The following is a 144,179-nucleotide window of genomic DNA, read 5'->3' on the forward strand; positions in this document are numbered from 1 at the left end:
TGATGAGGGTCTACCTGTATTCATGTATGGGGAAAAAAAAAAAAAAAAAAAGCCAGGAATGTCTTTATAGGATTGATCTATGAAAGCCTTTACTTCAGCATTGGTCAAAAAATGTTTTTTATTTTGTGGAAATTGCATACTATTAAATCATACTTTGAACCTATGGCATTTAGGACTCTCGTCCAGTCTTTGCACTTTGGACTACTACAACTCAGTTCATCTTGCCGGGCATCGTACAAACTTATTGAGATTATGAAGAATACAGAGCATTAACTCCCACCTGTTTAGCTATCCTACTCTAAAGGCCTGCCGTTACAAAAGATATCTAAATAGAACTCTTGCCTTCCAAGCAGATCAGCTCAATAACTGGCTGGCCCACATCATCTCACGCTCCTCATCCTACCTAAACTTCAGGAAACTATTAAAAACTAATCTATTTACCAGATTTACAACCTAATACCTCTATGCCCTACCCATGGCACCTTTTATCTCACCATGTCCTGCACCTCATTATACTGCATCTACATCTGCTGATTTTACCCTCTCTATTTTTACCTAAATGCCCATATACACTGTCTGTACCCCTTTGTTATACCTACATTCTTAGATTTAACCTTATGCAGATTGTCTTGACCTTCTTTACTGAACTTTTTTTACTCTGATTGTACCTTTCTCTGACTGCTCCATCTTTCGCTGATTGTACCATTTTCCCTGATTGCTCCATCTTTCGCCGATTGTACCATTTTTGCTGATTGTACCATTTTCCCTGATTGCTCCAATTTTCTCTGATTGTACCATTTTCTCCGGTACCTAGTTTCTCTGATTGTACCAATGTAACATTTTGCTGATTGTCCAGTCCTTCTCCATTGTAAATCGCCTCGAACTACTATGGCTTTGGCGGTATATAAGAAATAAATTATTATTATTATTATTTGAAGCCCAAGTGTTGTTCAAATTGCTATAAAGTTCTACATGGCCAGACGCTTGAGTATTTGTCAGAATTGTTTACTTTATTCAAAACAAATCGTCCATTAAACACAGTTTTTTCACCTTTTAGTTCTAATGACCTAACACAGCTTAGGTTTATTTCTAAGTCTGAAGAACGGTGTCATTCCACAAGGCGGACACTCCCAGTTTAACTCTGATGTGTTGGTAGAATAAGAAAATATGTGACAGGCTGGAACTGCATTGAATCCATCTAATTGTAAGTTTGTTTTTGCTTAATTTATTAAAGAAACAGTTCAATCAATTCAGACTCTGGCTGGTGACACCAAGATGACAGAATTAGGGGTTGGCTGAATATGAACCTCTTACAGTGGCCAATATAACTCAGAGGAGTCCTTGCTTTCAGCACAAAAGCCTGAGTTAATGCCTGTACAGTGAGCTGTAGCTACATAGTGTGATTTAGTCAGCACAGCAGGGCCTTGTTGTGTGACTTCTAGACATTAGTGTTGTGATATTTTAGCATTGCTTTATAGCTCCTAAGTAACTTTTGTAGTGTTTTGTTTTCTTTCACATTATATCTGGAGTTGAATTTAGCTTATATCTTTTTCGTTTCTAGTTTAAGATGAGTTTTTTTTTTCCAGGTATAGTCGGTATTTTCCTGTCTCGGGAGGGCTTACAATCTCTTTGCACCTGAAGAAATGGAGAATTTAGTGGCTTGTCCAAGATCTTAAGGACTGGCAGTATGACTTAAACCCTAGCTTCCCTGCTTTTCAGCCTGCTGCTGCAAGCATTAGGTGCAGAAAATGCAGATAAAACATATTCCAAATTTAAGGTTTGGTAACTCAACAATAAACTAAAGGCCAGAAGATCTAAAGCCTTGTGGTCATTTGGCAAAGCATCAAAAATAAAAACGTACATAGGCAAATCATTTTATGGTTGCCATTAACCACAAGATTGTTGTTACACTGATACTGAACACCACTGTTCACGCGGTCAACAGGAAGATGCTATACTGATATGCTACAGCCAACTGGAAGACTCGTGGTGTCGCAGAGTCATGCTGGCCACCCATGGTGGTTCCGCACATGAACAGAATAAGAACATAAAATACATAACTTTATAAGGCACACTGTCCACAATTTACCCCCATAACACATTTCCGTAAAAGCTGCGACCAATCCATCCTCCACCCACCAAAACCAAACATCCCAAAAACTGGGAGGGCGGGAAGGGAACAATTTTAACTCTGCCTACCCACCTCTTCCCACACTCCCACCCTTCCCAAAAATGATTTAACCCGCCAAAATCATCTTTGATCCCACCACAATAATAATAACTTTGTGCTGGAGGGGTTATTAATAATAATAACTTTATTTTTATATGCCGCCATACCGGGAAGGTTCTAGGCGGCTCACAACAAAGGCAATACATACAGTGCATAAATATACAATAGATAAAATAGTAAAGCCAAGCGAATTTATACATCAGGTTAAAATAAGAAGAACATGTTAAAATAAGAACATACATTAAGATACCAGCCTATCGAATAATTGTGTCTTTAACAATTTTCTAAAATCTAAATAAGAAGAAGCTTCTAACATTATTTATCATAGCCATGAATTTAATTTAGCGGCCTGAAATGAGAAAGTTCTCTCAAGGAACGTTTTGTAATGACAAGATTTTATGGAAGGATATGAGAACAGATGGGGATAAGAGGATCTTTATGTGGTGGGAGTGCCCAGTTCTGAGATTATAAGTCTTGATGGGGGACCTGGGTGAGGGAGTGTACAAGGGAGTGTGAGATGATCGATTAAAGAGTTGGTGAATTGGGAGATACAGGACACAGAGGAAAGGAAAGGGAAATTAGTAAAAATATGCTGAGTAGGAATGAGAATGGAAATAGCAAAAAGCTGGACAGATGAGCTCGATGCACTGTGTGAGGAAGTCTACAGGAAGCAACACCCCCCTCCCCCCTTAATGGCACTCCCTCACAGTCACAGAGACACTTTAAAGGCCATACTACAGAGCAGGGAAGAGAACTCAGCAAAGACAGAACAGGGAGGACATGGTCCAGGCAGGATAAAATCCTCAGAACAGCTCAGTCAATGAGGCCCCAGAAAAGGACTCCATCAAGATTGCTTCACACGGGGTTGTAGTGCCTGAAGGGAAGCTCTCAGAAGAGATAAGTAGCCCTCAATTATATGCTTTACCAAAAGCTCATAAGAAACAGAAGCTCTACTAAGGTAGGCTAAGTTTATCCTACCAATTCCTACCAATCACCATTCTCCTTTCCCAACCACCAATCCTCCTGACCTAGCACCCCAACAACCAATCCCTTCCACCCTCCAGCTCCTAATACTAACACATTCTAATCCCCCACCCCGCCCCCTCCACCCCTAACCCACTGCAGCTACTGAATAACGGGTTCGCTCAGCCGCTGTTATCAGCTTACAGCTAAACTGTAAGCTCCCGTAAAATTGGAGAAAAAAAGACCTCAAGGGTTCAATCACTGATTAGACCCTGAGACCATATTATTATCGATCAAAAAAACCCCCAAAACTCTACTTAATAATAACTTTAATTGTTCTTATATAATTTTTATATTACTCGTACTTCATTGCTGTTATGTTCATCCCTTACAAAGATTATACTCTCACTGTATCCGTCATTCACTGTATCATTCATTTGGGGGGGGGATTATTGACACAAATGTGAATCTCTTTAAAATATACCCCCTCTTTTACTAAGGCACACTAGCCGATTTAGCGCGCGCTAAATATTAGTGTGCACTAAATGCTAATGCGTCCATAGAATATAATGGACGCGTTAGCGTTTAGCGCACGCTAAATCGGCTAACGCACCATAGTAAAAGGACCCCTATAGTGCGTTCAAAACTATAACCAAACCACACAGAGAAGAGCTCCTTTCTTGCTGTGCTCAAAAGTGTTCCACTGTCCTTTTACTGCCAATATAGATGTTGCCCCCAACCCCAAGGATTTCAACTGGCTCTGTCCCTTCCGCCTTGCTCCATAGCCTTACCACAGCCCTGCCCCACTTTACCCTCCTCCAAAATGCCCAGTCGCCAACTGTCTATTAACCTATTTTCCTACCTTTCCTCCTCAAAATGTGTCCTATCACTGCAGCTAAAATTACCGGTCTCCTCATTGAGAGCTGGCAGATTTTAGAGGCTGATTTACAAATGTACAACATTTTTTTTTTTTGCCTGTGGACTTTGGTCTGCAAATTGCCTTTAGTAGGAGTTATAGGCTTCAGAACAATAAAGTGTACTTGCAACACTAGAAATGTTTTAAAGGACAACGTAGCTTCTAAAGAAACCGTAAACTGAGTCATACTGTTTTCTTTTGATATCTGCTTCAAAGTTCCGCTAAATTACTTTTCTCTAAAGATTATAATTAAATAACAATTTTTGACATTTCCTCTTTTATAACTAGATTGTTTAGGAAATCATGAAGGCCACAAAATAATTTGTCACAACCTTGAATAAAATTAAATTCTGGGTATAGAGATGAACAATGAGCAAAATACTGATTTATTTAACGTGTTATTAGTGAGTGAATCATAATCTTTCCTCATTAATTCTTCAGAAGACCATAAGAAAATAAAGTAATTGTAAAAGGTCTGTAATGTAGATGGGAAGATTAGGTTCTTACCTCAATAATCTTCTTTCTAGTAGAAAGGCATATGAGTCTTGAACTGGTGGGTTATTCACCTCTACTCACGAGTTTGTGTGGAAGACATCATCTACATTTTTCAGCTACGCCTCCTCTAACACTGCTCTGTGTCCCTCAATTTGTACAAATGCTGTTGAAAAATACCACAAAAAGAAAAATGAGGAGGGGAACAGGGTCACATCTGTTCCATTATATGCTGAATGATTTGAAATTGTAAGCTGTTACTGATTTGCTAATAAATGTATATCTATTGAAACCAGTATATAGTGTGTGGAGTCTCCATTACGAAGTAGGCCTAGACAGTGGCCTACTTCAGCACTCCCCACTCAGAGTCTGCTCTGACATTAAGTAAACAATTATACATTGGCCAACACTCATTTTGGTGCCTAATTTCTCCACTATAGCCTGTGTTATCAAAAATAAGAATGGAACCCAACACGCCACCTACCTGTGTGCAACTGGCACTTACAATGATTTGACTCCCATAACCTCCCATGTGTTGCAACCTTTTTTATTTATAACTCAGGAGAAAGTCAATCACCTAGCACCTCCCCTTGAGGAGGCACACCTTTGGACACTGTGGAAAACTTCTATTCATCACTCGTCAGACCCTTTTGACAGAAGAAGGCCAAGTAGAAGAATAGTATTCACATGTCTGAGACAGTAAGCAGGTTAAAATAACATATGACATGGTTGGTTGTCAAGACTCATATGCCTTTCTACTAGAAAGAAAATTGCGCATGCTGAGGAAAGTCAGGGCACTATTTTATCAAGAACATTATTTATTACTGGTACAATCCACTGTGTTGGCCCAGTTGGACTACTGTAATTCTATTTGTTTGGGTATTAAACAGGGCAGTTTAGATCGTCTCCAGTTAATGCAGTATACAGCGGCCAAACTTATTTTTGGAAAGAGAAAGTATGACCATGTTTCCCCATTGCTGAGAAAACTCTTTGGCTTCCGGTCCATCATAGGATACAGTTCAAGTGTGCATGTGTGGTTTTCAAACTCCTTTATGGAATATTTGACTCTTTGATTCCCCTTAGTGGGAATTCCTTTAGATCCTGCTATTCAAGAATTACAATTCACAAATTAGTATTTCCTTCTCTGAAAAGTATTAAATGCACTGGGAAGCTTAGTAAATCTTTTACTTTTAAATTGATGAGAATTTGGAATGGACTTCCAGATTCTCTAAGACTAGTAGATCAATTATTTCAATTTCGAAAAAGTGTAAAAACCTGGTTGTTTTCACAATAGTTAATTTGATTCTAGCTGTTGTATAGTAATTTTAAGCAATTCAACATATTTTTTTCTAACTTTTTCCATCCATCTAATCTAACCAATTTCTGTTCTTATCCCACAGTTTTTACTTGGTATGTTTCATTTTTTTAACGAACTGTAAACCAAGTCGAGCTCCTTAGGGAGTAGATTCGGTATATAAAATGAAGATTAGATTAGATTAAGAACCTAATCTTTCCTTCTAGTGTAAAAGGCGTATGAGTCTTGAACCAGTCGGATATACCAAAGCAGTTCCTCTAGTCTAGGGCAGATAAGCCTGCTGCTAACACAGAGGTCCCAAAGGCAGCATCTGTGTGAGCTCCTACATCTACCCTGTAGAATTTCATGAATGTATGAAGGATGGACCAAGTGGCCACCCTACAAATCTGCTCATGCAGTACTACCTGGGACTCCACCCATGAAGAAGCCACACCCCCTGATAGAGTGTGCCATCAATGTAATTGGCAGTTGCTTACCCACGTTTCTAGTGGATTGGGTCCTATATGTCTTTTTGTGAATTATCAAGTTGAATCATAATGAAGTCTATATCAGGAACATCAACCCTTCAGAGTCTTTTGCTTTGGCTATATATCTCTACTGTGGAGTCATTGGGTCAACTTCCTTTCTTGGAAGAACTGCACATCTTTTCAATTCATTAATCCTGTGGTTAATAGCATCAACTGGTTCAATTTCCTTTAGGACCAATTGAGTCAGTCCTGGTTATACTTGATTGCATTTGGGGACTAGTGATTCTTTATTCCCTAAGGAAAGGAGTCTGAAAGTCATGTTTTAGAACACTGCTATAAGTTCCAGATAGTAATATTCAAATATATGTGCAAAGCATGAAATAAACTAATAGCATGCAAATTACTGCTGCATTAAAAAGTGTACACTATCAGAAAAAAACAGCCCACAGTAAAACAGTAGTAAAACAGTAGTAAATCGCAGTACCTTTCAGTTCAAAGTGATGGACAAAAATTTTAAAAAACTAACCGTTATCAGTGAAATTACATAATATTCAAATTAACATATTTAACAAACAAGTCAGTTTTTAATAAAACTTTCTAAAGTGCATATATGAAGTGGAATTAACAAGCAGGGGGCGAAATTCAGGGTCCAAAAGAGCTGTTTGATAAGCAAGCTGCCTGATAAGCTGTTTGATAAGCTGTTTGATAAGCTGTTTGATAAGCTGTTTGATAAGCTGTTTGATAAGCTGTTTGATAAGCAATCTTTTGTGGAAAGCCTTTTACCGAAGGAAAAGCAAAGAAAAAAGGATTTTGTGATACATGTTCTGAAGATGCAAATTTTGGTAGTAAGCCAATTAAAACTTTCTAAAAATACAGTCAAATTTAAAAAGTACTCATCCTTCTACTGGAAACCAGTGCAGCTTTCAATAATAAGGAGTTATATGTTCATATTTTGACAGTTTAAAAATCAACCTAGCTGCTGAATTTTGTATAATTCAAAGTCTTTGAAAAATTTTGTGAGAACCTGATAAGTATATAATATTGGAATAATCAAAGATGTTAAGTACAAGAGATTAAAGCATCACTAGTAAATATCTCCCTTCTTTTCTGTGCTTGAACACGGCTCAGCACTAACAAGAAGAGAGATTTAAAAAATACATAAGATCAGACTTTTCCAGTCCCTCTGTCCCTCAATGACAATCCTACTCCTTTCCAACTTACCCCAGAAATGTCTTAGGCCCAAGAGTCCCCATATCACTAACCCCCGTAAACAGTCCTCGTGTCCCCCACTGGATACCCCAACCTCAGTCCCATCCCCAACACCCTAGACCCTCAATCTCACAAACTCCCCAGATGTCAACCTACCCCTACCTCACATTTAATTGATATGACCCAAGTGGTGGCACCAACCCAATATGATGCATCAATGAAAACCCCCCCAAAGATCTAGCATTACAAAAAGAACAAATAACTACACTACATTTTTAGTAGGTTTTTTTTTTATATCTGGCAAATTTATTAAGCAGTTGGCTACTTGCATTTCCACTGTGCTATCCTTTAGCATAGTGGTTTTAGGATGATTTTCCTGCTCTAATCTTTCACCTTGTATTGAGAATAAGATTAGCACAGAAAAATGAAGCATAAACTGATGCAATGGCCCCTCAAAAAGCATGTTCTTTTTCTAGTCATGTAAATGATTTGTGATACAGTTAGGCCCATATTATATAAACAGTGTTGAAGTTAGGCAGCGGTAACTGACTTACAGCTGCCAAACTTAATTGGTTTAATTGGTGTACTAATTGGCTATACCAATTAAAAAACAAATTAATGTTAAATTTTAAAAAATAGAGGCGCTTAAGCACATCTCCAAAGAAGCCACTGTTATCCCGCCTATGGAGACACCTTACAATGCTTAATGTCACTGTTGACGTGCTTGTGCAAATGGTGCTGTTGTGTGATTGACAGCTGTTTTTTAAACAGCTGCTGATAATTAATTAATTAATTTCATTTTCTATACTGTTCTCCCAGGGGAGTTCAAAATGGTTTACATGAATGTATTCAGGTGCTCAAGCATTTTTCCCTATCTGTCTTGGTGGGTTTGGAATCTATCTAATGTACCTGGGGCAATGGGGGGATTAAGTGACTTGCCCAGGGTCACAAGGAGCAGCATGGGTTTGAATCCACAACCTCAGGGTGTGGAGACTGTAGCTTTTACCACTGCGCCACACTCCCTAATGGGGCAGTTTACAAAATCTGGTCCTTAATACATTACAAGTATTTATTGTTTATAATTTACCTGATGGTTTAGGGCAGATTACAAAAGAAATCAAAAGGCGAGATATATCCTCCCCCCCCCCCTCAAAAAAAAAAAAAAAAAGTTACAAAGAAAAAACTCAAGAAATTCAAAATTTCTTAAACAGAAATTTTTTTTATAACAACCTCTTGAATCTAAGGTAAGAAGGTTCCATTCTTATTTCAGGTAGTAAAGAATTCCAGCATTTAACAACCCTCCAGGGATTCAAGGCAAAGCTAGACAAGTTCCTGCTGAACCAGAACATACGCAGGTAAGGCTAGTCTCAGTTAGGGCACTGGTCTTTGACCTAAGGGCCGCCGAAGGAGCTGGGCATGATAGACACTGGTCTGACCCAGCAGCGGCAATTCTTATGTTCTTATGTTATGGAACGGAAACAGTAAAATACCTTTTAATTTGAGCATTATTTACCTAGGGCAATTGTAATAGCAAAGCATTTATTGTGTCTCTTAGCATATATTAGTCAGTCTTTATAATTTTGGATTTACTGCATTACAAAAACTCAGGAGGAACTCAGCATATGCTAATTGTATTCTTTTTCTGAGAATATTATAGCACAAAACAGAGGAGTACATAGCTGCAATATGTGGCAGTACTGAATGCACCACATGCCAGAATTTCCACTGCTGTACCCTGATTTCTTATGACTAATATGATGGCTGTACCAGTTAATGCAGACAAAATAATTCATAATTTTTGTTTTTGATTAACAGCATATCTTTAAAAATTGGCGTAGGTTAGAGGAGTGCAAGATGACTCAAAGAGATTACAAATGCTGTTTCCCATTAGCTTATTTCAAATGCTTTCCAGATTTCTTTTGAAATAGTAGTGGTCCTAAACATTAATCACCAGTGAAAGCAACAGCCACTAAGAACAAGCTCCGAACCACCTAGGGAGGAGCGATGACAAATCGGCCGAAGCCTTGGGGGCCAATCGGCTAGGCGCAGGGGGGGGGGGGAAGGGGGGTAGGATAGATTAGGGTGAGCGGAGGGGAGGTCGCCCCTTTCGATCCGGCTTCACATGAGGCGGACGCGGCTTCCCTCCCGCTCACCCTCGACTGCACAGGCCGGCAGCAACGGGCTTTGCCGTCGTCTTCGCTTGCAGGGATTTGGGTGGCTGGTCGCCACGGAGGGAGGTTCTCTCTCTGGCTCTGTGCATTGGAGTGGGCGGAGTGCGGCCGTGTCTTGGTGGCCCCGACGGCCCAGGCGTTGCCAGTGGACCGGCGGGTGGGGGCGCTGGGGGCCTCGGCGGGGATGGGCCGCTGCACGGGCGGCCTGGGCGCGTGGCCGGGAGCTCCCGTCTGCGGCTCCTTTTCGCCGAGTGTCCTCTCTTGCTGCGTGCGCTCTCTCCGTCCGGGTGCGCGCACGGGGCGGACGCGACTTCCTTCCCGCTCACTCTCAAAAAAAAAAAAAAAAAAAAAAAAAAAAATAAGGCATTGGGTTCCTCACCTCGTTTGTTGCCCTCTCTGGCTCTGTGCCTTGCGGTGGGCGGGGGGACGGCCGCGGCTTCGGGGTCCCAGCGGCCCGGGCGCTGTGAGGGGACCTGCGGGTGTGAGCGCTGGGGGCTGCTGCACGGGCAGCGTTGCGGGCCCGTCTGTGCCGCGAGGGGGGGATTTGCCTCTGTTGCCGGGGGCGCCGGGAGCGGCAGCCAACTGCTCGTCCCGACGCGGCCGGTTTTAGCTGCGCGGCCCATCTCCTGCTGCGGCGAGGCGGCGGTCCCTGGCGCCATCCCTCCCGCGATGCGTGGCTATCTTCCTTCCCCTCCCTGAACAATCCGGCGGTGGGGAAAGGGGGGATAGGGGTCTCCTGCCACGCGGGGCCCATTGCAGCAGCGTCCTTCCCCTCCCTAAGCACTCCGGCGGTGGGGGAAGGGGATTGGGGTCGCTGCCTCCCAGCTGCCATGCTCCCACCCCGAACCAGGCATCATGGCAGCCTGCGGCCGCACTGGGCCGCGTGGCATCCCGACTACGGCCGGCCGCTAACGGTTGCTGTCCGTGCCCTGGGCCCATGGCTGGGGCGTTGTACGCGGCGGTATGGCCCGACGGGGGCCCATTGCGGATCGGGTGTGGTTCGGAGCTTAAAAGCAATTGGAAGAGGGGTCCTTTTATTTGGTGCATCAGTATTTCTTAGTTACTCGTGCTGATTATAGCATAGTACCATTTTCAAAAAAAAAAAAATTTTCTCCATGATGAACTGAACAGAATTAGGAGAAAAATAATGTTTCTATGTTCAAATGTTTAATTTTCTTCATTTCTCTTTCTGTGTTCTCTTCTTCAGTATAAACTATGCAGGAATCATACTTCTTAACAGAGCTCCAGTGTCTTAATTACCCCAAATAAAGAACGTATAATCTAATCATTAATCAGATTTAACAAAAATGCTAATTAACCCAAACATGACTAATGTTATTAAACTGAAACTGTTACAGCCACCGTGTGGCTTGAAACTTCCTCAGAAAGGGACAGAGCTTCAATTGAACTAATTTCAGTTCATCCTTACCCTGATTACTTCCTACAAACTAATACGAGGGCGAATCAAAAATTAAAGGCAATTGTTAAATTACGCAAGAACCGGAACATATGTACTCGCACGTTGCCTGTCGGATTGTTTATCCACGCTCGGTGTAGCACTCGGAGTTTAGTCATGTGGCAGCCGCGAGGTCAGAAACATAGGCGCTCCTTTGCAAGATTACACCATCGAAGAACAGCGTACAGTAGTGCGCTTTTCTTTGGACAGAGGGAGTAAAACCTGTGGAAATGCACCATTGGATATTGACTCAGTCTGGACGTAACACCAGGAATCTACCTGTGTCCGACGAGGCAGATGACGGTTGACCGCTTTGGGCACCCGCCCAGGGTCTCAGTGGCAGCCATGAGCTGTTCCTCCAGGAACTTGTCCTAATTTTCTTTTAACTATAGAAAAGTGCATTTGCATTTCTACCTGGGTCCGACGAGGCAGATGGCGGGTGACCGCTCCGTGCACCCGGGAGGCTGCCAGCCACGGCCACATGTCTCGGCACGGCCATCGCTGCGGTTTCTGCAGGGAGGGATCGACAAATTTAATTATCTTGACAATTCCCTGCATTCGGATTCCCCTATTGCTATCTGAGTGTAATTCTCTGCATTCTGTGCTTTCCTTATTGCTACCTGAGTCTACTTCTCGGCTGCAATGTGCTGGGCAAAATATAAGACCTTGCCTTCAGGGCTGTGCTAGATGAGGAAGTTATGCTTCACGGGTTATTTCGAGTCTTCCCATCTATCCAATCAGCTAATTTTAATGATCCGATAATTCTTATCCTTGGGATGAGAAATATTAAAAGCATTTATCTTTCCAGTTATTCCAATTAATGAGACAGCGATGACACTGGACTCATCACATTTCTTCATTCAATGAATTTTCTTTAACTATAAATTTCTTATTTCCGGGAATTATCTTTAGTGATAAATTTCTTATTTCCGAGAATTTAACTAGAACTTGCAATAGGGAATAGCTGTGGCAACTGGATTTGACTGCCGACAACCTACAAATGTACTGTTTTTTCCTTATTAATTTCTGCTATATAACTTTACCTCATAAAACAAGGAAGACACTAGTTGGAGGCCGCTCTGTTTTCCTTTGACATGACATGCTGATATACAATCATGTTCCACTCTCCTTATGCCGGTACTTACTGTATCATTCTATAAGTATTTCTCGACAGCACAAGTCACGATCCATGCCGCCGTGCCGAAGAAGCCACCAGCACCAAAGAGGCGCTACCACCGCGGCTTCTACGGCCGCACATCTCAGCTGGAGCTCAGCACCGCCCGCAATTTTAACCCCACTAAGCTAGAGGGCAAATGAGATAGTCCAATTGCTTAGCCTAGGATAGGATCTCCCGAGATTGGGGCAGCATCCACTCGGCGGGAACTTCGATTCACAGGTCCTGCCCTTAGACTTCGATTCATGGATCCGATGTATACTACTGTACAACACTGGCTTCATTCGAGAGCACAGAGACCACATCAGCTGACCTCTGGAATCCTGTACAAGCAGCGGCAATGCGATAATCAGCATCTGGGAGGTAAGTCCGATACATGAAGGGACATGGCTTTATCGGCCCTTACATTGGGGTGTACAACACAACAATAAATTAATATAAATTCACAAATCATTTTAATTTACCTTAAAGGGCCTACTATCGCTTTATCCATTTAACGACTTACATAAGACCTTCATTAAGAAGGTTTACGTTACCTCAACAGCATAGTTTGATATCTACACACTGATCCAGATATTTTACATTGGAGCCTCTGTGCATTGCTAGGCTCATCAGTACATTGGATACGCTCCTCGGTAATTCTCTGTGCATAGCTAGGCTCATCAGTACATTGGATATGCTCCTCTGATATGCTCCCCTGTACATCGCTAGGCTCATCGGTACATTGGTTATGCTCCCTTGTGCATTGGCGAAGCTTATCAGTACAGGGGATATCAGTACATGCTCATCGGTACATTGCCTAGGCTTATCAGTACATTGGATAGGCTGCTAGACTTATCCGTACATTGAATGCTCCTCTATACATCGTCTAAGTTCATCAGTATATGGGATATGCTCCTCTAGGTTCATCAGTACATTGGATATGCTCCTCTGTACATTGGCTAGGTTCGTCAGTACATTGGATATGCTCCTCTGTATCAGGACATCGGGTATGCTCCTCTGTACATTGGCTAGGCTCATCAGTACATGGGATATGCTCCTCGGTACATTGGCTAGGCTTATCAGTACAGGGGATATGCTCCTCGGTACATTGGCTAGGCTTATCAGTACATTGTACTCTGGATCCTCTGTACATCGCTAGGCTCATCAGTACATTAGATATACTCCTCTGTACATTTGCTAGGCTCCCCTGTACATTAGGTAGGCAGCACATTGGATACGCTCCCCCGTACATTGGCTAGGCTTATCAGTACATTGGATATGCTCCTCTATCAGTACATTGGATATCCTCCTCTGTACATTGGCTAGGCCACATTGCATGTGCTCCTCGGTATCAGTACATTGGATATACTCCTCGGTATATGCTCCTCTATCAGTACATTGGATATGCTCCTCTGTACATTGGCTAAGCTTATCAGTACATTGGAGGTGCTCCTCTGTATCGGTACATTGGATATGCTCCTCTGTACATTGCCTAGGCTTATCAGCGCATTGCAGGTGCTCCTCTGTACATTGGCTAAGCTTATCAGTACATGGGATGTGCTCCTCTGTATCGGTACACTAGATATACTCCTCTGTACATTGGCTAGGCTTATCAGTACATTGGATACGCTCCTCTGTACATTGGCTAGGCTTATCAGCGCATTGCATGTGCTAGGCTTATCAGTACATCGAATAGGCTCCTCTGTGCATTGGATACGCTCCTCTGTACATTGGCTAGGCTTATCAGCACATTGCATGTGCTCCTCGGTACATTGGCTAGGCTTATCAGCACATTGCATGTGCTCCTCGGTACATTGGCAACGCTTATCAGCACATTGCATGTGCTCCTCGGTACATCAGCACATTTATCAGCACATGGCATGTGCTCCTCGGTACATTGGCAACGCTTATCAGCACATTGCATGTGCTCCGCGGTACATCGGCAACGCTTATCAGCACATTGCATGTGCTCCTCGGTACATCAGCACATTGCATGTGCTCCTCTGTACAGTAGCAATGCTTATCAGCACATGGCATGTGCTCCTTGGTACATTGGCAACGCTTATCAGCACATTGCACGTGCTCCTCGGTACATCAGCACATTGCATGTGCTCCGCTGTACAGTGGCAACGCTTATCAGCACATGGCATGTGCTCCTCGGTACATTGGCAACGCTTATCAGCACATCGCAAATGCTCTACATTGGCTTATTACAGCAGAGGCTTCCACGGCCTCAACTGCAGCGGCAGCTTCTACGGCAGCACAATATCAGCAATATACAACAGCAGAGGCTTCCACGGCCTCAACTGCAGCGGCAGCTTCTACGCACAATATCAGCAATATACAACAGCAGAGGCTTCCACGGCCTCAACTGCAGCGGCAGCTTCTACGGCAGCACAATATCAGCAATATACAACAGCAGAGGCTTCCACGGCCTCAACTGCAGCGGCAGCTTCTACGGCAGCACAATATCAGCAATATACAACAGCAGAGGCTTCCACGGCCTCAACTGCAGCGCCAGCTTCTACGGCAGCACAATATCAGCAATACAACATCAGCGGCTCTAACAGCAGGGGCTTCCACGGCCACCGGTACATTGGCAACGCTTATCAGCACATTGCATGTGCTCCTTGGTACATCAGCAACGCTTATCAGCACATTGCATGCTCGGTACATCAGCACATTGCATGTGCTCCGCTGTACAGTGGCAACGCTTATCAACGCTTATCAGCATATCGCAAATGCTCTACATTGGCTTATTACAGCAGAGGCTTCCACGGCCTCAACTGCAGCGGCAGCTTCTACGGCAGCACAATATCAGCAACTGCAGCGCCAGCTTCTACGGCAGCACAATATCAGCAATACAACATCAGCGGCTCTAACAGCAGGGGCTTCCACGGCCACCGGTACATTGGCAACGCTTATCAGCACATTGCATGTGCTCCTTGGTACATCAGCAACGCTTATCAGCACATTGCATGCTCGGTACATCAGCACATTGCATGTGCTCCGCTGTACAGTGGCAACGCTTATCAACGCTTATCAGCATATCGCAAATGCTCTACATTGGCTTATTACAGCAGAGGCTTCCACGGCCTCAACTGCAGCGGCAGCTTCTACGGCAGCACAATATCAGCAATATACAACATCAGCGGCTCTAACAGCAGGGGCTTCCACGGCCACCGGCACATTGGCAACGCTTATCAGCACATTGCATGTGCTCCTCGGTACATTGGCAATGCTTATCAGCACATTGCATGTGCTCCTCGGTACATTGGCAACGCTTATCAGCACATCGCATGTGCTCTACATTGGCTAGGCTTATCAGTACATAGCATGTCCTCCTCGGTACATTTGCTAGGCTCCTACATTGGCTAGGCTCATCAGTACAGGGCCATATATATATGGTGGGTTGCATACATAACTTGAGTAAGCGGAGACAATGAAGTTATATCAGTTGATGAAGTTTTGCAAATATCAGTTGATGAAACCCGTGCAGTGGGTTGAGTATATTTCATTACACTGAGGCGATTCAGTACGAAAAGTTATCAGTACCTTTGCATACCCATGCAGTGGGTAGCATATAGGCCGCAGCTACAGCACTTGGGGGGAACCCGCGATAAGCGAGGTTTCGCTATCCCGGGTAGTGGAGGGTAAGCACAGCATATGAGTCAACGACATACACCTTTACATTGCTTAGGAAATTGGGCATGTCACCTTGCTTGGACGGCAGGGAGGCCAGGCCCTGATCTTCACAGCAACGTACTGCTGATGAGAGGACACATCCTTGAACGGGATAGGTCCAGCGAGCAGGGGAAGCTGTTACGGCAACTCAGATTCGGAGAGGATGAAGAGGCATATGCTGTGCACCTGATCATGTGGTGGTCATACCTGATTGGTTATTCTGCTCAATGGATGACAGTTGTGATGTAATAGTGCTGTTATGGCTGCGGCCTAATAAATTCCACACTAGTTGAAAACGCTTGTGTAGTGTCTTTGTTTTCCGGACCAAGGGGTAGAGCACCAAGTGCTGAGTGCACGATTTGAGAACAAGCTCCGAACCACCTAGGGAGGAGCGATGACAAATCGGCCGAAGCCTTGGGGGCCAATCGGCTAGGCGCAGGGGGGGGGGGAAGGGGGGTAGGATAGATTAGGGTGAGCGGAGGGGAGGTCGCCCCTTTCGATCCGGCTTCACATGAGGCGGACGCGGCTTCCCTCCCGCCCACCCTCTACTTCTGTCGCAGCCAGACTGGAAAGGAGGGTAAGCACAGCATATGAGTCAACGACATACACCTTTACATTGCTTAGGAAATTGGGCATGTCACCTTGCTTGGACGGCAGGGAGGCCAGGCCCTGATCTTCACAGCAACGTACTGCTGATGAGAGGACACATCCTTGAACGGGATAGGTCCAGCGAGCAGGGGAAGCTGTTACGGCAACTCAGATTCGGAGAGGATGAAGAGGCATATGCTGTGCACCTGATCATGTGGTGGTCATACCTGATTGGTTATTCTGCTCAATGGATGACAGTTGTGATGTAATAGTGCTGTTATGGCTGCGGCCTAATAAATTCCACACTAGTTGAAAACGCTTGTGTAGTGTCTTTGTTTTCCGGACCAAGGGGTAGAGCACCAAGTGCTGAGTGCACGATTTGTATAGCCTCGATAAGAAAAGAGCTGAAATAGCAATTGAATCTCAGTGCAAATCTGTTGTTATATTTTGTGACGGGGTTCCTGAGATATGATGCAAACATGCCTGGGTGAACGTGTGATAAATCATTAAAGAGTCCTTTTACAATGCTACATTAAAAATTGGCCACAGCATACCTTTATGTGGGCCTTTCCCACACACAAAGGCCATTTTTACCTCAGCTATAAAAGCCTCTGTTTTGTTTTTATTTCATTAAAGGCCATGCACTAATGTTGCCATTAGCACAAGGCCATTTTTCTAAATTTCCCCCTCCTTTTAAGGACGGCAGTGGAAACTTGTTCCTTGCCATTTTTTAATCATTTTAACCTATTTTACAAAGTACCAGACTATTTATTTTTTGTTCCCCTCCCTTCTCCCTCTCTTTCTCATTATACAAATGTATTTCTAGTTTCTACCCTTCTCCATTTTGTATCGGTATGTTAATGTTTGCCTGTGCATTTGATGGTTTGTAATATTAATTGTAATTTGTTTTTAACTCATGCCCTTTTTATTCTTTGTTTTTATATTATGGAAAACTGCTTTGAATTTTGATAAGGCGGTATATCAAATTTTTAAATAAACCTGAAACCTGAAACTTTATAAAGCCACGCTTGCGTTTTTAGAGCCGGCTATGGCGGTAACTGCTCGGACGCTCATAGGAATTCTATGAACATCGTAGCTGTTACCACGGTGACTGACGCTTAAGAAGCTAGTGCGGCTTTGTAAAGGAGGGGGTTTGTGTGGAAGTACTTACTGCCATTAATTTTGTAGATAGTAAGGACTCCCGTGTTATCTGTGCTCTAACCAGTTAGTATGCAGTAAAGTAGATGTGTAAACTGGTTATTTATTTATTTATTTAATTTTCTATCCTGTTGTTCCCAAAGAGCTCAGAATGGGTTACAGGGCAAACATACACAATAAACAGTTAACAGGTTATGATTTGTTATAACTACAGTACAGTTTACAATATCAGTTATTATCCTAACTTGAAACATACAAGGGGTCTAATACTAATTATATAATATACAGTTTATAGGTTGCAATTTGCCATTATAATCCTACAGTGTAAGTTTTTTCAATACAAGTTATTATTCTAACTGGACACACATTAGGGATCAATACCAATATACATAATGTGCAATATACAGATTAAATTTTCATAGCTACCATGGAAGAATCTACAATTCAAGTTTTTATCCTAAAGCGGCACATACCGGGATCCAGTACTAATATACATTTCATCGTAATCCATTGGTCATGGGCAAGGGAATTAGATAAAGAGGTATGTTTTTATTGCTTTCTTAAAGTTGAGAAGTCCTTCAAGGGGTCTGATCTGTGGGGGCAGTCGATTCCAGTGACTCGGTATGAAGTGGGCGTAAGAACATCATTTGGCGTTTTGAGATGTATTTCATCCTGGAAGTGGAGGGACCTGCTCAGCACGTATGGAAGAAGCTTGGCCGTCATGTAGCTTGGCACCATGTCATGCAAGGATCTGAATTCTAGCATCAGGCCCTTGTAAATACAGCATTTGGCTACAAGCAGCCAATGAGCCGACGATAGAGCCTAGGAGACAGAGTCACGAGCAAGAAGGTTTTTAGATGTCTGATCGCTGTGTTTTGTACACACTGGAGACGTTGTACGTGCTTCGTCATTAGACCATTGAATAGTGCATTGCAGTAATCTATGCAGAAGAGTACGAAGGCATAGAGTAGTTGGGCGAAGTCAGACTCTGAAAAGTGGTTTCTTATTTTTCAGAGTTGTTGCAGGTAGTAAAATGAAGTAGACACCACCTGGGAGCTATGGTTGGAAAGCGATAGGTTACCATCAAGGAGTATTCCTAGGCTTCGCACTTGGACTTTCGCAGTTATGGTAGACGAGTCCCAGCGCACCGAGAGATAGGGTGATCGCAATGTTCTTTCCAGATCCAAAGGAGGTGTTTAGTTGTAGTTTGTTGAAAGACATCCAGTTTCTGATATCTGAGAGACAGTTTAGGAGTTTTGCGATCTGGGTGTCACGGGTTTTTCCTAGTGGTTTACAGTTGTATGTCATCTTCATAGGAGTGGATTTGTATTTGATATTTGCAGGTTATGTCTAGGATAGGTCTAACGTAGAAATTGAATAATTAATACTACAACAACTAGAAGAGCATGTACAGAACCTTAAATGTCTAGACTCTTTTCAGTTTGGTATTCATAAGGCACATACTCCCTCATTTACGAGTGCATAGTGCAGGTTATAGTGCCAGCAGTAGCACTATATTCCTTGCATATTCCTTGTATTTTCCTTGTATCATACTCCTTGTATTCTCCTTGTATATTCCTTGTATATTCCTACTGATGGTATTTTATGTCGACTTCATTTTGTTAAACTCCTGTTAACTTCGACATGTACATTCCAAAAAATTGTAAATTCCAACGTTATTTTCGTGTGTAATCTTATTAACTGCTGTGAACCGCCTAGAACTCTCTGGGTATGGCGGTATACAAAATAAAGTTATTATTATTATTATTATTATTACCTGAGTGGTTTACCTCATATTTGACAGGAAGATCATTTTGTGTGAGAGGAGGACAAAATGTCTCAGAGAATGTGATGATTAAAAGAGAGGTACTGCCATCATCAGCATTTATATGTCATCATTGGGACAGGTTTTCCAGAACTTAGGGATGCAGTATAGAAAATATGCTGACAACATCCTATTTTTCTTCCCTATTGTGGGACAAAAGAAAGATCTTGAGGTAAGATTGAACTAGTGAGGTGATTGGATGGAAGTCGAAGCATGGTTTAAAATTGAATGTTAATAAGACCAAACTAATGATAGTTGGAGAATATGCCAAGGCTAATGTGGCTAAATGTATGGATGTATTGGGGATACAGATTGAGGTTAAAAAAGTAGATGACCATCTTGGGGATCTGTTTAGATTCAGCTTTGACTATGGGAAAACAGATCATGAATGTTATTCAGAAGGGTTATGCACAACTACGTACACTATATTGGCTATTGACACCATATGACTTCAGTAGTTCAATGCTTGATTTTATCTAAATTGGATTATTGTAATTTTTTATATGTGGGATTAACTAAAACAAAGTTGAAAGCCTTACAGGTAATAATCAGACAGAAAACAGAAGTAGGGTTAAATAGCCATTTTTATCAGTGGAGGAGGGTAAATTGTGATGTGCTGCAGGAATCAGTACTGAGACCGGTGCTTTTTAACTTATAAATTATCTGGAAATTGGAACCACAAGTGAGGTGATTAAATTTACAGATGATAGCTAAACTGTTCAAAATTGTTAAAACACAGGCGGACTGTGAAAAACTGCAGGAAGATCTTAGGAAATTGGAAGACTGGGCATTCAAATGGCAGATGAAATTTATTGTGGATAAATTCAAAGTGATACATATTGGGAGGAATAATTCAAATCCACCATGAAAGAAATAACTTTAGGGGAGACCCAACATAGACTGTGTTTTGGCATATTACTTGCATTGAGGTCATCTAACACAAGTATATCATTTATTTATTTTTTTTGGTATATAAATCTCTCAACGTCTCCTGTTCTGAAAATTCAGCAAAGAACTGAAACATGATTTCCAGAATACTGATGTTGAGAGATTTATATACTACAAACATAAAAGCATAGAAATATGACAGCAGATAAAGGCCAAATGGCTCATCCAGTCTGCCCATTAAGATACTGGATGCTGCAGATAGGCAGACTAGATGGGCCATTTGGCCTTCATCTGTCAACGTGTTTTTATGTTTCCTCCTCTCTCTAAGAGATCCCACATGCTTCCCAAACACTTTCTTGAATTCTGAGACAGTCTTTGTCTCCACCTCATCTGGAGTATTGCATTCAATTCTGGTCTCCTTATCTCAAGAAAGATATAGTGGCAGTAGAAAAGGTCAAAGAAGAGTGACCAAGAGGATAAAGGATATGGAACTTCTTTCATATGAGGAAAGACTAAAAAGGTTAGGGCTTTACAGTTTGGAAAAGAGATGGCTGAGGGAAGATATGATCGAAGTCTACAAAAGCCTGAGTGGAGTAGAATGGGTACAAGTGGATCGATTATTCAGTCCATCAGAAATTACAAAGACTAGAGGACACTCGATGAAGTTACAGGGAAATACTTTTAAAACCAATAGGAGGAAATATTTTTTCACTCAGAGAATAGTTAAGCTCTGGAACACATTGCCAGAGGTTGTGGTAAGAGTGGATAGCATAGCTGGTTTTAAGAAGGGTTCGGACAATTTAATTTCCAGGAGGAAAAGTCCATAATCTGTTATTATGATATGTGGGAAGCCATGCCTTGCCCTGGATCGATAGCATGGAATGTTGCTACTCCTTGGGTTTTGGCCAGGTACTAGAGACACAGATTGGCCACCATGAAAATGGGCTATTGGGCTTGATGGACCATTTACCTGACCCAGTAAGGCTATTCTTATGTTCTTATCTAACAGCCTTTCAGCTCTATTGCTTACAAAAATGTTAAAAAGAACAGGCCCAAGAACTGAACCTTGAGGCACACCATTGGTAACATCCTTTTCCTCAGAGTGATCTCCATTGACCACTATCCTCTGTCGCCTTCCACTCAACCTGTTCATGAGCCAGTATGTCACTTTAGGGTCCATCCTAAGGACTCCGAGCTTATTTATTAAATGCCTTTGTGGAACATTGTCAAAGATTTTGCTGAAATCTAAATGCACCACATTTACCACACATTCAAAAAAATTGATCAGATTTATCTGACAAGACCTGTCTTTAGTGAATCCTTGTTGTCTCGGGTCCTGTAATCTACTAGATTCCAGAAACTTCACTATTCTCTGTTTTAAAAGAGTTTCCATTAATTTACTTACCTCAGAAACCAGACTTACTGGCCTGTAGTTCCCTGCTTTTTCCTATTCAAATCGATTTCAAGCGCAATTATTCTACAACTGGATTTAAGTAGTGTTTTTGACTTAATTGACCATGATATATTACTAGCATGCTTAGATTCCATCAGAATTTCAGGTAGGGTATGGAATTGGTTTCAAGGCTTTTTGGAAAAATAGGTCTTACCAGGTAGTCAGTGCTGGTCAATACTCTACCAGATGGGTAAATGAAAGTGGAGTCTCTCAGGGTTCAACACTTTCTCAAACTTTATTTAATGTTTACCTAGCACCTTTATGTTATTTATTACATAGTTTACAGGTAAAATTGTATGTTTACGCAGATGACATTTCAATACTCATTCTTCTAACCAAACTCACTTCAAAAGTGTTAAATTATATAGCTTTTATTCATACACAAGTGGAAATTTGGACATCTACATTTAGATTGAAATTAAATCCGGGCAAATCAAATTTTTTTTTAGCTAATCCTAATGAAAAAATTACTGAAACAACTTTACTTCTAAACAGTCAATCTTATTCGATATCTCCTATGCTGAAAATTGTAGGGGTTATTTTAGATTGGTCCTTATCTTTTAAGGCCCATACAGATTCTCTGGTTAAGAGGTATTTTATTATCCTCTGGAAACTACGTACTATTAGGAAATATTTTGATTTTATATTATTTAAAATCCTGGTTCAATCTTCAATCCTTTAAATATTGGATTATTGTAATGTTATTTATTTGGGATCATATAAAATAACTATTAGCTGACTAAAATCATACAAAATACAGCTATTCGTTTGATTTTTAATCTGAAAAAACACGATCATATCAGTGTATATTATCAAAAGCTTCACTGGCTACCGTTTGAGGCCAGAGTGCTATTTAAATTTGGATGCATTTGTTTTAAAGTTTTATTTGGCTTAGCACCGTCTTACCTTGTTTCTCATTTTTGTTTTTTTATTTCTAAGAAAAATATTTGTAGATCTGGTTGGTTTTATTTTTCTTCAGCAAATGCATGTCAAAAATTTTTTGGATAGACCCTAGCATTCCAAGCAGGATTAATGAATTCATGTTTGAATCTTTTTGTTTCTCCATTTCTTACTTACTATCAATTTCAAAAAGATCTTAAAACTCACTTATTTAAACAATATAATATACATTATTGATTTTTATATTATCAAGTAGTTATAATGCACTTTTAATCTTTTTATCTATACTTATTTATTTTATATTGTGTTTTCTTTATTCATTAGTTTTAATGCTTGTATTAGTTACTTAGAATTTTATTATGTATGATATTATTATATTGTATGCTGAGTACCTATTGTGTAAACCGCTATTACCGCTAGTACCCAGGAACAAAAAAATAAATAAAATTTGCTGCATATTATCAGACAACCTAAGGTCCCGGTTGTCCCAGGTGCCTAAGGCCCCTCCTATGGGCGGGGCCTTAGGCACCTTAGGTAACTTAGACTTTGTTTTTGATTATGTCCCTCCACGTGTTCATAGCACAATTGGCTCCACAAGTGCGAGGGAGTGCTGAAAGTTATCAGCCCAACCAACCAACTTCCTAATTCTGAGAGTTACTTTACTACTGTAGCTGAAAAGAATGTTATCTTATTTCATTAAGTTCCATAGTTTCATAGTTTATTAAAATTTTGATTAAACGCTAAACATAGAATTCAAAGCATTGTACATTAAAATAAATTCCAATTTGCATAAACAAAATTCTATGTTTTGCCATTGTTTCAGATCATTGATTGAACCTTATCCACGTCATGCTCTTCTTGGTTATGCTGAGAACTTTTCAGCACTTTCTCGTATGATCATTTTGATCTGGTAAGATTTTGCTTGATACAGTATAGCAAGCCACACTCCCCATGATGCTTGACTTTACAGTCTAAAAGAACAAAAAAGCCTAAGAAAATCAGACACATTTCATAGGCATGGAGGCTGAAATTAACATGACAGAGTAGTATAGAACTAATGCCCACATAGTCTCTTGCTTTGATTGAAGTAGAAAAAGATGTGGGATGGAATATATCATAATGAAAAAACAAACTGTTTGTCCAACTCTCTAGTGTAACATTCATTATATTTGATTGCAAATTAAATATTATGCAAACATGTTTACATCTACATTTTTATTTTTTTGACAAACTACCAATCTACATTTTTATATTGTTTAGAATATTTAAGATATGCATGCATAAATTGAACATCTGGTGACTGGCACAAAAAGGGGATGAATTACAACCAGTATGAAAGCTATGAAGAGCAGAGTCAATCTTTAAAGACATAGGCACCACCAAGTGGGACAGACCAAAGGTCCATTAAGCTGAGCATCCTGTTTCCAACAGTGGCCAATCCAAGTCATAAGTACCTGGCAAGTTCCCAAAAAAGTAAAACAGATTGTATACTGCTTATTCAAGAAATAAGCAGTGGATGTTCCCCAATTCCAACTCAACAATGGTTAATGAACTTTTATTTTAGGGTTAGTCGATGAAGCCATCCGCTCAGTGCGCAGTGGCAGTGAAGAGGGCGAACAGAATGCTAGGAATGATTAAGAAGGGGATCACGCCTCTGTACCGGGCCGTGGCACGCCCTCACCTGGAATACTGCGTCCAGCACTGGTCGCCGTACATGAAGAAGGACACAGTACTACTTAAAAGGGTCCAGAGAAGAGCAACTAAAATGGTTAAGGGGCTGGAGGAGTTGCCATACAGCGAGAGATTAGAGAAACTGGGCTCTTCATCCAGGCACATGACAGAAACATTCAAAATATTGAAGGAAATAGACTTAGTAGATAAAGACAGGTTATTCACCCTCTCCAAGGTAGGAAGAATGAGAGGGCTGTCTCTAAAGTTAAAAGAGGATAGATTCCATCCAAAGTAAGGAAGTTCTTCTTCACCCAAAGAGTGGTGGAAAACTGGAATGCTCTTCTGGAGGTTGTTATAGGGGAAAACTCCCTCCAGGGATCCAACACAAGGTTGGACAAGTTCCTGCTGAACCGGAACATATGAAGGTAGGGTTGATCTCAGTTAGGGCTCTGGTCTTTGACCTGGGGCCACCCCGGGAGCGGACTGCTGGACACAATGGACCATTGGTTTAACCCAGCAGTGGCAATTCTTATGTGAATGGATGAGTGATAATAAATGATTTTTAAATGTGGCTAAAGCACAAGTTATGTTTATAGGGGAACAAGAAGAGCAGGCTTGGTCTAAAGAGGTAAAGATAGGAGACTTTGTTATTACTATAAAGAAATAAATGTATACAAGTGGTACAGTCATCTTTTTTAAAATTATATTTGTTGAAGAGCGTGAAGCCATTGGTCTCGTAATTAGATTTTAGAACAATTTTGCAGAGTCTTGTTCTGAGTAAGGTGGATTTCTTTAATGCTTTATATTTAAGAATAGAAAAATGTAAAGTTAAAGGATTGCAGTTAATTTAAAATACAGCAGCTCGAGTTCTAGTAGATGGCAATCATTTGATGCAATGACATTGGTTGCCATTGAAATGTAGGGTGCTTTATAAGGTTTTAATACTTCACTAGATTTTGTTTGGACAGACAACAAAAAATTTGAAAAAAGCATTAGCTCAGCTGATTGGGGATTCCCCTGCGTTGATCAGCTGAACCAGCAAGGCGATCCCCCATTCCTCTCTCTCCCTCCTTATTTCCCTCCCACCCACCCACCGACCAATCCTCCATAGTACCCTTCCAAGGAAAGACCCATTTCCTGTGCCCAAAATCCCCATTCCCCCCTTATACATTTGATAGAAAACTGGCAAGAGGGATGCCCACTCCCTTGGCCCTGGTGCCTAAGGCCCCTCCTAGGACTTTGGAATGGAATAACGGTCAACATTTAGCAGCGTCTAATAGTTCCCCATAAAAACCAAGCACATTTTTTTGAAGGCCAAGTTTCCTGAAAATCATGGTCTAATGTTTCTGATTTTCAAATCTAAGATATTCAACCTTTTGTTCCAGCATGTCAAATTGGATGAATTTCTTTCTGGGTTTTATTGAGAGATATGCTGTCTTCAAACAAACATCCCTTTTACAAAACTTTTTCCAACATTCTATTTATTGGAAAACATTGAAATATTGCACAAGAATGTGTCAAGAGAAAACTACATATGGTTAAATTGCATGTATTTGCTCAAAGCAATGCCTATTTATTACACAATGTTGACTGTTCTTGCCCTACTAGAAACAGAAAAAATAAAGCCCAAGACGAATGAACACATAGACCACACCGGTTTTCCAAAGGCAATCATGACTGATAATGCTAACAAAAAATGCTTTTCAAGAAATGCTGTAGGACAAGGGTAGATTTCAGACTGAGGGCCACATTAACAATCAAGAGAATATCTGAGGCTGTATTTTTATTTTCCATGGGGAAAAACTCTGTCCTCCCAGTACAGACATTATCAAAGGTTGGATGAATGGGCAGTTCCACATGGCACAGACAGAGGGGTTCACTTTAGAAACAGATTTTGTTTTTTAAAAAATATATATATTATACAGTATATCTCCCAAAATAAAAGTAAATCAAAATAAACGGAGGGGGGGGGGGGAAGAACTCTCTTCCAGATCTTCTCCCTTCTACAATAACTCATCATAGACATATGGGTCATTCTATGTCACTATCTCAGAATTTGATGAAATTTTTCAAGGGATATCTAGGGATCTTTAATAAAGATATCTAAAGTTCTGGGGCATGATCTCAACTGGATCCAGAGTTAGGGATCCCTTTATTTAGACTACTTTTTTGTTTCCATGGAAGATGTTGAGTGAGGACCCTCCTTGAAATTGGACCAATTAACATGGAATTGCCTATATGAAATGAAAAGGGACAAGAAACACGGTGTCTGCTCTGGAATTCTCCTGCCCCACAAGGCTCACAATCTCCTTGATTCCTTTTTCTAATAATATTTATTATTTTTGTGGCTACTCTGGATGTACAGTGATGATAAGTATACAGGTACAAGATGCATGTTCCTGCCCAAAGAGCTTACAGTCTGAGTACCTGAGTGAATGAGACATTTTTCCCTCGATTCAATAAAGATTGCCCAAAGTTGGTGGCCAATGACAGATCCCCGTGCAAATTAATTAGATAATGAGATATCGATAATTATATGAATTGGCAGCAACGTGGAGTTATGTGTGCATTTGCCCTATGCACTATTATTTAAAATTTGCAACCTAAATATTATAGTGTGCAACTACAAAGAAGTGTGGTTATGGGAGGGGCATGGGTGAATTAGGGGACATTCCCAAGAGTTAGGTGCAATGTTATAGAATACTCTCAATTGTGCAACTGACTGTCAGCTTTAGGCGGGTATAAATGATGGTATCCAAAGTTCAGAGTGAAATGCACTCTAAGCTAGTATTTTACAAATGAAGTTACAGGGAAATACAGACTATGGACTTTTCCTCCTGGAAATTGTCCAAGCATTTCTTAAAACCAGCTACGCTATCCTTTCTTACCACAACCTCTGGCAATGCATTCCAGAGCTTAATTATTTTCTGAGTGAAAAAATATTTTGCCCTATTGGTTTTAAAAGTATTTCCCTGTAACTTCATCGAGTGTCCCTTAGTCTTTGTAATTTTTGATAGAGTGAAAAATCGATCCACTTGTACCCGTTCTACTCCACTTAGGATTTTATAGATTTCAATCATATCTCCCCTCAGCCATCTCTTTTCCAAGCTGAAGAGCCCTAACCTTTGTTGTCTTTTCTCATACAAGAAGAGTTCCATCCCCTTTATCATCTTGGCCCGTTAGGCGGTGGTAGGACACATGGGGATGCCATTTTGAGAATCATGCCCTTAGCTTGTTAGTGGACTGAATATTGCCTCTAGAAACATAGAAACATAGAAACATAGAAAGATGACGGCAGATAAGGGCCATAGCCCATCAAGTCTGCCCACACCATTTACCCACCCTCTTAAATCTACTGACCCCCTAAAGAATAATTATAATTATAATGTCACTCTACTGACCCGCTCATTCAGTCCTAGTGACCCTATCCCTTGGCATGACCTCATAGGGATCCCACATAGGTATCCCATTTGTTCTTGAAGTCTGAGATGCTGCGTGCCTCGACCACCTGCACTGGAAGCTCGTTCCAATGCTCAATCACTCTCTCCGTGAAGAAGTATTTCCTGGTGTCTCCACGGAACTTCCCTCCCCTGAGCTTGAGCGGATGTCCTCTTGTGGTCGAGGGTCCCCTGAGAAGAAAGATATCATCTTCCACCTCTATCCGTCCCGTGATGTACTTAAATGTCTCAATCATGTCTCCCCTCTCCCTACGCTCCTCGAGAGTGTAGAGCTGCAATTTGCTCAGTCTTTCTTCGTACGGGAGACCCTTTAGCCCCGAGACCATCCTGGTGGCCATCCGCTGAACCGATTCAACTCTGAGCACATCCTTACGGTAATGTGGCCTCCAGAATTGAACACAGTATTCCAGATGCGGTCTCACCATGGCTCTGTACAGTGGCATCATGACTTCAGGTTTCCTGTTGACGAAGCTTCTCTTGATACAGCCTATCATTTGCCGTGCTTTAGATGAAGCCTTCTCCACTTGAGTGGATGCTTTCATGTCAGCACTGATGATTACTCCTAAGTCTCGTTCTGCCATAGTCTTGGCTAAAGTTTCTCCATTCAGGGTGTAAGTTCTGCAAGGATTTCCGTTGCCGAGATGCATGACCTTACATTTCTTGGCATTGAAGCTCAGCTGCCAGATCAAGGACCAACTTTCTAAAGTACGCAGGTCGTGCTCCATAGCATCCTGAAGATTATAGCCGTTTACTACATTGCATAGTTTGGCGTCATCAGCGAATAAGGTTACCTTGCCTTGGAGCCCTTGAGTCAGATCCCTAATGAATATGTTGAAGAGGAGTGGGCCCAGGACCGAACCCTGTGGCACTCCGCTGGTCACCTCTGACATTTTAGAAAGGGTACCGTTGACCACCACCCTCTGAAGTCTGCCACTAAGCCAATCTTTAACCCATGCAGTTAGAGTCTCTCCTAATCCCATAGATTTCATCTTGTTCAGCAGCCTGCGGTGTGGGACGCTGTCAAACGCTTTGCTGAAGTCCAGGTACACGACGTCCAGGGACTCTCCTGAGTCCAGTCTTCTTGTTACCCAGTCAAAGAAGCTTATTAGATTGGACTGGCATGACCTACCTTTGGTGAATCCATGTTGGCTGGGATCCCGGAGATTTCCCTCGTTCAGGATCGTATCTAATTTATACTTAATTAGTGTTTCCATGAGTTTGCACACTATAGAGGTGAGGCTTACCGGTCTATAGTTCGCAGCTTCAGCCTTGCAACCCTTTTTATGTAGAGGAACGACGTTGGCTGTTTTCCAGTCCAACGGAACTTTCCCCGTACTTAGTGAGAGATTGAAGAGCACCGCCAACGGTTCTGCCAGGACATCTCTCAATTCTCTGAGCACTCTTGGGTGTAAATTGTCCGGTCCCATGGCCTTGTTTACCTTTAGCCTTGCCAGTTCGTTGTAGACGTCCCCAGGAGTGAACTCAAAGTTCTGAAACGGGTCATCCACGTCTTGTATTATCATCAACTGTGGTCCATGTCCTGGTGCTTCGCAGGTGAAGACTGAGCAGAAATATTCATTTAGTAGTTCTGCTTTTTCTGAATCCGCCACCGCGTAGTTTCCGTCCGGTTGTCTAAGGCGTACTATACCGTCTGTGTTCCTTTTCCTATCGCTGATATACCTAAAGAAGGATTTGTCCCCTTTTTTAATGTTTTTTGCCAGAATTTCTTCCACTTGACGTTTGGCCTCCCTAACTGCTGTTTTGACCGCTGCCGATCTGGTCTTATATTCTACTTTAGTTTCTCTTCTCTGGGTGCGTTTGTAGGAAAGAAATGCTTTTTTCTTCTCCTTAATGAGGAGTGAGATCTCTTCAGTGAACCATTGGGGTTTGTTGTTTCTTTGCCGTTTATCTACTGATTTTATGTAGCGATTAGTTGCTTCGTGTATGGATGATTTCAGGTACGACCACATAGTTTCCACATTGCCGGTCTCTGCTTGGTCCTGTAACGTCTGATGAACGTGATCTCCCATACGTGCGAAGTCGGCGCCCCGAAAGTTGAGCACCTTTGTTTTTGAAATTGATTTAGGGGATCCTTTCCCAATGTTGAACCATACCATGTTATGGTCGCTGGAGGCTAGCGTATCTCCTACTGAGACCTCTGAGATGCTTTCCCCGTTTGTGAGTACCAGGTCTAGGATCGTCTGGGCCCTAGTGGGCTCCGTTACCATCTGTCTGAGATGTACTCCTTTTATGGAGTTCAGAAGCCTCCTGCTGCTGCTGGTTGCTGCTGAAAATGTGTTCCAGTCTGCGTCAGGCATGTTGAAGTCCCCTAGCAGCACAGTGTCACCCCGTAGAGTTATATTCTCTATGTCTTCAATTAATTCTGCATCCATGTTTTCCGGTTGTCTTGGAGGTCTGTATACCACACCAAGATACAGGCATTTTTTACTACCTCATGCCAGATTAACCCAGAGGGACTCCCCGGTATACTTGACATCAGTGATCAAGTATACCGGGGAGTCCCTCTGGGTTAATCTGGCACGAGGTAGTAAAAAATGCCTGTATCTTGGTGTGGTATACAGACCTCCAAGACAACCGGAAAACATGGATGCAGAATTAATTGAAGACATAGAGAATATAACTCTACGGGGTGACACTGTGCTGCTAGGGGACTTCAACATGCCTGACGCAGACTGGAACACATTTTCAGCAGCAACCAGCAGCAGCAGGAGGCTTCTGAACTCCATCAGCTAAGTAGCAGCTCCACACAAACTCTGCCCCTGGACCTCTCCTAACCTAGCCAGTTATGGAATGGCTGGTTAGAGTTACTATTTAGAGTAACTATAATACTTGCTTAAGTGCCACTGAATATCAGCTGCTAGCCAGCTCAGTGGGGTTTTAGCCAGGCAAGACCATCTCCTGCCCAGTTAAATCATTTTGAATATTGACCTCTGTAGTTTTAAAATAGTCATGAATGTCACTGGAGAAAAAGCCTGAGGAGTCACTAATTTGTACAAGAGCCTGCCACAAATGTCTTCTTCTGTGTGTATATTTAAAAGGTTACTCATGTTCCTAAGGGCCTCTTGAAAATAGTGTTCTGTACTCTGCTAAATGAGGCCTTTTCCCTCTGCAGGTAGACTGAGGCTAAGCTTTTCTCAGTCACAGAACACAGGGACAGGAGAGCAGTCTTCAATAACCACATTAGGCACAGCAGAGAAGTGATACTTTAACTCACCGTGAGTTATAGCAAGTCTTACTACTACTACTTATCGCTTCCATAGCGCTGCTAGACGTACGGAGTACTGTACATTAAAACATTCAAGAGACAGTCCCTGCTCAGTAGAGCTTACAATTTGATAAAGCAGACAACAGGACAAGTAGGAGGTTAGAAAGTTTCTTAGGCATTGTCTAGTCTTAACAGGATGCTCACTGTGGTATCACTACAGAAGGATGGCAAGAAGGCAAAATCACAGGCAACACTTCTACTTTTCTTTCTATCTCTGTTTGTAACTGAATTCAAAAGCCCTGGCAGGTTTGAAACCTTTGATCTTTCCAGTAATGTGATCTAGGCCCAATACAATCTCAAGAGGAAATGATAGGTGAGGTAGTCCTGCAGAGGAGATCTGCAGGTCTCCAGAAGCCACAATATAAAAATGGCCTGGTTGCACCTTGATGACAGGCACAAAGAGATGGGACGACTTCACAAAGGAGCAAAGTAGGAGGGTACTGCACAGATATGATTTCAAAATCTTCCAGGGCTGGAGCTGTTTCTGTGTTCGGTAGCAGTAAGTGTGAAAGCTCGGTAGCATTTGGGTGTGAAAGCTCCAAGAACTGAATAACAGGGTGAAGTCTAACTGATGAATCAGTCTTCATAGATAAGTCTGTGGGCAGAATAAAAGATCTTGATGAAGTGTCTAGGATGCCTCTTCCCACCCCAGCCACAACCACCTCCTCCACCGTTCCATATGGCATTTCATTTTTTTGCCAATTATCACCCAAATATCTCATTTCTGACACTTTCTATCTAGGTTTTTCTTATTCTTTTCCTTCCTAAGCCCAAAAACAATGTGAATGAGTCAATGCTTATTCATGTATATATAATGAAATGCTGCATTCATCATGTCTAGCACAGTGAGATACTGAAGGCTTTATTATTCCAGTTAAGGCTGGCTGCTGAGTGACCATTCAAAATCCTTTTAGAATGAATAGTCGTGAAATTTTTTTTGTGTACCTCACATCCATTTCTGTTTGTCTGTTTCTTTATGTCTTCATTAAAAGCACAGAGAAAAATAAACAGATTCTATGGCAAGAAATACTGAAGTCACATTTTTATTTATTTTAGATATTTATAGACCACCTATCAAAATAATCTTAGCGGTTAACAATCAGACACTCGAGCATTACCCCTATCTGTTCCGGTGGGCTCACAATTTATTTAAGGAATTATCTACTACTTATAGCCTAAGTGGTTTACATTCAGGTACTTCGGGGAGTGTGTGGTGCAGTGATTAGAGCTTTTCTATATTATAATCACAGTGTCTTTTTTTAATTCTTAATTAAATATAGTGAATATCTCAGAACCAACACCCGTGACTGGTGAATTCACCAAAATGGGGTTAATTGGGGGACCATCATTGAAATTCACTGTCCCCTCACCATCCTAGTTTGTATATATAAAATTTCAAATTTCTAAGTATGGTCACTTATCTTATAGATCGGATGGTTAGATGTTTGGAGGAGTCACTACAGCGGTTTTTAACACTTTATACACATAAGTTAAATACTTCACCGATGGGGAATAACTTGAAGATCTAACCATCCGATCTATAAGATAAGTGACCATACTTAGAAATTTGAAATTTTATATATACAAACTAGGATGGTGAGGGGACAGTGAATTTCAATGATGGTCCCCCAATTAACCCCATTTTGGTGAATTCACCAGTCACGGGTGTTGGTTCTGAGATATTCACTATATTTAATTAAGAATTAAAAAAAGACACTGTGATTATAATATAGAAAGGTTTAAATCAATATCACAGTATATGAAATACATCTCTCCTTATAGAAGTGAGCAGTGATTAGAGCCACAGCCTCAGCACCCTGAGGTTGTTGGTTCAAATCCCACACTGCTCCTTGTGACCCTGGGCATGTCACTTAATCCCATATTGCCCCAGGTACATTAGATAGAGTGTGAGCCTGCCAGGACAGATAGGGAAAAATGCTTGAGTACCTGAATGTACACCACTTAGGTTATAAATGTGGTATATAAATGTTAAAAAAAAGTGTTTTTCCCTATCTGTCCTGGTGGGCTCACACTCTATGTAATATACCTGGGGCAATGGGGGATTAAATGACTTGTATCAGTCAAAAACTATACAGCAGGGGTGTTCAACCCGTCGATCGCGATCGACCGGTAGCTCAGGAAGGCAACTTGAGTCGATTGCAGAGCCCATCCTGGGCTCCGTGATAGACTCGTGTTGCCGTCCCGATCTACCGGGCCTATCAACCTTCCTCTCCCCAACTTCAAAGACGCCGACACCGGGCATTAGGCTGTTTTTGTCATTTCGGGGGGGGGGGGAGGGGGAAGCGGGAACGTGGCAGCGGCAGCAGCAGCAGCAGCCTGAAAAAGAAATCATCCTGGCTGGGGTCGGTGTCATGCTCCGGAGCTTCTACAGCCTTCCTATCTCCCTCTCCCTTCTACCTGCTTCCGGCCACATCCCCTGCTCCGCGGCTCTCTTCGGCAACTCAGCAGCAGCGATCGACACAAGCTTCTGACGTCGGGGCCTACCCTCTGCGAGTCCCGCTTGTTTCAACTTCCTTTTTCCACAAAGGCGGGACTCGTAGAGGGAAGGCCTCGATGTCGGCAGCTTGTCTTGATCACCGCTGTTGACGAGTTGCTGAAGAGAGCCACGGAGCAGGGGGGTGTTGCCAGGTGCAGGTAGAAGGGAGAGGGCCAGATGCAGGACTCGTGGGTGAGGGAGGAGAAGAGAGAGAGAAAGAGAGAGGGGAGGGAAACAAAAGGAAATATTTCATACTGGGCTGGGCAGGAGTGGAGGGAGGGTGGAAAGATTCTGGGTACAGGGTGCATAACAAAGGAAAAGGGGGGAAAGCTGAAAATGGAGATAGTGACACAAAGAAGAGAAAGGGTAAGCAGGACCTACTGAATAAGGATAGAGATACAGAGGGGACATGAAGAGGAGGTGAAATAGAGACATAGAAGTAATGCTGAAAAAGTGTGTGGGGGGGAGATAAAGACATTGAAAGGGCAAATGGTGAACATGGGGTAAAGACAATGACAGAGACAAATGAAGATTCTGAAAAAGTGGTGAGATAGGGATATAGGTGAGATGGACACAAAGAAGGGTGATGCTGGAAAATAGGTGGAATGGTAATTCTGACAGACACAGAAGGGAAATGCTGGATCAAGGAGAGATGGGGCTCAGGCTGGATGGAATGAGGAGAAATGCCTTGTTTTCCCGGAACTTCCTCTCCTCCGTCAGAATTGACGTCAGGGAGCGGAAGGCTTGTCAGCGCGACGCTTCTGCAGGGAAAGCTTGGGACGGCGGTGGCTTGGGGGCTGTTCCCCGATGGCGGTGGCAGCAAACCGAGTGGCTTGGGGGAGGGCACGGAGAAAGAAAGAAAGGGGGCAGACAGGGAGACAGAAAGAAGGGGGAACAGGGAGACAGAAAGAAAAAGTTGGGGGAGAGAATGAGGTCTGGAGGAGAGGAAACATACAGGAGGCTGAAAGAAAGGAAGAAAGATTGGATGCACAGTCAGAAGAAGAAAGTGCAACCAGAGACTCATGAAATCACCAAACAGGAAAGGTAGGAAAAATGATTTTATTTTCAATTTAGTGATCAAAATGTGTCTGTTTTGAGAATTTATATCTGCTGTCTATATTTTGCACTATGGCTCCCTTTTACTAAACCGCAATAGCGTTTTTTAGCGCAGGGAGCCTATGAGCATTGAGAGCAGTACGAGGCATTCAGCGTAACTCCATGTGCTAAAACCTACTATTGTGGTTTAGTAAAAAGGGAGGGGGTGTATTTTTCTATTTTTGTATTTTGTTACTGAGGTGACATTGCATAGAGTCATCTGCCGTGACCTCTTTGAAAAAACCCGGAATATGAATAATTAACATTTTCTCTGCCTTTCAGTGTGCTTTGTGTTTTTTTTTTAAATTTTATTGTTGGTAGATCATTTTGACTTAGTCATTATAAAAGTAGCTCGCAAGCCCATAAAGTGTGGGCACCCCTGCTATACAGGATAAAGAGAGATTAATCTAAATATTCTCAAAAATACCTCTCTTATTTAAACTCTTAGTTCCTTTTATAAACAGAAACAGTGGTGAATGCTTTTCTATTAGACTTGTCTCTGACAATTAAATTCTTAAGAGCTGAAATAATTGTTTTAAGGGGAAGGGGCCTCAGTGTGTTATCTATGCAACTGCACTAGATAGGGAAGTGACCTCATCGGCCCAACTCCCCCTCCTGCCTAGCAATTTGTTCAACAGTCTATTAGAGCAGACTAGTTTATCAAGTCAAATGAAGAACTTAGCTTAGGCAGGGTGAAATCAAAATACTGCAGGTGTGATTAAATCTCCTGCTGTCTTTGCAGGGACCAGAAACCTGCCTAAGCTAAGTTCTTCCTTTGACTTGATAAACTAGTCTGCTATAATAGAACTGTAAGACTTGAACAAATTACCAGGCAGGAGGGGGAGTGGGGCCGATGAGGTCACTTCCCTAACTAGTGCAGTTGCATAGTTAACACACCGGCGACGCACGGGGATCTGAGTTCCCTTCCCCTTAAAAAAATTCTTTCAACTCTTAAGAATTTAATTGTCAGAGACAAGTCTAATAGAAAAGCATTCACCACTGTTTCTGTTTATAAAAGGAACTAAGAGTTTAAATAAGAGAGGTATTTTTGGGAGGATTAAATGACTTGCCCAGGGTCACAAACAACAGTGTGGGATTTGAACCCATAACCTCAGGGTGCTGAGGCTGTGGCTTTAACCACTGCACCACACACGCCCCAATCTAAAGTGCCAGGGTCATTAATTAATTATTTATCTAAACATTCATATCCCTCATAACCAAAAACCTATGCAGGATACAAAAGAAAACACATAAACATGGGTGAACAAACCGTTTTTGGGGGGTTTGTTTTAGGGTCTCCCAATCTAAGGGATGAAACAAAGGTAGTTAAGCTGGTGAAATAGGATTATTGGGCCTCATTTCTAAAGAGAGTTATTCATTTGCTGGCATTTGCTGCATTGTCAAAATTTAAATGAATAAAATGTTTAATTCACTAAGGGCCCCTTTCCAAAGCCACGGTAGTGATTCTCCCATGGCAAATGCACTGAAGCCCACAGGAATTGAATGGGCTTCAGTGCATTTGCCATGGGAGAATCGTTGCTGTTACTTTGTAAGAAGAGCCCTAAATAGAAATATTATTATAGGGGGGGGCAGAGAAAATGGAGTTGGCACTGATCAATTTAGGGGCCAATTTTATAACTAGATAATTCCAATTAGATGCCTAGAAGGCACATCGTAGGAGCCTATTCTAGAGTGAAATCTAGGCACCAGCTATGCAGAGACTAAACCCTCAATTCTGAATACAGTGGCATATATTGCATGTGCAAATGAGTGTGCACAGCCAATTTGCACACACAACTTTATTGTTTAACAAGCCAATTGGCACCAATAATTGGCAATTAATGCCTCCTAAATGATGCCAATTGGCACTAATTAGAAGTTATGCGCACAACTTGGCAGGTATATTCTATAACGTGGTGTGCATCACTTCTAGTGTGTGAATCTCAAAAGGGGACATGACTAGGGGAAGAGGGTGAGCAGATTGTGGACGTACCTAAAAGTTAGGCACATTGTTATAAAGTATGGGTGGGGCGGGGCCTTAGGCACATGGGCCAATCAGGCCTGGGCCAATCAGGCCTAAGCCCCTCCACGGTGTATCCCACAATGCACTGGGAAGGGACAGGTCCACCTCATTTTGACGGAGGCAGGCCTGCCGGCCAGACAGTAGGAATATCCGGCAGGACAACTTTTAAGATTACTGGGGTGTTAGTGGGGTGGGGGTCTTTGCGTGAGGGGGTCTTAGCATGGGGGGAGTGTTAGGGGGGGGTCTTCATGTGTGGGGGGTCTTTCAGCAGAAGGGGATGGGCACCCTCCTGTCGGTGATTGTTGGAGCAGGTGGGGGGTTCTTCCAGCAGGAAAGGTTGGGCACCCTCCTGCTGGCCAACTTCTGGGGAGGCGTGGGGGTCTTCTGGCAGGAGGGCGGGTGGGGGGGCCTGTTGTGGGCGGGTGGGGGGGCCTTGTGGGCAGGAGGGATTGGGCATCCCTCCTGCCTTGTCTGTTTGGAGGGGGGGGGGAAGACTGGCGGCTGCAGCTGTGGCCACTATACTTATCGCAGCAGATAGATTCCTTGCCACAATAAGTATAGTGGCCGCGTCTACCTACAATGTAGGCCAGCATTTTGCTGGCCTACATTGTAAGCGTCTCCTGCTCTAATAGGGAGACATGTACGGCCGCCTAGGTTTGCCTAAGGCGACTTCCTGGGCAAATCATGCCCACGGCTAGCCTTAGGCGAACCTAGGCAGCCGTGCGGGCCTCCCTAGGCTCCCTGAGGCACCTCCAATGTAGGCAGCCTGCCTGGGGAGCATTTTTTAGAAAACATATGTCCGATTGGCTGGTTAGACAGCTGTAGAACGCCTACAGCTGCCTCCAATTGGGCCGCCGTTTGCAGAATTTGGGCCCTAGAGTCTACAAACATGAAATGGTCAAGATAATCTAGAGCTAAACGCTTTGTTACTTTATAATAGATACATCCAAATTTGAATATAACTCTTGTTTCAAATGGAAGCAAATGAATTTTTTGGTAATATGGTAACACATGGTCTGTTTTCTTCAAATTAACCCCTCCTTCCCCTTATACAAAACTGCACAAGAGGTTTTTAGCGCCAGCCAGCGCGCTGAATTCTCTGTGCTGTTCTGACGATCATAGGTCAGAGCAGCGCAGAGCATTCAGTGCACCAGCTGGTACTAAAAACCTCTTGTGCAGTTTTGTAGAAAAAAAAAGGGGGGTGGGGTAAAAATTAAATAAATTCTTTGTGTCAGTCTTCATTGAGAAAGATGTAGAAATACCCATGCTGGAAATGGTATGTAATAGTGATTAATAGAAGGAACTGAAGCAAGTCTCTTTAAACTTGAAAGGGCAAGTTGGCAAACTAAAGAGCAAATAACCTGGTCTGGATGATATTCATCCCAGATTACTGAAATGAAATCATTAGACATTTTTAACTTCTCTTCTAAATCAACTTCCTCTTTTACAAAGCCGTGCGGCTAAAGTCTCAAAACTCTTTAAATCTCTATGGGCTTCGGGGCAGTTACTGCAGCAGCAGCCACTCAGCTATTCTGGGCAGGAAGCATGTTTATTTTTGGTTTTGGTTTTCAATAGGTACAGGTGTTGTGCATGTGTTAGGTATCTGAACCAATCTGAGTCTTAGGCCCTTCCCAATGCATTCCAGGAAGCACCGGGAAGGGGAAGGCCCACCATTTTGAAGAGGAAGATCTTTTTGCATAGTTTGTTTATTGAAGATGTTCAAAACATGTTATAAATTTGAATGACATGATATATATATTTTTTATGCTTTGGAGACTTAGGCCTCCTTTTATTAAACTGTGCTAGCAGTTTTTAGCGCTGGGAGCTATGCTGAATGCTTCACGCTGCTCCCGACACTCATAGGAACTCTATGAGCATTGGGAGCAGCACGGGACATTCAGCGCAGCTCCTTGCGCTAAAAACTGCTAGCGCAGTTTAATAAAAGGGGGTATTAATTTTTTATATGAGCTTTGGAGAGCTGATTTGGGTTCCCTGAGGAAGGGATCGAAACGTGGTTATGTTGGGGCCTTGGAGCTAAGCTAAGTTCATTGCTCTATTATTTTTTTTTTAAGTTCACCGAATTTTATGACTATTCACATGACCATGAAGATTTAAAAACACAATCACAGAAACATATGCAATGATTGGGAGATGAGTCTCCGTATGGTCTCCATATCCCTGAGCATATTTTTTTACATAGTAAAATGTGATATGATACTCTGCTGAATTATTGATAGTGTGTTGTTGCATGGGACTAAGGCAAAATTGTCTTGCTTTTTTTCAATATATCAATTCCCTGCTTTTGAAAATTACTAATTCCCTTTAATTCACTTCTTGACTTGGCAGGAGGAGTGAGCATCCCTCCTGCTTATCTTCAATTTATAGGTACAGGAGAGGGGGTTGGAGCTAGAGCCTCAACGCCCTGAGGTTGTGGGTTCAAACCAAACACTGCTCTTTGTGACCCTGGGCAAGTCACTTAATCCGCCACTGTGAGCCCACTGGGAAAGATAGGGAAAATGCTTGGATAAATGATTTGTAACCCATCCTGAACTCCTAGAAAATCAAATAAATAAAAGTCTCACTCAATCTTACAGTTCTTTGTCAGAGAATGTGATAAAAGCAATTAAGAGTTGGTTACAATATGGAAAACAGAGAGTAGGGTTAAACATTCAATATTCTCAATGGAGAAGGGTAAATAGAGTGGTTTCCCAGGGGTCTGTGCTGGAACTGCTGCTTTTTAACATATTTATCAATGATCTAGAGATGGGAATAACTAGTGAGATAATTAAATTTGCTGATGACACAAAGTTGTTAAATCACAAGACAGTTGTAAAAAAAAAAAATTGCAAGAGAACCTTGTGAGACTGGGCAGCTGAGCATCAAAATGGCAGATGACGTGTAATGTGAGCAAGTGCAGAGTGATGGATGTGAGAAAGAGGAACCTGATCTATAGGGGTCACCGCCCAGGAAAAGTATCCAGCTGTCATTGTTGAGGATATGATGAAACCATCATCTCAATGTGCAGCAGTGACTAAGAAAGCAAATAGAATGTCAGGAATTATCAGGAAAGGAATGGAAGACAAAGATGAGACTGTTATAATACCCTTGTATCACTCAGTAAGGCCACACCTCAAATATGGTGTGCAAGTCTGATTGCCGTATCTCCAAAAAAAGATATACAAGGACATTTTCAATATTACATCTAAATCCGATTTTGGACATTTTAGGAAAAACTTCCTAAAATCTAGCAGAGAAAATGACCATTTTCATTCCAGTCTATCTTTTTTTTTTTTTTAATGGCCATTTCCTAGAGAAATACTTGTAGGCGCTAAAAAGTTCTCAGCCCAACCAACCAATTTCCTAAATTGCCACTATAGCGGAAAAGAGTGTTATCTTACTTCATTAAGTGCCAATTTGCAGAAACAAAATTCTGTGTTTTTTTTTACATTGTTTCAGATCATTGATTGAACCCTAACCACATCATTCTCTTCTTGGCTGGGCTGAGAACTTTTCAGCACCCTCTCATCATGTGCCCAAAATGTTATAACTTCCTTTTCCTCGGCACAAGGAGAATGTTGTAAGGACCTAAAAATGAGCAGCGGTGGGTTTTCATCAGTTTAAATAACTTGAATTTATTCTCTATGCAATCATCATCATCAGAATGTAAGACACTGCATTTGTTTTGCCTTACAAGGTATTTTGTGAGTGTCTAAAATTTACACGGAGCACTTGTTCAAGATAGCAAGAATTTAAGGAGTGCTATTCACTGGCCAAGTTTTTTTAAGCCCCAGATTTGTATATAGAGAACATGATTTGGGGATAACAAAGAACATGTGCAAAAGCCATGGAAAATGAACAAGTCATTTCACTAAAATGATGAAATATGTACAATTTATGGCTTTTTCCAGTCACTAGAGATAATCTCAGTTTGGAAAGTTGCATCCCAGACATTGCTATTATTACTGGATCATCAGTCTGTTTTGATTTTAGACTGCCCTCAAAAACACTGCAGAACAGTGAGAAAAGATGGCTTGAAGAATCTTCTAATCTTTTTCTGTCAATTTTGGGTGTGCAGTTTTAACGTTTTAATGCAGAGTGTCTCCTGGTCAGGGCATAGCATATATCTAGGAAAATGTTTACAGCAGGGGTGTCCAATGTCGGTCCTCGAGGGCCGCAATCCAGTCGGGTTTTCAGGATTTCCCCAGTGAATATGCATGAGATCTATGTGCATGCACTGCTTTCAATGCATATTCATTGGGGAAATCCTGAAAACCCGACTGGATTGCGGCCCTCGAGGACCGACATTGGACACCCCTGGTTTACAGCATTGATCAATCATTGTTTATGCAAATTGGGTTCATCAGTCTGTAATTAATAAATGTGTTGGTTGTTATAGAGATGGCTTTCAAAGATTGTTTTCTTTATATAAAATACCCAAGACCTAGGAGTCGACCTGCTTTCTGATACAAAGAAGACAAGCTGTAAATTCAAGCCTAACTATTCTGAATAGCAATTCTGATCTTATTTAGACCATGTTTGAATTTCATTACAGCAGGGAAATAGTTCATTTTAGGGTCCTTTTATTAAGGCGCGCTAAACAATTTAATGCATGCTAAATGTTAAGGCATCCATTATATTCTATGGGCGCCTTATCATTTAGCGCATGCTAATCTTTACCGTGCACGAAATTGGTTAGCACACCTTAATAAAAGGACCCCTTTGTTTTGCACACATAAATTTACAATATAAATTAACCACAGACAATTTCAGAAGTTATAAAAACATAAGAATTGCTGCTGTTGGATCAGACCAGTGGTCCATCGTGCCCAGCAGTCCTCTCTGCATTACCTAAAGCACAAAGCAGTATAAGTTAGCAACTTACAATGGGGCACTAAAAAGTTCTCAGCTCAACCAGCCAACTTCCTAAATTCTGAATGTTATTTTGCCACTGTAGCTGAAAAGAATGTTATCTTATTTTATGAAGTGCCAGTCTGCAGAAACAAAATTCTATGTTTTTGACATTGTTTCAGATCATTGATTGAACCATATCCATGTCATTATTTTCTTGGTCTGAGAATCTTTCAGGACTCCCTCATAGTGTGAAGAGTTTCAGTCTCTGGTAACCAGAGCTGAGATTGTGATGTCATAATGTCTCATTCCACTAATAAGAGCCCAAGCCCTCTTGCCCCGCCGACTCCCCAACTCCCTGACAATATCGGGCCAGGAGGAAGCCCAAGCCCTCCTGGCCCTTGCGACCCTCCCCCCCCCGCTAGTTGTTCGGGCCAGGTGGGAGCCCAAACCCTCCAGGCCACGGCGACCCCCTACCCCCACCCCGCACTACATTACGGGCAGGAGGGATCCCAGGCCCTCCTGCCCTCCATGCAAACCCCCCTCCCCCAATGATCACCCCCCTCAAGAACCTCCGTCCACCCCCCAGCTGACCCGCAACCCCCCTGGCCGACCCCCACGACCCTCCCACCCCCCTTCCCTGTACCTTTGGTTTAGTTGGCCGGACAGACGGGAGCCAAACCCGCCTGTCTGGCAGGCAGACAACGACGGAATGATGCTGGATTGGCCAATCCGTCCCAAAGCCCCGCCTACTGGTGGGGCCTAAGGCGCCTGGGCCAATCAGAATAGGCCCGGGAGCCTTAGGCCCCTCCTGGGGGCGGGGCCTTGGGCACATGGTCGGGTTGGGCTGTGAGAAGGGGAAGTTCCAGGAGCACTGCCGTAGGCCACATAAAACAGCCAGGTGCAATGGATTTGGCCTACGGGTCTTGTGTTTTAGAGAGAGGAAGAGATAATGGTTCCTGCGGATAGGCAGACTGGATGGGCCTTTTGGCTTTTATCTGCTATCATGTTTCTATTAAAAGGTATGGGGAGAGGGAGTTGGGTTGTATAGAGGCACTCAAATCTCAGCTACCCAACGTGCATGAATAACTATCTTGCTGTCATTTTCTGGGTTAATGTGTTACTATATAAAAGGAGAAAAAATAGAGATATGAAAGAATCAATTTGATAGTCTGAAGAGTCTCGCTGCTATTGCTACTTTGAGATTTTTTTAATACATTGTATGTTGGCTATGCTAATAGATGCAATTTAGCTGTCATTTTTTTCTGTTTTAATTCTTTGGGGAACTATTTCCCTTTGCATGCTATACTTTCTTCTCTTGGAAACCTCATGTGTCATTAAAGTAGTGACATTTAATACTACCAAGAAAATATTAAACTATAGACCTCATATTTGCTGTCTTAGTTGACACTTTTTGATCTTTACCAGAGAAACAAGATATTCCCTTAGATTACAAATCACTCACAGTATTCAATGAGAACAAAATGCCAGAATATGTTCCAAAACAAAGTTTACTTGTTGGATGGTGACAAGCTGACATTTTTCCTGGCGGTACTCATTGAACATAGTTAAGTGGTCAGATCCAAGATTATTTGAAATGTTTCCTGCGTCTCCATATGTTGTTTCTAGCTATGTTATAGAGCGATTCTTTTGACACCAAGCTTTGGGTACCCTCCTGTCCTGTGCTGCTGAGAATGAACAGGGAAAGATACCATGAACATGTTTATTACTTCTACGCTTCATGGACCTCCTCTCTCTTCCATTAGGATCACTCCTTCCCTGCTCTTCTTTTGTTACACCCGGATCCCTTATGTCCTTTTCCAAACCCCACCAACCTCTGGAATGGCAAATTTCTTCATAGCAAGGAGTCTATAACCCCACATAAGAACATAAGAATAGCCTTACTGGGTCAGACCAATGGTTCATCAAGCCCAGTAGCCCGTTCTCACGGTGGCCAATCCAAGTCACTAGTACCTAGCTAAAACCCAAGGAGTAGCAACATTCCATGCTACCAAAACAAGGCAAGCAATGGCTTCCCCCATGTCTTTCTCAATAACAGCCTATGGACTTTTCTTCCAGGAACTTGTCCAAACCTTTCTTAAAACCAGCTACGCTATCTGCTCTTACCACATCTTCTGGCAACGCGTTCCAGAGCTTAACTATTCTCTGAGTGAAAAAAAAATTTCCTTCAATTAGTTTTAAAAGTATTTCCCCCGTAACTTCATAGAGTGTCCCCTAGTCTTTGTATTTTTGGACGGAGTGAAAAATCGATCCACTTGTGCCCATTCTATTCTACTCAGGATTTTGTAGACTTCAATCATATCTCCCCTCAGCCATCTCTTTTCCAAGCTGAAGAGCCCTAATCGTTTTATTCTTTCTTCATATGAGAGGAGTTCCATCCCCTTTCCATCTTGGTCGCTCTTCTTTGAACCTTTTCTAGCGCATCTCAATGAATCCTCTCTGGATTCTTTCTGGAAGCCCTTCATGTGCTGATGCAGAATTTACTCTTTGACAAACCAAAAGCCTCTTTCCTGGGAACACTACATCCAAAATAATTCAATACCCTGCTTTTACTTCTCAAATTCTCATGCATCACTCAGGGGCATAGCAGTAGCACATTTTTCTTCTACTTCAGGGGTGCCCACACTTTTTGGGCTTGTGAGCTACTTTTAAAATGACCAAGTCAAAATGATCTACCAACAATAAAATAAAAAAAAAACTCAAAGTACACTGTACGTTGAGAAAATGTTAATTATCATTCCTATTCGGGTTTTTTTTTCAAAGAGGTCAAGCCAGATGACTCTATGTACTGTCACCTCAGTAACAACCATACAAAAATAGACAAATATACCCCCTCCCTTTTTACTAAACCACAATAGCAGTTTTTAGCGCAGGGAGCTGCGCTGAATGCCCAGCGCTGCTCTTGATGCTCATAGGCTCCCTGAGCTAAAAACCTCTATTGTGGTTTAGTAAAAGGGGACCATAGTGTAAAATATAGACAGCAGATATAAATTCAGACACATTTTGATCACTAAATTGAAAATAAAATCATTTTTCCTACCTTTGTTGTCTGGTGATTTCATGAGTCTCTGGTTGCACTTTCTTCTTCTGACTGTGCATCCAATCTTTCTTCCCTTCTTTCAGCCTGTATGCTTTCTCTCCTCCAGACCTCATTCCCTCCCCCAGCTTTTTCTTCCTCTCTCCCTGCCCTTTCTTTCTCCCTGTCTCCTTTTCTATTTTTTCTGTTTCCCTTCTTTCATTCTGTCTCCCTGTCTGCCCCCTTTCTTTCTTTCTCCCTGACCTCCACCAAGCCACAGCTACCACCATCGGGGAACAGGCCCCCAAGCCGCCGCCACCACTGCCATCAGGTAACAGGCCCCAAAGCCGCCGCCGCCACCGCCCCAAGCTCTCTCTGCTTCCCTGCGTCAGCCGATCAGCATTCCTCTCCCCAACGTCAATTCTGCCATCGGAGTGGAAGTTCCGCCCAGCCAGGCAGCGATTGACTGGCCCAAACTTCCTCTCTAACGGCAGAATTGACGTCGGGGAGAGGAAGGCTGATCGGCCCGGTAGATCGCCAAGGCAAAGTGAGGCTCCGCGATTGACTCACTTTGCCCTGGTGATCTACCGGTCAATCGCGATCGACCTATTGGCCACCTCTGTTCTACTTCATCTCTAGTCATGTGTGCTTGCTACAAGTATGCAGTGATCTCTCTTTCCTCTAGGTTTCAAGTTCTGAATTCCCATTTCATAGGAGTTTTGGCAGAGACTCTACATTGTTTTGTTTTTATTTATTTATAACCCACTTTTTGCAGAACGGCCCACAATTTAAACATATACAATACAAATCATGCACATTTAAAACTTAAACTAAACTAAAGCTTAACTTTATATACTGGGTCTTCGACCAAAGGAAGCTCGTCAATTAAGTAAAAACTGAAGAAAATTAAAAAACAAAAGTTTGAAAAGAAATTAATTTTCAAAATGTTTAGCAAATAGAAAAGTGTTTAGAGATTTACGAAACGATTGAAACGGTGCATGCATGCACAATGAGCAGAGCTTGCTCCTTAGAGCACTCCTTTGTGCACACCTGAATGTGCACATTACATGGTCATCATCATGCCTTTTTACACTCTCAAAATCCCATTTCTTGTCCATTTTCTGGCAGCAATTTCCTTCTCTCTAATATGCCTTTCAAGCCCTATTCCAGTACTATGGGGTCATCAGGAAGTACTGTGCCGGCATACCATCAGACCTTCAACCCAGGTAAGATTTTATTGCAAATTTCTCTACTGGCTACTACATCTTTCTTGCTTCCTTCTGCTCCCAAGGTAGTGACTCCCTCTCTGTAGGTCTCATTAACACTCATTCGCCTTGCAAGTTTCAAGTTTATTAGTTTTTTTATATACCGCCTATCAAGGTTATCTAAGTGGTTTTACAGTCAGCTACTCAAGCATTTTCTCTATCTGTCCTAGTGAGCTCACAATCTATCTAATGCACCTGGGGCTATGGAGTACTGAGTGACTTGCCGGGAGTCACAAGGAGCAGCATGGGGTTTGAACCCACAACCCCAGGGTGCTGAGGATGTAGCTCCAACCACTGCACCACACACTCCTCCACAACAATATCTGCTCAACAATATGTGCCACAAACAATATCTGCTCAAAAGCATTATACTCGCTAATAAACTTGATTTATTTTGCCTTATTGAGACCTAGCTATAAGAAGGAGACCAGGCATATCTACACCAATTCTGATCCCAGGCTACCACACCCTACATATCAATCGCTAAGGATGGTGTGGAGGTGACACATTAACATTTTTTGGCCCCTTCATTCATGCCATGCTACTAAATAGTTTATACATCATCAATCCACAACGGCATATAATAAACTTCAAAGTGCCCACTTTCTAATCAATCTTTTTTTCTTCTATGGTCTTCAGTTCCAGCCAACCACCAGCCAAATTATTTGAAAGCTTGCTTCTCTTTCTGGCTTTTATTCATCATCAGACCTTAGTTGTTGTTTTTTAAGTGCTTAGTTTTTTTTAAGTGCTTGTGATCTATATTCTATGTTTTGTGCAAATCAATAAGCTTTTCTTATACAACTTTAAAACTTATGTACTTAGCTTTAGCTATTTCTTCATTTTTTGAAGTTTATTATATGCCGTTGTGGATTGATGGTGTATATCACATAGACAACGTCATAAACAACATTGGGCTATTTTTAATACATCACTAAATAGTTTATTACATGAAACTGCTCCATGTTCCTGGAAATTGATTATCATTCATCCAAAACTGAAAGATGACAAAATGCCCAATATTGACTGCATTGCCACCCAACATCAAATTTACCATTTTATGCCAAAATAGCAAAGAAATAGTACAATAAGTATAGAACATATTTTCTGGAAATAATCAATAGAAATAATGCCAGTCAATCCCCGAGTTCAAACCTTCTGGTGTTACAGAGCCAAGTTCATATATCCATCGCTGAGGATTTGATTAAACGAGCATAGGAGTGTGCTAAACAGAAAAAACGTACAAGCTCCAATAGTGCAGCACTGTTCAACAGGATATACGTGGTGGGAACTACCGCTTATGCCTTCAACAAAAAGAGCAGCGATGGATATATGAACTTGGCTGTGTAACACCAGAAGGTTTGAACTCGGGGATTGACAGGTATTATTTCTATTGATTATTTCCAGCAAGCAGATTTTAATGAGTAAAGCATACTTTATTTAGGCATTGAATGAAGCCGCGCTTTCCTTGTCAACCTATACAAGATAACCAGGGCTGAACCAGCCAATCACAAGAGAGTGGCCTACATTCTCCACGTAATAGACGTGGTGTAACTTGATTGGTAGAGCTCTCTGTAAATTGAGAAGGAGAATATGCCACGTCAACAGGAAGCTGGTTTGAAAGTGCAAGCAGCTTAGTGAGTACCTGATTTATAGACTGTTAAGAAGTATTGCAGTGTATGAATTGGATATATATAATATTTATTTATTTATTTATTTCCACAGAAAAATTGGAGGATACACTAACTGCATGGGTTAGGGATTGGCTAAGCGGTAGACTTCAAAAGGTAGTGGTAAACGGTACCCCCTCCAAAACGTCAGGCGTGACCAGTGGAGTGCCACAGGGCTCGGTCTTGGGCCCGATTCTATTCAACTTATTCATAGGTGATATGATCCAAGGGCTTAGAGGAAAAGTATCTTTGTTTGCCGACGACGCCAAACTATGCAACATAGTAGGCAGGACCTACTACTACTGGAACAGTGGTCATCGACTTGGCAGCTCAGCTTCAATGCTAAAAAGTGTAAAGTAATGCACCTGGGTAAGATAAATCCTTGCAGAACTTACACACTAAATGGTGTGACCTTGGCTAGGACAATGGCGGAACAGGATTTAGGGGTGATCATTAGTGATGACATGAAGGCTGCCAATCAAGTGGAGAAGGCTTCCTCCAAGGCAAGGCAAATGATGGGTTGTATCCGTAGGGGTTTTGTCAGCAGGAGACCTGAAGTCATAATGCCGCTGTACAGATCCATGGTGAGACCTCATTTGGAGTATTGTGTTCAGTTCTGGAGACCACACTACTGGAAAGATGTGCTGCAAATTGAGTCGGTTCAGCGAATGGCCACCAGGATAGTCTCCGGGCTCAGGGATCTCACGTTTGAAGAAAGGCTAAATAAATTGCAGCTGTACTCACTTGAGGAACGAAGAGAGAGGGGGGACATGATTGACGTTCAAGTATGTTATGGGCCGTATCGAGGTGGAAAATGATATCTTCTGTCCTATAGGTCCCTCGACCACCAGAGGGCATCCACTGAAAATCAGGGGAGGGAAGTTTCGTGGTGATTCCAGAAAATACTTCTTCACAGAAAGGGTGGTTGATCATTGGAACAGTCTACCTCTGCAGGTGATTTAGGCCAGCAGCGTGTCAGATTTTAAGAGAAAATGGGATATTCACGTGGGATCTCTAAGGGAGTAAAGTCAGGGGGGTGGGTCATTAGAGTGGGCAGACTTGATGGACTATGGCCCTTTTCTGTCGTCATATTCTATGTTTCTATGTTTCTATGATAGTGAATATTAATAAGCCCTGAAGAAGAAACGGTCCTTTGACCATGAAACGTTGGCTTACATCTAAATATCACTTGTTTCCTCACAAATTTGGAGCGAGAGCTATTTCAGTCCTGCAGTTAGAGTTAAATGTGGTAATTTGCACATTCTCTCTGGAATTTTTTTTAGCCAATGATGTTGGTGGAGGAAGTTTGAGCATTTATGCTCTACTGTAAGAAAACCTGAGGCTTTTTCTTCCATTGAGAATGGCTCTCTAATTAAAAGTGGAGTAATTATACTAAATATTATTTATCTACCATCTTGCACACTTCACTAACTCCAACAAAATTTACTTATCATCCCAACCACTAGACATATTACATATGGCTTCACTCGCAGTAGCATTTTTTCAGTAACTGGCCACTCGCTATGGAATGCACTCTCTTTCCATCGAAGACTGGAACCATCACTAGGCTGGTTCATATCATCCCTATTCAAGGATGCCTTTGATTAAAACCTCTTAATGTAACCAAGGTTAAAAAATTACCTGAAGGAGGAGCTATTCAGGGGTCTGCCATAGTAGATAGGCGGTCCCACGAGTCATGGCCATTGTGAGCTGCAGGAGGGAGTATGCTGGCCGAGTGGGGCCAAGTTAAGGAATGTCACCATGAATAGATGGTGATAACATCACAGGCCACACATACGCAGTGAGTCCTAACATTGGTTGGGCCAGGAAAATCTGAATGGGAGTTGAAATTAGAAATTTAAGAACATAAGAATTGCCATTCTGGGACAGACCAAAGGTCCATCAAGCCCGTATTCTGTTTCTAACAATGACCAACCCAGGTCCCAAGTACCTAGCTAGATCTCAAGTAATAAAACAGATTTTATACTACTTATCCTAGGAATAAGCAGTGGCTTTCCCCAATCCATCTCAATAATGGCCTATAAACTTCTCTTTTAGGAAATTATCCTAAGATTTATTAAACCTTACTAAGCTAACTGATTACGCCACATCCTCCGGCAATGAATTCCAGAGTTTAATTACACATTGCATGAAGAAATATTTTCTCCAGTATGTTTTAAATCTGCTACTTAGTAGCTTCATCGCATGCCCCCTAGTCCTAGTATTTTTGGAAAGAGTAAACAAGCAATTCACATCTAACCTTTACACTCCACTCAATGTTGTTTAGACCTCTATTATGTCACCCCTGAGCCATCTTTTCTCCAAGCTGAAGAGCCTTAGACACTTTAACTTTCCTTCATAGGGAAGTTGTACATCCCTTTTAACATTTTTTGTCACCCATAAGCACATAAGCATTGCCTCCGCTGGGTCAGACCAGAGGTCCATCATGCCCAGCAGTCCGCACACGCGGAGGCCCATCAGGTCCAGGACCTGTGTAGTAGTCCTCTATCCGTACTCTTCTATCCCATTTTCTTCAGAAAGTTGCCCAATCCCTTCTTGAACCCCAATACTAACTAGAAACGCCTTCACCGGATCAGACTTTAGGTCCATCTATTTTGGCGACCCGCACACGCAGAGGCCAAGCCAGGTGCTCCCAGATGGAGACCCTGATTACCCATATCCCTCAATGTGATTTGCAAGGAGGTGTGCATCCAACTCATGCTTGAAACCCAGAATGGTAGTCTCCGTCACCACCTCCTCTGGGAGAGCATTCCAAGCGTTCACCACCCTTCTCTGTACCTTTTCTAATTCTGCTGTATCTTTTTTGAGATACAGTGACCAGAATTTCACATAGTATTTGAGGTGCGGTCGTACCATAGAGGGATGCCAGGGCACTATTTATTTATTTATTTTTAGTTCAATCACGTTTTATTGAATATTTTTCAAAGAACATCATCAGGAACATAAGGAATACAACAGAAAACAATAGTGGCAATATAGGTACATCATCCACAAGCAGTGACTGAAACAGGCAGCTTCTAACATTTTCATCTTGTTTTGCATTCCTTTCTTGATCATTTCGAATACTCTGTTTGCTTTCTTAGCTTTCACCACACATTGAGGGTTTCAACGTATCTTCAGTGATGACAGCTACCTTCTTTTCTGGGCAGTGATTCTTAACCTGGAACCCTGCATGGGAAAGCTGCTGAAAATTAATAGTCTCCTATTTTGGGGTTTGGGGGACATAAAAAAGTTTGGATTTCGTATAATTCATTTTAGCACATGTTTAGGACCTGTGTTGTATTTGGAAGCAAAAACAAAGTTTTTAAGTATTTATTTTAAGTAAAAATAGGCGATGGAATGTGTGTTTGAATGCAGTTGAAAGCTGTTTCCTGATTGACTGCCCTACCCAACAAAGGTCCTTAGCAAGAAACAGTTGGTGGGAGAGCAACAGATGCAGCTGGAGAAAGCAGAGATGTTCCTGAGTGCTGCTGTGTGAGAGACTGTGAGATTGTTTGTTGAAATTAAAATAAAGCTGACATGCTTGGAATGAGAGAGAGGAAAATTTTTGTAGCAAATTTTCCACAAATTTGATCTCGGAGAAAAAAAAACTCTGAGGAAAGTTATTGTTCTCTGGGTATTTATGACTATTTCTTGATGAAAACAACATTTAATAAACTGAGAATTGAGTTGTTGTATAATTTCAGCCCTGTTAGCCATTTGGGGGATAACTTTGGTAATCTTCTCCCGAGTCTTCCACATTAATGCTGGCTTTACTAAACCATGCTAGAGGTTTCTACCAAAAGCCAGCAAGGAAAATGTTCCAATTTATTTTTTATTTTTATTCAATTTTTCTATACCGTTCTCCCAGGGGAGTTCAGAACGGTTTACATGAATTTATTCAGGTACTCAAGCATTTTTTCCCTGTCTATCCCAGCAGGCTCACAATCTACCTAATGTACCTGGGGCAATGGGGGGATTAAGTGACTTGCCCAGGGTCACAAGGAGCAGCGTGGGTTTGAACCTACAACCCCAGGGTGCTGAGGTTGTAGCTTTAACCACTGCACCACACACTCCTCCTCCGATGTCAATAGGAATTCCATGAGTGTTGGAACATTTACTTCTCTGGCCCACACTAGAAACCTCTAGTGTGATTTAGTAAAAAGAGCTCTAAATTAAAGGAGTGAGGTCTCTTGAGATTTTAGAGAGGGTTAAATGGTTGGATGAGGAAATGAAGCCTGGATTCTATAAACAGCACCATTGTTGGCAGCTGCCTTAAAATAGCCGTAAATTGTGTGGCAGTCATGCGACAGTGCTGTTTATAGAATCATGGCTTCAGAAACGGTAGGTACTGGAAATGTAGGTTAGGGTTTTCAAGGCCTACACTTCTGGCACCTACTTTTTACATGAATTGCACCTACAGAGACACTTTATTATACCTCACACCACTTATGGCATTAATCATGCCTATAGTGGTGCTAGGCACCGTAAGCACTTCCTTAGGCACGATGTAGATGCCATTTTTTAAGGTGCCAGTAGGCGCCTACATTTTTCCTTTTAAAATGTTCTCTTAAGTTGTTTTTTAAACAGTGTTTTCAACTTAAGCGGCTTTGGGAGGAAGGCAGGCTCACCCCTGACGTCATCCACCAGAGCTCCCCCTTAAAAGGGAGGGGTCAACGGTGCTCAGTTAGATGCTTTGGGAAGAAGGCAGGAGGCAGGAGAGGAGACAAAAGGAGAGGAAAAAAGGTGGGGAAAGAAGGAACAGAAGGCAGGAAAGAGCAAGGGGCAGTGGTGAGAAGTAGCTCCATCCAACCTCAACGTCATCCAATGGAGCTCCACCTTAAAAAGTGGAGGGGGCAACGGTGCTCAGCTGTTTGGCGTGTGTCGAAGGTGAGCGTTAAAGTCACTTGCCTTAGCGAGAGTGCCTTTGCGAAGGACCTTAAGGGACAAGTCACTGCACTGAAGAAACATCAGGGAAGGACACCTACACATGCAAATACCACAAAGGGCAACAGGACAGACACAAACAGCAGCAAATAAATAAACACAGCAGTCTCAGAGGACAAACACAGTAGAAGCAGAGGACAGACACAACAGAAGCAGGGGTAGTAGGTATATAATTAGGAGAGGGACTTCACAGTAACAGCACCAAGGATGCTACATGCAGCAAGAGAAAGCATATAGGGAAGAACAAGAAGCACATAAGACCTGGGAAACAAGGAGAAGCCACTTCAGACAACAGACCAGCAAGTGGACATCAATGGAAGCAGAAGATAGAAGCAGGATGATGAGCTACCCAGTCTTCTCCACCGTTTCCCATATGTATGACTATCTCCCCTCTGGGAGGTAGTCTTATGTATGCACTTGATGCGAGGAACTGGAGGGCCTGAAGAAGCAAGAGCTGTCTTAGGACACGTCTCAATGAACATAGATCAAATATTAAATGTAGAAGAATGGAGGCTCCCATTGTTCAACACTGTTTGGATATGAACCATGTTTTTTCTCATTTAAAATGCATAGTCATTGATGTTGAAAAAATCAGTTCAAGAGGAGGTAACAGATATAGACTATCGGTGCAATGAGAACAGCAGTGGATCCATCGTTTAAATTCCTTAGAACCTAAGGGACTTAACAACAATATTGAATGGAAAGTTTTTTTCTAAGTTCCCTAATCATCTGTGGTTTATTTTGTTTGTTTTTTCTGTTTTCCTTTTTTTCACTTTTTATTTTTTCATTTTTGGTTTTTTGGTTTTGCTATCAACTCATATGAATGTAATCTACTCCCTATATAAACAGCCATTGGAAAGTTTCTTGTAAATCAATGTGGGTCTGTTTTGCAACAATATGTAGCAATTTTTCACAACTATATTGACTCTTAGATAACTAGCCTTAATAATCGCTGACGACTGACCAGGGAGGTATTTAGAAAGAAGAGGAGCACGCCGCGGCCATCTTGGTAACAGGAATTTGGTGGTCGTGTTGCGGGTGACTAGTTTCACATAAGGTGAGAACTTCTTGGAATGTTATTGAACATAAATTTGAATGTTTTGAATATGGCGATTATTAACACTAAACTAATTTTACTAATAACATGGGTTTTATCATTCTAGGGATTGTAGCCTGAAGAAACCCCCCTAGGGTGAAACATGTTGGCGTATTTTTTCCTTAGAATTGACCACCTAAGTTAAGTATAAACTATAAATTATTTAGCAAGTTTCACTAAATAATTATGAATTTTAAAAATATTCATTACATTCAATTTACAATATGAAAAATAGATTTAAAGTGACCCGGTGAGGACTAAATGCATAAAGCCATATACTATGAAATATATTTGAGTATCTTGGTGGCATTTCTGAGGGTCTGAAGATTCACGATATATGTGAGGGTGATTAAGAGATGGTCAAAGTTAGACCATTCTCCAAGCACAGCCAAATTGTGAAACATACTGATTCTCCCACCAATACAAATTTTAATAGAAGCTTATTTTTTTTTCACCCATTCTGGGTGCTGTACATTTATTTATTTAAAAAAATTCTCACCCACGTAAACTTAAGTGGTTTACAAAATATAATCATAAATGTGACCTGACAAATACATAATCAGACAGTAATTACTAAGGTTCTCTTACAGCATAATTATTCAGTTAGTGAATGCTTCCATAAATAATTTTGTTTTAAGTATCTTCTTGAATTTTTGCATATCCGTAAGTAATCTCAAGCATCCTTTCAGGCTATCCCATAGGGATATCCCTGCTATCGAGATTACTGATGGTCTTGTACTTTCATAATGTACACAGAGAAATTCATTTGTACATAATCGCATTGTTTCCTCAGAGGCCTAGATGGCTGATATAGTTCCATCACTTGTGGATGAAGTATATTTATAATTGCAGCATTCATCCTCCTGTTAATGACACTCAGCTACTCCCATGACTACCAAAACTTAAGTACAATACGGGGGTCACCCTCAGGGAGCAAGGCTACATTAAGGACCCCAGATCCTCTCCTCCCCTACCAGGATACAGTTGATATTGCAGCCTGCACAGACTGTCCAGAATCTACAGGCTATCTATACTGTTCTCTTCCTGTCCTTTTGATTATTGTAGTGCCCTTCTATTTCTACACTTCTATCTCTATCTTTTACTCTATCAATTAAATTTATTTGTATGCAAACCACACCGCTATTTTGTCACGTCAGGTCTAAATAAAACTTGAAACTATAGTTTTATCCAGGAAAGGAAGCCCCCTTGGATCCCGGGACATAGTCCATTCCTAGGAACTCCTAACTAGAGTCTGGATGTGAGCTCAGTAGACCAAGTCAGACCTAGTCTCAGACATTCTATGAAGAGTACTAACCTGTGTCTGATTTGGACTGCTCATGGAAATCTGTCCTGGAGCCACAGGTCTTCTTAGAGGTAGGGTCCTTTGGTCTCCCACCAAACCCCTCCCGTCCTCATGAAAGGAGAAATTCTTCCTATCAGAAGCTCTCTTTTACAATTTTTTTTAAAGGAGATAGCTGAGACCATTTAAGTTGGATGTTGAGGATGAGCCCAAGGCAGAAATGTTGGACATTATTGATTTTGATGCCTCTCCTAGCTAAGCCCCTTCACAACATTGTTAAGGCAATACATTTGAAACAGTTTAGCTCATTCATAAGAAAACCGACTGCTGTATAGAATACAGAAGACTCCTGGATTAAAGAAACTCCAGCTTCTACACCACTCCATAGTCATCAAGTCCACTCTCATAAGAGCCAAAAGCTCCAAGACTCACTTTTCAGTGGCCCCAGGGAGGGATGAAAAGACTGAAATTTTGTAGGAGAAAGTTGTTCCAGAAGGGCACTAACTTCAAGAGCATGGGAGATTTTGTCTACGAGGCACTGCAAAACCAGGACACAACAGATAATGTGGAGGTAATGTGGTCAGCTCTGAAATCTACCCTACAGGAAGCAACCAATCTCTATATAAAAACCGTGAGTAAACTATGGAGAAATAACAAACCCCAGTGGTTCTCTGCGGAGATCTCAGAACTCGTAAAACAGAAGAAAAGAGCATTTGTATCCTACAAACAATCACAATGACTAAAAGTCAAAGAAGCCTATCTAGAGAAATCTAGAACTGTCAGAAACGCCAAACTCCGGATGGAAAAAAATTTAGCTATGAATATTAAAAAAGGGGATAAATCCTTTTCAGGTATGTTAATGATAGAAAGAGTAATACAGACAGGATAGTGCGCCTAAGGAAACCCGACAGTACCTATGCAGAATCAGACTCCGATAAAGCCAAACTACTAAACAAATACTTCTGCTCAGTCTTTACCTGTGAAGCGCCGGGATCTGGTCCACAGCTGCAAACAAGGGAGAGCTCAGAAGACCCATTCAGGAATTTTTAATTTACTACCGGCAGCATCTACCAAGAATTATCAAGGCTCAAAGTGAACAAAGCCATTGCACCCCCAAAGTGCTTAGGGAATTGAAAGATGTCCTGGCAGAACCATTAGCTGCGCTCTTCAATCTTTCCCTGAGCACAGGAAAGTTCCATTAGACTGGAAAACAGCTAATATCATTCCGCTTCACAAAAAGGGATGCAGGTCAGAGACTGCAAATTATAGGCCGGTAAGTCTTACATCAATAGTGTGTAAACTTATGGAAATGTTGATTAAACACAAATTAGATATGGTTCTGGACAATGAGAGGCTGAGGGATCCCCACCAGCATGGATTTACAAAGGGAAGGTCCTGCCAATCCAATCTAATCAGCTTCTTTGACTGGGTAACAAAAAAACTAAATAAGGGAAAGTCCCTGGATGTAGTGTATCTGGACTTCAGTAAGGCTTTTGATAGTGTCCCACACTGTAGATTATTGAACAAGTTGAGCTCGCTGGGACTAGGAGAAACATTAACTGCATGGGTTAAAGACTGGCTCGGTGGCAGACTTCAAAGGGTGGTGGTAAACGCTTTTCACTCCGAAACGTCAGAGGTGTTCATTGGAGTACCGCAGGGCTCGGTCCTGGGTCCAATCCTATTTAATATCTTCGTACAGAATCTGCCTCAGGGACTTCAGGGTAAAATTGCATTATTTGTTGATGATGCTAAATTATGCAATATAGTGGGCGGAGGTACAGTAACTGACACTATGACACAGGACCTTCTTTTACTGGAGAAATGGTCTACTATTTGGCAGCTGAGCTTTAATGCCAAGAAGTGTAAAGTTATGCATCTCATTAACGGAAACCCTTGCAGAACCTACACTCTGAACGGTGAGACCTTAACTAGAACTGTTACAGAACGGGACCTGGGAATAATCATTAGTGAAGATATGAAGGCTGCCAATCAAGTGGAGAAAGCTTCATCCAAGGCTAGACAAATGCTGGGTTGCATCCGGAGAATTTCATCAGCTGAAAGCCCGAAGTGATAATGCCGCTTTACAGGTACATGGTGAGACCACATCTGGAATACTGTGTTCAATTTTGAAGGCCACATTATCAAAAGGATGTGCTGAGAATAGAGTCGGTTCAGAGATTGGCCACTAGGATGGTCTCAGGACTCAAGGATCTCCCATATGAAGAACGTCTAGGTAAGTTGCAGCTATACTCTCCCGAGGAACGCAGAGAGAGGGGAGACATGATAGAGACGTTCAAATATGTTACTGGCCATATGGAGGTGGAAGAAGACATCTTTTTCCTTACAGGACCTATGGCGACAAGAGGGGTGGGAGATTTCATGGTGATATTAGGAAGTATTTCTTCACCGAAAGGTGGTTGATCAATGGAATGTTCTTCCACTTCAGGTAGTAGAGGCCAACAACGTGCTCGATTTTAAGAATAAATGGGATAAACATGTGGGTTCACTTCGAGGAAGTGCTTAAGGGGGGGGGGGGTTTTGAGTGGGCAGACTTGTTGGACCGATGGCCCTTTTCTGCCGTCATACTCTATGTTTCTATGTTTCTAGCCTCCTGCATACAATCTTACCAACTCTTTATCAGCATACATTTGAAGTCCTTGGTAAACAATGTGGGTAAAGTTTGCAGGTATTCTACCATCTGATCAAGCTGTACAGCTTCGCCAGCTAGTAGCCAAGCAGCAGAAGTATTGAAAGCACATGGGTGACCTATGATGCTTTCAATATAGCATTCAGGGCTTGTTATGAGTATTGGGATGTGCAGACTTGCCTTAGATCTATAACTAGCTGTTCAAGAGAAGCTGGTGAATGGTAATCTATTTGGGAGAAAATGGGAATGGGAGTGGGACTTGTATATCACCTTTTTGTACTCACACAACAACATTCAAAGAGTTTTACATATATGCAGGTATGTATTTTGTACTATGGTGACAAACTGGAGGAGGTTGCTGACCTCATCAAAGAGAGAACTAATAGAATCAAATTACTCATTTGGCCTTTTCTTGCTGTGACCTCCTCTTCCAGAGGGTTCTTGGGTGCTGGACAGAGAAGACCCTACTTTTCTCATAAGAGCAGGGTCCTCTCTTTCCCATCCTTCTTAACTAACCCAGACTTCTCTCTCCTTGAGGCAGCAGAGGGCTCATAAGTTCCATCCAGATCCCCAGTCAAAGCAAACAATGAGCTTTTCACTGGCTCCATGAGCGCATAGCCACAAGAAAAATAACTGCCCCAGATGACTTATTGGAATGAGGGAGATGGATTTGTTTTCCAAGCAAGGTGGTCGCTGGTAACTTTAGACCAGTGGGTTTTTCAAACGGCCCTGAATTTTCAGCCCAGTTTATGAGGTAACTGACCATGTTGTAATTGATATTATTTCTGATGCATTGGGCAGAAAGATTATCATGTCTGTCTGACAATTCAACATACAATGCATGTTTCCTTATATATTTGTTATCTTAGGCTATTTTAGCATATTTTGTTGATTCTTTTAGACATAAATTAACTCCAACAAAATATGTGTGCATGTACGGATTTACTGAATGAATTGTTTCCGTTAAGGAAGTAACTGGAAATCTACAGGATTATATTTATTAAACGTTTCTCATCACCTTGATGAGATCACTATTGAACTGTCTCATTCACTCTGAGCCATGCAGTGATTTTTTTTTTCTTTATAAGTGCAATATACATTACAAAGGCAGGATGTGCAGCCAGAGAACTATCCCTAAGGCACCCTTCTCTTAAAATAGCCCTAATCAAAGTGCATATTAGTGAGGCTTACCTGATATGTCTCCATTCAGATAAAAGCTGATCTCATCTTTAATAGCCAGTTAACAATAGCCTGCTCTCCATGATGGGTTCCATTTAGTTCATTTGTGAAAGCTACAGCACATAAATGGATCTGCACTAAATTTAACCTCTTCCATGATAAGCCTATACCACCATGCTGAACACTTTATAGCCTAGTAATTATCTAGTTTCTTAGAAATGTAAACGACAGTGCAAACAGTGTTTCAGTATCAAAGCCTATTGACTTCTTGCCCTCTTGCACATCATTGACCCATTTTCTACTCTCATATTCAATATGCATGTATGCATGGCTAGGTTAACAAACAGCTTCGTGCCCATTTGGTTGAAAGCGCGGAGGACATTGGCACGCTGACAATCTTGCCCTGACATTTGCGTGCAGAATAAATGTGCACCACCGCTTCCGCTGGTTTGAGGCATTTCTGTTTGCAATCTGAGGGGGTGGGGGAGTACCCCCCACTACACTTAAAACTCCTCGCTCTCCCGCTGGGAGGGGTTGGGGAATCCCCCCCCAGTACACTGAAAACTCCCGTTCTCCTTCCCGTTTTCGGTCTTCAGGAGTTTTCAGTGTAGTGGGAGGTTCTCCCCCTCACACCCACACCCAGCGGGAGCATGAGGAGTTATAAGTGAAGTAGGAGGTTCCCCCCCACACACACATACCCCCTCCGAGCGCAAAGGGGAAGGCCTGAAAGTTGTGGAAGTGGTGGCGCGCATTTGTCCTGCCCCCCCCAAAAAAATTGGCTGGCTATGACACTGGGTTACAGTAACCCCCTAATCTCTCACTCTTTTATACTAAAATAATAGCCATAATGATCTTCAAATCCTCTATCTCTAATGCAAAACTCAGGATCAAGGTCTCTAATTTCCTTAACCAACAGAAAGGTAATAGTTGTTTTGGCCCAGGATTTCCAAGGAATGGTATCAAGGCTCTTAGCCCATCCCCCATCCCCATTGACAGTACTGTATATCAAACAAACGGAGCCTAAATCTCTAGGTCCTAGTATGTAAGCGCATTTTTTATACTGAACAACATGCAGCAAGTACATATCTTCCTTTTCTTTCCGTACTGTTAACATGCTTAGATTTGGTATATATATTTATACTACCAAAAATAACAAGAGAGAAAAAAGTATATGCAAAAAAGGGGTATAAAAAATCAAAACAAACTAAGAACCCCTTACATTCAATCACATAAACACTATGAATATAACAAGCTTTGATAATAAACAAAAAAGTATATCTAAATGAGCTTATAAATAATTATCAAAACTTTTATTCATCTCAAAATATCACAATATAATTTAGATTAATATAAAATCAATTACCATCAACATATAAACATGTAGGATAAACCATACAACAAAGACAAAGGCTTCATGATCATGAAAAGCAAAAAGGGATCCCAAAAGAAAAATTCCCCCAGAAAAAATAATAAGGTCAAATATGAACAAACCAGAAGGTTTTCAATTTTAAAGACAGTCCAAAGGAATAATCCAAAAATGATGATAATAATATAGGCAGCAACATAAATGCAAAACCAGCGTGAAAAATGGTGTAACAGTTCAAAAAATCACAGTAACAGTTATCAGCGTAGAAAAGTATCAAAAGTTCAAATAGCAGGAAATAAGTTCAAATGAAGACCAGGTAAATATACAGGAAGTCCATACAAAAATAAAGCAAAAGCAAGCATAAGAGATCTGATATGTCCATTTCCGAAGTCAAAGTCGCATTGTGATATTGCTGTACAGTCAAAAGCAGACCATTCCTCAACTTCATTTTCAGGAAATCTTTCACCCAGATGCAAACATAGGATGTTGATGAAGATTAATATGGAATTAGTATCCACTGAAACTTTTTCTCCAGACCTCATCCTGTTGTCAAGAAGACTGTTGACTTTATCACTCCACTTAACCTTGTTGCCTAAGTATTGCATTCGAAGTTTGTTCAATTTACCCTGTGCAAGATGATAAGCTTCCAATGGCGTCAAACCACGTTTTTGAAATGCTATGGTTAAGGAAGCCAGTTCTGATAAGACATCATTCAAAACTTCAAGTGTAATATGAAATTGTTCACGTTCAGCTTCTTATAGCAGTACTTTACAATAGGATCATTATCTTTGTCTTCTTCAAAATATTTTAACAGGGGATCATAATTTTGAATAATTGCTTTAAGTGTAAAGTGTCTAGATAATCAGCGCACTTCATTCAGAGGTCTGAAAGCAATTGATTCACATTCAGATGCATCTGCTATTTCTTGAAATTTGCATCGTTTAGTAGAAGACCGATAGAACACCGTGTACACAGTTCTCATTACAGTTTCTACTTCTTTCATCAATTTTATTTCTTTCCATGAATCAGAAAGTCCCAAATCTTCCCGATGTGCAACACAATGTTGCTGCACTAAATATGGAATGTCTTTTCTCAACTGTGCTGCAACACCATCTATTTTGCCCAACATAAGAGGTACCATCAGAGGTGAACATAACCATTTTATTCAGGTCAAGTTCATGTTTCCTATATAATTCCCTAATTGCTGTTACTATTGATGTAGCATCACATGCTTCCAACTGTAGCATCCCACCAAATGATGTCCTATACTCATTTGAATTGGCTGGCCGATGCTTAAAGTAGATTATTAAGTACTTGTTGACAGAAATGTCTGTGCTTTCATCAACAGTTAACATATGATACGTTGCTAATTTAATGTCTGACATATGATCATCTTGCACGATGCCATTGATAATTCCAAGAAATTCAAAAGCATAGTTTTTGCTTCTCCAGCTATCAGGTATACTAACATACTTCGCCATGTGCTCATTGATATCTTGAACAGAGAGCATTGAGATATTCATCTTTTTTTTTTTTTTTATAATTCTTTATTCATTTTCATATTTTACATGAAGTGTACAAAATATTGAGTTACAACTAATGAATATACAATATCACTTTTATATCTATTACATAATATTCTGAACAAATTTTTTTATCCCCTCTCCCACCCCCCACCCTTCAAGTACTTTCCAATCACCTTATACATATTGTATACCATATTATAACATGTTATGTAAAATTATTTTCACTACCCCCCCTCCATGTGTGCCATAAAGAAGACAAGAAAAAGAAGAAAAGAAGAAGATAAATCCTACTATTCATTCAGTACAATACTTTGTCAATGGCCCCCATATTTTTATAAATTTAGGATATGTCCCTCTTTATAAATTTAGGATATGTCCATCTTAATGGCCAGCACAACACTGTCGACAAGAACCTTAATTTCATCAGGACTGGAATGCTTCCGTTCATTACTAATTTGCCTGTTTTCTTTTTTGGTTGGGCTTTCAAGCAACATGTTAACCAGTCCCCCTCTTAAATTTGGATTTTTACTTCTGAGTTTCCTAATACTGTCGGTATGAGATTTACTTGATAGATGGCGTTTCAGAAAGTCCAGTTTCCAAACATCATCCCATATTTTTCCAGTAGAGAATTTTCCAGTTGCTTTGGCATCTTGACAATAACAACACACAACTCCATTGTCTTCGTCATAGGTAAATATTTCACACAGTCAAACACGCATTGTATTTCGAGATTCCAGTGTCTTCGTTTCAACAATTTCTTCAAGCCATTCAGACCTAAAAGCTGTTGCAGCTCTCTTGCGTTTTACACTTTTCACCATTCGCGGTTTAGACATTTTAAGAGTTATATCTGGTTGCAATTTAATAAACGAATACAGTTATACAACTGCAGTACCACGTTGCACACTACAATTCCACGAAATAACAATATGGCGGAACTTCAAGAAGTCAAAGAATCGGAAGTGTTTCATATCCTATGGGGCACTTGACGTGTCAAGTTTAACTGCCAAAGATAACGGAATCATGTGAATGACTTAAAATTTATATTATAGCGCTTCAATAAATGTGATAAATGGGAAATCGGAACAGCTGGTCTTCTGCAACATTTCATTTTAGCAGTGAAAATCATTTTAGGCAAAAATGTATTTTTTTCTGTGCGCTATTTTAATTTGTTTGTGCGGGTTCGGCAAGTTGTGTGCGCGCGCACAAGCGCACAGCTTAGAGGGAACAGTGGTTAGTTGGGCTGCAAACTTTTCAGCACCCCATCATAAATGAGAAATTTATTTAAAAAAGTGTGAGAGAACTGACCACTCAAAATATAATAGACAAAAACGTATTTCTTTCATGAACCTCATACATTTATTTAATATAACATCATTCATTGTATCAATCTAAATTATGGAAGATATACTTTTATTTTCAGAAATGTTGTCAAGGTTGGCACTCAAACAGTATCTTACAAATACATGAGGCAATCACCTATTCTAATCATAACACATCTATGGGCTCTTTTTACAAAGGCGCGCTAGCGGTTTAATGCACGTAATACCATGTGCTAAACCGCCGGCCGCGCTAGCTGCTACCGCCGCCTCTTGAGCAGGTGGTAGTTTTTAGGTCAGCGCAGGGGTTGGCGCGTGATGAAAAGTCACACGCGTTAACCCCGCTAGCGCAGCTTAATTAAAAGAGCCCTATATGTATGAAAAATATTTTAATTCAGAAAATAAATATCCACCTATGTCTGGTATAAATTGAAACACGTCATCCATAGGATGCTTGCAATTCATCTAAGGATAAAGTTAATATTGACATCTTTAGTGAAATTATCTAATGGAGTAAGCGAGTTGCTTATGATTTCTGCACTCACAGTAACCCCGACCCTGAAGAAGTATGAAACGCGTCGGAGGGGGACTGGAGCAACAATGACTTTGACTAAACTAAGTCTTTGTTATAATGTTATATAATATCTACACGCCTGGAAAGATGAAACTTAGTAATATACTTTTCACAAATAAAGCACAAAATTAACTTATAAAATTAACTTATAAATACTAATAAAATTAATGAGAATATACACCTAAGAAAAGGGGAACTGGTGAGGAGTGCTGCCACACTGATCTAATTGATTGGGTGGTATTCTGAGGATCCCCGGTGTGTTCAAAAGAATGTTTATGGTAGCTTGGACTTAGTTCCAAGTTTACTGTTTTATTGTATTTATTGAGGTGCCTATGAATAGTTTGATACAAGGAGAGGAAGCAGCTTAGTGGTTAGAGCAATGGGCTGTAAACCAAGAAAGCCAGGGTTCAAGTCCTGTCTCTGCCACCAACACTGAATAAATTGTATTCCAAACTTAATCACTCACTGCTTACCAATGTTTCAGGTATTCATTCCTTGGCCAAGTTCATATTGCACCTAAACACTTATAACAACTGTATACTTCATCTAGTACAGCTATAAAAGAAAATAAATTATTATATACCAATTAAGAATATTGTCATACTTTGAACATAAAAATTGTGACTATAAAGTGCTTTTCATTATTGATACTGCATAAGGGCAATCTTTCTTTTTCTGTTTTATAAATCACTTCTTAAGCAAGAAGGAAAGATGCAAATATCATTCAAACATGATATTTCTGTTCAAGATTTTTGGTCTTAAGATCTTCTTTTGACTCTGTGATCATTTGAAAACTGATCTCCTTCAAACCACAACAGCATCAGAGTAATGAAGATTAATTATACTAGCTCCTAGATATCTTTTCATATATAAAAATGAAGGCAGATAAAGGCCATGTGGTTTATCTAGTTTGCCTAGCTTAGCAATTAACACTGGTACCACAAGACTACTGCTAGGGATCAGAGGTACCTCTTTGAACCCAGGCCAGTGACAGCTCCCACCTCCTCAGTAACCCATTAGAGCAGTGGTTCTCAACCCTGTCCTGGGGACCCCCCAGCCAGTCGGGTTTTCAAGATATCCCTAATGAATATGCATGAGAGAGATTTGCATACCTGTCACTTCCATTATATGCAAATCTCTCTCATGCATATTCATTTGGGATATCTTGAAAACCCGACTGGCTAGGGGGTCACCAGGACAGGGTTGAGAACCACTGCATTAGAGGAAGGAGTAGAGTTACCATATGGCTGCAGAAAAAAGAGGATGGATTGAGACATCCAGGTTTTACTTCTATTGCTTTCAATTGATGTCTCAATCCGTCCTCCTTTTTCTGGAGCCATATGTTATCCCTAGGAAGGAGGTGGATGGGAATGCTGATTAAAGGGGGTGGAGTGATGATTTATGTTGTGAAGATTTTTTTTTGCTACAAAAAAAAAAAAAAAAATCAGGCCACACTCTTTGCAACTGTGATGCAGCGTGGTCATTTGTCATGCACTAACTGCATGTGTCATTCATGCACATAATTTGCTCATGCTAAACCCATTTCTTGGATATTGTAGTGTTAACTTACTTCAGGCCTGCAGTACCTGCTCCTGTGCACTAAGTCAGGTGGTATTTATTTATTGCACTTTAATAAACAAGCCTCTCAATGTAATAATTCAAGCAGATATATGGAGGTATATTTGCAATGTAACTCAGCAGAGGGAAGGAGTGGCCTAGGGGTTAGAGCTACTGCCCCAGAGCCCTGAGGTTGTGAGTTAAATCCCAGCCTGCAACTCAGGGCAATTCACCTACCTCCATTGTCCCAGGTATCACAACTAGACCATGATCCTGCTGCAACAGAGTGCCTGATTACTATTCAATGCATTATAAACCCCTTTGGGTGAATCTCTTTATGAAAAGGCAATTAATAAATACAACACAATGGATTTATTATCTGCATCTTACCAAAAAGATTTAATGCAAATTACAATAAAAAAACAATCTAAGGAAATAAGTCATTTTCAGTGAAACAATATATACAAATTTATTGCTCATATATTCAAAAACTTTTTGAATAAAAATGTCTTCAATAGTTTCCAAAATTTTATCAGGAAGCAAATAATTCCATAGCTCAGCTGCCTGGTAGAAAAGGTATTTTACTGTCTCTCTCTTCTATCGAATATTTCAAGATGATGGAAAATGAAGCAGCAAGCCATCTCTTGCATAAGAAAATCTCTGAGCCAGAGGGAGAGATAAATGAGATGAATAGCTTGGGGCTAAACCATGTGATATCCTATGAACCATAGTGCACAGTTTAAACAAACAGCATGCACGGAAAGGCATCCAGTGAAGTTTAATCAGAAGGGGAGTGACCCTTTCCTGATGATAAACATAATGCAATCCATAAATAAGGTTGCAGTAATCAAAACAATATAGCACAACTGCTTGAATGAGTAAAACAAAATGATTATAGGTAAAAAATAAATTTACCCTACTGGTTAAAAATTAAAAACAACTCAATTACCAAGGTTAATAATTATAGACCTGTTGCTTCTTCTTTTTTTTTTAAATTTATTTATTTTAAAAATTTGTCAACTGCCTATTCCTAAGCGGCATTACAAAAGAAACATACATAAAGTGAAATAAACACGACTTATACACATATCTTAAAATGCAAATAAATAATACATCTTAAAACCAAGATTTCATAAATCCTCACAGAATCATTCCTCTTAAAACCAGCATTAAACAACATATCATTTACTGAAAAGCTTCCAGAAATAGTGTAGTTTTCAGTATTTTTTTTTTTATAAATATTCTTTATTCATTTTAAAACTTACAATTAAGTGCGATATAAGATGAAAACCATTTTACACTTTAATATCACTTTGGGCTTCTTTTATCAAGCCGCGCTAGCGGAGTTAACGTGCGCAACTTTTCATCACGCGTTAACCCCTGCGCTGGCCAAAAACTACCACCTGCTCAAGAGGAGGCGGTAGCGGCTAGCGCAGCCGGCAGTTTAGCGCATGCTATTACGCGCGTTAAACTGCTAGCGCGGCTTGATAAAAGGAGCTCTTAATATTCCATCAAAGTCTCATTCAGATCAAATATCCCTCCCTCCCACATCCCCAACATTGTCTTTAAACATAAGAAAACATAAAGTACCGCCCCTCCCCCGACTAGGAAGTGTATGTTCAAAAAGAAAAAACTAATATTCATTCTTTACAATATTTTGTTAATGGCTCCCAAACATCCTGAAATTTCTTAAAATTCCCCTGTTGTAAGGCTATTACCCGTTCCATTTTAAAGATGACATAAATCTGTTGCTTCTATACCTTTATTTACGAAGTTATTGAAGGCCATAATCTGTCAACAATTGGTTGATTATTTGGATTGTTTTCCTTTCTTGTATAACTCTCAATCAGGCTTTCACTCTACATATAGTACAGAAACACTAATAATTTCACTTGTGAATCATTTGTATTCACTCTTTAGTAGAGGAATGGGAGCATTGTTACTGCAGTTCGATCTAAGCAGTGCATTTGACATGGTCGATCATGACATCTTATTAAATTGACTTAATGCCACGGAAACCCTGCCTTGTACCACCCATTCTTTCACATCCAATATAGCAATTCTTATGTCTTATGCTTTCAAATTAAGGGAACCAAAAAGAAGAGATAGAAATTAAACATAAATAACACAATTTTTAAAAAGCAAACAAGCAAAGAAGATGATAGGAAATATTAAAAAAGGGATGAAAAATAAGACTTGAGTATTGCATTCAGTTCTGGTCTCCTTATCACAAAAAAGATGTGGCACTAGAAAAGGTTCAAAGATGAGCGACCAAGATGATAAAGGGGATGGAACTCCTCTCGTATGAGGAAAGACTAAAGAGATTAGGGCTCTTCAGCTTGGAAAAGAGATGGCTGAGGGGAGATATGATTGAAGTCTACAAAATCCTGAGTGGTGTAAAATGGGTACAAGTGGATTGATTTATTACTCCACCAAGATTTACAAAGACTAGGGGACACTTGATGAAGTTACAGTGTAATACTTTTAAAACCAATAGGAGGAAATCTTTTTTTCAGTCAGAGAATAGTTAAACTCTGGAATGCGTTGCCAGATGATGTGGTAAGGGTGGTTAATGTAGCTAGTTTTAAAAAAGGTTTGGACAAGTTGCTAGAGGAAAAGTCCATAGTCTGCTATTAAGATAGACATGGAAGAAGCCACTGCTTGCCCTGGATCAGTAGCATGGAATGCTGCTATTTGAGTTTTTGCCAGGTACTTGTTCTTGGATTGGCCCATGAAGATGGGATGCTGGGCTAGATGGACCATTTGTCTGACCCAGTAAGGCTATTCTTATGTTCTTATGTTCTTGATATGATAACTCAAGCTATTGCATTTTTTTTTAAAGAAACTAACAATTATTAAGAAATCTGTTCAAATGTAGAAAGGATTTTGTAATAGCCATAGGAAGCTGACTTCTTTTGTGTTCAATAGTATTTATTAATTTTCAGCAAGAAAGAATACATAAGAAAAAAAAACATAGTAACATTAGAAATAGTCACATTGTCACATCTACAAGTGTACATAATGTCAGCAAGAAGTATGCAAGAAGTTATATAACATGTTATATACCTACAATAGACATTATAGCCCATAGTTATGATTGTAGCAGGTAATTAAGTTCGATAACAAGAACTATCAGCATAAGTCAACACATTGGCCCAGATCATTTGAAAAGAAGAGAGGGATGATCTGCTATTTTCCGCAATTGATTTTTCATACTTGGCATGTAAGCAAACAGTGTTCCATCATTCGTTATAAGTGAGGGATGAAAAGTCTTTCCAGTGAGATAGTATTTTTAAAGCTATCAAAAGAAAACATTTCAAAAGTTTAGTTTCACCTTTATCAAGAGAATAATTCAAAGCAGCACCTCCTGTAATTATTATAGCATAAGTATGAACATCAGTAATAGGTAGAATATCGCATATGGTAGACCAAATATGAGACCAATAGGGTTGTAGTAAATTACAATAAAACAGCATGTGATCTAATGTACCTATATGGGAAGAACATGACCAGCACTTATTATCAATATTAGAAGAAACCTTGGAAAGTTTATATGGTGTCCAATAAGCTCTGTGATACAAGTACAAGACAAGTTGTTTAATAGCTGTAGCTTGTAGAGAGCTAAATGAAGTAAGCCATATCGACTCCCAAGTTTTAGGAGATATTGATAAAGATATATCTTGGGCCCAGATATCATAAAGTGTACTAGGATATTTGAATTTAATGTTCTTCAATAATTTGTACCATTTTGATGCTTCACCTTTGGTCAAATTAAATGCCTCACACCAATCGACAATAGTTGGTGTATCTTGTGTTAGAATGTCTTTGTTTAATATGGTTTGTATGCAATGTTGCAGTTGAAACCAGCGAAAGAACTGATTTGGTGGAAGAGCATATATAGTAGATAACGTAGCAAAGGTGATTAATTTCTTATCCTTTATCAATTGTGAGATCGACCAAACTCCAGCCTTGATCCATGATTTCCATTCGATATGTTGACCCTGGATTTTTACAATTTGGGTTAAGCCAGATGGAGGAAAGATTAGTAGTGTTCCATTTAACGGTTGCTAAGGCATCCAATTCTTGAATTACCTGTATTGTAGATTTCAAAATCGGGCTTTCTCTCATGATATTGTCGGATAACATAAAAGGAGAAAATCTTAAAAAGTCCCTGTGATATAATTTACGTTCCAATTTCAACCAAGTGGGAGTTGTATGAGGTGTGCTGTGTAGTAACCATTTTGAACCCTGTCTTCCTAAGAAGGCAATATGATATTCGACAATACTAGGAAAGTTCACTCCACCACTATTTTTGGTACATTTTAATTTCTTTAGTGCAATATGAGGTACTTTGTGGTTCTATAAGAATTCCATCATCAAAACTTCTATCTTTCACATAAGTTTTAATAGGAAACAAAAAAGGTAACATTGAAAGAATGTAAGTAATTTTTGGAACTAAAACCATTTTAATAGAGTTTAATCTGCCCCACCATGATAGTTTCAGTGGAGTCCATCTCGATGTGATATCCTTAAATTCATTATACAGTTTAGTTTCTTCGATAGAGGGACCAAAGTAGACCCCCCAAATATTTCAGACGAGATGAAGAATATTTAAGACCAAGTTTAGTAATAAGGTCACCACATGGAGTGTCAGCTAATGGCATAACTTCAGTCCTTGTGGTATTAAGTTTATATCCAGAAATGAGTGCATATTTATCAATAATGTTTAAGAGATGTGGAATAGAATTTAATGTAGAGTATCATGACGTCATCTGAATAAGCTGACAATTTTATTTACAAATCTTCCATTTGTAAACCTATGATGTTAACATTAGATCTGATTGCTATTAGCAGCAGTTCCAACGCTATGTTAAATAACAGAGGTGACAACGAACAGCCCTGTCTAGTGACTCTTGTTGGGTGAAAGGCAGCAGAAAGATATCATTAATTTGAATTTTAGTAGAAGGATTGGAATATAATACGCATACCATCTTAAGAAAATTCTCCGGGAAACCAAACCATTGCACTACTCTGAAGAGATAAGACCATTCTTCTCGATCAAACGCGTCTAGTGCTACTGCCACCAGAGAATTGGAGTGATTTTGAGCTTGTTGAAGTACATAAGCAAAAAGTCTCGTATTATCACTAGAAAGTCTGTTTTTCATAAAACCGTTTTGATCTTTCTGTATGATGTTGGGAAGCACTGAATTTAGACGAGTTGCTAGCAATTTTGCATATATTTTTGCGTCTACGTTTATCAGAGAGAGTGCCTGTAATTTTGTACTTGTAGAAAGATCTTTTCCTGGTTTTGGCAGGACTATAGTGAGGGCCTCCGTAAATGTTCCAGTAGCTACTCCATTATCTGCAAGATGACAAAGGTATTGAGTTAAGTATGGAAGAATATCTTCTTGAAAAGCAAAATAGAATTCCACCGAAAGACCATCAGGACCCGGTGATTTATGTTTCGCCATGTCTTGAAGCGTCTGCTGTACTTGTGATAGTGTAATGGGCTCAGGTTGTTCTGACGTATATATATATCTTGATAAAAGGTCTGAAATTGATTGCAGATGTCTGTAGTTCTCGTTAGCAACTCACCCTTATCATCCGTGATAGCCGGAATTGCGGTTTTTTCAGACCGTAATTTCAGATATGTTGCGAGTTGATGACCACATTTGTTCATAGTTGAGTAGTAGTTAGCAGAAGTTCTGAAAATCTCCTTGGAAGCCTCCATACATAGGTACAAATTGTATTCAAGTCTTAATTTGTGGAGGTGAGACTGCTTTACTGGATTACTCAAGTCTTCCAAGTAGAGTTGTTCCACTTGTTGTATACTGAGTTCCAGTTGTATTTTAGCGCGGTCAGATTTGCATTTCGTAGCCGCATATGAGATTATAGTACCTCTTATGAAGGCTTTGAAAGCATCCCATGTATTCTGCCAGGAGGTATCCGAAGCCTTGTTTGTATCAAAATATTCTACTATGTGCTTTTTGGTAGTTTCAAGAAAAGCATCATCACATAAAAATGAAGAATTAAATCTCCACAGGCCTGACTTTCTTTCCAAACCAACATCTCGTATCGTGAGCAGTATGGAGGCATGGTCGGATATCGATATGGGATGAATTTCAGCAGACTCGATTTTCTGAGATATGGAATAGCTAGTTAGGAAATAGTCCAGTCTGGAATATGATGAATGGGGTGCAGAGTAAAAGGTATATGTGCTGTCTCCAGGATGTAGTATTTTCCACATATCTATCAATTTCATTTGACTCATTAAATCTTGTATACTCTGCCATGCCTTGGATTGTCGATATGCAGACTGAGATTTCCTGTCTGTCTAATATTTGATTAAAACACCACCCAGAATGCATGGTATATTTCCTGAAGCAGAGATCAAATCAGAGAGTGCATGAAAGAATTTAGGGTCGTCTATGTTAGGGGTGTATATATTAATGACATTCAGCTTAGATGTGCCACAATTCAGTTCTACTTTAATCCATCGCCCCATGGCATCCGTAGAATGTGAAATAATCTGGATATCAGAGCGACGTCTAATCAATGTAATAACACCATTCTTTTTGCCAATAGCAGGTGAGTAAATAGGTAGGTGTGCCCATTTGGGAAAAATCTTTTTTGGACTCTGTCTCAGATAAATGAGTTTCTTGGTAGAATACAATGTCTGGTTTATATTGTTCTGTGAATCGGAGTACTTTACATCTCTTAATTGGGTTATTAAAACCTTTCACATTCAGGGAAAAACAAGTAATAGTCAGAATTAAGTTAGTTGTGTGATGTACTCAGATAGGACCACAGGAACTGGGTATGAAAAGCAATAACATTGCACTTTAAGCAACATAAAGGCTAATTCAGAATAATATAACATGTGATGTACTCTGATGCTAGAAAATACAGATGGGTATGAAGAACTATACCATAATAACACTCCACCAGAGAGAGCATTCGATATACTGATGCCCTCGAACTTGGGGCACCTGCTGGTTAAATTAACCAGTATAGTGCACATGTGATGTACTCGAGTGCAAGCATAATCAGCTGGGTATATTGAACAGTAAGATTGTAGACTAAGATGGATGATAACCTCATCATAATGTAATAACATATTTTGTACTCTGATGGTAAGACCCACTGTGGGGTGTATATGAACATGATAGTTTGCTTTTTCAGCTAAGAGGGTAGATGAAATATCCCAGGCTAGATGCCTAAATCTCTAAAGACCAAACATGAGTGACTTAAGTAGTACAGTGTGATGGATGTTACAAATAATATAGAATATCTTATATTGAAACCAGTAGTATTCAGAATCAGTGAATAATATCTGACATACAGTGAACTCATTCTGAAAAAACCCTCTAAAACATGTGCTGAGTATATCAAACATCCAATTGTACCAATGAACAAGATCATTAAGGTAGCAATAAAATGCATGAGCAAGCTTAGTTCTGACAAAACATGTACCATAGATAGATGAAGATATTATGAAAAAAATAGTTGTATAGAGTGAAAAGATAGAGATTATAAGGAGGATTACGCAGAATTTGATATTCCAATTAGGTGAAATGGTCTGAGTGAAATAGTCAGAGGTAAAAATAGTAGGCCTTTGCTGTGATAAGTGATAAGTTCGTAAAAGGAATGCCAGAGTGGAAAGTGTGGAAAGAGGTAGAGAGTGGGCTTAAGAGAAAAATACGCCAAGCCTCAATCACGAAGCAATTGCTAATGGTAAATAGCCAGTGAAAAGAGTCATATGGTAGATTGTCACATATTGATGATATAGAACACCTCTCTGCAATAGGCAGTAGATAACATTCACAAAATACACATTAGGTATATAGAGCAATCGGAGTATCAGGGTTATGGAAATAAAACCACTTGCATACAGTTGTAATGAAAAAACACCTGTAAGAAAGAAAATGTGAACAAAGAGAAAACTCCATAAACTCCCCATGGGTAGGAGAGCAGTAAAAAGGAGAGCATGGATATAATTGTGAACCAGCAATAGAACAGCTCATTTGAAAAACATTCAACTAGCGTAAAATGTACATATAAAGACTAGAACATTGTAATGGCTGCGTGCACGAGGCCATGTTTACCGGGAAGCACACGAAACAGATGAGATGAGAGAAATGTACTTTAAAGCGCCATAGGGAACACTTATCGGTCTATTAAATGTGAGTTCAAGTTTTGTCAATGGCGGTCAGATGAACACTCTCGATAAATTCAGCAACATCAGCAGGATTTGTGTAGTCTTTGATAGCATTGTTATATGTAATCCGCAGTCGTGCAGGATACAGGAGACCATGTTTGGCTCCTATCGCTGAGAATTTTGGATGAAAAGCAAGGAGTTGTTTCCTCTTAACCGTTTCTTTCGATAGATCTGGTACAAGGATCAATTTGTTGCCCTCGAAGAGTATTGGAGAATGCATTTTGGCATTCTGCAATATGAGTTGAAAATGCGCTTGACGCAGAAGTATAACCACTATTGGTCTCAGGAATCTATTATGGCACACCAAGTGTTGGGGAACTCAAAAGGCTGTGTCAAAATCGAGCTTCGTATCCGTTGATAATTTGAGAAGTTCAGGTAACAGGGCAGCCAGAAAATCAGCAAGGTCACAAGCCTCCCTGCCTTCCGGCAATCCAAGAAGTCGAAAACTATTTCTTTTCGCTCTATTTTTTTCATCTTCCAGCGCCGATTCAAGCTTCGCTATACGAGAGGTCTGTTTAAAGAGGAGCTTGATGGAATCCTCCGAAGATTGGGCCTTAGTTTCTAGAGACTCTGTGCGTAGCTTAACATTAGTAAATTCTTCCCGAAGTGTAGACAGTTCGTCCTTCATTTCAGTGATATGTTGTTTAGTATCTAGGATTAGGTTGTGAATGTGAATCGAATATGGAGGCCACAGATGGCTCCTTGAGTTTATCTTCAGTATTTTTTTGCGGCGAGGGAGGTTCAGCATTTTTGCGCTTACCCAGTTTTGTTGTTGACATGTTCAGATGTTGAATAAAGAGTAATGCACTCAAGAATAGTGAGATATGTAGATGTTTTTCTCGGGTTATTATAGTTTATAGCTGGAGCTCAATTACCATGCATCCATCCCAGTCAGTGCTCACCAGCGCCCCCCAGGAAGCTGACTTCTAAAAAAAATAAGGGTTCCTTTTACTAAACCGAAGAGCTTCTTACCACAGGCCAGCAAGGTAAATGCTCTGATGCTCATTCAACTCTTATGAGTTTCAGAGCATTTACCTTGTTGATCTGCAGTAAGAAGCTCTTCCGTAGTTTAGTAAAACCCAACGTAAGTTACTTTTCTAAGTCAAAAACATTAAATATGGGTTCCTCTGAGACCCTGCAATACTTTCACAAGGGAATTAAAAGAATGCCTTTGAAGCACTCTAAATACTTCTGTTTATATCAGAATAAATTCTAACCGCATGCCCTAAGAACAGTTCATTCTTCTTCTTAAAAAAAAAAATCATGTATGTAACACCAAATCTGTCAAGATGCAAAGCAAACAATATCACAAGTGTTAATCTTATTTTCCATTTCCTGAGAAGACTTGAAAAACTCAGTTACATTTAGACTAGAAGGAACTAATACATCTATAACATTCTCACCTCCTGGCTCTGAGGATAATTTATAGGCTGGCATAGAAAGCACTTGAGTAATCAGTGGCAAAGATTCAGGGGAAAACTGTAATATATTTAAAATTGTTTTTATAAGATCTCATATGCTGCCATAGATTTCAATAGGGAAAAATTATATGAAGATTTTTAGTTTGCACAGGGTTCTCTTAAGTCATCTATTTTCACTTTTGACAAAGAGACATCTTTAATCAAGGCAGTTTTGGTTCACTGTAATAAAACCATTTAATTCTGACATTGTTTCAGCTTGATCTTACTTTCCATGAGAGCACATTTGGTTGGCATAAACCTGAATTCTGTAAAGTTTAATTAATACTGGCCATAATCCTCAATAGATCATCCATAGAAACCTTCCCCAGGGACTATGGAGATTAGAATTCCAAGTTGAACTTTTTTTATCATGCAGGGGTGTTCACTGCTTTAGGGATCCTGAAGCATTAAAAATCCCTTGTTTCTTATTTTTCAGACTTCCCCTTTAAGATCATATTTGTGTCAATGGTATGCTAGTATTCCATTCTGTTCATGGCTTTGCATGGAATGGTTCTCTCAAAGCTTGGCAGCTTCTAGAGGTTTGTGTATTTTTTAATTCTCAACAATGCAAGTCATGGGTAGGGGGGAGAAATTGGTTGGTTATGTATATTTGAAAGTTAAATGTGCTTATATTGACTTATTATATATGATAGATTGTAAAATAAATAAAGATTTTTTTTTTTAAAATATAAGACACTTTCTATGTAGGCATCTTAAAATTCATTGTAGGCTTCCTTTTTTGAACGTTGGTCTCTTCGGTCCCCTGAAGAAGATGCTATTCTAATGAAGTCCCAATTCCTACAGATACCTTTTAAGGTAGCTCAGCTCTGAGCTACAGAGCTCAGTGCACTCTGGTACCTGTAGTTCACCCACTCCTAAGCCAGTACCCCCAGTATCCCTATATAATGGATATAATGTAAACAACTTTAACTCATTCATTAGTATGTGTAAATACTTCCTGGGGTCTGTTAAGGAAGTATAAACAAATTCTTTATGAACTCTGTGCCCTCGCGGCTACATAGCCACATTTAGAAGTTTACCTATGTGTTTGAATTTTTCAGCTGATTTTACTTCTACAGGGGAAGCTTTATTGCTTCCTTCCTTTTTATTATAAAGTATGAGCATATGTAGCCTCGCTGCACGTGTCTGCAATCTGATTGGCTGGGTGCTTTTCTCTGGGGCAGCTTTCTTCGCCAATGGGGGCTTTTATGTGTGGCGGGTTTTCCCGCCAATGACAGGCAGTGCACTAAACGCATGCGCAGGTTTTTAATTTAGTCTTAGCGTCTGGCAAGTTCATCTCCATTTTTTCTCCCCGCGGGAGTGTATCCTGCTGGGACTAGCATAATTTCTCAGCTTCGGCTCCAGTAAGTACCCTAGCAGTCAGGTTATTTTTTTTTTGGTAGGGGGTCCATAATGTTGTGGGTTTTCGTGTGGATTCCTGTTCTTTAGGCTTAGTCATTTCAATGAAGTAAAAATAGATTAAATAGTATATTATGGAGAATATTATATTTTTAGTATGTAGGTGGGAAGATGTCAGTGCATGACTAGGTGGTAACTACATAAGTTGTTTTTTTACCTTTAATAGTGATTTTATGTCATTTTATTTTAATTCACATTTTTACATTTATTTTGTTTTAGTTTAATCTCCTCCTGAAGAAGCCCATTTGGGTGAAACTTGGGTCTAAGTAGAGGAGCAGCCAAGCTATTTGCACTTGATGAGCACGAATCATTTACCCCCTCTTTTACTAAGGTGTGCTAACCGATTAGTGCGCGCTAAATGCTAACGCTTCCATAGACTAACATGCACACGTTAGTGTCTACCATGCGCTAAATTGATTAGCGCATGCTAATCGCTTAGCGCACCTTAGTAAAAGAGGGCCTTAGAAGCAAAAGAAAATAAAAAAATATATATCCTGCTGGACTACTTAAAAGCCACATTCTTCAACACTACTAGTCTCATCAAGATACAGCAGATAAGTGTTATGAATTTTTAAATTCACATAGAATATATTAGAAGTGTTTTGTGCTATTGTAGAAGAAACAAACAAAACTGCAGACTGTGTACAAGATGCAGGCAAAAATTTATTGTACCAAAATTAAAATGCAAATAAGTAAAATAAAACCCTTTTACCAATCAAGGGACCCGAAACGGTCCGTGTTTTGGACAAACCTTCGTCAGGGGTCCTAATAAATACAAATACAATACATAAAATGTTAAAAACTCCTGTAAACTCTTATGAAAAGCGGAAAGTAACAAGATGGTGTTATTATGCCATGCTACTAAGGCTTGTGGTCAAGTGACGTGAATGACAAGAAAGAGGGTATGTGAAATAGTAAGGAAACATGCAAAGTAAGATAAACATCAAGGTAAGTTAAAAAAGAATATAAGGAAAGTGATAACATTAAACAATGAAACACTATAAGAAATTAGTGACAAAAGAACGTGACACAAAATGGAAAAGTGAGAAATTAAAAGGATAATTACCCATAGGAGTTTGGTAAAAAAGTAAAAAAGAGGCACCTACCATGGTGAAAAAGGTTGGGACATACCATAAAAAATGAAGATAAGTAACTATATTGAAAAACATAAAGATACAACATGATGTGAACTTATGACCATAAACCAATAATAAAACCAATAATGATTATAGCTTCATTTTTTTCAAAACCAAACGTACTTCTTAGGTGCTGAAATGCATCACCATTTCTGTCCATTGCCTTGACAAGATTTTTTAGCAGACCCAGTTTTATGTGAGGTGCAGGAAGATAGATTTTCTCACGCTGTACTAATGGCAAGTGCTTCATGTTGTATCTGCCAGGTACGGATTCATTTCGGTTTGGCCATTGTTTCTTCCTCTAGTGGTTGGCATCATCATGACTGTTCCAAAGAAACAAGAAGCACATGTATTTGGTGAACCCCAGTTGCAGACCCAGAAAGAGTGACACAACTTTGAGATCACCACAAAGGTTCCACTGGTGATCTGCATAGCATGTGAGTTTTAAAAGTGTCTCCATTGACTCGTACATTTCTTTCAACCCAACTGCATGAGCAACGGGAATAGTAGTTCCTGTAGTTCCATGATTGGAGGTGAAACTTCTCTTCTTAGTTTCTATTGAAAAGGAAAAGAAAAATCCTACCCTATTCTACAGATACCTTCTAAGGTAGCTCAGCTCTGAGCTGCAGAGCTCAATGCACTCTGGTACCTTTAGTTCACCCACTCCTGAGCCATTACCCCCAGTACCCCTAAACAGTGGGTATAATGTAAACAACTTTGACTCATCCATTAGTATGTGCAAATACTTCCTGGGACAGTACCCCCAGTACCCCTATTCCATTGTGTAAAAGTAGTGCTTTAAGGCTTGCTTCGCTTGAATCAATGAATAGTCTCTATTCGTCAGAAACATGTTCATATCCTAGTTCATGCATGAGACCATTAATATCAGTACAGAAACATATGTTTCCTTCCATTTGGTAAAAGGAATCCAGGATGGTGTGACGATCATGGAAAAAAGATATTTTGATGTCCTGCCTTAAAAGATTCCATTGCTTCAGCCTTGAACCCACAATTCTGCTTTCTCCTTTGTCAGTGACAAGTCTCTAACCAGATCATTAGGATCTTGTTGAGTTAGCAGGTGAGGTTGTTTTTCATCTTCTTTAGGTTCATACAACTCCTCCACGGTCGCAGAGGAACATTCTTCATCTGAACTTTCGGCACATTGTGCTGCAGATGTGGAAGGAAGAATTGGAACTGGATTCTCCGAGTCATGAGGAACGGGTTTAATTGCTGACAGGCAATCAGGATACACAATTTTTGATTTATTCCTCTTTGTGAATCCAGCAATGTTTGTCATACAAAAATAACAGTCTGAGTGGTGATTTGTTGGTTCACACCACAGCATGGATACAGCGAAAGGCAACTTCTTCCGTTTTCCATTCAGCCACTGTGTTAATCCAGAATAGCAGACACATGAGGTGCCCACACTTTATCTTGGTCGCCAACTTTACAGTCGAAATAATGCTTATAAGTACTTTGAAGTCTGCTGGACAGATTCTTTTGTTGATCTTGTGCTGTAAATTGTCCGCAGACATAACAGAAATTGTCAGGATGGTTAACACAACCTCGTCTATTCATAATAATGATATTATTCTTAGACAAAAAGAAACAAAATATAAAAATTCACAGGTAGAAAAAGCAGCACAATCACTTTTTAGTATAAACTTTCAAATTTCTGATATGTGATCAATGAGCTGTCCTAAAATGCAATATTTTGTTACAGAAATAGTAAAATACCGACGCTTAAAGGTAGTGTTATTGTCAAAAATGATATAAACACAAACTGACGCATAGCTTAAAAACAGGATGTGATAGACGAAAACTGTTTTCAGATTTAGAGTCAGCGTGTGGTCCTTGTTAAGGGTCAGGTGACAAAACTCCAGTAGCAAAATGCTTGTTGACCAGTGTAATTTATAAATATGTTAAAAAGAACTATTGTAACCCAGAAGAACACTGTTTTGAATGCAAGAGGCTATTTTGCAATCCCACCGAAGTCTATGGTAGCTGCTTCTGTACATCACATCTTTTTTTCTCCCTTAGGAGGCATTACACTAAAATGCGGTAACTTTTAGCATATGGTATGACAGCACAAGTTAATTCATGCACTAACTCCTGTTAAGAAGCAGAGCTGTGGACTATGTATTGCATTTATAGTCCCTCCTTTCTGTGCCCTTCTCTTCAACTGACAACTCCAGACTCTGTCCCTTCTACTCTGCTGTGCTGTATGCTTGAAATAAGCTGCCTGAATCCCTATGGCAGGTTCATTCTCTGGCAGTGTTCAAGGCTTAGTTTAAAGCCTACCTCTTTGAGAGTGCTTTTGACGCCTAACTCCTCTCACCTTGGGTTCTGCATCCCCAACCCTATATGTCATGTCTGTCTGTCCAAGTTAGGTTGCAAGCTCTTCCAAGCAGGGACCGTCTACAAATGTCAAATTGTACAGCGCTGTCTATGCCTTTCAGCGCTATATAAGTGATAAGTTGTAGTAGTAGTCATCAGTGAAGGATAGTGTGGATGACTTACCATGTAATAAAGTACTTTTCTGTGTGATAATTGTATGGTAAAAGGCTTTGCATTTAATTTTTGTATATATGGCTAAATTCAATAAATTGTACTCAAAAATCGGTGCTCGGTGCTATTCTATAAAGTGTGTCCAAAATAGAATAGCATTGCATGCCAATTTCAGCTCCGCAATATACATCTGCTACAACCAGGTGTAATTCCTGGTACCCAATTTGGACACACATCCTCAATATTCTATTACGGTACACTGTGCACTAATTTTGGGAATGCTCCTGACCCATGCATATACCTTCCATAGCCACACACCCCTTCTGGGTGGCACGCTATGGAATTTGGGTCCATATTGTTATAGAATTGCATGTAGCACGATGTGCATGTAAATTCATATTGGTGCCAATCCATGCCAATGAACACCAAATTACTGGCACTAATTGGTTCAGTAGTCAATTTAGTTAGGCGTATTTTTGGATCAGCACCCAATTTTGAACACCATATATAGAATCTAGGGGATAATGTGTGGTAGGGTTGGTCAAGCATAATAAATAATTTTGCATAGTGTCCTGTGTTGTTTGCAGGCACTTTAGTTTACAAAACTAGAGGGTATGGATTGAGGTTATGGGGTGGTAGATTTAGGAGTAATGCTAGGAAATTATTTTTTTTCACAGCGAGGGTGGTTGATGCCTGGAATGCCTTCCCAAGGGAGGTGGTAGAGAGGAAAATGGGGACAGAAATTTTTAAAAGTGTGAGATGAACACAGAGGATGTCTAATTAGAAAATGAATGGTATAATTTGAAGAACTAAGGCTGGTACTGTGTAGACTACGGCGATTCAGTTTGGGATTGGCTGGGAGGGCATTGATGGGAACTCGAGTAATTGGAACATGAGGACATGGCTGTGCAGATTTTACGGTCTGAATCTTGCAAACAATAAGATGGTTGGATAGGCTGAAATGAGTTTCGACAGCAACTCCAGTAGTTGGAACCTAAGGACAGTACTGGGTCGACTTTATGGTCTATGGCATATCAAAGAAAAAAGACAATTTAATTTACTCATGAATTTATAATGCCTGTAACTAATGGACAGACTGGATGGACCATCCAGGTCTTTTATCTGCTGTCATTTATTATGTACTATAAATATTAGACTAGAACAGAATTAGAACTAGGATTGTTCAAGTAAGTCTAGGATTGTTCAAGTAAACTTTCAAGATGTGGTCAGCATAAAAGGGCACACAAGGACGACTGAAATCAAAGAGCCAATCAGGAAAAGGAGCTAAAACTATAGAAAAAAAAATGCATAGTTAGGTGTGGATTGGATATGTCAAACTCTAAAAAGGCAGGACATTTCTTCCTGGAAATCAGGTATCTTCTAATCCTAAAAGCTACAGATTCAAAGCTGGCTGGTGCCTGACAGCTATTAACACTAGGAGAAAAAAAAAAGCTTATATTTACCAATACTGGAAAGAAACCTATCATTTCAGGGTTTATTCCTGTTGTTTTGAGTTAGAAACCACAAAGGAAATGTTTGCATTTCCCATGTCTTTCAATGAATGCACATCCTGAATGTGTGGTAAGTGTAAAAAGGTCTGTTAGTACACTAACTGTAAATAAAAAAGAAAAAGATTTAAAATGAGGATAATACAAATGTAGTATAATAAGAAAGGATTGTACATTGCAAAAACATTTTAAGTGCTTTATGCATCGACATAGGCTTTTATAAATTTGCACACCTAAAATGCATGTATAGCTGGTAGCCAGGTAACTTTACCTGGACTGAACAAAGGTATTCCTGGGAGCAGAGTAAAAGAGAGGGTTGTATTTGTATGCATACTTTTAAAAAATTTGATCATATGCAATCTTTCATCTTTCTTCTTGCTTTTGGTCCTATATCCACTCCTCAGAGGCAGTGCAATTATAGAAAATAAGATAATAAACAGGTATGGCTTGTGAAAAAAATGTATCTTTATATAGAAATAGGTTTATTACAAATGCACAGTGCTTAGGAGAGAAATCTGTTACAGAGCTGCTTCGATGTTTTGTGTAAGTAAAATGTGTTGTCCTTTAGGAAATGGCTGAGAATGGGTACGTGTCTGAATGGTATGTCCTGCTATGTAGAGGTCTGAGGAGGTGTCTGAGAGAGAGAGAGAGAGAGAGAGAGAAAAAAAAAATACTTGCTATGCTGGGGTCTGATTCTTTTATTTATTAATCTATCTAGCCCTCCCTTTTACTATGCTGCGGTAGAGGTTTCTACCACAGCCCGGAGCACTAAATGCTGTGATACTGCTCTATCATACAAAAAATATATATGTTCTTCAAGTGCAATTTATTTTCAAAGTCTGTGCAAACTTGCTAGTATTCAACCTTTGGGTCTTCAGAAAACCAGCTGGGTCTACAGACTCAAGCTGGCTGGGCTCCTCATTAGTCCCGTTGGTTTTTTTTTGTGTAGGTTTATAATTTGCTTAACAGCACCACCTCTCCAACGGGACTAATGAGGAGCCCAGCCAGCTTGAGTCTGTAGACCCAGCTGATTTTCTGAAGACCCAATGGTTGAATACTAGCAAGTTTGCACAGACTTTGAAAATAAATTGCACTTGATGAACATATATATTTTTTGTATGATAGAGTTGAAAATTAAATTATTATTAATATCAAAGTTTCAAGTTGTTGTTTTACAAAATGGCTCAAGTAAACAAAGACATTTTTAGTAATACTGCTCTGACATTCATAGAATTCCTATGAGCGTTGGACCTTTTAACGCCCCGAGCCGCGGTAAAATCTTCTACCGTGGCTTAATAAAAGAGGGCCTATGTGTGTAACCTTTTTTGAAGAAGAGAGAATGAAGTGATAGGTAGAAAAGCAGAGGTTAAACGTGTTTGCCAAGGAGTGTCTACATAAAGACCATGACTATGACCTATACCTTGAGCAAAAAGGATTACCACCCTTAACAGCTGGAAGTTTAGAATGAAAATATAGTTAAAAGAAAAAGAGGCAGCTGTTAGAAAATCAGTTGCCAAGACAGATGGAGGCAGGAAATAGAGACATAAAGGGCAAAGTTACAAAAAGTTAATGTGTTACCAAGGACAGATGTGTTGTGTATTACAACAATACTACAAGAATAGTGGCACAAAATCCCCACGCAGATAGGTAACATAGTCAAAAGGAAGTGGGAGGAAGGAGATGCTTTCCAATGGGATCTTTATTAGTGATGGCCACAGTTTTCACAAAACTCAACACTAACAGTGTTTCAACGCTCCTAAGGGTGCCTTCCTCAGGAGTCTCAAAGCTGGAAAGCTTTTCCCCATGGAGAATAGTGTCATTTGGTTAACACAGAAGACATGCAGGTTCTAAGGAGACACTGCTCCCTCCAAACTGAAACATATCCTGCCAGGAGATGGAAAGAATATCCTAAAATAATCCATGAAAGCAAGCTGCTTTGCTAAAGTCCAGCCTTTCTTGCCTATTCCAGCGTGTCTTATTGCTTTCAGGGATTATTTTAGGATATTCTTTCCTCTCCTGGCAGGATATGCTTCAGCTTGGAAGGAGCAGTGACTTCTTATAACACGCATTAATCAAATGACACCATTCTCCATAGGGAAAAGCTTTCCTTAAAGGATTGACACATAGAACATAAGAACACAAGAATTGCCACTGCTGGGTCAGACCTTTGGTCCATCGTGCCCAGCAATCCGCTCAGGCGGCGGCCCCCAGGTCAAAGACCAGTGCTCTAAATGAGTCCAGCCTCACCTGCGTACTTTCCAGTTGAGCAGGAACTTGTTCAACTTTGTCTTGAATCCCTGGAGGGTGTTTTCCCCTATAACAGACTCCGGAAGAGCTTTGAGACTAATCGGGTCACATCTCTTGTCTTGAATGTTCGCAGCACTCAGCTTTCCATTTTCTAGCTCCATCACTTCGGAATGCCATCCCTCCCGATCTTCACTATCTCCAGATTTAAAACAGGTTTGAAAACTTCTCTTTTTAACCAGGCTGTTGGCAAGATGTCTGGATTCTGAGGTGGGGTTGGCAGCCCTTATGAACCAGCAGGTAAAACCCCTTTCCTTTGTTAACTAGCTCCTGTTAGTTACCTTCTGCCCTTTTGTCTAGTTATTTTTATCTCCTTCACTTACTTGTCTTTACTTTTCTATCCATTATTGTAAAGTACTCTGGTGTGTCCCAGAATAGAGTAATACAGAAAACACTACAATAAACCAAAAAGAGTAGCATTTTTCTTCACTGATCATCCTAAATATGCTTAAACATGATTTTTTATTCATCTCTGTATTTGGCAGAATAGAAACCTTAATCCTCAGAGGATAAATACATTTTTCAATCTAAAATTTAATAAACACTGATATAAATTGAATAAAGGACTGTAGGATCATGCAGATTTTGGCATGTCTAAACAGGATGAAGAGTAATGGCATTATCAGCAGGTAACCAAGGCAGCATTCTCAAATGAATCCATCTCTGCTCTTTATCTTACCTGCTTCTTTGATTTGTGTTTCTGTGTTATAAGGGTGGAATATCTAGAGCAGTGGTTCCCAGCCTTGTCCTGGAGATCCACCAGCCAGTCGGGTTTTTGGGATAGCCCTAATGAATATGTATAAGATAAATTTGCATATAATGGAAGTAACAGGCATGCAAATCAGCCCCATGCATATTCATTAGGACTATTCCAAAAACCTGACTGGCCTGGTGGTCCTCCAGGACAGGGTTGGGAACCACTGATCTAGATGATGAGGATTTTGGCATGGTCTAACTTTTATTTTTTTTATCTTCCTTTTGGTTTACTTAAACAGTTACATGAGAAAGCTGATTTACATCTTTTCTGGCTTTTACTTCAGTGAAGTAATGCCACATACAAAAATAAATTTAGTTGTTATGATGTTTATATACGAAACTGTATTTTAAAAAAAGTAACATTAATTGGCGTGCACAGTGCAGTATAATGGGCCATTCAGAAGTAATACCTGGAGCTGAGCTTCAGCAAAGCTCAAAATATTTCTCCTAAGGGAGAAAAACAAATGCCTCACCAAGGACAGCGAGGTAGATATATTATTTTGGCTCTTTGAGAGAAGTACCTTTGGCTTGTTTTACTTCTCTAGTTTTCTATTCCTATAACTAGAAGCAGAGTTAGCCCACAAATTCAAATGACCCGTTTTGTTGAAAATTGAGTTTCATGTCATTAAATTGTTACTTTATAGTTTAGACTCTATGGGGCTCATAATAATAAAAAAAACAACAACGTTCAAAAGTGGCCTAAATTGGTACTTGGACGATCAAAAAGACAGACCGTCCAAGTACCAATAATCAGAGCTGGTTTTAGACGTATCTAAAACCAGCTTAGGCCTTTACCCTGCCTCTGAATGCCTAGAATGAAAAGAGGCATTTTTAGAGGAGGGGAAAGGACGGGAGGTGGGCCGACCTAGACTTAGATTGTCCAGTCGGAACTTATACGTTTTGACTTAGACCAAGTCAAAACAAGTATAAGTTCCAAATAGGGACTGCTGAGCTGATCACGGCTGCCGTGATCAACTCAGCAGCACCGGCAACCTGTCCACTCCCCACCACAACGATCATGGCAGGAGAGATGCCTAATCTCTTCTCTCTCCCCTCTATAGCGATTAACTTGTTCTATTGATCACTCTCTCCTCAAAAATGGATTTCCTGTCCTATTAACCCTCTTTCTTCCTCCCCTCTTAAAGTCAATCAATTTGTACCTTTGCTTAATCTTTGTAAACCGCATAGAACTTCACGGTATTGCGGTATATAAGCTTTTATTATTATTATTATTATTAATCTCTCCTACTACGATCACAACCCCTCCCCCCTGACAAAACCTCAAACACGCAGGACGGAGCCCAGGCCTTCCTACCGAAGACAGCACCCTGATAACCCCCCCCCCGACAAATAACAGCAGGAGGGAGCCCAGGCCCTCCTGCCAAAGATGGCCCCCCATCCCCACAAACACCCTGAATGCCCCCCACTAACCCAACCCCCTCCATTACACAGAACCCCCTCCCCCCACTAACCTATTCAATTGGCCAGGCGAGCCCTGGTCCGGCTGGTCGGCAGGCCCGCCATCCTCAGAATGGCAGCACTGCCCCTTCCTAGTGCATTGTGAGATGTACTGGGGAGGGGCCTAGGGCCTGAAACAGAATTGGCCCAGTTGCCTGAGGCCCCTCCTATGGGTGGGACTTTAGGCACATGGGCTAACCCAGGGGTGTCCAATGTCGGTCCTCGAGGGCCGCAGTCCAGTCGGGTTTTCAGGATTTCCCCAATGAATATGCATTGAAAGCAGTGCATGCAAATAGATCTCATGCATATTCATTGGGGAAATCCTGAAAACCCGACTGGACTTCGGCCCTCGAGGACCGACATTGGACACCCCTGGGCTAACCCATCCCTTGTGCCTAAAGCCCTGCTCATAGGAGGGGCTTTAGGCACCTGGGCCAATCAGGCCCTAGGCCCCTCTCTGGTGCATCCCACAATGCACAGGGAAAGGACAGGTCTGCAGGCCTGCAGGCAAGCTGAACCAGGGACCTGGTTGGCCGTCCAACTGAATAGGTTAGTGGGGGAGGTTCTGGGTAGTGGGGGGTCAGGTTAGTAGGGGGGCATTTGAGGGATTAGCTGGTTTGTGGGGGTTCATGGGGATGGGGGTCATCTTTGGCAGCAGGGCTTGGGATCCCTCCTGTCAGTATTCTTGTGGGTGGTGTTGGGGTGCTCTCTTCGGCAGGATGGCCTGGGCTCCCTCCTGCCAGTATTTGTGTGTGTGTATGTGTGGGGGGGGTGCCATCCTCAGCAGGAGGGCTTGGGCTCCCTCCTGCCAGTATTCGGGGGGATAGGTGTCAGGGTGCCGTCTTCGGCAGGAGAGCCTGGGCTCCCCCCTGCCTGTTCGGGGTTATGTCTTGGGGGGATCACGATTGCATCAGGAGAGATTAGGCTTCTCTCCTGACGTGATCGTTGTGGTTGAGTGGGGGATGGTGGCAGATTACAGGATTCTGTAACTAGCATTGTTTTTTGACAGACACCGGTAACAGAATCCTGCTTTTGGGCGAAGGACTGGCCCCTACTTCCCCTAAAAGGTCTGGGTTTGGACGTTTGGGACTTGGGCAATTTTTTGGTCGGGAATGTGATGTAGGAATAGATGTAGTGGCAGTCTGGGCCAGTAGATTGCTGAACGTGCAGGTAGGCCATTCTCAAAATATACCTCAATGTGGATGTTTATTTTTGAACATGGACATTTCCCTGCTGCCAACTTCAGCGTCTCCTGACTTAGACCAAAAGGAAACATAGGCTTTTTTTTATTATGCCCCTCCACGCTATTGAAGGAGTCCATGATAATAATAATAATAACTTTATTCTTGTATACCGCAATACCATGGAAGTTCAATGCGGTTAACAATAGAAGAGACTGTACATTTACAGCGATGATATATATTACAGTGTTGTTACATTTACAGAGATGTTACATAAATAGCAGTAATAAAAAGGCATATACTAAAGAAGAGACTGTACGTATACAGCGATGTTACATGTTATAGCGGTGATACATTTACAGAGATGTTAAATGTGAGGCAATGAAAAGGCAGGGCAATGAAATAAAACAGAGATTGAGAAAGAGAGGCCATAGTGGCTTGGGAGGGGGGCATAGTCAGAGGGAATGGAGGCATGTCGAGGTCAGGAGGGTGCAGGGAAGGAGGGAAGGCAGCGTTAGCGGAATTTGTCGAAGAGGTAGGTTTTTAGTGACTTCCTGAACAGGTGGTAGGGCGGGGAGTTGGAGATGAGGGCGGTAAGGCAATTGTTCCATTTGCCCGCTTGGAATGCTAGGGTTCTATCAATGAATCTCTTGTAGAGGCAGCCTTTTAGGGAGGGAAAGGTGAATAGGTGGGCGTTTCGTGTGCGAGAGGGGCCTGCTATTTCAAGGTGCTCAGACAAGTAGATTGGGGAAGATCCTGTTAGAGTTTTGAAACAGAGGCAGGCGAACTTAAAGATGATCCTTGCCTCTACTGGAAGCCAATGGAGTTTGGTGTAGTAGGGGCTAACATGGTCGTATTTTTTGAGATCATAGATGAGGCGGACAGCCGTATTTTGGACTGTTCTAAGACGTTTGATGGTATTTTTATAGGATCCCAGGTAAATAATGTTGCAGTAGTCTAATATGCTTAATACCAGAGATTGAACGAGTAGACGGAAGGCTTGGTGGTCGAAGTAGCGTTTGATGGTGCGCAGTTTCCAGAGGGTACAGAAACATTTTTTCACCTGGGCACTGGTATGGTCATCGAAGGTTAGGGTGCGGTCCAGGATGACTCCAAGGATTTTTATGGTGGGTAAGATAGGGTAATCTAGCCCATTCAATCTGAGGGAAGTGTTTGTTAATTTGTGGTTGGGACTCGCTAGGAAGATTTTGATTTTGATCTCTGCCTCATGAAGAGAAACAAGTAGCCTCCCTGACTGCCATCAAAACAGCAGTCAGGGAGGCTAAATTCCTCATGGAGGAGTCTCTAGCAAAGAACATCCAGAAGGGAGATAAATCCTTCTTCAGGTATATCAGTGATAGAAGAAAAAACTCAGGCGGGATTGTACGTCTTAGGAAACCAGACGGAGACTATGTGGAAAAGGATTTGGAAAAAGCCCAACTATTAAATGAATACTTCTGCTCAGTCTTCACCCGAGAAGCGCCAGGGCTCGACCCTCAGCTACAGACAAGGGTTGGCTCAGTTGACCCGTTTAGTAACTTTGAGTTTACGCCCAGCAGTGTCTACGGTGAGCTGTCAAAGCTCAAGGTTAACAAAGCAATGGGGCCGGACAACCTGCACCCCAGGGTGCTTAGGGAGCTGAGTGATGTCTTGGCGGAGCCACTGTCCGCGCTCTTCAACCTCTCCCTTAGTACAGGCAGCGTCCCGTTGGACTGGAGGACGGCTAACGTCATTCCACTCCACAAGAAAGGCTCAAAGATGGAGACAGCAAACTACAGACCAGTGAGTCTAACATCAATAGTGAGCAAACTAATGGAAACTCTAATCAAACACCAATTAGATAAGATCCTGGATGAGGAGAATCTACGGGATCCCCGACAACATGGATTTACTAAGGGGAGATCCTGCCAATCCAACCTGATCAGCTTCTTTGACTGGGTAACGGGGAAGCTGGATATTGGGGAGTCCCTGGACATCGTGTACCTGGACTTTAGCAAAGCATTCGATAGCGTACCACACCGCAGGTTACTGAGCAAGATGAGTTCTATAGGATTAGGTAACACATTGACGAAATGGGTTGGGAGCTTGCTTGGAGATAGGCTCCAAAGGATGGTGGTGAACGGCACCCCCTCCGAAATGACGGAGGTGATTAGTGGAGTACCACAGGGCTCAGTCTTGGGCCCAATCCTATTCAACATCTTTATAAGAGACTTGGCAGAAGAGCTTCGAGGTAAAATAACATTATTCGCCGATGACGCCAAACTGAGTAATGTAGTGGGCAAATGCACAACAGACGAAGATTCAGTGCCCGACAACATGATGCACGACCTACTCCTACTGGAGCGATGGTCTAGGACATGGCAACTTAACTTCAATGCCAAAAAATGCAAAGTTATGCACCTGGGCAGCCAGAATCCATGCAAGTCTTATACCCTTAATGGCGAGATCCTAGCAAAAACGGTAGCAGAACGAGACTTGGGGGTAATCGTCAGTGAGGACATGAAGTCTGCCAATCAAGTGGAGCAGGCTTCGTCCAAGGCAAGACAAATCATGGGCTGCATACGAAGGGGTTTCGTCAGTCGTAAGGCGGAAGTCATTATGCCATTGTATAGATCCATGGTGAGGCCCCACTGTGTGCAATTCTGGAGGCCGCATTATCGCAAGGATGTGCTGAGACTGGAGTCGGTGCAAAGAATGGCCACTCGGATGGTCTCGGGACTCAAGGATCTACCATACGAAAAACGGCTTGACAAATTACAGCTATATTCGCTCGATAGCGCAGAGAGAGGGGGGACATGATCGAGACGTTCAAGTATCTTACGGGCCGCATCGAGGCGGAGGAAGATATCTTCTTTTTCAAGGGTCCCACGACAACAAGAGGGCATCCGTTGAAAATCAGGGGCGGGAAACTACGAGGTGACACCAGGAAATTCTTTTTCACTGAAAGAGTGGTTGATCGCTGGAATAGTCTTCCACTACAGGTGATTGAGGCCAGCAGCGTGCCTGATTTTAAGGCCAAATGGGATCGGCACATGGGATCTATTCACAGGGCAAAGGTAAGGGAAGGGACATTAAGGTGGGCAGACTAGATGGGCCGTGGGCCCTTATCTGCCGTCTATTTCTATGTTTCTATGTTTAAATTTTATGTATCGTTATGTGTTTGCTTAAGCTTCAAACTCCACCTATGTATATAGTAAACACACCTGTCCATATCTAATGCATGAAATAAATTAAATTACCACAATCTCTGTGTGTATATTGGGATGAGTCAATCTCTGAGCATAGAATAAAGCAGTCAAACACAGTTTTATAAAGTTAATTGTGAATGAAATAAAATGTGATGTACTCTGTAAGTACAGTACTCTGCAAAATAATCACTATCAGTCATTTTTAAAAGCAATTTACATGCTCAAACTAAAGTGAGTAAGGAGCAAGGAGTTGGAGAGGGTTTAGCTATTACAAGGGATTGATGGAAAGTTCTCAGCTCAACCAACCAACTTTCTAAATTCTGAGCGTTATTTTGCCACTGTAGCTGAAAAGAGTGTAATCTTATTTTATTAAGGGGCAATTTGCAGAAACAAAATTCTCTGGTTTTTGGGTTTTTTGGGGTTTTTTTTGCATTGTTTCAAATCGCTAATTGAACCATATCCACGTCATTCTCTTCGTGGCTGGGCTGAGAACTTTTCTGCACCCCCTCGTATGCATGTTAAAATGAGATGGGAAAGTTGTGCATAGTAACTAGTAGGTAAATGTGGGATAATTTTCAAAGCAAATGTGTGTGCATACTTTCCCTTTGAAAATTGGCATTGCTTATGTGACCAATTGTCAATTTCCTCTAATTCAGGGGTAGGGAACTCCAGTCCTCGAGAACCGTATTCCAGTCGGGTTTTCAGGATTTCCCCAATGCATATGCATGAAATCTATTTGCATGCACTGCTTTCAAGGCATATTCATTGTGGAAATCCTGAAAACCCGACTGGAATACGGCTCTCGATAACCGGAGTTCCCTACCCCTGCTCTAATTCCACGTCCATAAAAACCTTTTTTTCTGGTGATGAATCACCTCTGAAGCTGTCAGGTTTTTTTTTTCTGAGTCTGAATATTTTTCTCTCCAAAATTCGAACATTCATTAAAACAGCCATTTTTGATGGATCTGAATTGTAGCAGCAAACCATAATTTCTCTATTTTCAGCAATAATGTATTTTTACTGAGTTTGCAGTTGTTCTTCCTGTAGTTCTGTAGGGTCCAGCCATGCCTCCAGGTATCCAGGGGTTCTAACTAATGCAATCCTTGGTATCCCAGGTAATGACCAATCTGTATTATTGTTTATACCAGGGGTAGGCAATTCCGGTCCTTGAGAGCCGGAGCCAGATCAGGTTTTCAGGATATCCACAATGACTATGCGTGAGATGGATTTGCATGCACTGCCTCCTTGAGATGCAAATCTATCTCATGCATATTTATTGTGGATATCCTGAAAACCTGACCTGGCTCCGGCTCTCGAGGACCAGAATTGCCTATCCCTGGTTTCTACTATGTTTTGATAGGTTTAAGACACTCTTAGGCTGGATACTCAACAAAAGCCTGTATCACAGGGGTAGAGAACTCCGGTCCTCGAGAGCCATATTCCAGTTGGGTTTTCAGGATTTCCCCAATGAATATGCATGAGATCTATTTGCATGCACTGCTTTCAATGCATATTCATTGGAGAAACCAGAAAACCCGATTGGAATATGGCTCTCGAGGACCGGAGTTCCCTACCCTGCTGTATGATATGGGTGACCTAACTGGCAAGATTTGCAGCACAACAAAGTGGTGTTCCATCAAAAAGTATTATTATTATTTATACACACTGTTTAACAGACATTTTTAATAGTTAGTCCCTGCTTTTTGAAGCTTATAGTATAAGATAGAGAGGCAGGAAACAGAGACAAGACAAGACTGTTTATGCAAGGAGTGAGGACTAGTGAGAGTGAGTGCAAGGAGTGAGAGTGAGTGCAAGGAGACTGTTTATGCAAGGAGTGAGGGCTAGTGAGAGTCCATTTAAGGCAGTGGTCTCAAACTCAAACCATTTGCAGGGCCACATTTTGGATTTGTAGGTACTTGGAGGGCTGTAGAAAAAATAGTTAATGTCTTATTAAAGAAATGCCAATTTTGCATGAGGTAAAACTCTTTATAGTTTATAAATCTTTCCTTTAACTGTTAAAGGAAAGATTTATAAACTATAAAGAATTTTACCTCATGCAAAATTGGCATTTCTTTAATAAGACATTAACTATTTTTTCTGCGGCCCTCCAAATACCCTATTTTTTCTGCGGCCCTCATAGTTAAAGTTTAACATCTTTCCTTTCTCAGAACTGACACATTTCAATCACTATATTGAAAATAAAATATTTTCCCTACCTTTGTTGTCTGCTGACTTCATTTTTCTGTGCTTTTAACTATGTTTCCAGGGCCTTCTTGTCCTTTGACTGTTTTTCTCTCCATCTTCACATTCTGCCTTGCATCCATCTTTGGCATTAACTTAACATTCAATTTTTCCCTTTTTCCGCTTTCTTCTCAAAATCTACATTTCCATTTCTTCCCTTCCCTTCCTATCTCTCTCTCCTTCCCTCCCTATTTCCATGGTCTGACATCTCTCTCCTTCCCTCCTTCCCCTCCAGTGAAACATTTCTCTTTTCCTTCCTCCTTTCTGCCCCTTGCAGTCCATCTTCCTTCCCGTCCTCCTTTCTGGCCCCCTCCCAGTCCAACATTTCTCTCTTCTTTCCACCAGTCCAACATTTTTTTCTCTCTTCCTCCTGCATGCTTCTCCTCTGATTCTCCTTCCCTCAACCAAACATCTCTCTCTCTCTTCCTCCATAAGTCCAACTTTTCACTCTCTGCCCTCTCCCCCTTCCCCAGTGTAACATTTCTCCTTCCCTCCTTTCTAGCCTCCCCATCCATCTTGCCCTCGCCATGTCCAACACTTTCTGCCTCCTGCACATTTTCTCTGTCTGTCGTTGCCTCTTCCCTTAGTGGCATCCCTCCTTTGCACCCCCCAACCCAACATGCTCTCTCCCCATGCGCCATCTCACTCTCCCCAAAGTGTGTAGCACCTTTCCTTTCCCTACCTTTCTGCCAGGTCCAGCAGTACCTCTTCTCCCTTCCTTTTACCTTCCCCTTGTCCAGCAGTACCCCTTCCCCATCCTCCCCTTGCCAGCAGTACTCCTTCTCCCTTCCCTGTTCCCATTGCCAGAAGTACCCCTTCTCCCTTCCCCCATGTCCAGCAGTACCCCTTCTCCCTTCCCTGCTCCCCTTGTCCAGCAGTACCCCTTCTCCCTTCCTTCTTCCCCTCCTCCCCCCTTGTCCAGCAGTGCCCTTTCTCCCTTCCTTCTTCCCCCTCCTCCCCCTTGTCCAGCAGTACCCTTTCTCCCTTCCTTCTTCCCCTCTTCCCCTTATCCAGCAGTACCCATTCTCCATTCCTTCTTCCCCTCCTCCCTTTGTCCAGCAGTACCTAGTTCACACTTGGCAGGAAGAGAAGCTCCGGCATCGGCATCAGATGACTAGCAACTTCCTGCAGCCACATCATATGCCGGGACTCCTGCCTTCATGTACGATGTGGCTGCAGGAAGTTGCTAGTCAGCTGACGCCGGAGCTACTCTTCCTGCCCAGTGTACGAGATCGAGCCGGCATCAGCTGACTTGCAACTGCCTACTGCCGTCGCGTATACTGGGACTCCTGCCTTCTCGTATTCGGCAGATAAGCGAAGGCAGGAGTCCCGGCATACATGACGGCAGCAGGCAGTTGCCCAGATTGTGGGATCGGATTGCCCAGATTGCGAGTTTCCGCGAGTTTGAGACCACTGATCTAAGGGAACCAAAGTGGCCAAAATATGAGGGGGTGCTGGAAAGTTTTCAGCCCAGCCCAACCAACCAACTTCCTAAATTCTGAGCGTTATTTTGCCACTGTAGCTGAAAAGAGTATTATTTTGTTAAGTGCCAATCTGCAGAAATGAAATTCTATGTTTCAGATAATTGCTTGAACCATATCCACATCATTCTTTTCTTGGATGGGCTGAGGAACTTTTCAGCACCCCCTCGTTAGGAGGCTACATGTAACATATACTGTATAGGTTTAAGTTTTAAAAGCAGCTTCGAACAGGCAAATTTTCTGGCTAGATTTGAAATGATGTCTATGGGATCCCCTTTGTCCATCCGTTTGTTAATTCCTTCTAAGAAGTGTAATAAGTTCGTTAGGCACGATCTTTCCTTGCAGAAGCCATGTTGGCTTGTGATTAGAAGTTTATTTCTTTCAAAATGCTCATCGATGATGTCTTTTATCAGCACTTCTGCCATTTTCCCTGGAACCAAGGTCAGACTCACCAGTCTGTAATTCCCCGGGTCACCTCTTGATCCCTTTTTAAAGATGGGCGTAACATTGGCTATCTTCCAATCCTCCGGGATCGCTCCTGTTTTCAGGGATAGATTGCAAACTTGCTGTAGTAGTTCCGCTATTTCCTCCTTTAGTTCTTTCAGTACCCTAGGGTGGATTCCGTCCAGGCCCGGCGATTTGTCGGTTTTTAATTTTTCTAACTACCTACGTACGTCTTCAAGACTTACTTCCATGGATGTTAATTTATTTGTTTGGTCTCCTTTGAAGATTTGCTCAGGTTCTAGTATGTTGGATGTGTCCTCTTTTGTAAATACAGACGAAAAGAACATGTTTAGTCTTTCCGCCACTTCTCTCTCCTCCTTCACCATTCCCTTCCTGTCTCCGTCATCCAGCAGTCCCACCTCCTCCCTAGCCGGCTGCTTCCCTTTAACATATCTGAAGAACAGTTTGAAATTTTGTGCTTTCTTGGCTAGCCTTTCTTCATATTCCTTTTTGGCTTTTCTGACCACACGGTGACATTCTTTTTGATACTTCCTGTGCTCTTTCCAGTTCTCTTCAGTTTTGCCTTTTTTCCATTTCCTGAATGAATTCTTCTTATCACCTATCGCTTTCTTCACTTCTTTGGTTATCCATGCCGGATCTTTTGTTCGATTCTTTTTGCACCCTTTTCTGAATCTTGGGATATGCAGATTTTGCGCCTCAATCACCGTGTCCTTGAATAAAGACCAGGCTTGTTCTACAGTCTGCCATTTCTTTGATGTGTTCCTAAGTTTCTTCCTTACTATTTCTCTCATCGCTTTGTAGTCTCCTTTCTTGAAGTTAAAAGTTGTCGCTATGGTTCTTTTTCCCTTCGGTATTCCTACTTTAACTTTGAACTTGATCATAATGTGATCGCTGTTTCCTAACGGTCCCACTATTTCCACTTCCTTCGCAGGTCCCCCTAGCCCATTTAGGATTAGGTCCAGAGTGGCATTCCCTCTCGTCGGTTCTCTAACAAGTTGATCCATGAAGCAATCCTGTATAGCCTCCAGGAATCCGGTCTCTCTGATGCATTTTGAGCTTCCAAGACTCCAATCTATCCCGAGATAGTTGAAGTCTCCCATAATAATCGTGTTACCGCTTTTGCATTCTCGCTTCATCTCGGCTTCCATTTCTTCATCGATAGCTTCGGTTTGCCCAGGTGGACGATAGTACAGGCCCATCTTTATCTCGGACCCTTTCCTTCCTGATATTTTAATCCATAGCGATTCCAATTTGTTGGTCGTCTCTGCTGTGTCCACTCTGGTCAAGTGTATGCTTTCTTTTATGTATAGGGCTATTCCTCCTCCTTTCTGAACTGACCTGTCCTAGCGAAAGTGCTGTATCCCATTTGTTTTCTTCATTCCACCATGTTTCAGAGACCCCCAATGATGTCTATTTTCTCAGTTTTGGCCATGACTTCTAATTCCCCCATTTTGTTCCTTAGGCTTCTTTCATTAGTATATATGCAATTTAAGTCCTGGTATTTTTTTGTCTTCATTTCCTTTCGCTGTGCTTCGAACTTTATTTTCTTCCTGCCTCCCTTTCTTTCTTTCTCTCTCCTTGACCCCCCCTCCCTTTCTTTCTTTCTTTCAAACCACAAATCTCTCCCCTGTTGAAGAATGTTAAACCCTGAGCAGGGCCGCTGGCATTCAGGGCTATCTTTCCTATTTGCAGAGGGCTTGGGCACATCTCGCAGCTGGTTGCAATCAAGTAGCATCTCCTCCAGGCTGTAGCAATAGATCTCATCGAGCACAACCTGCAGGGAGCAGTGCCACTGGTCCACCAACTCCACATGCCAGATGCAGCACCAGAGGGGGATGTACTTGAGCATGGTGAGGGCCACCGCTGCCGAAGCCTGGGCCGCTCACATTCAACATGCGGATGGGGGAGAGGTGGGCCACTCACATCCAATGTGCGGACGGGGGGGGGGGGGCCTAAGCTGTGGCCTAAGCTGGTTTCTCCTCACACCACGTCCTAAGTCACGGGATGAACACTAGGCCAGGGCCATAGGGAGGGAAGGAGGGAGGGAGGAATGGTCCTGTCAGGGGGAGGGACTGTGACTGAGGCGAGCGTGCGAGCCGAGGTCCCAGGGGTGCTCAACGCTCCCCGCTTATTCTCTCTCGGCCCTCACAGTCAGCCACTCGTGCCAGCATGGAGAAATCCTGGGCTCCTTTTGGGCACCTCTGTACGTTGTCCTCAAGCACAGCTTCGGGACACCGAAATTTCCCATTTTCAGAAAGACAGCAACTGGATTCTAGTTACTCTCTTTCTGAAAATGGGACATTTCGGCGTCCCAAAGTTGTGCTTGGGGACAATGGACAGGGTACCTAAAAATGGGATGGTCCCGTTCAAAACGAGACATATGGTCACATTACTCATGGCACACCGGAAATCTCTTTGGGGCACACCACTGTATCATGGCACATAGTTTGAGAGACAGTGCTATAACACCATCATCGTTGGCTGACTTATAAACGGCTGTCGATTGCACATCAATCATGCGATGGCACCTTTTATAGAATTACAGCTTCAGGAAAGGTAGACACTGGAAATGTAGGCCAGGGTTTTTATGGCCTACATTTCCAGCATCTACCTTTCACATCAATTATGCCTATGAAGATGCTTTATAACATCTAACGCCACTTCTAGCATTGGCCACACCTACAGAGACACCTAAGTTAAAGTGCCATTTATAGAATATGGGCCCTAGTACTTAAATGCTTGTGGAGCAAAAGATAATAATAGTCCTTTTTTTTCCATAAGTGTGATGACCATCAAAGGTTCTTGCATACTGTCAATATTAACTTTACCCTCTCCCCTCTGTTCTCTAGTTCCATGCATGAATATCACTGTTTTCTCTGAACGCATCCAAATGAGTCAAACTGGCAAAGCCAGGGACGAACATCTTATGGGGACCTGCGGGAAGCAAGCTGCATAACTTCCTGTTCTGTGCTAGGCATGGTGGCACTATCAGGTGTCAATTAAATTCTCTTAAAGTGCCATCTTAAGCTGAATGTGCTTTTAAGGGCGAGGTTACAGTTTCACAAAGGGTTTCATGATGATACGGAAGATGTCAAACATTGGTCTAACAGGCACTTCTGATGTTATTACCCTATCTAAATACTAGTATAGAGTGCCACACTCCTGATTATTTTCTTACTCATGAACCAAAGCCTCTCTGTCCCTTTTTAAAATTAAGAAATCTTCCTTAAGCCCCCCACTCCAGTTCTACTGCTCTACTCAGTCTTATTACTTTTAGAAACAGCTGTTAACATTGACAAATAGATTTAGTCCTGGAGATATTCAATTTAGTTATTAAATAACCATTGAATAGCATCTGGTTATATTATAAAGGCAGGAAGTGTTGCTTCCATCTGACACTGTGCCAGCCATTAAATGTTACTAGCTGATGAATCAATCAATCAGTTGGTGAAGTCAGAATAAATGAGGGGGAAAAAAACTCATAAGAAAGAAAAAACTAATTGTTACTTTAATAGTTGGACAGCAGATACTCATAATATTCCAGTTTTTCCACGAAGGCTATTGCATGAAACAAACTCAGGGCTCTGCTAAGTTGCACTATGGCAATAACTTAACATTTTATCTCCAAGGGCCAATAAATAATAATGAGCTGCAAAACATGCAAATACATAGATTATTATGCAAATGGAATAATAGTTTGTGTTAATCCAGCAAAGTTAGCATTTCTAGAACTAACTTTCCCTCCCACCCACTAACTCATGAACCAATGCCTCTCTATCCCTTTTTAAAATTAAGAAATATTCCTTAAGCCCCCCCCCCCCACTCCAGTGTCAGCCTAGAGGCTTATGGGAGATTATATCAATCTGGCTCTGGCATGGGAAGGCAGATAGACCCTTAGTGCAGGGAGACTGTGTTAAGTTTCCCTGATATGGTTTTAAGTTTCCCTGATTGAATCATGACTAGCTAAAAGGTGTTAATGTCTGATTAAGAGGGTGCTTAGGTCCAAGTGCACAGATCAAGAAACAAAGAAGCCAGAGACCTAATCCCATCACCATGCTTGCAGGTATTACACCCTCCTTTGTCAATTAAATTAACCATTGTCTCAAACAGTTTACAAATTCTAAACAGAAAGATACTGGGAGATACAATATTTTCTCTATTCAGAATAAGATTCCAAGGTATAAAAGCCTGCTCTCGGCTCTATCAAAGGGGGTGTCTCTTTTCCTATCAAGCTATCAGGAGAGGGGTCTTGGCCCTCTCTCTCTCTCTTTCTATCTAGCTATCTTTTGGCTCTTGGCTTGGCACTCTGGTTCTCTCTTGAGCTCTCTCTATCTCTCTGTCTATCCTTCTCTTTATCTATGGAACACGAAACATCACCCCATCTCCCTCTCTCTCTCTCTCTGCCTTTCCCTGAAACTTCACACTCAATTCCTTCTGGACTCTGTAAGGCAGGGGAACTGCTGGGCTCTCTATTTAAGTGTAATACTCTCTACTTAATTGTAATGATTATAAATATTACTTTGCTGTAAGACTATTTCTATAATATATTGTTTATGCAAAAACCTCTGGCTGTGCCTCTGATTCTACTTCCTGGTAGTCATCGGTGAGGGAACTGAACCTGGGACCTGGCGTTGGTCAGTGCGCATTTCACTTAACCCCTACCACCTAACATTGTGGGGGTGCGACCATCCTTACATTTTATTAAACTGACATCCAGTTCTTGATTCCTTTTTCAAATAAAGAAGATAAACACTCAGATTACATACAACTCCATTTGCCATGCCACCTATGTTACATTCATTGAATAAATATGGACCATCAGAGGTGATACTCCCTCTTCTTCCAGTGAAGAAAATTCACTCTTTATTATCATATGTCCATCAGCATTCTTTAAAAATATATAAGTTTACTTAGCTTTTTGCATTTGTTGGTGATATGAATTCATGTTTCACCTAAGGTTGGCTCAAGGCCTAGCCCTTTAAAAAGAATAATAAAAAATCAATAAGTATTTAGAAGCTTATACAATATTAAACAATTTTACATATTCCCTCAAAATCCTCCATGATCCTGCTTTAGCAATCTAGTATCCCGTCACTTGTCTTCATGAGATTTTAAAAGGTCATGGTATTTTTACTCTATTTGAGGGGGTGCTGGAAAGTTCTCAGCCCAACCAACCAATTTCCTGTAAATTACCTCTCTCCCACCCACTGACTAATGAATCTATTACCAATGTATATCCATAACTGTATGTTGTTCATTATGCCAATGTTGTACTAATGGTGCCTATGTGTTGTGATTTTAGATATATCTTCTCTCAATCTGACTGCTCCGACCCAAGTAAATTTGATGACATGGGCATGGAATTATGTAAACAATCCTGCATGATATGTAAGTTGTATTTCTTTGTGCTTTTATCTTCATAGAAGTCTAAGGATCAATCCAATCATGACCCTCCATCATACTGCTACACTACTGGCATAAACTACATTTTCCATGTGTAGCTTTTTTCATCTTAGAACTCTATAAATTTTTATATTTTATTTGTTCACTAAGTGGCTCATAATCAAAAAAGAAATACATCTAAAAACCAGCCCAATTTGGACGATCAAAAAGGCAGGTCGTCCAAGTGCCGATAATTGAAACGGGTTTTTAAACATATCTAGAGACTTTTTAGGCCTCTGAATCCTGCTGAACACCCAGAGCAGAAAGGGGTGTTTTTGGAGGAGTGGTTAGGGGAGCATGTGGGCTGACCTAGACTTAGGCATACTGAAGGGATAATCAAAAGTTTTACGAAGCTGCCTGGATGGAACTTCTACGTTGTGACTTAGGCGATCTAAAAACAGGTCTAAGTGCCCAGAAGTTATCCAGAGTGACCAGGTAAACACAGCAGATACAAAGTACAGACCCCCACACACTCCAACAGTAATCACTGACCCACCTCCTCACCGCCATAAAAATCGGACTAAAAATGTACATATCTGCCTCCAGAAAATCAGCACCTGGCATAGGAAAGCCTTGTAGAGCTACACAAAGGTGGCTTAAGTAGCCTGGGGTGGTGGGCTAGTAAACTATAGAAAGGAGGACCCAGGCCCATAAACCACTCTAACCACAGTATTCATGGTGGAAAATGTGAGTCCACCAAAACCCTACTGTACTGCTATATAGGTGGCAACTGCAGCCATAAGAGCTATTGAAGTTGTAGACAGGTGGATATAGTAGGTTTTGGGAGTGTTTGGGGGGGTTCACCATGACCTGCAAGGGAGTTGTGGTGAGATGTTTATGTGGCACCCTTTTTGTGACGTTCACAGCAGTTTCCCTGTAAGGTGCCCCATTACTCTTTTCCCATGTCTGGGTGGCCAGTCCATCACTTTTCTGACCCCTCCTACATTGAGAAGGTCTTGTTCTAGGGCAATTTTGGGTGATAGGCACCTATCCAATTCTATAGAAGATAGGCACCAATTGCATGGTGCTTAGCAGCGCCTAATGCCTAAGTGGGCATTTCTATGGGTGGAACATGATTTAGGTGCCACAAAGTGTGATTCTCCAAAAGCTTAGAAGCCTGAAATGTAGACCTTTAAAGCCCTGGCCTACAATTCAGGCATCTAAATTTTTACATAGTCACCACTAGCCGTGATTCTCCAAACGGCACTTAAGTGTGATTGGCATGTGGCTGGCATCATTTTTCTAGGTACCGGCCGATTTAGACAGCATTTATAGAATCAGCCCCTAAGTGCATTCTTCTTAGGTGCCATCGACTCATGCTCAAGTCCTACCAACTTGATGAATTACAGATCTAATAAGAAATCAGTTTTGTGCTAGACCAGTAAGGGCCTCCAGCATCATCACCATGCTTTTTTTTTTTTTTTTACAATATGTTCAGACATCTGATTGCAGGTCACACTCTTTGCCTGGTTCCTTTCATCTTCCCAAACATGATGTCCTTCTCCAATGATCTTTCTCTTCTGACAGTATGGCCAAAATAAGACAATTGTAACTTCATCATTTGGGTTTCTAGTGACATAGCTGGTTTGATCTCTGCCAGAATCTCTTTGCTAGTTCTTCTGGTGGTCCCCAGCATGCATAAAATCAAATTTTTTTTGGCTTGTTTCCGTAGTATCCAGCTTTCGCATCCTTAATTGACCACTATGAAAATAAGTGCATGGACAAGTCTGATCTTTGTTTGGAGTGTTATTTCTTTGCCTTTGAATACTTTGTCGAGAGCCTTCCTTGAAGAGTAACCAAATGCTATTCTATGGAGTATTTCTTCCCTGCCAGCTGTGTCTTTGTTTACAAAAAAGCCCGAGAGATTGAAATCCTGTACAACTTCTACTGTATTTTATCACCTTCAAGTTCAAATCTTCATCATTTTTCGTGTTCATGATCTTTGTCTTGTTTATATTCAGTTCTAATCCCATGTTATGACTTTTGGCTTTGACTTTTCTCAGTAGATACAACATGTCTTCTTTGCTACTAACAAAGAATGTTGTATCATCTGCAACTTTGAAACCAACACTCTCTTCTTCCAAATTTGCTTTTCTGAAGATGGCTTCACCATAAAGATTGAATAGGTAAGGTGACAAGATGCATCCTTGCCTGATGCCATGTTTTATTGGAAACCAATCAGTGTTGCCATATTCTGTTCTCACTGCATGCTAACTGCTAAAAATTTTCATTATATTCCTGTACTGAATCCCCCCTTAGTTATTAAACTAGACAATCTTGAATAAGGAAAACACACACCAGCTTACCTTCTTCTGTACAACATTTTGATTGCAGTAATAAGGATCTCTGAGCATAGTGAGCTCTTAAATCTGCTTGCTACATGACCTTTGCAGGATAACTGCACTGTATAAATCTATTTTGCAATAGAATTGCTTACTTATAAAACTCAGCTTCTGTTGAACAAATTTTATGTAGTCAAAAAAATTGCTTTAAAGATTTATTAAAGAACTGGGAAAAACATAAAAAGTTAGAATACACAGATTTTTTTCCTCTCAATTCTTCATTTAATCACAGCATTCTTTTAAAAAAAAATATAGATGTTTACTTAGCGTTTTCCATGTGAGGGATATTTTGCCAACATGAATTAACATTTTACCTCAGGCTGTCTGAAAGCCTATCCTCTACATCAGCGTGCCGCAAACTTTTTAAGCAGTAGCACGCTAATCTCAGGGCTGCAGCTGCAGGGCACCCGGAAATGCACAGATATTGATGCAAGGACATCACATGCATGCATGATGTAATCAAGCTGATGTCCGTGCATGCGTGAATATCCACCAGCCATGGCCATGAGTCTCCTGTTACCACCGGTGGGGGGGAGGGGGGCTGCAGAAGGAGAGGTGAGGAAAAGGATCAAAGGCGCCGGTGAGGAGGAGAAGTGCAGGCACAGGCAAACTGACTAAAGGACATGCCTCTCGCATGTCCTGTAAGCAGTCCTGTAAGCAGTCAGCCGGCGCCAGCACCTCTCCAACTCACCGGCATCTCAGGGTATACCTGGAATCCTCTGGGGTACACTAGTGTGCCACAGCACACAGTTTGCGATACACTGCCCTAAGGGCCTCTTCTATCAAACTGTGCTAGCAGTTTGTAGTGCAGTGTGCCGCACTGAATGGCCCATGCTGCTCCTGACACTCATAGAGTTTCTATGAGTGTCAGGAGCAGCGCGGGAAATTCAGCGCGGCTCTCTGCACTAAAAAATGTTAGCGCAGTTTGATAGAAGATGCCCTAAATTTATTTTTTTAAATAAGTATATTCAAGTTCATCTGAAGTTTAAACAATTGTACATATTCCCTCACAGACCTCCGTGATCCTACCTTAGTAATCTATCATCCCATCCTGGATTTTCATGCGATTTAAAATGGGTGTGGATTTATACTGTATTTTTAATGCAATGGTCATGTGACTATTTTATCTGGTCAATCTCCTGGACTGAGACTGGACTGGACTGAGACTAGTATGAATTTCCTGTACATTTACAGGAAAACTAAATTATAAAAAAACATCTTTTGATATACACATTGAATAATATAGTTACTTATGAGATAAATAGGGAGATAGAATAGATGATTCTAGTCTAGGTCCAGGTGATTGATTGGTTAAAACAGTTTAAACCTGGTGTTAAACTTTTTTACTAAAAGGTATATAAAGTTAATAAATCAAATATACTTATTGAAAAAATTTGAGCACTGTAAAATCAGCAAAGGTTGAATCACCATAAATTCAAACATAAATAAAATAAAACTTCATAAATTAAGAAACATATACATGATAAAATTATGATGAAACAATAATTATAAATTGGCATGAAATGAAACTAAGGCCTCCTTTTATTAAACTGTGCTAGCAGTTTTTAGTGCCGGGAGCCGCGCTGCTCCCGATGCTCATAGGAACTCTATGAGCATCGGTAGCTGCGTGGGGCATTCAGCGCGGCTCTCCGCGCTAAAAACTGCTAGCGCAGTTTAATAAAAGGAGGCCTAAATTCTTAATAAAACTGCACCAAAATAATCAATTACAATTGTAAATATATCTGTTTAATAAATGTGCCAGTTCTCATGTACAATATCATATGCATGCAGCCAGTTCTGTTTAAACCTAAGAGAGCTACGGATTGAAATTCAAATATCATTTTTTTTGTTCCGTGATATGTTGTCATTGGTCAATATCTTCTCCTTCCCAAGAGAAATTAGGTTTTCATAAGCCAAAAAACTGGTATCCCTCAAATTTGTGTTCTACAGATGTGAATAACTCTTTGATGCCTTCAATTACTTCACAAGAGATGGTGATCTCACTGGAACACATTTTTGCTTTTTGACGGCTATTTTTTTTTTTTTTTTAGCATTTAAGTTACTTTTTAATAACTGGTATATTTTGGAGTTTTCTGTTTCAGATATATGATATAGACAAATATAAAGTGGAAAAAAGACTACTGTGCTTTTTGAAATAAATAAGGGGTCCTTTTATTAAGGTGTGCTAACCGATTTAGTGTGCGCTAAATGCTAAGGCGCCCATAGAATATAATGGATGCCTTAGCATTTAGCGTGCCTTAATAAATAAATATGTGTGTGTATGTATGTACAGTATAAATATATATATACACCCACCCACCATGGAGCATTGCTGTTTAATGCTGTTAAGTTGATTTGCCACATGTTGTCCTCAGGGCAGGATTAATTCGTCGAGGGCCCCTAGGCACACAAGTACACTGGGCCCCTGCCCCGCCCCACCATCTGCTCAGGCGGAAACAGGAAGCTGCGTCAGAGGGAAGCTTTGGGCAAGCAGCACCGCTTGCACAATTACAGTTCCTATTGCCTTTCTTACCCGCATTGCTTGCTTGTCTTACTTTCCATCGATGGGGGGGACCGCGTTGCCGATCGTGGTGGGGCCCGCATTGCCGATCGAGGAGGGGCCCGCATTGCCGATCGATGCTGGAGGGGCCCTTCGCCGTTTGGAAAAAACAATGTTGATGCCCTCCTTCATCGGGCCCCCCTGACTATTTTGGGCCCTACGCACGTGCCTACTTGGCCTATTGATTAATCCTGCCCTGGTTGTCCTGCAGAGGCTGAAGACAAGAACTGCTTTTGTTAGTCCTTTTATTCTTCTCTACATTTGAAGTAATTAAAGGTGTCACAGCCAATTTCATTAGAAATAGAAAAGTGTATATTCTCCCTTTTTATTCTGATATAACAATGAAATTTAGCATTCTCATAGTTGTAACACGATGTGGTTAACACCTGTATTTGAAGCTGATAATGAAATGATTTATTATGTGTTTCTAATTTTGCAGTGGTGCTGTGTAATAGCGTGTATTTGTTGGAGTGAGGAATTTAGCACTCTACCAATTGATATGTAACAGACATTATATCATTTTTCACTTTGGCATGTTTCACATTTGGATGTTCACTTATACACACGTCTATCATATCAAAAATAGATTTTGTTTATATATAACGTAACATAAAAATGTATTTATATACCTTAGGAGTTCTGTGTGGTTTCAAAAGAAAATTGAAACAGTGACATTAAAAACAAATGACCTAGAAATTACAAACATTTCTTTAAAAAGTAGGTTTTCAATAATTTTCTGAACTGCTAGTAAGACAGAGCTAGCAGATTTACAAACTCTTTTATCACAAAAAGCTGCCTGAAAAGATAGGAGTCATTGAAAATAGCTCTTGTATAAATGACCCTTTACAAGTTTCAAGTTTCAAGTTTTATTAATTTTGATATACCAACTATCAAATTAATATCTAGCTGGTTTACAATAAGATTACAGTATAGGAAAAAAAAAATAATAATAAAAGTATATATATAATTCATTTAATAGTATTGTGTGAACATAAATAACATTACAAGACAAACTGGAAAGTGAGGGTGGAAGGGAGGGAAGGTTAAAAGTTACATATTGGAGATAGAAAAGGGTGACAGTGGGGTTAGGATAGAACATGGAAAAGCAAACAAATTACAATTATGTCTTGGGTGTTGTGAATTAATGAATAAAAAATGATTTACAAGATAATCAGGTGCTAAACCATAGCATATACAGCCAAACTTAAATCTGATGCTGGCCTCAACTGGTAACCAATGTAATCTTTAGTAATAAGGTGTGACGTGATCTGATTTTTTTCAGAATTAATTTAATTGGATTGCTGTGTTATGTATGATACAGAAACTATGAAGATTTTTCTGATAACCCATTAACCCCCCCTGCTTTACTAAGGTGCTCTAAGCATTTTAGCGCGCATTTAGCGCACGCTAAATCTATGTGCTAACTGCTAACGCGTCCATAGACTAACATGCATGCATTAGCGTTTAGCATGTGGTTAGCGTGCGCTAAAAGCATAGCGCACCTTAGTAAAAGGAGCCCTAAGTAGACTCATTTATTTGTACATGCATTTAATTAATACGGAATACTTTTCTAGGTAATATGTATATAATTAGATATTCTGATAGTAGAAGATAGATGTGATGGCTGGCATGTTGCTTTCAATGTTATATGTAAGAGCTTATGTATGTGCTTTTAATGTAATCTGTTTAGGCTTTAAGTAGAATAGAAATTTTAAAATAAATAAATATTACAGTAATCCAAAATACCTAGAATTAATAACTGTACCAACAGTCTAAAAGAAGAAACATCAAAATACGGTGTAATAGTCCTTAATTTGCACATCAAGAAAATTTTACTTACTAAAGCGTCTGTATAACCCCTAGAATTCATATAGTAGGATTAATCGAGTACTGCATTCCATTCAAATTTATACTCATCTCTATTTCTTTCTTCTTGCAAGGAATAGCATAGAAGAATTTTGTGGATTTTTTTCTGTATTGAGTTTTAACTTAAATTCAGTCATCCATAATTCTACAGTTGTGATTGGGTGGAGATTGACTGCATAGATTGAGAGAATGATGAATATATTGGAATTGCAATGGTAAAAGGGTCCCACCAGTTTTGGCTGGTGGAACAATAACTTTAGATAAGCATGTCATCTTGGAAGTTTAAAGAAAGGATTATCGTGTGGGGATGGGGGTGGGGTATGAGATAGGAAAAGTGTCGGAGTGGCTAGAAATTAAAAAGGGGTTTTAGAGATTGGTTAAGAATTCTGGTTGTTGGGGAATAAATAAGGGAAGAGGTAAAATTTGATTGGTAGGAAAGGGGCATGGATGATTGGTGGAGAGTGTTGGTGGGAATTTGGTGGGATAGACGGTATTGTGGGGATGTGAGGGAAGTGGGTGTGAGGGTTGGGATGGTGGGAGACTAAATTGTGATGTGAATGGGGAGAGGGTGTGGTGGTAGGAAAAGGGGGGATGGATGGTCATAGCTTTACTGTGGGTATTTGGCTGAATGGGGGAAAAACTATTATGAAATGCAGCTGGAGGATTGAATTTAATGTACATGTTAAAGGGGGAATTGAAATGGATCACTCATGGGCGACACCGCCATGAGGTGGGGGAATTAAATGGGAGCACTCATGGGCATCACCGCCTTGAGTTGGGGGAGGGGAATGACCTGACGATACCATGGGTCATGCTATGGTTGAAGTGGGACGGGGTTGATAAGATGGATGAGTTACTTTCGTTACCGAATAGCTCATGGAGAAATGGGGCTTGGGGGATAAACACATTGTGACTTGTGAATGTTAATAGAGTTAATTAGTGAATTGTGAACCTTGTTAAAGTTGTTAAAGTTGCAACCAAATAATTATGCCACAAAAACTTTATTGGTTGGTTTTTATTGAAATTTGTTATTGATGGTAGTCAAAAATGAGAGAGTGTTATATCAGAAGCATAACTGTAAAATGTCACACCTAATGTAACCCTCTTTTTACTAAACCATGATAGTGGTTATTAGCACAGGGAGCCATACTGAATTCCCCGGCTGCTCCCGATGCTCATAGAGTTCCTATGAGCACTAGGAGCAGCGCAAAGCATTCAGCGTGGCTCCCTGTGCTAATAACCGCTATCATGATTTAGTATAAAAAGGGGGGGGGGGGCATTAAATAACCTCTGTCCCAGAGATGACAAGTAGATAGTGAAGAGTAAAGAAGAGAGAGAAGATCCCTGAGGAACTTCACAAGAATTAGTCCATTTGTTAGAAAATACATTCCCAAATCGAACCTGGTAGGTACGAAAATGCAAAAAGCCCTGAAAGAATTTAAGGACATTACCAGAAATGCCCAAAGCATCCAAACATTTTGCCTTGGATTCGTTTGGATATTTTGTCTTGGACCCCTTTAGAGTATTTATCTGAATTTTTTATTTTTATTTTTTTATATTGTATGTGTTTTAGAGTCAAACCCCTAATGCAGCCCATGTTTGGGTGAAACATGGCCCACATCTGGTATTTTTAGAATTGATTGTAATAAAGGTTTTTTTGTTTTTTAGTTCATTTGGGATCCGCTCTTCATTTTGGTTTCTGCTTTGTTATGGATTTGTTTTGCCTCTTTTTAGACTTTTCTGATTCTATATAATGTATGTCACCTAAAATATTCAATGCCAACTAGTGCAGAACTAAGCATGATTCCATAAAGCATAAGAGTGTTTAGGTGGTGCTAAGTGTTCTTCTCCACCCAGATACAACATACTGCTAAAACTTGCTGCTTCTTTCTCTTTAATATTACCAAACCCGACCTTTCTTCTACAAACATAGTACCAAAACCCTTATTCATGCCCTCATCACCTCACATTTAGATTATTACAACTCGCTACTCTCAGGTCTTCTGCTCAGCCATTTTTCTCCACTTCAATCCATTCTGAACTCAGCTGCATGACTCATATTCTATGAGAACCACTATATTCACACTACCCCTCTCCTAAAGTCCCTTCATTGGCTTCCCATCCATTTCAGAATACAATTCAAACTCCTCTTACTGACCTACAAATTAATTCACTCAGCTGCCCCTCATTATTTCTCTTCACTTATCTCCAACTATGCTCCCCCCCTCAGTGAACTCAGCTCAGCTGGTAAGTCTTTCCTATATGTGCCCTTCTCTTCAACTGCCAACTCCAAGCTCCGTCCCTTCTGCCTTGCTGTGCTGTATGTCTGGAACAAACTACATAAATCCCTACAGTGAGCTCAATCTCTGGCAATGTTTAAGTCCAAGTTGAAAGCCCACCTCTTTCAGACTGCTTTCAACTCCTAACTCTTTTCACCTTGGATTCTGTTTTCCAAACCCTATATGTCATTTCTGTCCATCCAAGTTGGATTGCAAGCTCTTCCAAGCAGGGACCATCTAATTAATGTCAAAATGTACAGTGCTGCTCACATCCTTCAGCACTTTAGAAGTTTTAAATACAATATATACTCGAATATAAATCGATCCAAATATAAGTTGAGATCCCATTTTTCCCGCCAAAAAGGAGGAAAAATGGTTGACTCAAATATAACTCAGGCAGCTTAATATTCAAGTGTCCTGCCCTGTCAGGCTCTGCACCCAGCCTCTTCCTTCCTCCCCTCCCCTGTTAGGCTCTGCGCTCAGCACCCTTCCATTCTCCCCTGTCAGGCTCTGCACCCAGCATCTTTCCATCCTCCCCTCCCCTGTCAGGCTCTGCACCCAGCACCCTTCCATCCTCCCCTGTCAAGCTCTGCACCCAGCATCCTTCCATCCTTCCCTCCCCTGTCAGGCTCTGCACCCAGCACCCTTCCATCCTCTCCTCCTCTGTCAGGCTCTGCGCCCAGCACCCTTCCATCCTCCCCTGTCAGGCTCTGCATCTAGCATCCTTCCATCCTCTCCTCCCCTATCAGGTTCTGCACCCAGCACCCTTCCATCCTCCCCTCCCCTGTCAGGCTCTGCACTCTCCCTCCCAGGCTCTGCCCTCTGCCCCCCCTCCCTGCCCTATCTTCCTACCTCTGCCGATCTGGTGGAGGTGCAGCGGGTCCTCTGCCCGTTGATGGAGGCGCAGCGGGTAGGAGCAAGCTTTCTGAACTCCTGCCCTGCTGCTAACCGGCTGCGCGGATCCACTTAGTCAAAATCAGCGGCACGAGCAGCAGCGCGATTTGGCACTGACCGGTTTCTTTACTGGCTCCTGCAAAATGGGGGGGTCCCAGTTTATATTCGGGTCAATGCCCCTCCCAGAATCTGGAGGTGCAGCGGGTCCTCTGCCAATTGTTGTCAAAATTTTGTTACCTATTTACTCAGTTAAAAAACTAACCTCTACTCCACAGAAAGGTTACAAACTTAAGAACTTAAACCGCACATACCTAATACGTCTGAAAACACATCTATTCCTGAAATACTTAGGAGACTAACCCATTCAATCTTAGTCCTTAACAACCGAGTGCAAGAATCACCTATTGCTAAATCTGTACTTTGTTTGTTCATTCAATCTGTAACTCTATTTATTCACTCAATCTGTAACATTTCTAAGCATTGTAAACCGCATAGAACTTCGCGGTCCTGCGGTATATAAACTGTTATTATTATTATAATAGTCTTTCTTGCTACTTTCCTGAGCACTTCACATTCAAGATTGCGAGCACATCTAAGATTAACTCTTTTAACAGCCGGGAGCCCCATCAGCTGAGAAGCGCATCACTATACCGCCCTCAGCATCAGAAGGCCCCGCCCACCTATATTTGCATTAGACTGTAAGATAGAGACCCCTCCCCCTACATCATAGTAAAGAAAACCACTCTAACTCTACATTTAGGCCATGTGGAGATACAGTATTTAAACTGTGTAAACAGCATTGCTCTTTAAAATTAAACCGCTCTTCTGCATTACCTCCCTCCCCCACTACAAAAATGGTATCTGTTATTCTCCAATGTATTTGTTGGGCCAGATGATCTTTGTCCAGCCAATGCTGGACAATGGGAACCTAAACATTTTTTGTGTTAATGCAGGACTTATGCTCATTAAGCCTCAAATGGATCGAACACATTGTCCAACCCACATAAACTAGATTACAGGAGCATAATAGAATGTACACCACCCCAGCTGTTTGACAATCTGTGCAATCCCGAGTTTGGGGATCCTGCCACTGGTGTCCCTCGATATTACTGGAACACTATTGGCATCTACCACAACTATTGTGCATCCCATATTTGATCTCTTTGTTTTTCCCAAACTTCTGATGATTAAACATCTAACCTATTGTTTTTCCTCTCTTAAATTCAAACATAGGTAGGTTTTCAAAGCCCTCATAGAGATTCAAAATTGACCAGTGTTTTTTAATAGAAACTGTCATCATTTTTGAGGCTTCAGAGAAAGGGAAAACACAAATCTGACCTTCATGTTTAAGTTGTGTTTCTTTTTCTTTTATTAATAATTCCCTATTAGCATACCTGACTCTCTGGTATGCTTGTCTGATGGCTCTCCTAGGGTACCCTCTCCAAAAAACGTTTTTCCAAATCTTTAGATGCTAATTTGAAATTTTGCAAGGAAGAACAAAACCTCCATGTTCTCAAGAACTGGAAGGTTGATGGCTGGAGAATTACAGGAGGATGTTGTGGGCCACTGGCTTCCTATAGAAATCAGTACCCAATCTCAATCCATCTTTTCTTATTCTCATATCCAAAAATTCAATTTGCTGAAGGCTGTTAGTGATAGTAAACTGTAGACATGGATCCAGTTTATTTATACAAATTACAAATTCCTGGAGATCTCATTCTGTGCCCTTCCACAGGAAAACTATATCATCTAAAAATCTTTGGCAAGAAAACACAGGAGAGTGAAATCCACAAAGATCAACACTCAGGCACGATGGAGTGGATAAGTCCAAAGAAAGACTGGTGAACTCTAACTTTTTTTCACCATATGCAGTCCACAAGAGGTGGTGGTTTTGTGACATGGATCACGTGATGCCCAATTAATTTTTGGATGTTCTTTTGATTCATACACAGATTTGTGAGACTCCTGAAGCAGGCCATTTAGGCCAAAACATGCACATGTCGAGTCTATGTATGTTGAATTAAAGAATAAAGAACTTTGTGGAATATTTAGAGTTCACCAGTCTTTTTTTTGGACTTATTCACTCCATCGTGTCTGGACCTAAAAATCTTTTCCATAATGGTATATTATGAAAAAAGGTAGAAGGATAGATTTCATTGGCCTCAAATTTTCCAACATACAATGTGGCAACAGAGGGCGGCCAAAGAAGACCCCATCGCGACTCCTTGAATCTGCTGGTAAAACAGCCCTTCATACTCAAAATAGTTATTCACAATCACCTAATAAGCCAGTTTCATCAAAAAGGAAGTAGAGATTCTTTGATCATTACCTCGAGCTTGAAGGATTTCTTCTATTATCGATAATATTCCAGCCTGGGGAATATGAGAATACAAAGACATCACATCCAAAGGTGCGAAGAATCTTTCAGATAAGAAGGTACTTTAGTTGCTTCTTCTACCAAAAACATATCTAGAAATTTAGATAAAGGTTCTCCTGGTGTTCACAATAGGTCTCCTGGGCGGGTTCTTTAAGTTCTTGTGAACCTTAGCACAAAATATATGGTGGGATTCCGGGGGTACTTTTCCAGCAGAAAATAGTACTCTTTCTGGATCAATTTACCTGTCTCATAATATTGTCGGTGATTTGTGTTTAATAACTGCAGTCACAGATGAACACAAGTATTATATAACCATAGTAAAGTATTCAAGACCCTGTTTTGAAGATGACCAATTTTAATTGTGGCATTCTACCTTGCAAGTGCACCTTGATGATCTCACAATGAGGTCACCATTGTGCAGCTGCACACCTCCATTTGCAATGAACTAGAAGCCATGCTAAGGTCTGTATCTGTTTTTCTCTGTTTTTACCCTTTTACATATGAAGTTATCTGTGCAATCTATATATTTATTTCATGTGGTTTCATCTCTTTGAAGAAAGATCTCATTGGAGCACTGTTTAGTGAGAAAAAAAGGGTTGTTTTTTAGAAAAAAACCTAAAGCTGTGTTTTTCATGTGTTGTAATTAGCAAATAGCATTGCTGTTTGGCCAGAAAAGTAGTAGGTTTGGCATGCAATATGTTTGTATTGATGTGCCCTGTTTATGTGGTGGCTTATTAAATGTATTTTGAGCTAAATAAAGTAAAGATAAAATCCATGAACCCTATTTAGAAGATCTCATTGGAAGCGTCCAAAGCCTGCCTTAGTCTTATCCACAGAACTCACGTCTATCTGAAGCCCAAACTACACTGAAAAGTAGACCAGCTTTTCATTCGCCTACAATTTCCACATTAGATGGACACACTGTGGCACCCAAATATATGTTAATGATTAAAGAGACATCCAAATTGAAGCCTCTCCCATGCCACGCCTATGTCACATCCAAGCCTAAATGGTTATTCACAGTTTTTCTTGAAGGGCACCCACAGCATTGAGGATGTGTCTCGAAACTCACGTCTACATCCCTGGGATGTCCATCTGCCAATTATCGCTTGTTAAGACCCTTAAATCGCTCATTAACCACTTAGTTTGGACGCCTAACTCCCGCAGAACTTAGGTGCTGTTAGGCACTCTTTATAGAATCTGGCCCTTGAGGTGCAAGAAAAACAGATAAATGAAGCCAGGTGTCAATGAGTTATTTTATAAGTAGATGTTGACCCATTGCATAGAAAGAACTAGTTGACATTGAAGGCACTGGTTGACAATGATACTAACCACTCTCTAGACAGATACTTTGCGGTTTGCTCCTATCTTCAATTTATAGGCCATATTTATACCAGGTTTTATCCATTTTTGTTTTACAAAGTAATTTACTGAGTGTCAAAATGACTTGTGAACATTTGTGGAAAATTGTGCCACTTATGAAAGACATATTACTATTTCTGTAGAGGACATTAGACAACTTCTTTCGATGAAATCATTTGTCAGCTGCCAGCATGCTGCCTGATGATATAACAGCAAAGAACCTCACATGTTTTGTCACTTACTTTCTCATCAGGGACTAAGTATGTAGCACAGCAATTGTAAATGGAATACAGTACATCGTCTGGAAATCATCAAAGGAGACACTGGCAAACTGACAACTCTTTTCTTCTGTAAAATGACTTTTATAAATATTGATGCATAATAGACTATAATTAAAAACATAAAGCATACAGTAAGGGGAGAAAAATCATGTTCGCTCCATTTTTTTCTATAGTATTACATTTCTGTGTCCTCTTCCATTATTGCATTGGAATTTTTCTGTATACATGAAATGTCATAGAATACAAGGTTCTGTTAACATAAAAAAACACAGGTTCTGTTTTACAAAGCCGAGCTAGCGGCTGCCGCGTGGCAAGAGCGCCAAAGCCCTTTAAATCTCTATGGGCTTCGGGGCCATTACCGCGCAGCAGCCGCTAGCACGGCTTTGTAAAACAGGCCCACAATATAGCATGCATCCGTGCAGATCCTTTTGCCTATCTCTTCCTTCCTGCCTCCCAAACACACTGTGACCTGGCACATCTTGTTCCTATTTTTTTTTCACAATAACTTATTCCAATTCCATTTGGTGTTTATACACTCAGAAATGAAAGGAAACTTAATTGATCTTCCGGTAGTAAAATCAATGTTATAGACAAACCATATTCTCTTAAAAGTTTTACCTTGTAGGCATCTGATATGCCTATTAATGTTAATAAGAAAAATCTGTCCATCCAAAATTTGATCAAGAGCTGTTAAGAGACAGATTTATTTCTGCTTTAGCACAATTAGATAGAAATGCGGATATCTCTACTTTAACTACAGGTTGGTATATCTTGGAGATTATCTTGGAGGATATTGCTCTGTTAAGAATAATTAACTCTATCTCAACTACTAGTCCTTGCCCGTGGAGATCTAAAGTTATAAAGGTTTTAAGACAAAAATTAAGAAAGTCTGAGTAAATATGGGGGAAAACAAAGGATATAGATGATTGTGATAATTACCGATTTTGATTACTTGAATATTGAGCATAATGTGAGTTGAAAGGGACAGGCATTATAGTGAGAAGATAAAGACGGTGGCCAATAGATCTAAAGAATTAGTTGAGACAGTAAAATCCTGGAGAAGGACCGAGAAAATGGAATAGATTCTGCGCCATTCACAGAGGAGGGTGTTTATGAGCAACTTGAAAAACTGAAGGTGGACAAAGCGATGGTACCAAACGGGATCCATCCCAGGATACTAAGGGAGCTAAGAGAGTTCTGGCGAGTCCTATTAAAGACTTGTTCAACAAATCTCTGGAGACGGGAGTGATTCCTGGGGATTGGAGGAGAGCGGATGTGGTCCCTATTCATAAAAGTGGTCACAGGGAGGAAGCAGGAAACTACAGGCCGGTGAGCCTCACTTCAGTTGTTGGAAAAATAATGGAAGTTTTGCTGAAAGAAAGAATAGTGTACTTCCTTGAATCTAATGGGTTACAGGATCCGAGGCAACATGGCTTTACAAAAGGTAAATCGTGCCAAACGAACCTGATTGAATTTTTTGATTGGGTGACCAGAAAGCTTTATCGAGGACATATGCTAGATGTAATTTACTTGTATTTCAGCAAAGCCTTTGATACAGTTCCTCATAGGAGGCTGTTGAACAAACTTGAAGGGCTGAAGTTAGGACCCAAAGTGGTGAACTGGGTCAGAAACTGGCTGTCAGACAGACGCTAGAGGGTGGTGGTTAATGGAAGTTGCTCGAAGGAAGGAAAGGTGAGTAGTGGAGTCCCTCAGGGATCAGTGCTGGGGCCAATCCTGTTCAATATATTTGTGAGTGACATTGCTGTAGGGTTAGAAGGAAAAGTGTGCCTTTTTGCAGATGATACCAAGATTTGTAACAGAGTAGACACCGAAGAGGGAGTGGAAAATATGAAAAAGGATCTGCAAAAGTTAGAGGAATGGTTGGTGATCTTTGCGGGGGGGGGGGGGGAGGGGGGGAGAGTAGATTTCCAGCAGAAGGGACTGGGCATTCCTCCTGCTAATGGATGTTTCAGGGGTGGGGTAGCAGCAGGAGAGAGTGGGCATCCCTCCTGTTGCGGGATATCTTGGGGGGAGGGGTGGCAGCAGGAGGAATTGGGCATTCCTTCTGCCACAGATATTTTGAGGTAGGGGTATTCAGTGGTTCTGGAAGCAGAGAGTGGGCATCCTTCCTGCTGGTTGTCTTTGTGGGGGGGAATGGGTTCCCTGCTGTGGCCGCTAAACTGATCATGACAAGGAGATTCTCTTGCTGAGATCAGCTCAGTATCCACGTCTATTTGAAATTTAGACTAGCATTTTGCTGGCCTACATTGCAGGTGCCTATCATGGCCCTAGGGAGATGCCTAGGACCACCTAAGTTCACCTAAGGCCACTTTCGGATAAAACCATGCCCATGCCTATCCTTGGGTGAGCTTAAGTGGCTCTTTGTGCCTTCCTAGGCTCACAAAAATGCCTACAATGTAGGCTGCCTGCCTTGGGGTGTTTGTTGTTTTTTTTTTACGTGCATCCCAATTGGCTGGTTAGATAGCAATAGGACGCCTACCGCCGCCTACAATTGGGACACCGTTTATAAAATTTACCCTTATATGTATAATTGTTGGTCCCATCTATACCCTACCCATGATCCTCCCTGTCAATGTCCTCATTGCATTTATAAGCCAATCCCCCCCCCTTTTATGAAACTGCATTAGCGTTTTTTATCACCGGTCATGGTGATATAAACTCCAGTGCTCATAGCATTCCTATGAGCATCGGAACTTTTACTACCACGGCCAACAATAGAAAATTCTAACATAGCCTGAAGTGGTCCCAAATACTTAACTAGGAGCGTTATCTTGGCTATTGATGGAGTAACTTGCTGTTATCACCTCCTTGTCCAAAATAAATCTTGTTAACTGTGCAGAATCAAAAAAGATATATCTTGCTCCATTAAAATTAAGCAAACATTTACATGGGAATCTTAATATAAATGTAGCTCCCAGTTTTAAAACCTGTGGTTTCAAGAGCAAAAACTGTTTCTTCTTTTTTTGTGTAATCCTAGAAACATCTGGATACATTCAGATTTTTTGATTCAGAAACAAAACATCTTTATGTTTAAAAAATAACTTTAAGAGCCAATCTCTATCTGAATCTAAAGCTAGTTGAAGAAAAAGTGTGGCAGATGTTAACTGCTCTGATTCTGACTTCTCTAATAAATTGGTCAAGTCCAAAACACCTATTGCAGGTTCCTGATGATCCTCCAGAGATTTCTTCTTTTCCAAGGAAATATAGGGCTCCTTTTACGAAGGTGCGCTAGGGTTTTTAGCGCACGCACAAAATTACCACGCGCTATAGCGTGCGGTAGCCAAAAATCTACTGCCTCCTAAAAAGGAGGCGGTAGTGGCTAGCACACTCAGGAATTTAACGTGTGCTATTGTGCGCGTTAAGGCCCTAGCTCACCTTTGTAAAAGGAGCCCATAGTAAATTTTTGAAATGGCAGAAAATAATTTTGTGGAACTTTTAGAACCTCCGAGAGATAGTGTTAAACATATCCAATGCTGTAATGGTAGTTAATATAGGAAAATTAACCAGCCTCAAATTTTGTCTATGTGCTAGGTTCTCCAAAATTTCCATTTTAAAATTAATATTATCGTTATCTTTTATAAGGAGTTGAGTCTTTACTTCCAAAACTTCAAATTTTTTTTCTTGTTCAGATGATTTTTTTTTCTCAAGTATGCCCACTTTTTTTTTTATAAAGTTACAATCTCAGTGAGTATTCCAGAACAATGAGTAGATAACGTTTGCAATTGAGATTCCAGGGATCTTCCCAAATAGAATTCAGATCAATTGCTGAGGGTTTTTCCATAGGAGCTAGTAAGCTGTTAAATTTTAAATCTTTAAGTTGCATACTACCTGCTTGCAAATTTGGCTATGGTGGTGGTGACTCTTGCTGTTCCCCTGCCTGTTCCAAGGCTTCCCGCTGGAGCAGTTGTGTTGGAAGGGCTGTAGAAACCCTCCGGACTGCTAGTTCTTTTTCCTCATCTTCACAGCCCTCGGAGGCAGCCGCCATACTCTCCTCACTCCCCCCCCTCTTGCAGCTCCAGACGGGGGAGTAGCTGTGCTGGCGTGTAACGTTCCTCCGGAGAAAGACTGGTCACCTTGAAAGAGTTGCTAGGGCTCTATGACATGCCCCCACCTCGCGCCGAGGACTTTTCCTCCGGTTCTCTTTGGGGCCCGCGTTTAACGAACGCATCCATTGGGCCAGGTAATTGCTGCTGCCCAGGTTCTTTACCATAGTTGGTAACAGGCACGATAGTGTTCAAGGCCGCCATCTTAGGTAGGCTCCTCCCCCCCCCTTTTTAAATTGATTTTAACTCATAACCCACTCACTTGTAAAACTCCCATGCGCAGGAACTGTCTCTTGAATGTGTGATGTACAGAGCTGCATAGATCTAGTAGCGCTCTAGAAATGAAAAGTAGTAGTAGTAGTAGCTGAAATTATCTCAACAGAACACAATTATCATTCCTACATGATGTAAATGTACATGAGTCGAGTCTCTTTCATTTGAAAGGAAGCTCTGGAATGAGAGGGCATAGGATAAAGTTAAGAAGTGATAGGCTCAGGAGTAATCAAAGGAAATACTTTTTTACAGAAATGGTGGTAGATGCATGGAAGTCTCTCGGAAGTGGTGGTGGAGACAGAGACTGTATCTGAATTCAAAAAGGTATGGGATAGTCACGTGGGATTAGAGAGAGGAGAGGTAATGGTTACTGCGGATGGGCAGACTGGAAGGGCCATTTGGCCTTTATCTGCCATCATGTTTCTATGTTTGAAAGATTGCCTTCCTTTTGCAATTATTTAAAATGATTTAAAACAGTAAGATGATTCTTTGTTAATATGGAAGTTTTAAAACAAGGGACCTTGTAACTTACAGGGAAACATGTAGGTGTGTTTCCAAAGTTTCAGGAAAACAGACTAATTCAAAATGCATTTGATTTCTTTTACTTCATAAGGGCATTGTGACTGGCAATTTGAAACACACATTACTCCAAATAGAAATATGTTCTGCAGATTGCACAACTGTGATTAGTCTGCCACAGGCTCTAGCTGGAAATGCTGTCCTTGTTTCTGCTTTATCTGACCCCTTCAGGATACAGTTGAGCATTTATCTATATTGTGAAACGAATCTTATTTACAGACTGCGTATTACATTTTTGGCCTTATTTTGGCTTTATTCCAAAAGTATTGCAAAACTCAGTGTCCTCCATCTTCCTCCTCTTACCTCAAGCTATGAAAAGTCTTGGGTGAAGTAAAAAAAAAAGAAGAAGAAGAAACAATCAGAGCCTCAGTATTATGTTACCATTTTAAAACCAGCATTCCTTTCCTCTGAATCTATTTACTGGAGTGTCATCTGTGTGGGTCCAAGGCAAAAACTAATTTCAGTTTGATTCTTTTTGCCTGGAAGAACAGTATTCAAATTGCACTTAGAGCATAAAAGGCAAGATGCAGTAGAATCCACTACAAAAAGGAAAGATTTGAGTGCATTATACCTACATCACTACTCTGCTCAAATTGTCTGACTCAAGAACTACCCAAGTTATGCGCTTGAGCATATCTGGGTTTAAAAAAGGTCTGGACAAGTTCCTGGAGGTAAAGTCCATAGTCTACTATTGAGCTAAACATGAGAGGAAGCCACTTCTTGTCCTGAGATTGGTATAATGTGATGTTGCTACTGTTTACCAGGTACTTGTAACCTAGATTGGGCACTGTTGGAGGAAAGGCGGGAGAGGGAAGATATCATAGAAATGTTTACATGGGCATATCCAGAATCTGAATCGGGTTGGGGGGGGGGAGGCAAACAATCTTAGACTGAGAGAACTACACTGTGATTGGAATTGAGCTTGAATACACGGGTGTAAGCTAAGTAAGCTGACTTTTGTTCAAGGTTGAAGGCTGGAGGACATGACAAAATAGGCTATTTGTTAATGCATTTTTCTAGGAACTGATCTTTGTGATTGTTCTTTGATGGACACTTTAACGTGATTTTCTGATGATTATATGTTAATGTTTGTTTGATTTCTATTTGTCTTACTGAATTATGCATGTAATGATATATAAACTGTTTAGGTTTAAACGCTATATAAATTTTTAAAATAAATAAACTATTGAAAAAAGTGTTTTTATTTTAAACTTTATCTCCAAGTTACACTAAAACAAATTTTCTCCTATCTGCGCTAAACCTCTCCAGAACTTCCTTTTCTATTTCTATCCTTCTTTCCCGAACCAGATTTTGATGCACAAGCAACATACACTGCCTATTCACCCTGTGGGACCACCATCCATGTCCCCTCCTCTCCACCTCCCAATTGTGGTTCACTATCTGTCCCCTTCCCCCTCCTCTCTTCCTTCTGCAGGTCTACCCTCTCTCACTTTCCAACTGCCCCCTCCCCCACCATGGCATCTCCCTGTCTTTCTGCTCCTGACCCTTCAACCCCCTTCTACCTCCATGTGGGTCTGGCCTTCAATCGACCCCCTTTCCCTTGTGGTACCAGTATTTCTTAGAAACAAACAGGAGAACCTGCCTTCATACCAGTGAAACAGCAAACACAACAACAAAGGTGACCAATTAACCGCGGGCAGCAGTAGACGCTAGTCACCTGTGCTGTAGCTCTTCATAGAATATGCTGAACACTTGGTGGATTTTATATGATTTGATTACAATAGAAGACTCCTTAGGCAGGCCCTTTGTGGGCCGAAACACGATCGTGTCGAGTTCATACTAATAAAAGAGACTGAACACCAATTGGTCACCTTTGTTGTTGTGTTTGCTGTTTCGCCAGTGTTTCTTACCCTCCCAAAGCAGCAGCAGAGGCCAGCCAGCAGCGTAAACACTGTAAGCAGGCTGCTTGTAGCCAGCCCCGCCAGGGCCTTTCCTCTGCCTCATCAGAAGTGGCGCAGCAGAGGAAAGGACCTGGCATGGCTGGCCACAAGCATTTAGCATTGCATTTGTTTTTGGTCATTTAGGGGGTACAACTGCAACCACCCCCCTGCACCCTTCTGGTTATGCCCATGGATGTTTAAATACCTATGTGGCATAAATGTGCATGAGGCAAGTCTCTTTCAATTGAAAGGAAACTCTGGAATGAGGGGGCACAGGATGAAGCTGAAAGGGGATAGATTCAAAAGTAACCTCAGAAAATACTTTTTCATGGAAAGGGTGGCGAATGCTTGGAACAGCCTCCGGCTGGAGGTGCTAGAGACGAAGATTGTATCTGAATTCAAGACAGCTTTGGTCAAGTACGTTGGATCTCTAAGGGAGAGGAGGGGATGGTGGATGGCATGGTTGGGCAGACTAGATAAGCCATATGGTCTTTCCGTGGACTATTCTGCACATGTGTCAGTCACTTTCTCCAATGATTGATCAGATGAGATTTCCGTGGGCCTCCATGAATTTCATATGCATGTGAAGTTATTTAAACATTAATTGTTGTTTTCAAATCGGACAATTTACTGGCACTAGAGCAACCCACAGGATTTTAGAGCATCTGGGCCAGCGAGATCTTCACTAATATGACTTTGCAGGGAAATTGCTTACAAACTTAGGAAAAGGGAAACCTAAACTAAATAGGTAAGCTCAGGGACTTTATTTTATTTTATTTAACGTACTCTGCAGATCTGCTCACTTAACAAAGGAGTTTTAAGGGATAGTTTTTTCTTAGCATAGGAAGTCTCTGTTAGAGTACATAGGCTTAGCATTTCAAAGGGCTTTTTTTTTTTTAAATTGATATAGTATCAGTATAAAGCACAGCTAATAGGCACAGACAGACAGGTGAGATTAACAGCACTGCCTGGCAAAATGGTACAGAATATTATAAAAAACAAAATGACAGAGCATATACATAAGCCTGAATTAATGCAGTGTCCCTCAAACTTTGTCGAGTCGTGGCATGAGTGACAGTCAGCACGTCGATGTCCGCACATGCGCAAAGGCCCTCTAGATGGGCCATGAGCTGCCAATGGAAGGTGCCAGCAAGGAAGAGGGCCCTAGAGAAGAAGAGGTGCTGGCACCAGCTGATTGCCTACAGGACATGCCTCTCCCCACAAGATGCACGTCCTGTAGACATTCAGCCAGCATCGACGCCTCTCCTCTTCCCCAGTGTGTCACGACAGGCCTGAAATCTCAGGAGGCACACTATTCTATGATCGGTCTCGTCACAAATATTCATTACTTTCTTGACCATCATAAATCTGTAGCACTCTTTTCTCTAGACCTATCCGCAGCTTTCGATACCATAGATCATGAAATTCTTCTCAATCGTCTGCAATCATTAGGGATAGAAGGTCAAGTCTTACAATGGTTAACATCTTTTCTATCGGATCATATCTCGCGAGTCAAATTCAATGATTCCTATTCTCAAAACTTCTCTTTATCTTCTGGAGTTCCACAAGGATCAATATTATCTCCACTTCTATTTAACATTTTTCTATCCCCGCTAATCACCATGTCACAGTCACTAGGATTTACAACCTTTTCATACGCTGATGACATTCAGCTCATGCACCCTTTCAACCCAGAAAACGCAGAAGAAATAAAAATTATCAATGATAAATTAGAAAAAATGAAAAACTGGTTAAACAATAACAAACTGGCCTTGAACATCCAAAAAACAAAAACTATGCTTTTCACTTGGAAGGGAGATATATTTCAAAACATACCATTCACACTTGATAACACTCCTATAGAATCGGTATCTAAGCTGAAAATCCTCGGTGTAATAATAGATGTAGATCTATCATTTCATGACCATATCAGCGAAATAGTTAAATCATGCTTTTACAGATTACGGCTCTTACGTTCAATTTCTACTTTCCTAGATGCTAAATCACTCAATATTTTAGTTCACTCTCTTATCATCTCTAAATTGGACTACTGTAATTCTCTCCTAATTAACATAACTCAAAAAGAAAATAGACGTCTCCAAATCATCCAAAATACATCAGTCAAATTAATTCACAATGCAAAGAAATTTGACCATGTTACCCCTTTATTAATCAAATCACATTGGCTTCCCATAACTCATCGAATTACCTTTAAAATTTTATTTTTGGTTTACAAAACGTTGAGCTTCAACGAATCCCAATATATTGCAAAAATGATTGTCCCATACAAATCCTCTCGTTCTTTAAGATCCTCTTCATTACAATTGCTCTCAATCCCTTCGCTAAGAATCATAGGCACAAGACGAAATGATATGTTTTCTGTGAAAGCCCCTACATTGTGGAACTCCCTTCCTAATTATATTAAAAACGAAACAGACCTCGTCACGTTTAAGAAAATTTTAAAAACATATCTATTTCAAGACGCATTCGATTCATAAAACATAATATTTTAGGTTCTCACATTCTTCTTATATAAACTTAACCCATTACTACCCAATGTGCTTTCCTTTTGATGTCAATTTCTAACATAAAACACCATTAGAAACAGGATACTGGGTTTGATGAACCTTTGGTCTGTCCGAATATGAAAGCTCTTATGAAGAAATCTGTATAGAGCAAAAAGATAATGAGGAGTGGCAGAGTGAATATGTTGGCAAGTGAGGAAGAGAACCATTTTCCTCTTCCCTCATTCTTGGAGACTTTTACCATTCATACTAATGACTCCTCTGACTCTTATGCCTGTGTCTTGCTTTAATATTCTAATTCAGTTTCCAACTATGCTCCCCTACCACTATTCACCAGCAAATTCACCTTGATTTTGTTTCCTTTTCTAACACTCTCTAATTTCTGGAGGCATGTTGAGACTTGAACTAGAGAATGACACGGTGACAAAATTCATCACCGTTCCCGTCCCCGCGGATAACCGCGGGAAATAATCCCATATCATTTTCTAGTGTCTATTTCAACCTCGGTCCTTCTACACCAGCATTCTTCAGAGCAAAGCTTGCGGGTCAATGGCTGTGCTTATGTGAGCCAAGGATAATGAAGCCATTGTGACATCACTGATGTGATTGGTTCTTAGGCTCCGGTGGAATGAGGCATTATGACATCACAATATCTGCTCTGGATACCAGAGACTGTCATTCTGTAGTGTCTGTTTCAACCTCAGTCCTTCTACACCAGCATTCTTCAGAGCAAAGCTTGCGGGTCAGTGGTTGTGGCCATTCTTACTCTGATTCTTCCCTCTCTCCTTAAAGAATGACATGAAGATGGTTTCCCGCGGTTATCCGCGGGGACGGGAACGGTGATGAATTTTGTCACCGTGTCATTCTCTAACTTGAACTTCTTCTTGTCTGGAGATAATGAGTGACACCATTGTGAAGACTCATAGTGATGCACCCAGGTTTCATCCACTGTAATGATACATGCCAAGAAGCCTTCTTCTTCATTATTATCCCATGCCAAAAAGGCTTTGGAAGTCTGTACAAGAATCATCTTGTGCTCATCAGTCAGCATCCTAGGCACCCACCGTGCACACAACTTGCGATACTTGAGAACCTCCGTGACAATGGTATCTGCAGATCCAATACTGACATCTAATTCCCTGGCCAGAACTTCTAAAGAAATGTGGCTGTTTTCATGAATAATGGTGTCAACATGACCCACCTTCTCATCAGTGATGGCCATGCTGGGATGACCGGAGCATTCCTCATCATTTTTAAAAGCATTTACCCACCTGTACACTCTTCTTTCACCAATGCAGGCATCTCCATACTGTTGCAGCATTCTTCTAAGAATTTCACAAGGTTTCACATACTCCAGTGACAAAAATCTGATGACTGCTTGCTGCTCCTCTACCATTCAAACAGCTAAGGTTGCCGCCATTTTGTATATGGTACCCTATCGATGAAGCACACCATGACATCTATTGGGCAGTGTCAACACTTTCTCTAAGAATGTATCTTCTCTGTGCAGGAGTTTGAAATATCAGGGGCATTTGTTTCATGAAATATTGTCAATTTGCTGTTACTTTTTGAAACGCCCTCGTAAATACACAATAAAAGAGCAATCTGAAAATGATTCAGAACAGAAATGTTTTAATCTGAGACTTTAACTAATGGAGAATGCTTTCACTTAGCATTCTGAAAGGACATATTCTTGCCTTCAGTAGAGAAGAAAAGTAGTCATACACAGCGAAGTATAAAACATACAGTATGAGAAAATACCTATTCATTTTTAAATCAACCAGTGTCAGAATTGGTTTGTTTATCTAAATAACTGTCAGATGATGTGAAACACTGTGAACAGACTGCTCGCCAAAGGCTCACTAAAAGGAAATGGTACAAGACACTTGCATCAATCATAAAAAGGAAAACAGCACTCTAAGATTTGCACGTGGGGTGCTCAACTGTTCATCTTAAATAAAGACTGCCATAGAGAATTTTGGAAAAGATAGCCAGAAGCATGAACAGCAGAAAACACCATCGCCGCTGAACAGAACTGAGCCCATAAAAATGAAAAGGAAAATAAAGATTTTTTTAAAAACGGAAAATAGTTTCTATCTTTTCCATAGTTTTTTGTGACAGTCTTTTCTTAAGATTAATAGCTGAACAATACCAAGATAAATTTACAAGTAACTTGAGCATGCAGAACAATGCTTTATGAACATAGAGCATGTTCATAAATTTGTAAATTGCCCAAAGGTTACAAGCACATAAATTGCCACTCATAGGATATAGGGGTAGATATTAAAAATGATTTAACTTGGAAGGAAAGATTTAAGCCTGGTTAAATTGTTCTAGCTGGCTCCTCTGCTGATATTCAGTGGCACTTACCCCTCTTAAAGTCAATCAATTTGTACCTTTGCTTAATCTTTGTAAACTGCATAGAACTTCACGGTATTGCGGTATATAAGCTGTTATTATTATTATTATTATTACCCAGATAGTATGTACAGTACTACTGAATATCAGTACAGACTAGAGAGTTGCGCGGGGACAGAAATCCCACCCATCCCCGCCAAAATCCCACCTGTCTCTGCGAGGAATCCCTCTGTCCCCACCCGTCCCTATAAACTTCAGAAATAGTTAATTAAAGGCTCTGGTAGAGACCCATTTACAAATAAGCAAAGACACTTTATTAATTTGGAAATATTAATTGGGAAGAATACATACTTTGTAAACGGGTTTCTACCAGAGCCTCTAATGTAAATATAAAATATAAATACTCAGCTGATAAGAACCCCTAAGCTGTCAGCTGAGGACTTCCTTTGCAGTAGGCCGGGGGTCCCTTTTGCCAAGCTTGGCAGGCAGCAATAGTGTCTCTGAGTCACAGATGCTGGCACCTCAGTGGCTCATGGATGCTGCCAGCGACTGCTGCGCTTGGTGGAGGGGAGTTCTGGCAGTCTTTAGAGGAGGTCCTCTGCTAGCGGTGCTTGGGGATCCCCACCAGTCACAGCAAGGGTCAGCAAGTACTTCTAGAAATAAAACCAGAAATGCATTTCCTTTTCTTTTGAACACAATACAAAGACATCTGCTATATACATTTCCCAAAGCTAACATATTTTAGTCAATAAATTCTGTTTTTTACCTTTGTTGTCTGGAGACTTATTTTTCCATAAAGTTGGTCCCAATTTTTTTTTTCCGCTTTCTCATCTTCCGTAAATTCTTCTGTTGCTGTCCATTGGTTCCTCCTACCATGGTCCAGCATTTATCCCTTTCTCATCTTTCGCCTCTGCCCATCAGCCCCATGCCCAACATTTCTCCTTCTATCACCCCTCTCTAGCACCATGCCACATCTCTCCCTCCATTCCCTTCACCACTATGTCCAACATTCCTCCCTCTTGCATCCATTTCAATCTGTCCCACTGTTCCCTTTCCATCACAATATTTCTCCCTCTCATCTTTCTCTTCCCTCTCTTCTGTACCTTACTCCCTCCCTATGACCAAAAATTCTCCTTTCTTCCATTCCCCGTGTACATAACCATCTCTTTCCCTCCCTTCCTCTCTCCCAAGTTCATGCCTTGTGCCCAAAAACACACTCCCTCCCCACCTCAGCATCTTTTTCCCTCCCTTCCTCTCTCCCAAGTTCATGCTTTGTATCAAAAAACGCACTCCCTCCCCCCCCGTTTGTGTCCCGCTTTGCCTCCCATGTTCGACCCCCTTCTGTCCTGTGTATGCCTCTCACGTTCGTGTCCAGCCCTCATCTTCCAGGAAATTTCCTTTCAGCAACTTTCTCTGAGGTAGCTCGAGCTGCGAGGCTCATCTTCTTTTCCTACCTGCCCTGATGTCTTCTATTTCCTGCCTGCCCTGCAGCACGTAGCAGACCGGAAGTCTTCCCCCATGGTCAGCACTGATGTTGGATGGAAAGCTTTGCATCAGTCACTTGCAGCATGCAGGGCTCGTTGCCCTACATGCTGCCACGTAAGTGACGCAAAGCCCTCCCTACGACGTCAGCGCTGACATTGGGGAAGACTTCCGTTCGGCTACGTGCTGCAGGCAGGCAGGAAATAGAAGACATCAGGGCAGTAGGAAAAGAAGACAAGCCTCGCAGCTCAAGTTGCATTGAATCCCATGGGATCCCCAAGACCACAAGGGGGGTCCCCATAGGCGACCTAAAGGGGGAACCTGTGGGATCCCCGCGGGTCCCGCGGGATTCTTGTCATCCCCGTTCCCATGCAGCTCACTAGTACAGACTTCTGGCCTAACTGCTAGCATGGTCCAAGAGGTGGAATTGCAGCCATACCCAAAGTTTTCTGGGCACTGGAGATATTTGTATCTGTGTTCACTATGTAACAAAATTGTATTTGTTTGTTCCTGGGTAATAAGTGTTTTTTTCTTAATTGTATATGTCACAAAGTATAGTACTTTGCTTTTGTGACCAGTACATTGATATTTTGAAATTTACTTTTTTTGCAGAGCATTAAAGATTGATTCCAAGCTGAGTAAACTTAGGGGCCCTTTTACTAAAGCACAGTAGGGTATTGCTATTCCGCAAACAATACCAAAGGCATGCAGCACTTGCCACTATGGTAAAAAAAACTTAGGACCTAAGGGCTGCCGCGTGAGCGGACTGGTGGGCACGATGGACCACTGGTCTGAACCAGCAACGGCAATTCTTATGTTCTTATATAGCAATTCAGGCAATAAGGCTTACTGTGGCTGTGTGCAGAGATGGGTAGAGGAAGGGGCAAGTTTTGGGTGTGCATACCCACAAATGACTGGCATGCTGCAGTAAACGCATGTGGTGCTTCTTAGTGCCGAGTTAATGCAAGAGCCTTTACTACCTGCAAAAAGGCAAGTAGTAAGAGATTTTCAGATGCGTGGGCAGAAACCTGTATTTTGGCAGACATGCCTATGAACTGTGCTTTTTGACCCATGGTAATTTCTGAATTGCCATGGGCCATGATTTATTTATTTATTCAATTTTCTATACCATTCTCCCAGAATTCAGAACGGTTCTCCCAGAGCTCAGAACGGTTTACATGAATTTATTCAGGTACTCAAGCATTTTTCCCTGTTAGTTCTGGCAGGCTCACAATCTATCTAATGTACCTGGGGTAATGGGGGGATTAAGTGATTTGCTCAGGGTTACAAGAAGCAGCGTGGGTTTGAACCCACAGGGTGCTGAGGCTGTAGCTTTTAACCACTGTACCACACTCTCCCCTCAATTGGGGGTAGGCACCTGCTGTGCTAATTTTGGCCATAGAGTAACTTCAAGAACTTTCCAGAACTTTCCATCAATATAAATAATAATACAGTATAACTAGAGATCTTAAGAACACCAGCTCAGTTCAGTTTCATCTGCCTACATGGTAACATATCTGCATTGTTTTAGATGGGATTCAGAGGCTGTAAACATCCAGAAGAAGCATGTATGCAGTCGATTTATCAAGCTAAGGATAAAGTATTCCATAGAAGCATCTGCTAAGATGTGTGATGTCTAGACAAGATGGCGGCAGTGTGATCGCACTCGGAACTCATGTCCCATCTTACCTTGCTGGTTTTGTCTTCTAAAAATTTTTTCCTCACTGAAAAATACTAAACGCAAGGACTTTCTCCGGGGGGAACTCCTCTGCCCCCAGACAATCGCTGTTGGATCGGTTCCTGATGAGCTCCCCGGCAATTGAAGGAGGAGGAACCATGCCCACTGAAGCCCTGATGGAAGGAGCTGCCGGAGCACTGGACCTGGAAACATCTCTCTCCCCTCCAGCAGCGCGTTCACTGCTGAATCCGGTGCAGCACAGTGCTTTGCATGAGAGAACCGAGCGATCGATGAGCTCGGCATCCTCACATGGAGGGGGCTATAGTGCTGGACAGGATGCCAAGGCAACATTCTCTGGGGTCGAAGAGAACTCGGACCCCTCTGCAGTGACTCGGAGCTATTTGGAAGAGTCTTCAGAGACACGAAGTTGCAGTCACAAAATCATCTGAAGATATATCCAAGGTAGCAACTAAATTAGATGATTTATTTTTGTCAGTGCAAAATATTCAAGCTGAAATGCAGAGAAAGTTTGATCTGGTGGATAAGGAGATTTCCACATTAAAATCTATCTTCTACATTGGTTCAAGATAGAACTTATCTTCAACGAAAAATTGAAAATTTGGAAAATTTCAGTAGAAGACTGAATTTAAGAATTTTGAATTTTCCTAAATTAGCTGTTGGAACACCTACTGAAGTTTTCAAAAGATATCTTCTTGAGTCTTTAAAAATTCCATCTGAGTGTATCCCGCCTATAAATAAAATCTATTACCTTCCAAGAAAAACACAGAATTCTCATCCTCAAGAATTAGATTTGAATAATTTGACTGCTATTCTTGAAACTACTCAGGAGAAAATTCTATATAGAGGAACCATGATTGTTTCATTAGTGTTTGAGCAGGACTTAAATATGATAATGAAGAACTATTTTCGTCTTTCCCAAAATTTCTGGATTTTCCCTGATGGAACTAAATCTACTCAAGAGCGGAGGAAATTATTCTTAAGTATGAGGGAAGAAATAACAAAAATAGGAGGGACTTTCTTATTAAGTATCCCTGTGATAAAATATGCAGGGAACAAATATATATATTTTGCACCGGAACAACTTCATAGTTTTCTGGACTGTTTGGTTGTATGTCTGTTTGCTTCTTAATATAAAACGTTTCAAACAAAAAAACAAAACAAAAAAAAACCCCAACTAAATAAATAAGATCTGCTAGATAAGATTATTCCGGGAAACCATGTTAAGCCTTTTACCTAAAAAGTAGTTTACATAGTTGTGAGATCTCCTTATCTTGTTTATCATCTTGTCTTCAAAGAGAGTTTAGTGGTCTAAGGAAGCGTATATAATTGATTTGGGAATATTGCATATCAAATTTTCTTTTATATGTTTATTATCATTCTTTGTTATTCCTATTATAATATGTGATATCTATAATATTTTTGATTTTTTGTTTAACTTAATCTCTGAATTTCTGTAACATGAGGATTCTTGTAATGTGGTTATTAAAACATAAATAAATAAAAATTTTTAAAAACAGATGTGTGATGTCTAAAAGGTATATTTCAGCATGCCTGTTGGGATCAAGACAAACCTTAGGCACCTCATTCATATGCGAGCATGGTCAGAAAACTCTGAAAGGTAAGGTAAGACAATTTTATTTTTCACAAGGATGCCAGAATTTTCTGCTAGAAAATTTCTTAGAATGTTTAATTTTTAAAAAAATATTTAAATTTTAAAATTTTCAATGCTATTTGAAAATATATATGACATATGTTGTGATAATCTCATACACATTAGTCATAGGTGAAATAAGATTATTGTTTTCATTATTGTTTTCATTATTGTTTTCATTAATTTTGTCCTTCTACAGGATGGGGAAAAGAGAACCTTGAAGTTTGATATCCCAAGAATTTGGCAGAAACACAGTTACCACTCAAGCAACTGCTACTTCTACATGGTGGACCCTTCCAAATGTCAAACTGGCATGAATGCATCTGCAATCATTTACCCAGGCATTCCTTCATCCATCACCCCGGCGCCACATTTCCCTGAGCTCTCCATACCCACTACCCCAAAGAGAGAGTAGCTGTCTTCAGAAGAGAACAAGTCAGAGAGTGAGAGAGACAATGATGATCCAGTTTACAATATCAGTGGTGCAGCTGATGAGAGAAACCCGTATTATCCAAACCAAAAAAGACCACAATGACTTGATCAGAGATCTTGGACTCAAAGGCCCTGATTCTGCAAAACACATCTGCCTGGAAGCTGCTATAGCTCAATAAGTAAAAGCCCTGTGCTCATCTTCCAGAAATCAGGGGTTCAAATTCCAGCCAACTCCCTCAGCACATATTTTAATTGTGGCATTCTACCTTGCAGGTGCACCTTGATGATCTCAAATGAGGTCACCATTGTGCAGCTGCAAACCTCCATTTGCAATGAAGTAGAGCCATGCTAAGGTCTGTATCTGGGGTTTTTTCTGTTTTTAACCTTTTGCAAATGAAGTTATGTATGCAATCTATATATTTTTGTCATGTACTTTCTTTGCTTTCAAGAATAAGCTGAATGGAGCACTGTATAGTCAGAAAAAAGAATAGCTTTTTAGCAAGAAAACTAAAGCTATGTTTTTTATGTGCTATGCTTCAGTTAATGGATCTTTTCCTCTAATTAGCAAATAGCATTGCTGTTTGTCCACAAAATTAGAAGGTTTTGCATGCAATATAACTGTTTTGATGTGTCCCGTTTATATGGTGCCTTATTAAATGTATTTTGAGCTTAATAAAGTAAAAATAAATCCCAGAGAGCTATTTAGTAAATCGCATTAAGCACGTCCAAAGAGTGCCTAAGTTCCATCCATAGAACTCAGATCTATTTGAAGCCCAAACTAAGCTCAAAAGTAGACCTGGTTTTCATTTGCCTACAATATAGGCATTATAGGTCGCTCGGTGTTATGTAAATGAATCAAAGGACGCCCAAATTGAGTCATTGCCTAAACCACACCCATTCCACACCCACGCCTATTGAGTTAGGTGCGAGTTTTAAACATGAGGATCCATGAAATTAGTTGTGTCTATAAAGTGGCATCTACGTCCTTTGGATGCCTAAGTAACAATTATCGCTTGTTAAGACCCTTAAATGGCTCATTAACCACTTAGATTGGGCACCTAAAGCATGCCTAACTTTAAGTATGACTTAGGCGCCCTTTATTGAATTGAGCTTTTGACATCTAGGATCAAACACTGGAACTTGTTGGATGAATGTGTGCAAGTCATAGTTCAGAGGAGGTATCACCAAGCTTTTTCCACCTTCTTCACCCATCAATATGGCTCTGCTTCTGCTATAATGTGACCAGTCTGTTTGAGGCAATTGGAATCTCTTGTAACCCAAAAGAGTGGTGTCTCTTCATTGACAACTCATCCAGGATCATCAAAGCCCTGTTGCTCCATAATAGGAACAAGTACCCGTCTCTTCCACTGGCTCACTCAGTGCACCTCAAAGAGAATTACAACAACATCAAGACCTTACTAGACACCTTGAACTATGATGAGTACATCTAGGAAGTCATCAGAGGCTTCAAAATGGTGGTATTCCTAATGTATCTCCAAGTTTCTCTGCTATTTCTGCCTTTGGGACAGCAAGATCACAAAGGCACACTATCAAAGTCGGGACTGGCCACAGCAGACCAAGTTCTCTGTCATGAAAAACAATGTCAAATGGGAATCAATGCTAGACCCTTGCAAGGTACTGATGCTACCATTACACATCAATTTTTGTAGATCATTTTCTTTTTATTCGTAAAAGTTTGGAATGACCTTCCTTCTATAATTAGAAGTCTCTCTCTCTACCCACTTTTCATAAAGTACTGAAGACATATTTATTTCAGAAATTTAGTAATGATCCTTCTTTTTCAAATAATCAATCATAAAAGATAAAATTCTGGCCTAAAAGATATAGTTTCTGTTCTAATCTCCCGTATAATTTTATTAATATTTTGTTAACCGGTATAAAAATGATTAGATTAGTATAAAAAAAAATGATTAGATTAGATTAGAACATAAGAATTGCCATACTGGGACAGATTGAAGGGACATCAAGCCCAGTATCCTGTTTCCAACAGTGGGCAACCAAGGTCCCAAGTATCTAAATCAGATTTTATGCTGCTTATCCTAGGAATAAGCAGTAGATTTTCCCATGCCAACTTAATAATGGCCTATGGCCTTCTCTTTTCGGAAATTATCCAAACCTTTTTTAAAGCCCTGCTAACCTAACTGATTTCAACAATTTCTCTGACATCAAATTCCAGAGTTTAATTACATGTTGTGTGAACAAATATTATCTCTGTTTGTTTTAAATCTACTGCTTAGTAGCTACATCGAATGCCCCCTCATCCTGGGAGTACTGGTTGACAAGTCGATGAAGCCGTCCATGTAATGTGCGGTGGCGGCGAAAAGGGTGAACAGAATGCTTGGAATGATTAAGAAGGGGATCATGAACAGATCGGAAAAGGTTATGCCGCTGTACTGGGCCATGGTGCGACACCACCTGAAATACTGCGTCCATCACTGGTCGCCGTACTTGAAGAAGGACATTGTACTAGTCGAAAGGGTCCAGAGAAGTGCGACTAAAATGGTTAAGTGGCTGGAGGAGTTGTCATACAGCAAGAAATTGGAGAAACTGGGCCTCTTCTCCCTTGAAAACAGGAGACTGAGAGGGGACATGATTGAAACATTCAAGATAATGAAGGGAATAGACTTAGTAGAGGGCACTTTCTAAAGTTAAAAGGGGATAGATTCCGTACACACATAAGGAAGTTCTTTTTCACCCAGAGAGTGGTGGAAAGCTGGAACGCTCTTCCAGAGGTTGTCATAGGGGAAAATGCCCTCCAGGGATTCAAGACAAAGTCAGACAAGTTCCTGCTAGACCAGAACTTACACAGGTAAGGCTAGACTCAGTTAGGGCTCAGGTTCTTGACCTAGGGGCCGCCACGGGAGCGAACTGCTGGGCACGGCGGACCACTGTTCTGACCCAGCAGCGGCAATTCTTATGTTCTTATTTTTGGAAAGAGTAAACAAGCAATTCACATCTGCACTTTCCACTCCACTCAGTACAAGTATTTATAGACCTTTATCATATCACCCCTGAGCTATCTCTTCTCCAAGTTGAAAAGCTTTAGCCACTTTAGCCTTTTCTCATAGGAAAGTTGTCCCATTCCTTTTATATTTTTTGTTGTCCTTCACTATAACTTTTCTAATTCCACTATATCTTTTTTGCGATAAGGCAACCAGAATTGTGCAAAGTATTCAAGGTGTGGCGTACCATAGAGTGATACAAGGACATTATAACATTTTCATCTTTGTTTTCCATTCCTTTCCTGGGGAGAGTGTGGCGCAGTGGTTAAAGCTACAGCCTCAGCACCCTGAGGTTGTGGGTTCAAACCCACACTGCTCCTTGTGTCCCTGGGCAAGTCACCTAATCCCCCCATTGCCCCAGGTACATTAGATAGATTGTGAGCCTACCAGGACAGATAGGGAAAAATGCTTGAGTACCTGAATAAATTAATGTAAACCACTCTGAGCTCCCCTGGGAGAATGGTATAGAAAATTAAATAAATACAAATAATTGCTAACATTATATTTGCTTTCTTAGCTGCCGCTGTTGCAGCACATTGGGCCTAATGAAATAATTTGTCAGCGCTCTAGATAAGGAGTCAGCAGCCTTCAAGTACCTTCAAGACATCTTCCCTATTCTTTCTGAGGCAAAGATGAATGTTGGTGTCTTCGCTGGACCACAGATAAAGAAGATCCTATAGTGCAATGAATTCTCCAAGAAACTAATCAGGAAAAAGAAAATGCCTTGGAACAGCCTTGTCACAGTGGTTCAGGGTTTCCTTGGCAATCACAAAGCCAAATACTACGTGGAGTTGATTGAGAATCTTGTGAAGAATTACAGTAAATGGACTGTAGGATGTCTCAAAGTCAATGTCCTAGATGCTCATAATGAGCCACTCATGGAGAATATGGGAGCATACTCAGAGGAGCAAGGTAAGCGCTTCCACCAGGATATACTGAGCTTTGAATGCCACTACTAAGGACAATATAATGAGAATATGATGAGAGACTACAACTGTGGGCTGATTCATGAAAGTGACTTACAATGTAATTGCAAATCTCAAAAAATGCTCACTTCTAAATCAGTGTTCACCTTTGTATAACTTCAGTATAAATACAAAGAAGCTAAATGGGTCTGTGGCAAAGATCAGAAGTATAAACCAGGCATGGATGTTGTTTAAAAATACCATCATGGAAACCCAGACAAGATAAATGGAATAAGAATTGAAGTGGTTTATGTCTTCCTTTTCCTATCAGGATTTTAGGAAATTATTGAAAACTTACTTGTTTGATAAATTTGTATAAGTGAATTGCTCACTTAAAGTATTTGTGATCCTGACAATGTAATTGATGTATCATTGCAGTGTTTGTACATTCTCTTGTTGTAAACTGCATTAAACTGCAAGGTATTGCGGTGTACAAATAAAGTTATTATTATGATCATGATTATGATTATGTATTCCACATATTAAAAAAAGATGGAAAGAAGACAAAACGAGAGCCAGCGTGGTTAAAAGGCAAAGTGAAAGAGGCTATTGCAGCCCAAAAAAACATCCTTTAAAGAATGAAAAAAGGATCCCAGTGAAGAAAATATGAAGAGACATAAGCACTGGCAAGTTAGATACAAAGTATTGATACAGAAAGCTAAACAAGAATATGAAGAACAATTTGCCAAAGAGGGAGAAACTTATAATAACAATTTTTTTAGGTACGTCAAAAGCAGAAAACCTGTAAGGGAATCCATGGGACCGATGTATGATCAAGGAGTAAAAGGTATGCTCAGGGATGATAAGGCCATAGCGGAGAGATTGAATGAATTTTTTGCATTGGTCTTTAAGGGAGAAGATGTAAGAAATCTTCCTGAACTGGAAATAGTTTTCAAGGGGTATGAGGCGGAGGAATTGAGAGAGATCTTGGTGTACCTGGAAGACATACTAAAACAATTGACAAGATAAAGAGTGATAAATCACCTGAACTGGATGGTATTAATCCCAGGGTACTGAAGGAACTCAAACATGAAATTGCTGATCTATTGTAATGGATCTGTAACCTGTCACTAAAATCGTCTATAGTACCTGAAGATTGGAGGGTGGCCAATGTTTAGAAAGGGTTTCAGGAGAGATCCGGGGAATTACAGACCGGTAAGCCTAACCTCATTGCCGGGGTTACATAGTGGAAACAATTTTAAAAATATAAATTTTGGAACATGCAGACAAACATGATTTAATGAGTTAGAGCCAGCAAGGGTTCATCCAAGGGAGGTCTTGCCTCACCAATTTGCTTGACTTCTTTGAAGGTGTGAATAAACATATAGATAAAGGTGAGCCGGTTGATTCCAGAAAGCTTTTGAAAGTTCATCATAAGAGGCTCCTGAGAAAATTAAAGAGTCATGAGATAGGAGGCAACATTCAATTGTGGATTAAGAATTGGTTATCAGAAAACAAAGGATAGGTTTAAATGGCCATTTTTCTCATTGGAGGAGAGTAAATAGTGGTATGCTGCAAGGATATGTACTGGGACCAGTGCTATTTAACTTATTTATAAATGATCTGGAAATTGGAATTACGAGTGAGGTGATCAAATCTGTAGATGACACTAAACTTTTCAAAGTTGTTAAAACGCATGTGGACTGTGAAAAGCTGCAGAAAGACCTTAGGAAATTGGAAGACTGGGCATCCAAATGGCAGATGAAATTTGATGTGGACAAATACAAAGTGATGCACATTAGGAAGAATAATACATAAATGTAGGCCTGTAAAAACCTGGCCTACATTTCAGGCACCTAGAGTCCTTAGAAACATAGAAACATAGAAACATAGAAAGATGACGGCAGATAAGGGCCATATAGCCCATCAAGTCTGCCCACACTATTTACCCACCCTCTTAAGTCTTCTGACCCCTTAAGTATAATTGTAATTATACTGTCGCTCTACTGACCCGCTCATTCAAGTCCTAGTGACCCTATCCCTTGGCATGACCCCGTAGGGATCCCACATGGGTATCCCATTTGTTCTTGAAGTCTGGGATGCTGCGTGCCTCGACCACCTGCATTGGAAGCTTGTTCCAATGCTCGATCACTCTCTCCGTGAAGAAGTACTTCCTTGCGTCTCCACGAAACTTCCCTCCCCTGAGTTTGAGCGGATGTCCTCTTGTGGTCGAGGGTCCCCTGAGAAGAAAGATATCCTCTTCCACCTCGACCCGTCCCGTGATGTACTTAAATGTCTCAATCATGTCTCCCCTCTCCCTACGCTCTTCAAGAGTGTAGAGCTGCAATTTGCTCAGTCTTTCCTCGTACGGGAGACCCTTTAGCCCCGAGACCATCCTGGTGGCCATCCGCTGAACCGACTCAATTCTGAGCACATCCTTACGGTAATGTGGCCTCCAGAATTGCACACAGTACTCCAGATGAGGTCTCACCATGGCTCTGTACAATGGCATCATGACTTCAGGTTTCCTGTTGACGAAGCTTCTCTTGATACAACCTATCATCTGCCGTGCTTTAGATGAAGCCTTCTCCACTTGAGTGGCTGCTTTCATGTCAGCACTGATGATTACTCCTAAGTCTCGTTCTGCTGTAGTCCTGGTTAAAGTTTCTCCATTCAGGGTGTAAGTTCTGCAAGGATTTCCGTTGCAGAGATGCATGACCTTACATTTCTTGGCGTTAAAGCCCAGTTGCCACATCAAGGACCAACTTTCTAAAGTACGCAGGTCTTGTTCCCATAGCATCTTGTAGATTATGGCCGTTTACTATATTGCATAGTTTGGCGTCATCAGCGAATAAGGTTACTTTGCCTTGAAGCCCTTGAGTCAGATCCCCAATGAATATGTTGAAGAGGAGTGGGCCCAGGACCGAACCCTGTGGCACTCCGCTAGTCACCTCCGACATTTTAGAGCGGGTACCGTTAACTACCACCCTCTGAAGTCTGCCATTAAGCCAATCTTTAACCCATGCAGTTAGAGTCTCTCCTAATCCCATCGATTTCATCTTGTTCAGCAGCCTGCGGTGTGGGACGCTGTCGAACGCTTTGCTGAAGTCCAGGTACACGACGTCCAAGGACTCTCCTGAGTCCAGTCTTCTTGTTACCCAGTCAAAGAAGTTGATTAGATTTGACTGGCATGACCTACCCTTGGTGAATCCATGTTGGCTGGGATCCCGGAGATTTCCCTCGTTCAGGATCGTATCTTTGGGAGTTGTGATTCTGGAAGTGGCATCTGACGGTGAATGACACATGGGAGGTGCCCATTTCATAAGCGCCTGTTGCAGTAGGTGCTGCTTATAAAATCCGAGTCCTACTGCTCAGAAACAAAAATCATGTTACATAGGGATCCAAGATGGCATTTACCTGTGTGGATACATTCAGTTGAGCTCCAGACTCTTCTGGGTGGATATTTTTTCCCTGTTTAAAGTTGATATGTCTCCAAAGAGTAAAGGCAAGCTGCGCAGCTATCCCTCTGAGCCTCCACTCAAGCCTGAATTGAAGCAGCAACTGATTTTGGCATTTCCCAGTTTCAGAGCTAATAGCGACTTCTGGGCTGCTGCTGCAGGATTTGGCCCAGCAGCTGCTTGAGGCTTCTCTGAGCCCAATTGCTCAAAGCACTCCACCCCCCCCCCCAACTAAATCCAGAGTGTTGCTGGTTCAGGGCACTGAGCCAAATGCCAAGGAGTGGATCGAAGAGGTGCAGTTTGGATAGGAAATCCAGGAAGCAGTTAGCTCACAGACTTTGTTGCCGGTAGCAGTACCTGCTTTCTCCGGAATAGAAACAGTTGGGAAGGAGTTAACGGTTGTAACTTCTGTTAATGAATGCAAGCCAGCAGGAATGGTGACTGACTCATTTGAGTCAGTTTCTAAAGCATGATTTTCTGGCCGTCAGAGTATTAAACCACCATTGATGACACTGGACTCAGTTTGGACAGCTCTTGTACATTTACAATCTTGGTAATGCAATGTTCCAGCTAAATTAGATTTAAATGTTTCTCAGCAGGAGGAGAAAATTAATTCTTTGACTCAGGGGGTGGTGACTTTAGAACAGCATGTACCGCAATAGGTTAACCTGGCAACTTCTGTTGTTCAAGATCAGCCGGTGTCTCATCTGAGAATGGAATCTATTGAAAACAGGATTAGACTTTTGAATTTAAGATTTGTGAATTTTCCTAGGGTGCCTTATGAAAATCTTTCAGATTCTTTAAAGAAATATTTTATAAATGTTTTGAAGATCCCAGTAGAGGCATTACCACCTATAGCTAAATGTTATTATTTGATGGTGAAGACACAGCAGGGAACAGAAGATCAACCTGCAGAAATTCTGGGAGCCCAGTTGGATATTACTGCCATGCTAGAGACTTCAATTGAAGAAATAACTGATAGAGCTATCCTGCTGGTTTCATTTGTATTTGAACAAGATAAAGATAGAATTCTTAGATTGTTTTTCAAAAAATCGTTTGACTATATTTTTGGGACAGAAATTATAGAGTTTTACTAATTTATATAAATCTATTTAAGATAGAAGGAAGAAGTTTCTTGAATTTTCCCAAGAGGCTCACGTCTCTCAGTATGCAGGTTATAATTAGATTTCCTTGTAAACAAAACAATACTCTGTTCTGCACGGATTCAACCTTGTCAAGTGTATAGCAAAAAGTGGAGAAAAAAGGCCTCAGTGTCCATAGCGCTCAGTTTAATCCCAAACACACATTAATCATAAGCCAAAAAAACTCCAGTTGTAGCTCTGTGCTCGATAGCAAGTTGTAGTCTTGTCTAGAATTTGTTCAGTTTGAGGAAGTTTCTCATTGTCCAAGTACTTGGGTTATTGATAGTATTTTTCAGGTATATTATGGTGCTATTGAAGGATTATTTTGCTGTGCAGAGAATGAAGATATCATCAGCGCCTTCCAGGCCATGGAATCAAGGGTAAAATACTCACATGGATTAAAAACTGGCTGGAGCATAGGAAACAGAGAGTGGATTATCGGAGAAGATTATCATGCCGCTGTACCAGGCCATGGTGTGCCCTCACCTGGAGTATTGTGTCCAGCACTGGTCGCTGTACATGAAGAAGGACACAGTACTACTCAAAAGAGTCCAGAGAACAGCAACTAAGATGGTTAAGGGGCTGGAGTTATTGCCGTAAAGTGAGAGATTGGAGAAACTGGGCCTCTTCTCCCTAGAAAAGAGGAGACTGAGAGGGGACATGATCGAAACATTCAAAATACTGAAGGGAATAGACTTAGTAGATAAGGACAGGTTGTTCACCCTCTCCAAGGTAGGGAGAACGAGAGGGCACTCTCTAAAATTGAAAGGGGATAGATTCTGTACAAACATAAGGAAGTTCTTCTTTACCCAGAGAGTGGTAGAAAACTGGAACGCTCTTCCAGAGTCTGTCATAGGGGAAACCAACCTTAGGAAGGGTTTCTCCAGATCGACCACAACAACAAAGGTCCTAAATTTTCGTGGCACTGACTTCAAACGCATGGGAGACTTCGTCCATCGGGCACTGCAAGACCATGCCGAAACCAATAATGTAGAGGCTATGTGGGCAAACCTGAAATCTACCCTACATGAAGCAATAAATCGCTATATAAAAACAACAAGCAAACGACGGAGGAATAATAGACCCCAGTGGTTCACTACAGAAATCTCGGACCTCGTTAAGAAAAAGAAAAAAGCATTTGTTTCCTACAAACATTCAGGAAGAGGAGCAGCAAAAGAAGACTATCTGGCCAAGTCCAAAGCTGTCAAAACGGCAGTCAGAGAGGCCAAGCTTCAGATAGAAGAGAATCTAGCAAAGGACATTAAGAAAAGGGATAAATCCTTCTTCAGGTACATCAGTGATAGGAAAAGAAACACAAATGGGATAGTACGCCTTAGGAAAGCAGACGGGACTTATGCAGAATCAGATTCCGATAAAGCCGAACTACTAAACGAATACTTCTGCTCAGTCTTTACCTGCGAGGCGCCAGGGTCCGGTCCACAGTTGCAAGCAAGGCATAGCTCAGATGACCCGTTCTGGAATTTCGAGTTTACACCCAGCAGCGTCTACTGCGAGCTATCAAGACTCAAAGTGAACAAAGCCATGGGACCGGACAATCTACACCCCAGGGTGCTTAGAGAGCTGTGTGATGTCCTGGCAGAGCCATTGTCTGTGCTCTTCAATCTTTCCTTGAAGGCGGGAAAAGTCCCCTTGGACTGGAAAACAGCCAATGTAATCCCACTCCACAAAAAGGGCTGCAGGACAGAGGCTGAGAATTACAGACCAGTGAGTCTCACATCCATAGTGAGTAAACTCATGGAAACACTAATTAAGCATAAATTAGATACAATCCTAGACGAGAAGAATCTACGGGATCCCCGCCAACATGGATTTACCAGAGGCAGGTCCTGCCAATCCAATCTGATTAATTTCTTTGACTGGATAACAAGGAAACTGGATGTGGGTGAGTCCCTGGACGTCGTTTACTTGGACTTTAGTAAAGCTTTTGATAGCGTTCCACACCGCAGACTATTGAACAAGATGAAATCAATGGGACTGGGAGAGACGTTAACTACATGGGTCGGTGATTGGCTAAACAGTAGACTTCAGAGAGTGGTGGTAAATGGTGCCCCTTCAAAAACGTCGGAGGTGATCAGTGGAGTACCTCAGGGCTCGGTCTTGGGCCCGATCCTCTTCAACATATTTGTGAGAGATCTGACTCAGGGGCTTCAGGGTAAAATCACATTATTCGCCGATGACGCCAAACTATGCAACATAGTAAGCGAGAACACTTTACCAGACAGTATGACGCAGGACCTACTTCTATTGGAACATTGGTCCTCGACTTGGCAGCTAAACTTCAATGCTAGAAAATGTAAGGTCATGCACCTCGGCAGCAGGAATCCATGCAAAACTTACACACTAAATGGTGAAACCTTAGTTAGGACCAAGGCGGAACGTGATTTGGGGGTGATCATTAGCGAAGACATGAAGACTGCCAATCAAGTGGAGAAGGCTTCATCAAAGGCAAGACAAATGATGGGTTGCATCCGAAGAAGTTTTATCAGCCGGAAGCCTGAAGTTATAATGCCATTGTACAGATCCATGGTGAGGCCTCATCTGGAGTATTGTGTACAATTCTGGAGGCCACATTACCGAAAGGATGTGCTGAGAGTTGAGTCAGTTCAAAGAATGGCCACCAAAATGGTCTCGGGACTCAAAGACCTCCCGTATGAAGAAAGGCTGAATAAATTGCAGCTATATTCACTTGAAGAACGTAGAGAGAGAGGAGACATGATAGAGACGTTTAAATATATCACCGGCCGTATTGAGGTGGAAGATGATATCTTCTTTTTTAAAGGCCCCTCTGCTACAAGAGGCCATCCGCTGAAAATCAGGGGCGGGAAATTTCATGGCGACACCAGGAAGTTCTTCTTCACCGAAAGGGTGGTCGATCGTTGGAATGAACTACCACCTCAGGTGATTCAGGCCAGCAGCGTGAAGGATTTTAAAAGGAAATGGGATACACATGTGGGATCTCTAGGGGGGTAAATTCAAGGGGGTAGGGTTGTTGAGGTGGGCAGACTTGATGGGCTGTGGCCCTTTTCTGCCGTCATCTTCTATGTTTCTATGTTTCTAGGGATTCAAGACAAAGTTAGACAAGTTCTTGCTGAAACAGAACGTATGCAGGCAGGGCTAGTCTCAGTTAGGGCGCTGTTTTTTGACCAGAGGGCCATCGTGTGGGCGGACTGCTGGGCACAATGAACCACTGGTCTGATCCAGCAGCGGCAATTCTTATGTTCCTCACAAAGAACTCGGTCTGCTTTGGCCCGTCCAGCCTTTGGTAGTGTGTTTTTGTGTTGCTATAAGATAATTAGTGCTAAAAAAAAACAATTAGCATGCAGCAGTTTGGCTCGCTCGATTAGGACAGAAAAGCACTGATTACCAAAAAACCTAAGGCTCACATTTTTTGGTTGCCTTTGCAAACAGATAAGGAAGGACAAAGACCTGATAAATACCATCTTTATTACCAAAATAGAAAATACAAAGTAATGTGTAACAGCAGCAGCATAAGACAATGTAATGAGTATAGATAAATACAGTTGCATAAACACTTGTTATAATAGAATGAAAGAACACTGAACACATGCACAAATAGCAATTCTGTGATACAGACTATGCATAAGAAACTAGGTTACTCAGAGAAAGGAAAACACAGATAGGATTTAGTACTGGACTGATCACCAAATCCCTTAAACCTACCCAAGGCAAGAACAATGGTATGTATCTATATACCCAGCTGAACAGTAGAAGAAGGGTATGTCTGATTTATTTATTTAATTCGATTTCTTTTTTTTTTTTTAATCTTTATTGATTTTCAAACTTCAATAGTGCAATACAATTAATTGAACATAAAATACTGTATAAAACGCTCTATTAACTACACAAGTAATACATAAAACAATCATTTTCTCCTATCCTCCCAATTATTAATATGACACATATGTCGATTTCTATTCCTTTCTCCCGGGGGCTCAGAATGGATTACAACTGACATTCACAAAAAATTACAGAACACCATTGAAAAGGAGGGGGCTTCTCCAATGTGATGCTTTCTCTCCCGGGCAGTGAGCCAGTGCCTTCCCCGTCCTGTAGGTTTTAGACTGATTACAACAAGCCACAGGTACCAGTTCTTGGAATGGTGAAGTTCCACTTTCTGGCTGGAAACTGTCTCACTCTTTGTCTCTCTCTAGAGCAGCAAGGCATAGGGAGATTATTCCCTGGAATCTGGTTTCAGGGCAGCTCAGGAAGGCACATAAGCCTAAACATAGACTCTTCTCCAGACTGCCTTAGTATCTTCACTCCAACCTTCTCTTCAGCACTCAGCTTGTGGTTTCTCCTACAATTCCTTACCAATTCTGTCTTTTTTTTATTAAGATACTCCTTGTTCTTCTTTTTTCTTCTTCCCACTACTGATGTCTCTGGCCAATTGGTGTCTTAGTTACTAGAGCATTCTCTGGTCACATGCCAAACTCCTGAAGTCTCTGGCTAATATCTGATGTCACCATAAATTGCCCTAGAGAGATAAGGGTGCCGGGCACTGGTTGTTACAGTTCTGAGATGGAGCCTTTCTTATCTCAAAATCCTCTGGAAGTGAGGGGCCTTACTAGGTAAGCTGGCCTGGCTGATAGTCAAACAGCATGTAAAATTCTAAGATGTGCTGGCAGAAGAGAAAATGATACTTGGCATCACTATTCCAAAAGGCCTAGGATGGTAGTACAAGTATAATCCTACA

The sequence above is a fragment of the Geotrypetes seraphini genome, chromosome 3, assembly GCF_902459505.1.
Source record: "Geotrypetes seraphini chromosome 3, aGeoSer1.1, whole genome shotgun sequence".
NCBI lineage: Eukaryota > Metazoa > Chordata > Amphibia > Gymnophiona > Dermophiidae > Geotrypetes > Geotrypetes seraphini.